The 121,896-nt window shown below is 35.8% G+C and overlaps 9 protein-coding genes, 4 long non-coding RNA genes and 2 pseudogenes across 21 annotated transcripts in view; 8 read left to right on the top strand and 7 right to left on the bottom strand.

Moving 5' to 3' along the window:
* Positions 1-6,714: 6,714 nt before the first annotated feature.
* Positions 6,715-7,569, bottom strand: LOC148930668 (uncharacterized). The gene is made up of 2 exons (XR_016136282.1): positions 7,017-7,569; positions 6,715-6,943 (listed from the first exon to the last, which is right to left on the bottom strand). It is a non-coding gene; the product is annotated as an uncharacterized LOC148930668 (long non-coding RNA).
* A 5,245-nt stretch (positions 7,570-12,814) lies between these two features.
* Positions 12,815-15,278, top strand: TBL35 (TRICHOME BIREFRINGENCE-LIKE 35). The gene is made up of 6 exons (XM_048090089.2): positions 12,815-13,107; positions 13,388-13,673; positions 13,863-14,034; positions 14,117-14,313; positions 14,391-14,543; positions 14,826-15,278. Exons 1-6 carry the CDS (start codon positions 12,897-12,899, stop codon positions 15,154-15,156), a joined length of 1,350 nt encoding a protein of 449 aa, XP_047946046.2. The 5' UTR covers positions 12,815-12,896; the 3' UTR covers positions 15,157-15,278.
* A 2,104-nt stretch (positions 15,279-17,382) lies between these two features.
* On the bottom strand, positions 17,383-23,610 carry LOC125194887 (protein BREAST CANCER SUSCEPTIBILITY 2 homolog B-like). The gene is made up of 19 exons (XM_048093104.2): positions 23,341-23,610; positions 23,098-23,253; positions 21,668-22,684; positions 21,471-21,592; positions 21,222-21,376; positions 20,792-20,914; positions 20,521-20,715; positions 20,343-20,424; positions 20,197-20,247; positions 20,040-20,115; positions 19,831-19,942; positions 19,693-19,764; positions 19,042-19,237; positions 18,787-18,966; positions 18,426-18,568; positions 18,275-18,337; positions 17,961-18,171; positions 17,698-17,865; positions 17,383-17,601 (listed from the first exon to the last, which is right to left on the bottom strand). The coding sequence occupies exons 1-19, from the start codon at positions 23,483-23,485 to the stop codon at positions 17,545-17,547; spliced, it is 3,324 nt and encodes a 1,107-aa protein (XP_047949061.2). The 5' UTR covers positions 23,486-23,610; the 3' UTR covers positions 17,383-17,544.
* On the top strand, positions 23,573-24,791 carry LOC125197496 (uncharacterized). Its single transcript, XR_007172077.2, has 4 exons — positions 23,573-23,674; positions 23,784-23,839; positions 24,396-24,437; positions 24,539-24,791. It is a non-coding gene; the product is annotated as an uncharacterized LOC125197496 (long non-coding RNA).
* Positions 24,792-31,775: 6,984 nt separating this feature from the next.
* On the top strand, positions 31,776-35,708 carry LOC125200044 (aquaporin NIP6-1-like). Its single transcript, XM_048097843.2, has 5 exons — positions 31,776-32,183; positions 32,302-32,526; positions 32,589-32,789; positions 33,272-33,333; positions 35,215-35,708. Exons 1-5 carry the CDS (start codon positions 31,971-31,973, stop codon positions 35,417-35,419), a joined length of 906 nt encoding a protein of 301 aa, XP_047953800.2. The 5' UTR covers positions 31,776-31,970; the 3' UTR covers positions 35,420-35,708.
* Positions 35,709-36,030: 322 nt separating this feature from the next.
* On the bottom strand, positions 36,031-38,046 carry LOC125216710 (uncharacterized). 2 transcript variants are annotated; one of them, XR_007175447.2, is made up of 4 exons: positions 37,567-38,046; positions 37,036-37,169; positions 36,299-36,459; positions 36,031-36,208 (listed from the first exon to the last, which is right to left on the bottom strand). It is a non-coding gene; the product is annotated as an uncharacterized LOC125216710 (long non-coding RNA). The 2 variants fall into 2 exon arrangements; XR_007175446.2 differs by having other exon boundaries at positions 36,299-37,169.
* A 3,007-nt stretch (positions 38,047-41,053) lies between these two features.
* On the top strand, positions 41,054-41,899 carry LOC125216630 (zinc finger protein 3-like). The gene has a single exon (XM_048118386.2). It carries the CDS (start codon positions 41,280-41,282, stop codon positions 41,787-41,789), a length of 510 nt encoding a protein of 169 aa, XP_047974343.1. The 5' UTR covers positions 41,054-41,279; the 3' UTR covers positions 41,790-41,899.
* Positions 41,900-46,035: 4,136 nt separating this feature from the next.
* LOC125212076 (putative receptor-like protein kinase At1g80640) lies at positions 46,036-49,408 on the bottom strand. 2 transcript variants are annotated; one of them, XM_048112115.2, is made up of 10 exons: positions 49,057-49,408; positions 48,513-48,668; positions 48,173-48,423; positions 47,946-48,078; positions 47,801-47,861; positions 47,616-47,712; positions 47,439-47,541; positions 46,817-46,935; positions 46,648-46,737; positions 46,036-46,574 (listed from the first exon to the last, which is right to left on the bottom strand). In XM_048112115.2, the coding sequence occupies exons 1-10, from the start codon at positions 49,220-49,222 to the stop codon at positions 46,425-46,427; spliced, it is 1,326 nt and encodes a 441-aa protein (XP_047968072.1). In that variant the 5' UTR covers positions 49,223-49,408; the 3' UTR covers positions 46,036-46,424. The 2 variants fall into 2 exon arrangements, with proteins under 2 accessions (XP_047968072.1, XP_047968071.1); XM_048112114.2 differs by having other exon boundaries at positions 48,513-48,674; positions 49,057-49,407.
* A 6,212-nt stretch (positions 49,409-55,620) lies between these two features.
* LOC148930667 (uncharacterized) lies at positions 55,621-56,719 on the top strand (annotated as a pseudogene).
* A 5,877-nt stretch (positions 56,720-62,596) lies between these two features.
* Positions 62,597-65,616, top strand: LOC125212553 (uncharacterized). 2 transcript variants are annotated; one of them, XM_048112760.2, is made up of 6 exons: positions 62,597-62,823; positions 62,960-63,195; positions 64,254-64,307; positions 64,579-64,641; positions 64,710-64,778; positions 64,862-65,616. In XM_048112760.2, the coding sequence occupies exons 1-6, from the start codon at positions 62,676-62,678 to the stop codon at positions 65,090-65,092; spliced, it is 801 nt and encodes a 266-aa protein (XP_047968717.2). In that variant the 5' UTR covers positions 62,597-62,675; the 3' UTR covers positions 65,093-65,616. The 2 variants fall into 2 exon arrangements, with proteins under 2 accessions (XP_047968717.2, XP_047968718.1); XM_048112761.2 differs by lacking the exon at positions 62,597-62,823 and having other exon boundaries at positions 62,894-63,195.
* A 1,013-nt stretch (positions 65,617-66,629) lies between these two features.
* On the bottom strand, positions 66,630-84,363 carry ALA2 (aminophospholipid ATPase 2). Of its 2 annotated transcripts, none has more exons than XM_048114225.2 (25): positions 84,183-84,363; positions 83,399-83,647; positions 82,822-83,035; positions 82,102-82,218; positions 77,730-77,822; positions 77,481-77,655; positions 76,263-76,429; positions 75,835-75,939; positions 75,501-75,598; positions 75,281-75,423; positions 74,760-74,856; positions 74,557-74,666; positions 74,114-74,278; positions 73,470-73,624; positions 73,260-73,340; positions 72,997-73,117; positions 71,306-71,412; positions 70,371-70,502; positions 69,265-69,418; positions 69,017-69,134; positions 68,756-68,929; positions 68,559-68,610; positions 67,882-68,009; positions 67,444-67,594; positions 66,630-67,171 (listed from the first exon to the last, which is right to left on the bottom strand). In XM_048114225.2, the coding sequence occupies exons 2-25, from the start codon at positions 83,521-83,523 to the stop codon at positions 66,839-66,841; spliced, it is 3,315 nt and encodes a 1,104-aa protein (XP_047970182.1). In that variant the 5' UTR covers positions 83,524-83,647; positions 84,183-84,363; the 3' UTR covers positions 66,630-66,838. The 2 variants fall into 2 exon arrangements, with proteins under 2 accessions (XP_047970182.1, XP_047970183.1); XM_048114226.2 differs by having other exon boundaries at positions 83,399-83,636.
* An 866-nt stretch (positions 84,364-85,229) lies between these two features.
* On the bottom strand, positions 85,230-87,503 carry LOC125215702 (RNI-like superfamily protein). 3 transcript variants are annotated; one of them, XM_048117207.2, is made up of 3 exons: positions 87,338-87,503; positions 86,995-87,065; positions 85,230-86,884 (listed from the first exon to the last, which is right to left on the bottom strand). In XM_048117207.2, the coding sequence occupies exon 3, from the start codon at positions 86,845-86,847 to the stop codon at positions 85,441-85,443; it is 1,407 nt and encodes a 468-aa protein (XP_047973164.1). In that variant the 5' UTR covers positions 86,848-86,884; positions 86,995-87,065; positions 87,338-87,503; the 3' UTR covers positions 85,230-85,440. The 3 variants fall into 3 exon arrangements, with proteins under 3 accessions (XP_047973164.1, XP_047973163.1, XP_088922730.1); XM_048117206.2 differs by having other exon boundaries at positions 86,966-87,065; positions 87,338-87,502; XM_089066604.1 differs by lacking the exon at positions 86,995-87,065.
* Positions 87,504-91,828: 4,325 nt separating this feature from the next.
* Positions 91,829-94,572, bottom strand: LOC148930666 (uncharacterized). Of its 3 annotated transcripts, none has more exons than XR_016136491.1 (3): positions 94,323-94,572; positions 92,259-92,684; positions 91,829-92,093 (listed from the first exon to the last, which is right to left on the bottom strand). It is a non-coding gene; the product is annotated as an uncharacterized LOC148930666 (long non-coding RNA). The 3 variants fall into 3 exon arrangements; XR_016136490.1 differs by having other exon boundaries at positions 92,259-92,489; XR_016136492.1 differs by lacking the exon at positions 94,323-94,572 and having other exon boundaries at positions 92,259-92,489; positions 92,613-94,316.
* A 12,288-nt stretch (positions 94,573-106,860) lies between these two features.
* On the top strand, positions 106,861-108,795 carry LOC125213086 (putative UPF0481 protein At3g02645 pseudogene; annotated as a pseudogene).
* An 11,658-nt stretch (positions 108,796-120,453) lies between these two features.
* LOC125211111 (uncharacterized) overlaps positions 120,454-121,896 on the top strand; it is a 3,173-nt gene continuing 1,730 nt past the window's right edge. The window contains exons 1-4 of the mRNA XM_048110810.2: positions 120,454-120,733; positions 120,812-120,972; positions 121,608-121,789; positions 121,883-121,896. The exon at positions 121,883-121,896 is cut by the window's right edge and continues 271 nt beyond it. Of these exons, the coding sequence (XP_047966767.1) occupies positions 120,649-120,733; positions 120,812-120,972; positions 121,608-121,789; positions 121,883-121,896 (442 nt within the window). The 5' untranslated portion in view covers positions 120,454-120,648. The remainder of the gene's footprint in view (positions 120,734-120,811; positions 120,973-121,607; positions 121,790-121,882) is intronic.

The following is a 121,896-nucleotide window of genomic DNA, read 5'->3' as shown; positions in this document are numbered from 1 at the left end:
TGTTGAGGATTTATTTGTGACCCTTTAAAATTGTAAATTTATTCCAAAAAGGAGTGGAGTTAGTAGATTTTAATTGTGTTTTATCATTGCATTTATTTTATGTAAATAGTGGAGTGTAACGGAAAAGACGTGGGAAAAAATGCTGGAGCACAGATTTTGAGTGGAAGAAAATCACGTCTAAAATATTAGAATCTCATTAAGCTAGAAGATAATGGAATTGGGCTCACCAAGGAGCTTGAAAGATTAGTTTGATTCTCTTATCTAATTACTAGGCCTAAAGATTATAATTCTTTGGATTTGTACTTTACTACTTAAATATGATAGGCCCAAAAACACATAAAAATTAATTCTTTTAAATTTACATAGGCGCCAAGAGATTGTAATTTTATTTTATATTATTAGCCCCAAAGCCATTTAAAAGTAATTTTAAATTGTCTTTCTTTTACTTATTTGTTTGGCCCAAAAGCAACTCAGTAATTTATTCTAATTTTTTAGGCATAACATGTAATTTAATTTGCTTTAATCAAATTAGGCCAAAAAATTATAACTTAGATTAAATTATTGGACTCTGATAAATTTATTTGCTTGGCCCAAATTAGGAATAAATTCTTTTATTAAGTGAAAAATGTCTTTAAATTTAATACCTATTTATAATAGTTATATATTAGGCCCAGACACGAATCTATGGAGGTTTGAATGTGGTCTCCTCCAATTAGTTTTACTAATTAAATTGAACACACAGTTTAATACAAACTTATATTGGAATATCATTATCAGCCATTACAGTAACAATATTGCACTGCCCATCCAAATCCGAAATTACAAGTAATTCGGATTTCTATTTTATTTAAATGTTTATTTCTCGCGCTTAAGATATAAATGTCCATTAATTAATTAAAGTCTACTAAGGACTTATTAATTAACATCTTATTAATTCCAAGAGTGGACTCAGAAAGAAACGTTTATTTATTATTCATGGAATAATTAAATTCCAACTGGCCAGTTTCTGAATAATAAAACCTTATTTCGAGCTCCTCTTGAGGACATTATCAAACCAAACTCACCAGTCGCATGATTCAACATAATAGCAATCCTAGCACCGCTAGATATAAATCACCACTACCCAATATATCAGGATTATTGGGTTGCGAAAAATCCGCACCATTTGGTAAGTCAAAGTAGTGCATAATCAATACTGAATGCTCAATGCTAACATACATTAATTAAGAAACAATAATTATCAAGACCTCGTCTTTCAGTAGATAGCATAAAGACTTGTCTCACCTTTAGATCTAATTCAGTGCTATACCACACCAATGTCATCTTATTTCAGTACGGCTTATAAATATGCGGACTAACATTGCAATCTTTCGCGATAAGTAGTCTAAGCCTATCTGGGTTGTGAAATTCTTATTTTTCTTTGTTTAGAACTGACCGTGTTACCTTAAAGTGGACGACGCCCACAACCGGTCTACTAAAACAAAGACTTAGACTTTGTTAAGTTACTTATACATTTAAATATGCAATAAACATCCATTAAATGTAAAACATAACAACATTATGATAAAAATAATCTGTATTATTCCTTGGAAAATAAAATAAGAGTTTTCACAGTATTCAATCACTCGAAATGTGATTTCTAGCACACAAACTCTAAGATATTACATTATGTGTAACTAAATTCATAGGATTCTAGGGATGTGTTAGCAACGACTTTGGTTATACAATTCCTTTTCTATTTAATATCCGTTTTGTTTTTACTTTGTTTCTTCCCTAAGTGAATTTTGATGTTTCATAATTGAGTGACATAATTATGGATTATTTAATATAACTTGCTACATAATCGTGAGAGGAGGTTGGCAAGTTAGATCCACTTAGTAGACACTACAGTTAACTTCTCTTAAAACGGCACTATTAATTGAGAGTGATGACTTTTAAAGGGTCTTAGGAGCTTTTAGGAGTTACAGATTTAGGATTAACAACCCTAATGTTAGTAATTAACGTTTGCATCGCATTAGCATAAGCTAGGTGACTAGTCCTATCAAAGTATTAACTGTGCTAGGATATTGTAGTTGGAATTTGTATAACCATAACTGTGAACGCACATCCCTGGAATTCCCTTATCTCTATACTTTTATCTCCGTGATCTATTTGCAATCAGTTGTTTATTGCTTTCAATTGTTTTCTGTTTTCAAAAATTCCCAAAATCTTTCGGTTCCCAGATAGTAATTGAGTTTTAGTAGAAGGTAGCCAGTCTGTAATTGTTTTCCCCGTGATCGATATCCGATACTGAGCTTTAGCTATACTGATCTACTTTCTATACTTTTTTTTTTAAATTAACTCTGGTACGAAGGAGGAAATTACAAATAAACTCCTAAAGAATGGAGGAAATTACAACTGATGTCAAGAAGGCTCGAACTCGGCACCTCATACATTAACTGGACTCTCTACTCTACTACTCTGTATACTTGCAGGTATTTATAGTGCTAATAAAAAGTGCATCAATAATCAATAGCGTATGCTCAACGCTAACATATGTTAATTAAGAAATGGTAGTTTATCAAGACCTAGTCTTTCAGTAAATAGCATAAAAACACGTCTTACTGTTAGATCCATTCAGTGCTATACCACACCAATGTCATCTTATTTCAATAAGGCTTAGAATTAATCGGACTGACATTGCAACCTTTCGCGATAGGTAGCCAAAGGCTATCTAGGTTGTGAAATTCTTATTTTTCTTTTGCAAAGCATTACTTAGAACCGACTGTAGTTACCTTAAAGTGGACGCCGCCCACAATCAGTCTACTAAGCAAAAGACTTAGGCTTTGTTTACTTTTTATACATTTAAATGTTTAAACAACATCTTATAAATTCACAAGGAAACACAATATACTAATATATTGATTCTATTCGTGCAAACTGCTCGAATAATACTGAATCAGTTTAAAAGTGGATTGTAGAGTTTTTCGTATACTAGCAAGATTCTTTTCGTGCTAGAAACATGTTTTTCAGTATACCAAACCTAACACTATTTTGTTTTACTAATTATGTAGTAGTTCTCGTGTCATTTCAAATTTTAATATTTTTATGGGACGGAGGAAAAGTAGAGACGAGAAATAGAAATCATAAATAAATCACAGATAAATAATACTTTAAAAAGTAGTCAACTCCATTACTCCAAAATTAAACCAAGAAGTTCTGGTTCACTTTTATCATAGATGGTTGTAGGGTCTCACGTTTCAGTAATTCATTCCACTCACATTTGGGACTCATATACTGACTCAACTTATATTTAACACAAGTATACCCGCAAGTGTACGGGACTAATGTAGCAAATAGTAAGCAAAGAGTATCGTATCCACAAAGACAATGAGTGTCAACCTAATTACCACGAACCAACCTCAACTACTATCTAGATGAATCGGAAAGTTTGGGTTTTCTAAATCTACTTAAAAGCAAGGTAAAAACAATTAAAAACAAATAGAGAACTAAAAGCAAATAAGAAAACGGATGTAGATCAAGGATGAGAAGGGTAGAATCCTACGGGATCGATAACAACTATCCTATGCTCAACTAATTTCCAAACTATGCCAACAAAGGGTCTCAAGGGTTATTAAGCTATCACTAAGGTAAAACTATATCTTTTCTCAAAGCATATAATTTGTAGATTGCTACCTAGAACCGAAGTCTCCTTCCTAGAACTAAGGCAACAACTCCTAATAGCTCCTAAGATACTTAGCTTCATTCAAAGGCTCAAATCTCTCGATTATATTGGCAGAGACGACAATTTCTTCTATTTCAAATTAAACTACTCACTTCTCAGTTCTTGTAGTAAAATCCACATGCATTTATAAGGTGATCAGTCAAATAAATGTATAAGCACAGAAGAAATCAAAATAACCACATGAGCCAAGGCATAGAAAAAGGAAATCAATTAAACATAAGAATCATTGTATCTCCCCCGTAGAACTCTACGAAGGATTTAGCTACTCATGTTCAACACAAAAGTCAAAGAAATATTCAAAAACATTGTTTGAACAAGAATAAAACTAAAAGTAGAAACTCCTAGAATTGGATTGGGCGGATTGGAGGCCTCGTCTTCAATCTTGCGATGAATACTCGTCCTCTGCTCGTTCCTCTCTTCTCCCTAGGTGAAAAAGTAGTATTTTTGGGGTTGAAGGCGTGTAGAATGTGTTTGGAGGCGTTTCCTAGACATATATATACCTAGGGTTGACTTTGGGCCCGAAATAAGCTGTCCGACGAAGCTGGCGGGTCGCCAGGTTGGGTGTGCGTCGAAGCTGGCGAGTCGCCAGCTGCTTACGGCGTTTTTTTCGTGGATTGCTGGCGGGTCGCCAGGTTCGTTTGCATGCGAACCTGGCGGGTCGCCAGCTATGTCACTGCTCTGCGCAGTTTTGGTAAAACGGCCATAACTTCTTCTACCGTACTCCGATTGAGACGTTTAAGATATCCACGCGAAACTCTTTCGAAAACGAAGAGAATGGTATGCATTACATGCGAATCGGACTTCAAAATCTCCAGAAAATCTGTCTCGGACATTGATGCAGAATGGCAAGGTGATCGCATACGCGTCACGCCAACTCAGGCCACACGAGCTGAATTACCCCACTCATGATCTGGAACTAGCAGCAGTGGTACATGCCTTGAAGATTTGGAGACATCACCTCTACGGGGTTCAATGTGAGATCTTCACGGACCACAAGAGCCTTAAGTACTTTTTCGAGCAGAAGGATTTAAATATGCGACAACGCAGATGGCTCGAATTAGTCAAGGATTATGACTGTGGTATAAATTACCACCCAGGCAAGGCGAATGTAGTGGCAGATGCCTTGAGCAGGAAAACTACACCCCAAATGGCCACCTTCCTTACACAAAACGAGGAACTCATACGGGAATTCGCTAAGATGCGATTGGAGGTAGTGAGAGCACCAGAGATGGTGGAAGGTAGGATCGCCACTCTAGTGATTGAACCAGACTTAAGGGCCAAAATTGTTGAAGCTCAAAGGAGTGATGAAGCATTAGAGAAAATTCGACTTAAAGTGAGGACGGGAAAAGAGGTGAGTTACCGCGAAGAAGCAGATAACGCCCTCACGTTTGAAGGGAGATTATGTGTGCCCAATGACGAGGCTCTCAGAGATGAGATCATGAGCGAGGCGCATGAGACACCCTACACCGCCCACCCAGGAGGTACGAAAATGTATCAAGATATGAAGAAGCATTTTTGGTGGGATGGCATGAAAAGGAGCATAGCGTCGTTTGTAGAAAGGTGCTTAGCATGCCAACAAGTGAAAGCTCTACATCAACGACCCTATGGAAAATTACAACCCCTAGAAATTCCCGAGTGGAAATGGGAGCACATCGCGATGGATTTCATGACAGGATTGCCAAAGTCACAACGAGGGAATACTGCTATTTGGGTGATCATAGATCGCCTTACCAAGAGCGCCCACTTTGTACCAGTTCGTATCACTTACGGATCGGACAAGCTAGCTCAGATCTATGTGCAAGAGATCATACGCTTACATGGAATACCGGTGACGATCACATCAGACAGGGATCCAAAATTTACTTCCAGATTTTGGATAAGTCTGCAGCAAGAGCTAGGCACCAGGTTGAATTTCAGTACAGCATTCCATCCACAGACTGATGGGCAGTCTGAGAGAACAATTCAGACCTTGGAAGATATGTTAAGGGCCGTAGTGCTCGACCGCGGAGGAAAATGGGAGCCAGTACTGCCACTTATAGAGTTTGCTTACAACAACAGTTATCAGGCAACTATAAACATGGCCCCATATGAAGCACTGTATGGGAGGAAATGTAGATCACCACTTTACTGGGATGAAGTCGGTGAGAGAAAGTCGCTCGGACCGGACTCTGTAGAGGAAATGATAGAGATCGTCCGCCAGATCCGGGAGAGAATCAAGGAAGCTCAAGATAGGCAAAAGTCTTACGCAGATGCTCGCCGAACCGATCTGCAGTTCAAGGCGGGAGACAAAGTTTTTCTGAAGGTATCCCCGTCTAAAGGAATTACGAGATTTGGCGTCAAGGGCAAGCTAAGACCACGTTTCATCGGACCCTACGAGATTCTAGAAGAAGTCGGTCTTGTGGCGTACAGATTGGCGCTCCCGCCGAGTTTCGGGAACGTGCACAATGTTTTTCACGTATCTCAATTGAGGAAATACGTGTTCGACCCAAAACACATAGTCCACCAAGAGGAGATGGTTTTGGAACCAGACTTAAGCTATGAAGAGAAGCCAGAGGCAATCTTGGATAGGAAGGTCAAGGAATTGAGGAATAAGTCTATTGTAACAGTGAAAGTTTTATGGAAGCATCACGGTTACGAGGAAGCTACGTGGGAGTTGGAAGACAAGATGAAGGAAAAGTACCCAGAGCTTTTTGAGTAGCATAAGCAAAATTTCGGGACGAAATTTTTGTGCACCCTTAATTCTTTTCTTTCGTTTTGTTATTGTCGAACTAAGGATGTAAGTTCTCTTTCCACGAAGGGTTATTGGAACTCGAGCCCTTGTTATGAGATTTAATTCTTTTTAGTTGCAAGTAAAAGCTAAAGTAATCAAATGAACTAAACAATTGGACTTTGCATTGTAAAATATCACGAATTTGCGAATAGAAATTTCGAAAACAATTAACGAGCAACTAACGTTCAAATGCTTCAATACATAGGACAAAATTAGCTAATGAACAACAAAAATATATATATATATATATATATATATATATATATGTTACATGGAGCAAGTCCTCAAATAAAGGAGACAAGAAAAGGAAAGGATAAAATGTGCATTAATCGAATAGAATCGGTCTCTCCTCCCGGGCCGATAGTCGCGGCCCGTTTTCCGGTCAGCCGTGGGCCGAGGTATCAACTGTTCCAGACAGCCAGCAGCTTGGCAACCAAGCTTGTCTCGACCTGCAAGGTAGAAGTCAGTTCTTGTCTACTAAGGAACAAAAGAAAACAAAGAAAAAAAAAGGGGGACTCTTACCTTAGGGATGGAGACAACCTTCTTTAGTTATAGATGACCCAAAGAATCACCATAAGAGGAAAGTCAGCCCTGCAACACCCTTGGCACAACAGCCACCTGCTCACTGCACAATCAAACGATTCAAATTGCTAGCCAATACTAGGTACCCATGTAATGCCAAATTGCAGCCAAGAAGGAGGGGCAATGGGATCATTAAGTGGGATTTTCTGCAGCATAACAACAAGTGATACAACAGCCCCATTTAATTCCCCATAGTACACCACAATTTGCCTATAAAATTTCCTCCACAACACATTCAACTTCCTTTCACACACACTTCAAAATCTCAGCATAAACCGAGAGTAGAGGGTGGAACAAGTGGAGAAAAGCATCAAAGACAGCCTCTCCTTCGATTTTTCCAGAGGTAATACACCTCCATCTTCCTTCCCCAATAGCTTTACATATCATCATATAGAGGCACCACAACTTAGGAAGCACAATCAAAATAACACAAGCACACTCTCTGCCCTTGTTTAGAACATCATGCTAGCTCAAGGATGTAGAATCTGCTAGAGAAATCTCATGACAGTAGTAGCATTCTTAGAACTTAACACATAAATGGAACAAGAGCATAATAGGCTGCCTTTATGCTAAATTTCAGTAGCAAACTATAACCGTTTCAAAATCAACACTTTAGCCCAAAAATCAAGCTCATTCCAGTGAGCAAATTCTTATCTCAGAAATCACAATCTCAAATCACAACAATCAAACGTCTCCAACATAGCTACTGCCCAAATTCTTGAACAAAGTACTAATAAACAAAAGGGGTGAAAGGACTTAGCTTTTACGATTTGCACTTGGGTTGCCGATCGGGACGGTAACGGAGGATTGTAAGGCGGCACTACTCGCTGAAACTGGAGGCGAGGGCAGCCGCGGGAACATCCACGGCGAGCCTAAGCTCCTGAGGTGAAGAGGGCAGCGGCGAATCGCCGGATAAGACGAGGAATGAGGCGGAGATGGGCTGAGCGGCGCCGAACAACGCGGCGGGCGGCAGCCCTGCTCGTCGGGCAGCCGAGGATGAGAGCGGCCGCGAAGCGGCAGTGACGGATGGCGGCGTTGGCGACGGGCGAGGTGGCGTTACCGCCGAGAGAGAAGAGGGAGGAGAGATTAGGGTTGGATGTGTTTTGATTTGGGGATGGTTGTTCTAAGAAGAGAGTGAGACCGAGGATGGTGAGGGAGAAGCATCAAGTCCCCGGCGGCGCAAGGGAGGCGCCGACCGGAGCAGCTAGCGGCGGAAGTCGAGGAGGCGCCGCCGAGCTCTCTCTCCGTTTAGGGTTTCGAATTAGGGAATTAGGAATGAGGGAGGGCCGATTGTTTTTGTGGAGTAATTAGGGCTTCTCCTTTGTTTTCTTTTTCCAATTGGGCCTCTCTTTACTTTTGTTTTGGGCCTCAATTTAATCAATAAGATGGGTTAGTGGTGCAAGCATTTTATTTGGGCCACTAATTAAATTAAAGTAGGTGTGAGGAATCTAATTAAATCATGGGCCTTACTATATTATGGATTTAATAATTAATGGTCCGCAATTTATTTCCACGAGGATAAGTCTGAATTTTCTTTCCGGAATTTAGAATGAGAGCTCAAATGATTAATTTTATGAAATTGTGATGCTTTAACGATGAATAGACCTCGAGCCAAATTTTTAGTACTTAAATGAATGGCTTAGGAGGAAACACCCTCAAGTTAGGCGAATAATTTTTCTAATTTAATTAAATCTACTGATTTAATTAATATTCAAGAATTCTAGAACTCTTCTAGAAAATTTAAAGGAAGAATAAAATGATCACGCACTTAGGATGCATCCATGTTTAAGCTTAACGGATATCTCAAAATCTAATTAAGTATCATTTTATTTCCTAAAGGGACGTCTTCGAACGTCATCTAAGACCAAGTTAAGGAAATTTCGGAAGGAGCTTTAGCTTTTGAGGTGGGCATTCTTTCAAAACGTGATTTCAGTATGAAAATGTGAATCTTTGCTCAAGTATATTGTCATGCCATGTTTTGTTTTATGATTACCTATCTGCTTGGCTATGCCAATTTAGTTAAATCGAATTCGGGTCCCAGTAGGGCCGCAAACCCTACTCGGACTAGTGTACACATGAGGGGACCGTGAGCTAACAAAGGAGTTGGCCGGTCCAGTGACCGTCGTGGAATGTGGCCACATTCCCGGTTCACATCAGTTTCAGATATGGTATATCTATGTTATGTGATTGCGCAATCAAATCTTTACTAAAGGAAAAGTATTTTAGTGACTCGGGTCTTTTAAGTAAAACCCCGTGATCACTCAACTGTGGCATTGACAATTAAAGATATAACCATTTTTGGCAATGTGCCCACTGAGTATATCAAATACTCAGCCCTGCATGTTATTTTTCAAATGTGCAGGTTGAACGTGGACGAGCAGGCGAAGGTGTTGGGACAAGATTTTTAAATAAGTAGTTAGGTAGCCCAAAGTAGCATGTCTTCATACGTGCTATTTTGTCTTGGACTCTTCCGCTGCAAATCTAGAATTATGTGCTAGAAAGCTATGAACTTAGTCTTGATACTCTGAACACGTTTTGACTATGTACCCATATGCCTTTGATACTATTGATTTAAGTGATTTCATCCTTTTTATTGTTGTTCCTTGATTACTGAGAATTGTTTAGTCGCGAAATAGCTACGCTCACTAGCACTAGGGAGTTGTGGTCGTGACATTGGATGTGTTGCAGTCCGCGTAAATTTACCCTTGCGAATTTTTTATGATTGCCACATGGCAGCTGATTATCCATCCACGTGTACAAATGATTGGCTAAGAATAGTGGTATGGTGTTATTTTAAGATGGGTTGTCATTTTAACACATCCTTGTATATATATATATATATAGGGGTGCGTTAGGCTCCTTTGCACCCTAAGTGTCCTATTTCCTTCTTAATCTCAGCCCTTGGATCCTTGAATTGGATGGTTGTGATCAATGCATTATTAGTCTATAATGTTGCATTATTAGCCGATGTGCATTATTAGAATGAAAATGTGCATTATTAGTCTATAATGTTGCATTATTAGCCGCTGTGCATTATTAGAATGAAAATGTGCATTATTAAATGACACGTGGCATTAATCTAACCGTCAGATGACAAAATCGTGGGCTAGGATTAAGAAGGACAAAAGGACAAAAGATATGAAAAGGATTTGAATACATCCCTATATATATATATATATATATAGAGTTGTGATCAATGTCGAACCCTTCTTAAAGACCGAACTAGAGACCAAATCTGGGCTATTAGATCTAGTGTTTTTGATGAGATGTGTTGCTGTGTAAATTTTTTTTGCTTCATTACAAACCCATTTTACTTCATTGTATAGGTTTATTACTTCATTCTGTACGTAATACCTTGAAACTACAACATGTTTTTACTTGTTTCCAGTAGGTTTTGAAACGATTCACCATATGCTTCATTCAAATTCATTGACTTGGGTTTTTACTTGATTAACATTTTAAAATGCAATTTATTCAAGTGGGTTTAGTACTTCATTCAGAAACATTATTACTTCATTGTATAAGATTTTTACTTCATTCTAGTAGGATTTCAAATGCTTCTACACATACTTCATTCCAATAATTTATTATATTATTCCATGTGTTTATTAAACCATATCATCGCCGTGGAGGTGGTGATAAATATTGTAGAGAGAAGAATGGCACGCGACGGCGAAACCGCATTTACGTACTGAAATGAAGTAATAATCCTATTGGAATGAAGTAAAAACCTTCAGGAATGAAGTAATATATTCTGGAATGAAGTTAAATCTTCGTAACATGTTAGTATGACTTATTTACCTTCGGATGAATTAAAATAGGCTCGTGATGAAGGCGAAAATAATTTATAAATTTGTGTATCTCATCCACAAAAAATTAGATCTAAAAACCCTAATTTGGTATGGTTCGGTGGTTCGGTCTTTAAGAGTGGATTTGTGGATAATGCAACTATATATATATATATATATATTAAAATAGGGGGAGCCGCGGCTGAGCCGCCGGTGTGGAGCTCTCCTGGGCACCCCTCCCCCCCCCCCCCCCCGCCACGAAAACCCATGGCCCTCACTCACTATAGGGAGCCGCGGCCGGGCCACGACCGAGCCACGAGCTGCGGCTCTCCTATAGTGGACACTCTATCCACTATAGAAGAGTCGCGGCTCGTGGCTTGGTCGTGGCCCCGCCGTTTCCCTATAGTGAGAGCCATGGAGATTATGGAGATTGGTGGCGGGGGGGTGCCCACGAGAGCGCCACACCGGCGGCCCGGCCGCGGCTCCCCTATTGCAGCGGCCGAGAGCCGCGACTCTCCCTATTTTCATTTTTTTTTTATTTTCTTAATTCTATAAATATACTCATTTTTTCCTATTTTTTTATCCTATTCTAATCTCCACTTTTTTCAATTTATCTCCAATTCTACACAAAATTCTACACAAAATGAAAAAAAATAATTCATTTGGTGGCTTGGACTTGTCCACTATAGTGTGAATAAGTTTTTTGGTGGCCCGGCCAAGTTTTGTGACTTGGCCAAATTTTATGGCTTGCCCGACTAACTATAGTGGATACCCTAGTGCCCGTTAAAAATTGGGACTGCTAATTGCACATATAGGGAGTGGAATTTTGTTTTATGCTAGTAGTTAGGGGTGTCGAAACGGGTAGCGGGTATCGGGAAACCCTCAACCCGACCCGCCACCCGCCGGGTAGCGGGTACCCGTTACCCGACGACAATGGGAAACGGGGCGGGATCGGGTAGTTTGTTTTAAATTTTGGCGGGTACGTTAAACCCGATAATACCCGTTATTTTTAGGGTTAGGATTTTCAAACATTTTATTTTAGTTAATTAGTTTCAAATCTATGTATACTCCCCGATTATACACTTTATTTCCAATTATTTATCCGCTGCCAAATGAATGATTGCAAGATTGATGAAAGTGAAATTTATTAGTTTCGTGTCTTTAGAATAGAGATTTAAAATATTTAGACTTTTAGTTGAGGTTATATATATTTAGACTTTTTATGAAAGTGAATTATTTTTTATTTTATATTAAATTTTTGAACGGTGATTTAATTTTAGACATGCTTGATGTTTCTATCATAGTATTTGCTTATTTGAAATTTGGATTTGCATTATATTTAAAATACAAATTTAAAAATTATAGTGTAGCAACTAGCATTGAACTGTTTGGATTTAAAATACAACAAAGTAAAAAAATACAAATTTAAAATCATAATGTATCAACTAGCAACAATCCCATAATTCATTATATAATTTCAAACATATACATAAAATTATTGTATTAGATAACTAGCATTAATGATAAGCGAAAACTAAAAGCATAATACCATTGAATAATATGATACACAATTCAAATTATGTTTGCGGGTATGGGTACCCGCAACTGCGGGTTTGGGATACCCGCTGCGGGTATAGGAATGGGATTACCCATTTAATTATACGGGTCGAGATTTGATAGTATAATATTGAAGTTTTCAAATACGGATACCCGCAAAATCGGATTTGGGTACCCATATCCGTTTCGACACCCCTTCTAGTAGTTCACTCAATTGTCTCTCGCCTTTGACAAAAAAGTATTGATTCTCTCATTTTTCGCACAATTATTGATGTTAGTGTTACCTTAACGGAATAAACAATGGCACCATAATTAAGCGCTAATACTAATATTTAATAACTGAAAATCTGTGTGGTCAGATAGAGTAGGATTGTCGGACTTGCTAATTAAATTACCAAATCCTTCTTAGTTATTTCCCCATTTAATTCCTCGTCGCTGTCGGCTGATCTAAAACCTTCAAACTACAGTAGAAAATATGCAGCAACGATGGCAGAAAAAGAAAAAACATTTCCCTCTCATCGCGCTCGCCTTCTTTGTTTGCATAGCATTTTCAATTTTTCGGAGTGAGTCCAGTATTCGAGTAATTCATCAACACCAAGCTCGAAATGGCCAAAAGCACAGACAGAATGCTTCTTTGCTCTCTTCCACGCCTTCCCGTATTTTTAATCTTTCAAATAAGCCTCCAGGTCTTCTACTACTTCAACACCTATAAATTCTTGATTTTTTGTGCTCTTTCTTGGAAATCTTGATGTTATTGCTCTGAAATTCTTAATTTTTAGTCGTATTCGTTTGTGGATTTTTGGGATTCTTGAACTTATTTTATCTTTTGTGTTGTAATTATGCATTTTCTTGATGTTTTGATGTCATTACTCTACTTGAACAGCACTAATTCTTGGTTTTATGTGGGGATTTTGGGATGGTTGAGTGGAAGCTTGAATTGATCTGAAACGTATGGCTTTGCTGTAGTGGGCTTAGATAAGTTTACTACATGCGCTTCCACTGTGAGGTATAGTGGCCGGAGAGCTGTTTCAGCCGTCCTTGGGGAGGAATCTGGTGGTCGGAGGGCGGTGTCTGAGGTGGAAGGTTGTGATTTCTTCTCTGGAAAGTGGATTTTTGACAATGTTTCGTATCCATTGTACAATGAGTCTCATTGTCCGTACATGTCCGATCAATTGGCTTGCCACAAGCATGGGAGGCAAGACTTGGGGTATCAGTTCTGGAGATGGCAGCCACAGAACTGCAATATGAAGAGGTGATTCGTTTTCTTGTATTACTAGATTTTGTGACTGTATTCTATGCTTTGTATTAGTAGCTTTGGTGAGTGTGTTTCTACATTATATGTGCAATTCTTGCATTAGTTGATTCGATGAGAGTGTTTGTACGTGCATATGTAGAAGACAGTGTTTTAGGAGTACTATAATTCTTGTTTATGTGAATGTAGGTGGGATGCAGTCAAAATGTGGGATAAATTGAGGGGGAAGAGATTGATGTTTGTAGGCGATTCACTCAATCGAGGGCAGTGGATATCAATGCTGTGTTTGATGCAGTCTGTGATTCCACCAGATAAGCAGTCCATCACGCCCAATTCTGAACTCACAATCTTTCGAGCAGAGGTACATTGACTGACCATATGGAAAAGATGCAAGAACTCATCATGTGGTTCTAAATATGAATTTTGTGCTATGTCTTCGACAGAACTACAATGCCACTATCGAGTTCCTTTGGGCGCCTCTTCTTGTGGAATCTAACTCCGACGATGCAGTTGATCACCGCAGAAATGAGAGAATACTGCGCCCTGATGCAATTCTCAGGCACTCATCGCGATGGGAGCAGGCAGATATACTGGTTTTTAATTCATATCTGTGGTGGAGACAGGGCCCGGTGAAGCTGTTGTAAGTAGAATCCAAGAACTCTAGAATGAGAGGTGGGGAAAATGTATGTGTCTCACTCATTTGAAATCTTGTTTTAGATGGAGCAATGATGAAAGTGGAGCTTGTGAAGAAATTACTGGCCTTGGAGGCATGGAGTTGGCCATGGAAACATGGGCTGATTGGGTGGCATCTCACGTTGATCCCCTAAAAAAGAAGGTTTTCTTCGTCACAATGTCGCCTACACATCTCGGGTGAGCACTCTCTCGCCAACTTTACCTTAATGTGGATTGCTTGCTTATGAAATACTATTGTGTTTTGCATTTACCTGTTTCTGGTGTAGTGTTTGTGAGCTATATGTACCTTTTCCTTCAATTCATTTCATATTTTGAAATATATATCATGCATGATCTCATCAATAATACCAAATATATATGCTTTCAATTTCTCATCGCCAAAAAGTAAAACCAAATATCAAGCTTGATAGGGCACATTACTTTTTTTATCGAGTAAAAGCTGTGCAACATTCTTCACAGGAAGTACGAGTGGGAGGCCGGAAGTGAAGGCAACTGTTACAACGAGAAGCAGCCTATAAACGACGAGAGATACTGGGGAACTGGCTCGGACCTGCCCACGATGAGAATGGTCGAGAAGATGCTGGCCCGGGTCAGTTCAAAGGTTACGGTACTTAACATCACTCAGCTCTCCGAGTACAGGAAAGACGGTCATCCCACAATTTACCGTAAGTTTTGGGAGCCTTTGGAGCCTGAGAAAAAGTCGAACCCTGCTAGCTACTCCGACTGCATCCACTGGTGCCTGCCTGGGGTTCCAGATGTCTGGAACGAGCTGCTATTCCAGTTTTTGTAACAACTTCTTTGGGCATGATTGTTGGTTTTACTTTTGCTTTTGCAAATATGTAAATTTCAAGAAATTGTGTAGTTGAAGGAATCTTGAAGCAGTTATGGAGTATACAGATTGATTGTGGGTTAGTGAGCAGTTATTTACTGATTTATATGAGATTTTGAACTTATGGTAAATGTGTATCAATATGTTAGGTAGTATGGTGAAAGCATTAATTAATGTGTGGTTTTTTAAAATGTCCTACTATAGTTTTGGACAGAAATTTTTGAATTGTTATCTTGTATCTTTATCTTCGATTTCTTCTTTTTGCTTTTCTTATTTTCATATTTTTCTATTTTGGGTTAAATTTTCAATAATTGAGATACATTATCGTTTTATATTGAAGAAAGCTTTAATAAACAAAGATTCCAAATTTAATGAAATATCATTCACAAGAGTGTCTTGTGCAGATCGGAGAAACAGGTCATAAGAAGAAATGTTGACTTCAGTAGTAAATGATCAATAGTACATGAACCAAAGGAAACAGATACAACATTTGGCACTCAAAACTTATCTTATATGATATTAAAACATAGTACTCAACAACTATAGTACATGCAAGCAAACAAACCCAATTACATGGTTGTTGAGAGCCAGATAATTAGGTTTTTTTTTTTTTTGCACTAATAAGCTTTTTTTGTATTCATGTATCTGATTTTCGGATCGAATATCCGTAAATACTCAATTAAACCAACCCTACCTATACCCTACTTATATACATATAAGTTTCATATCGAACAAAATTTAGGCCATGTAACTATGGGTGTCAAACCATATTTTGGATATTACCCAACCTGTCCCGATTAGCGGATACGCCATTAAAACTCCCCCCGTCCATGAATAAATGTCTCATATTTAACTAGCACGGGTTTTTAGAAATAGTTTGACTTTAGTTTAACCTATGCTTACTTTCATTCCTTGCATTTTCACCAATTTCTTTCACCTCTCTTTATCTCCGTATCATCTACAAATGAATACTATTATTATATAGTCTCTCTATCCTAATTATGTTGAGTCATATTCATTTTTGGGATGTACCAACAAAGTTGAGTTATTTCCTTTTTTTTAAGAATAAAACAAGTGAATACTTTACTCTCTTTCTCTTTTCTATTTTATTCGTCTATAATACAAATGAATACTATTATTATATACTTGTTGTTAGTTGGGTTAATCTTTCCATTAAGCCAATTTATATTTTTATTCAACTAACTGAATCTAAATAATACAGCATTGTTGCGACGATTGTTGAACCGTCCTTGTCATTAGAGATAAAATAACAGATATAACGATGTTCTTCTTCCATGCTGGGAAATAATTCTAAAAATTGCGACATACTAAGATTTAATAAATTACAGACGAGAATTACTTATAAACGCAAGTGACTCTAGCCAAAATCTTGATAATTAATCTCACCGCCCTATAGCTAGTGATAGATTTCTTTTGGACACGAAATTTAAGATATAGATAGAGTTGTAATCTATGAAAAATTCAATCTTAATACAAAACACAGAGATCATTTTTGGACATAATTCGTTGCAAGTTAGTTTTTAGGTCAATGACCTATAATGATCTCAAATTTGGATTTTATAAAATAACCTAAAAACTAACTAATGACATCAGTATATGATGCATTTTTATTGACCAACATATTGGCAAAATCACTTGGTTAGAATTCAGCCCACATTGTGTCAAGATCAATTCTTGTTTAGATCATAATTCTGAGTTAGTGATCTATGTAAAACTGTATCTTAATTTAAAACACAAAACCAAAACACGGAGGTCATTTTTAGATATAACATATATTCACGGAAAACTGTGCAAAGCTAGAGAGCAAGAGAGGTGACCTTCCCCTTCATCGTCCTCTTCTTCATTCTCGTCGTCAGCCAATTAATGTCAGCATTTTCTCCTTGTCAAACCTTTGAAGAGGTTGTGAGCTTCTCTCACCCGCTCCTTGGTGGTTTTGATGCACCATTTCTACTTCTTGCTACTAATCTCTCTCTCTCCCACTCTTAAACTCTATTTGCATCAGAGATATATACAAAGGAACAAGAAAAGTATAACAAGTATTGTTTGATTCAAAACCTGTTCCTCAAATTTTTACTATTTTTTATACCTTTTGTTTTCATGGTAGAGGAAACTTAGTAAAAGGTATCAGTGTGAGTGACTGTGTCTTTGTATTTTACTGGTTTTAACTACTGAAATTAACCACATATTTATAAGCTTTTGATCTAGTAACCAGTTCAAAAACAGACATCCCAAAATCATACACTAGATCTCAGCTACTAGCATATATATTTGCATGCAGCATTAAAAATCAATACTACATCAAAGAGCTTAAATAGATCGTGTCAGCATCTAAGTTTTGGATTTTCTGATTATGGAAAGAACTCTTTCCTTGAGCTTCTCGATTATCTGCACTTACAAATTTACATAAAGGAGATGTTATGCAGATGAATGGAGGGTATGATGTAGTAATATTTAGTAAGTCCATGTTTGGAAGTGGCTTACCGGGTTCGGGGGAGTTGCCCACTTTGCGACTGAGGCAGCAGCATCTTTTAGATGCCTGCGAACTCCATTATCGTAACTAAGAAAATAATCTGAATTTTCTGTAGCTTCAGCAACCCACAAGCCATTTACTTGATCTCTTGGTCTCTTCGTGAGATTAGAGAATCCCACCTGTAATCAAGAACAAAATTATTCTTGAATAAAGCTTAAAACTAATTGATTCAAAAGAATTTATGAAAAGGAAGTTGGTATCAAACTAGACTTGCCACGGATCCAGCAACACTGGAGTTCATTGGCACAGATGAATCAAATTCAACGTAGGGTAAGCAAAAGTTGATGGCCAGTAGTACATCTGGTGATCCCTCCAAGAAAAGCTCAGCTGCAGATTCATCGGTCACAAATACCCACTGCCTTTGCTGGTGACCTTGTCTATACACCTCTCCCACATACACAACGAGAGCCACCATGTCAAACTCACTGTGCAAATCCATGCAGGCAATATTGGGTGACTAAAAGCTCAAGGAGATGCGAAATTTCAGAATCACAAGCAGTTCAATGATATCACCTGCGCAAGACTTACCTGGAGAGAGGAACTCTTCCCAAACATGATATTGTAGTTGATGAACGTGGGACGAAAAATGACCTTCAAGAACCAGTAATGGATCATTCACTGATTCGATTTGTTTCTCACAAACATGCAGAAATAAATGTACATCTCTACAGCCGCTTACTCAAATTGTTCAATTATCCTGTGGGACAATGGTAACCAATCACTAGTTGACCCTCTTGTTTGTAGGTAAAGGATGCCTGAATCGGAGCTAGATGGTACAAGACCTCCAACAGCATATGCCTGCCCTTCTTGCAGCTCCATTGTCTACAAAATAACAATTAACAAATATCCCTAAGAGGCTTAGCAAAAATTATACCATGGATAACATTAATATGTGAAGAAACTAGTATTCGTGTGGGTATTAAATATGTTGGAATAGCATTGAGGATAAAAAACAAGAAGTTTCCTGATATTTTTTTTCTAGGGGCAACAGTATTTCATCATCAGAATAACATTTGTCATGAAGCATCGTGAAAAAACACCTGTTTCTGAGTTGGATTCCATATAGTAACCAAGCCTTTCAGTGGACTGCACTCTTGTTGACCCTTTTTCATCAAACCGACCACTTTAAGACGCAAAAATGGAGTGGTCTCTCTCTCCCCAAGCCCAGCATCCTGCACAGCTTTCTCAATCGCTTTTTGGATTTCTGACAGCCTCATTGCCTTGATGATCACATAAAAACATATTAGAATTCTTACAGGATCCAACCATTGAGTTAACAACACATCCTGTCATACCTGCAGCTTAGCTTTGTAAGAAGCAAAAGCAGCTAGTTCTTTTGAGCTCATCCCAGCCATGAGAACCTCTGGCTCAGCAGCAGTTTCAAGTAACTTCATAAGTTTGGCCCCCTCTTCAAGTTCATGGTCATCCCCAACATCAAATTCTGTTTCCCTTTGAAACGAGGACATGATTCCTTCAGCAACAAGATCACGCCTGAAGCCAAAAAATTAACTCAAATATGGATATTAACAACTCATCCACTTATTTAACATGGTAAAAGAACAATCAAACTTATATAGTAAACACATTAGAAAATAGTGGCTCCTGCACCTAGAGTGACAAGGGGTAAATTTTTAGTTCACCTTATATTATACTCCCTCCATCCTACAATAGAAGTTACATTTGGTGTGGGCACGGGTTTTAAGAAATGTAAAGAATAGTGGGTTGGAAAAGTTAGTGGAATATGGGGCCTACTTTTTTATATTGGTTTTATAATAAAATGAGAGTGAAGTGAGTTAGTGGAATGTGGGACCTACTTACCATTGACGATAAAAGAGAAATGTAACTCTTATTGTGAACGGACTGAAATGACAAAATGTGACTCTTATTGTGAGACGGAGGAAGTACTGAAATCAATGATCAACCAAAATTGAGAAGGGAAGCATCACCTCTGGTTGAATGACTGCAGAGCTTTAGCCTCCAACCTCTCAGACCTCACGACAAAACTTCCATTACTCAACCTGGATGATATACTATTCCTCTCAGACCCTATTTTCAGAAAATATATGATCAAAACATAAGGTTACCTCTCCCTATAAAGAACTGGATAGGTCCTTGTGACCCTCACCAAAGTGCTGGGGACCACCCCTCCATTACCCTTGATGCATCTGAATGCCAATGGATCACCAGCACGCTTGCCTGAGAAACAAAGGAATCCAATGCTTAAAACAACAAGATAAAGTGCAAAGATGTTCTAAGTAACCAAATGAAGTACAATCAGATGGAAAATGCTTACATAGTCCTAATCTTTCAGCCCAATGACATCTGTAAGTACCATTTATGTGCAATAACAAACTTGTAGTCGATGATGCCTGAAAAGTAATTCAGCACTACTTAAAAAACAGTACAACAAAGAGTATCAGGCTAAACAAAACCTCAGACAATGTATAAACCTGAAAGGGTGAAACAGGCCCAAGCCACCCACACAGTTTGGCTCCCCATATCTTCAGAAGACAATACAAACTGTAAGAACCAGGAAATATTGACCAACTTTTTGATATGGCATGAAATATTATGACTCCATGGAAGGATAATCTACCCTGATCTTCTGGCCCAGAAACAATTTCTTTGAAGCAAGTTTCTGGGATAGCTGTTCATCCAACAGAGCTTTCACAGCATACCTAATAATTCTTTGGTTACTCGTCTTATAACAAATTTGTAAAATGGAAAGTAAAGGAGATATACACACAGAAACATAGATGTGAAGATCTCTTTACCATCCATCAGTCAACTCTATTCTTGACGCATTAACATAGCCACCTTCCTGGGGAACAGACTGATTTCCACACTGTGGGTCGTGATCTTCACAGACAGAGGAAACGCAAAGTACCATCATTGAAGAAGGTGGTACATCACCATCTAACATTTTTTTGATTAAGGATCTATGTCCGTGATTTACTTCTCTTTCATACCTACAAGTCACTATATGATCATTTTTCATACACTACGGACAATAAAAAAACAAATTGCACAATTAACCGTCCATACCTGTACAGTAATTCCTCAAGCACACTAGAGACGGTCAACAGTTTTCCAGAAAACTTTTCAGCATAGCTTCTTTCATAGGAGGTCAATTTCCATATGATCCACTTATAGTGATTTGTGACCCACCTATAAATGTAGACTGAATAAATAAAAGAAAAGCTGAAAGCTTTGTAAGGATAAACATTTGTATTACCATTATAGTCTATTATTGATTACATTAAAATGTTGCTCAATATGTGTAACTTGAAAGTTGTGCAATAGTTGGAAGAAACTACAATTTTAATAACACATAAATTACTACTGTGCACATGAGCACAAACTCCATACTAGAACAATAGTGATGGCCAAACATCAGGTTTCAGTACACTCCAAAGTTTCCCAAAATGCAAATCGATCTAGGTTTAAAATTTTCATAGCAAGAGAGTGACAATACTCTTTGGTCATGTGTTGGATAGAAGCTCCTGACTGCAATAGCATTGTGTAGAAAGCCTCAGGCCCAATACATTCTGAAGATGTTTCATTCCGTATTGTAAAACTTTCAGCAGCAACTGGGTTCATACTCTTCACATATTCTGGCAAGTTACCCAACTAATTTGGTAGGGAACATTGTAAGATATATCAATTGCAAATAAAAAAGAAAAGCACTTAAAAAGAGACAAGAAATTGAATATGTATCTTTTACCTTTTCTTGCAGTGGAGGCTGTGAAAAGTATTCTTTAAGATAAACCCGCAGACGCTGAGAAGGGTATCTCAAGGAAACCCTTTGTTTGCACGGGGACTCTTTTGGTGCCGGCCTAGACAAAACTAGAGGTAATACATATTTAGAACAGCAGAAAAGGGATTTGTTTAGGGAAGAGGTTTAAGCCTTTGATACATTACCATTAGTATCTGACAAGTTAGTTTTCTTTAACGGGGTGACAAATGAACTGCGAGGCTTCTTGAATGGAGAAACAGAACTAATCCCTCGAAGTCTTTTCTTCTCTACAGAATATTGCTTATTATCTATATTCATAGTATTTGATATATCCACCAAAGCTGTATTGGATGACCCCTTTGAGGGATCACTCTTTGGCAGAATTGCAAATTCCAAACCATCCATGTTTGAGCATGATTTTTTCTTAGGGGGCTTTCTCTCTCCAGTAAATCCATTATAATGCCTTTTACAAGAGTTGCCTGCTGCCTCCGCATCAAACTGTGCAATCAAGTTATTTCCTGGTTGTAGCCTCTCAGACTTACCAAATGAGTTTCTCTTGTACGAACTTGAACTAGGGGAGGATGAAAAATTTCTCAAGGGCTGACCACCATTTTCTATTGCTTGGTGGTGTAGAAACGGTGAAGTAAAGTCATCTTTTTTATTAGATAAACAACTTGGTTTTCCATCAATTACTGAGAACAGTGGATTGGCTGTGCTTGCTTCATTTAAAAATGAATCAACCTCAAGGTTTCCTAGCAAGTTTTTAGCTCGTTGCAATGCATCACTGGAAACTGATATGGATCTTCCCCCAGCAGTTTGAAATTTGACTTGTGGAAGTTCAGAAGCAGCAGCAGTCATGCATTCCGGAAAATTCATGGATTCATTTGGATGAGTACTAGACTTCACTCTAGGATATGCCCCCGCCTTGGTGGAACTACTGAAATTCAATTTACTCAGTTTCTGGGTGTCCAAATGAGATGGATTGGCTGAAGAAAGGAGCTCAGAAGAAATTGATTGTTTCTGTCTCTGTTCTTGATCACAATTTCCATCTAGGCCTAACAGAGTTTTTGCCCTAAGTAAGCCAGCGGACGATATACTGACTGTTTTTCCTAATCCCGTCTGAAACATGGAATTTTTCATATGAACATCATTTTCTGATGCACTATGAAACACAGATACCTTTTCTCTCCCATCCAAGTGGCCTGCATGAAGTATGAGAGGCATGCCATTTATTACCTTCATAATTATTTGACCACAACCCCATATAAGTTTCTCAAGAACCACTCTTTATTTGACAGCACAAATTCAAAACCACTTCAGATTTGCATTGCAGGGGAAAATCAATCTAAGTGAGGCTACACTTAAATATAATAAATGACATATTGTGACACTACAGCATTACTTTACAAGTTACATGTAAGACAGAGCAACCAAACGCAATATCCATGCCACCACCATCTGATACATGAAATGGCATTTCAAAGATCTATTTCTACAGTAGCTAAAATTCAGCTGCCTAGTCAATGATCATGCATTTAACTCAATAATCACCAGCCACAGTAAGTTCATTCACCAAACAAACAAAACATTATTCTGAAAAATGAAAAATCTATACCAGAATCAATCAACGTGTAATCCAGGTCACCAAGAACAGAACGTGCTCTGGCGATTGACGAGTGCTTCACCTCCACAGATTTCCCCAACCCCGTTCGGAAAGTCGGCTGCTCCTCCTCCACATTGCTCTTCCTATTCTCCAATAACTTCGAAGAACCTACATTTTCCAGGAAGGACAGCTGCTGATTGTCAGGTTCAGACATACTCGGATGAATTTTTAAATGAAATGGAAATATGGACATGCCTAGAAGCAATAGATCCGCCATGGAAGGAAAGCGACGAGAGTCTTCAGCCACAGCGGGAGAGAATTCTTCCAATCGGAGCTGTTGAACGGCGTTTTCCCATCGGAAATCGTTTCGATCGTCGGGAAATATCCGCCACGTCGACATTCTCAGGCGACACCTAGCTAGGGTTCTGTGTTTTTCAATTCCAAATAGAAATGCGAGCACACTATTCGAGTTTAGAAGGGTATAATGGTCAATTTGGGGAACTTTCCAAGCCCATAAATACCCCAATTATCATATTTCTGTATTACAGCGAGCCCTAACCCTAGAATTCGACCATGTCTAGCAAGCAAGGTAATCAATCATCTTTAAGTGTTGTTGAATTTGATCCTAATTATCGGCTTTGCGCTGGATGAAAAAAGCTATCTATTTGTTCTGAAATCTGTTTAATTGGGCTGAACAGGAGGCAAAGCTAAGCCCCTGAAGCAGCCTAAGGCTGAGAAGAAGGAATACGACGAGGTACTGGATTCTGCCTTTTATTTTTCGATGTTTTGATTAAGGGTATAGGCCTCTTTGATTGGGGTTTAAGGCCCGGTGTCAGTATTGGGAACGAATTGTGGCTTCGCTGAAAACTGGAAAATTGAGTTCCGATTATACTAGTTGATTCTCGATCCAGCTGCCTGAACTCAAACTATGAATTTATATTTACACTTGATTTACTTAGACATTAAAGATTGTTATCTTTGATTTCTGATTGTTGCGTGCATAATGTTGAATCTCGATAAACCAATTCCTCTGCCTTTTTCTTGTTGAAATCTTGGATTCAGCAATGTGAATCTGTGGAACTGTGATTAAGAAAATTGAAACAACAACACAGACATTGAGAAACGTAGCCCATCATTTGAAACACATTATCCTTTTTTCCTTCCCTGGAATATAAGATATGAAAATCCTAGGGGAACGAAAAAACCTAAACATGGTTACCTTCTTGCTCGTTTTGAATATTCTTTGTGTTTCTTATGTTGGGTTGGCCCTTTTTTCTTCCGAAATTATAATATTGATTGATTTTCTTCAGACGGACATGGCTAACATTCAAAAGAAGAAGGAAGAAGAGAAGGTAAAACAAATTTTCTCAATACTACTGCCTTTCTGTGGATTATAAAAGCCTTGATTCCTTTTCTAGTGTTTCAACTTATGACGATGACATCTTCGTTACAGGCTCTTAAGGAGCTAAGGGCAAAGGCTCAGCAGAAAGGATCATTTGGAGGTTCTGGCTTGAAGAAAAGTGGCAAGAAATGAGACCTGATTTTTGTGTTGAATTGGATTGGTACCTTTCGAACGTGCCATCTTTTTGCTGATTGATGTTTGGTAACCTGTAAACTTTGCAGGATTCTATTATGTAATATTGATTGCATATGGCAATGTCATTTTGCCTTGAATGTGGATTTCTAAAAAATCGTGTTTGCTTTTATGTCAAACTAGTATCACACCCGTGCATCATCCATTTTTCTTCATACTTACTTATTTCATTATGTAAAATAATTTTATGAAATGGAAAAAAATATCATATGAAACCTAAATCATAATGTTTAAAATAAACATATTATTATAAAAATATAAATGAAACAACTTTCGAAATTATAAATAGACTAATATTGATCAGATAATTTAGCAAAAAAGAAAATACGTGCATATTTTTTTTAATATCTTGATAAATTAAAACAAAGTATTTATATTTATATTTATTTTAAAAATTAAAATTTAAGGTCATTAAATATAATAAAATTTGCTTATTAATATATATTAAACATATAATTTATTATTCACCATTCAATAAAATTACACAATTTTTGTAAATTAAAATAAATTAATTTACATTTTATTCATATATAGAATTGGAATCAACATGAAAATCGTAATTCCATTTTCATTTTATTATCACTTACTTTGTCATTTCATAGTAATCATTTGTCACACTTTATTTAGAGGTGTCAATGTGTATCTCAAAAGAAAAAGAAATGAAAAAAAAGTAATCAATTTTTTCAATTATATTTATAATTTTTATTTGCACAATAGCGTTATCACAATTGTCACACATTTATTTAGATTTTAATCGCAATTACTTTAATACTTCGTCAATTAATCTGGATCTTATTGCCACTTTAGCATCTTGAGGTAATTTCCGCTTAACTAATTTTGAATTCTTTATTGTTGCTCTCATAATTTCAACCGCCACCCTATTTTAGGGCGTATCATTATTTTCCCATTTAAATTCTCCGTTTGGCTATTTGACTTGCAACATAATTAATCTTATTAAGCAATTAATAAGATTTCTATTACAATATCTTATTAATTATTTTTTGGAATGATAAAAATTCAAAATATATTTATGCATGGGACATAGTACTTAAATTGCTCATAATCACGTCAAATCCATAAATTAAGAATGAATATGCATCCCTTAATTGTCAATCAATCAATATTTCACCCATTTAATTAGTCTTATTTCAAAAAAATGAAATCTCAAATTTCAAAACTAAATAGAACATCCTCATTCTCGGAATCTCTTCTTTGCCTCAAAGCCCTCTCTCCACCGCTAATCCAACCTGCCGCCCTCTCTCTTTCTCTTTCCCCGCTTCTAGGCAACTCCCTCCGCATGACTTCTGGGCTACTTCTCCGCACGGCTTCTATGTTTGTAGTTGTACCACCACCACCGATATTACGTTCTTTAGACAAGTCTTCCCATAGGGAGCTATGCGTAGTTGCGCCATTTTTTTTTTATTATCAATTCCTTGTTTCTACATGTTTGAGAATCTTCCTCGTTTCTGCACATTATGGAGTGGATGGTAGTGACGGAGTTGAGCCTCATGCGGTTTTACTGCTCTGTACACCTCTAATGATTTGTTGAGTAAGTTTTTGAGCTTATATTTATAGAGGTTAGTTCATGTAGTAACCATCCGTCATTATGGATTTATAACGGCAGCTGCCACTATTTTTGTCATTATGTTATAATAAAGTCAAAAATAAATTTTGCAACAATAGAAAGAATTCGTTTAAATGCTAGTTTAAATGCTAAATGCCTGCTTTTGGCGTTCGATTTGTATCAGTAGTAATTGCCATATTATTTAGTGTAATTAGTCAGTTTCCACAATTTTTATTTTGTGGCAGTCATATTTTTTTAATGATGACCTAAAGTAAACAATTTTAATTATTGTATAGCCGTTACATTTTAATGGCTGCCTGAATTAAATAATTTTAATTAGTTTATAACTGTTGAAAAATGTTGATTGGCCATATAATCTTTTAAAATATTCACGTAAACTTATATGTTACGTGTCATGAGAATGTGTAGAGGTTTGTTGGTAGTTAATATATATATAATTATTTATGGAAGATTTATTACATTCTTGCCCAATACTTATAACTATCTAAATGCATACCCGAAACTTATGAAAATTCAAAAGCGCGTCAAAACTCGCCTATGAGTATAGATTTTAGCAAAATATTTAGGGATCTTCAAGTTTTTGAACCTTGATTGTGACATTTGAAACCAGCACACAAGAAGCTTTAGTTAAATGCGTGACTTGAATTTCTTAAGTTTGATAGTTCGCCTATTCATAGTAAATAATTTAAATATTGATGGTTTATTTTCATTCAATTCAAATTGAAAACCGCAACATGGAAATAGAAACAGACAATTTAAAACAAAACAGGCTAAGCTTTCTTCGGTTATGAAAATTGAAACGGAACCTTTCAAAACTCGTTGAAATCTCTCGAGTTCTGTCTGTCGATTCCATGTAGAGGATATTGAGAGAAACCAACAAAACGGCCCAATTTGTGTAGCCCAAGTTAGTACTACTTGGACCAACTTCTTTGGAATGTCTACACTGAGTTCTCCTCATGTGGCATACCTCATTTTAAAATAGTTAGAAAATAACTGATAAAAATTTAGAAACATCTAAATCCTTTGTTCTTTATTTTTAATCGTTGAGATTAAGTTAAACAATTCTACTCACCCATCTCAAGGTAGATGTCAAAGTAGATATCACACTTTATTTTTAAATTGTCTCACAAAAGTAGTTGTATTTCCATTTCTGAAAAAAGTTCCCTCCCACATTAATATATAAAAATATTTTCTCTTTTCGCTTAACAGAAAATAACATTTCCTAAAATTCATCACTCGAGTATGACATCTAACTCGGAAAGAATGGAGTATAATAAACACCATGATAATCACTATATGAACTAGTACAATCTTAACTTTTACTATAACAATAAATGAAATCGAAAAATATTTTAATTCACTCTCTCAACCGTGTGATACCAAATATAGCTATCATTGAAAATAACATTTGAACATCAATAGTACGATCAGGCTGGACAAGCCCTCAATTGAACTGAACCATATTTAAAGCTCAGAGATATAGAGTGTTGAGTCAATCATCATTCTTTTTGTCTAGCTATATTGTTGGATCAGTTAAAGTTTTAACACACGGTCGATGACTTACTCTGATACAATGGAAGATATCATGTGATTCTATTAAAATCAATGGATAACAAGAAGAGTAGTTTAATCATGATTTCAGTTCTTTCTTTTCCCTTATATGTGAAATTTGTTAAATTGATTTTGTTCGCATCAAGGTGAGAGTTGCATGATTTCCTTGTGGGATCTAGCGACCAGTACTATTATAATTTCATCATTAACAAAAAGATGGGCTTATAAACTCTCGTGCAATGGCCTTAGATACAACCATAATTTCAACACAGACTAATCGGCGCCCTCAATTTGTTAGCATCTTTTCATACTGACCAAATATTATCTTACATAAAATACCAAGTAGATTGAAAACGACTGCGGAATTGCACAAATTCTATCTTTGTGCAAAATGAAAATGTTGGGAATCAATATACATGTCACATGAATTAAAGGTAGGGGTCATTTTCCTATTTTGCTAAAAACTTCAAACTAAAGGTGGAAAAGATTTTTCATAATTTAATAAAATTTTCAAAGTCAAATTCATTTATTCAACGTTCTACATTACTTCAAGCGTGTACCGTATGTGAAGCAAATTTATGGGAAATCAATAAAAAAGAAGGTAAACATTGCGAAATGAAATGTTCTAATTAGTGAAAGATCAAGTTAATTTTAGATTATTTTCTGTAGATGGACTGTCAACAGATTGCTGCAATATATTGATAAGTTCGAAAATAAAATTAATCTTACTCGAACACAAAGTGGGTTGAATTAATATCATACTCATAATCTATAGGCCAATTTTTTCAATCCTATTATAGCGGTAGGCTCTACAAAATTTATTGAATTAGTTAGACATCCTATAAAGTATAAACACACAAATAATTAATTTGCATTGCACAAGAGTCTCGAATTAATTACTCAAATAAAAAGTTTGAAACACCAGGAACCAAATTTCCTACCCTTAATTCAGTTATGTGGCAAATATTAAGCTCAATTACAAAATCGCATGCATTAGTTAGATAGTAGTATTACTTTGTACATATATAGTACAGCTCTTCAAAAGATAATGGAAGCTGACCAAAAGCAACGCCAAGTTGGTTGGTTTCATTCAATTCCAATCTTATAGTGGGATTTTCAACTGCAAAAGTTTTTTTGGTTTTTTCCTTTTATTTCTTGTAAAATTAAGTGTGGATGTAAATTTAATTTGAAATTGAAACGAAGTATTTTTGTGTAGAGATATTGCTGTTTGATGATAAATATAGACAATCATAGAATGGAGGTAGCTTGAAAATTGAAATTAAATTGTATACGAGTTAACATACTATTACTAATGATATTTATATCATCATTATGAAAATGATACTCCATATATAAAGCGAAATAAATGGACATTGGAATAATTTTCTCGACTTAGGGTTACAGCATCTTATTTTCACACAAAAGAAGATGGTTTTTGGAAGTATATATAATGATGTCCATTGCTACATGTGAAAAAAGGCAGGTCTAATGTTCTTACCTACATCTAAATATATGCCGCTAAGTGGTAGACAAGATTGAGGTATTTCGAATGTTTGAATTGATAGAAAAAACTAAAAAGAACTTCATTTCTTTGCCAACCATGGATTCATCATTTGAATTATTCACAACCTATATACAAAAAAGAGGAAGAAAGGGTAGTTTGATTGGAAATTCTTAATTTTTTTTACCAAATTCTGATTTCATATATTACCTTTATTATATGCATGTACATTATCGAATTATTGATTTGTTCTAGTTTTACAACTATACGATTTTGCAACCAATCAAGAATATAATACTAATACAATTTAATGACTTACTTACGTGGCGATATTAAACGTCAACCAAAACGACATCACATTGTAGGCAATGAGCCTCTCCTAGGTGTTCTTTTCTGGTTCTTTGCTTTTTATTGATTTGGTGCGGGTGTATTTGTTTTGAGCTCTATAATTTGATCATGTTGTTTAATTTTTTTAGTGAGCTTGAGAGCCTAGTTATGCTGCAAGCCTTCTGCTGTGATGAATTGGAGCATCGCTCACCACCAATTTGAAGTGATTCAGAGCATTTTTATGTTAAAAAAAATGACATCGTATCATTTCAAATTAAACATTTCCATTTGTTGAATTGAGGAATATATTGAGAAATAATATGATGGAATGAAGTAAATGATTTCATTCTTTCTTAATATAATCTCCAATTTAATGAATGAAATTATTTAATTTAGAGCATCCACAATAGCGGACTGAAGGTAGGACTAGCGGTTAGGGCGAGGGGATGTCCGTCCACAATAGCGGACTAACGCAACGGATGTCCCGAAGTAGGACGAGCGCTCATCCACGCCCTAACCGTTAGTCCTACCTTTAGTCCGTTATTGCACGGACAGAGGACGGACTAATCGATTTTTTTATTAATATTTACAACTCATTGCACTTCATTTTTTTAATATTTGATAAACACCAACAATTAAAATGAATTAATCGTATTTTTCAATTTGTTTTATTGGCTAGGACGTCGGCTAGTACTAATACTAGCCTATTATTGTGTTGTGGTTAGTCCTAGTGATGTGACAGGCTGTGCTTGGTCCTAGTGACGTGACAAGAGGTGTTTTTGGTTAATCCTAGTGTTAGGCTATCGGTTAGTCCGACTTATTATGGATGCTTAGTACATTACGACGGTGTTTTGCTGCATACAATGTAACATCGTTTTAGTTGACATTCGATAATGCTATGTAAGTAATCATCAAGCCATGTTAACGTCAAAATATAAACGTATAGGAAGAATTTACATGCAAATATCCTAATAAGAAAATGGACGGAGTGTTTATTAATTAGAGTGAATTTGTTCCTACTTTGAAATCATTTTCACTTAAATAGTCATGATTCTGCAGAGAGTCTTCTCTTTCACAACCAAGACGTGTTTACAATGATCTCCCCATAAATTCATCAACTAGTTCGTTGAATAGTAAAGAAAAAGATGCCATTTTATATTTTGTACTCTACTACTGGTCTGACCTTTATATTATGCATGCTCCAACTCATGAATAACAACAAAAAAAATATATATGCTCTCTTTTCCAAATCTACTACTCCATATGACTGCCACTTTCGACGACATCCACATCACAAATCCAACAATGATACAACAACAAAATCAGCACCAAAACTAGAAAATGAGAGCACCCATTTCTAAACTTTGAATTTGTATTGTGGAGGTAGAGTTAACGTTAACAATTGAGGTGTAGACTAGATTTGAAAAAATATGATTGCATAGGAATTTTAATGCAACTATTGAAATATAATATCTTAAATAAAATCACGTCTTACGCCTTCTTCAAATGATCAATTTAAATTTGAAACCATGATTCCATACTTTACTTCTAGGGGAAAAAAAATGAATTAAAAGGATCGACAAACTAAACAAAAAAAAAAAATCATTTTAAAACTCCCATGCACATCATTATATTCTTGATACAATGGTCTCTAATTTGTTTGTATAGAAAACACCAAAGTTTAATTCGATGATATAAAAAACAAAAGAAAAGAAAAAGTTTATTCTTACATCTATCATCTCTCTTTAGGACTAGCTGTCCGTATAAATATAATGATGACCATTATCATATTCATTAGAATTTTCCCAAGATCGTTTTTAAATAAAAAGGTAAGCTCAGAGCTGCAGTTCAGATGCTTGTTTACAGATAAGATAAGAGTACAAATTGATCCATGGTAAATTATAGTCAATGAATATATTAATAATCCCTCTCTCTCTCTTTTTCTGCTTTGAAAGAAAAAGGCAAGAAGGTGCAGGCAATGGTTGACATTATAATAGAGACCAGATACAGACTGATAATACAAAATTGAGTGGAAGAGACAGCATAACCCCAATTACTTATGTCCCAATGGTTCAAATGTTGATACATACTTTCATGTAGAGGGGTTGTCCCAACTTCATTTCTCTCTCCCTCACTTCAATATCATCCACCCACACATATATTTTTTCCCCACCTTTTTCTTTAATAAGGATTCCCCAAGTCAACTTTCTTGAACCTACTATAAAATGGTCCAATGCCATGAAAATAGCACAATAACACACTTGAGCTCAACTAGTACTAAACACATTGAGTTTCCTTGACCTAAGATACTAGGTAGATATCTATACATGGAAGGCGAACATACGACCTCCGCGCCTTCCACACCTCCAGGCGTCCCTCTCTTCGGAGTCGGAGGGTTCAGAAATGGGAACGAAAGACGATCGTCTCTACTTGGGAATAGTTGCAAATGCTTCAATATTGAATCTTTGTCATTGGAGGAGGGGCCCTTGCCCCCTATCTCTTGCTCATTGCCTTCATCTTCCATCACTCTTGCTAGAAAGGTGCGTGTGTGTGTGAAGTCAATTTTTGTGTTTTTTTTTTTTTGTTATATATTTTTTTTCCTAATATCAAATATTTACAAGTTGATGCATGACATATACATATGTTACTATAAAATAGGTGGGAGCGGAGTTTATAGGCACACTGATAATAATATTTGCCGGAGCGGCGGCACCAATAGTGAACCAAAGGACTAAAGGGGCGGAGACGCTTCTCGGGATGGCAGCATCGTCGGGGCTGGCCGTGATGATAGTGATACTCTCCACCGGACACATCTCCGGCGCCCATCTGAATCCCTCAATCACCGTCGCCTTCGCCGCTCTCCGCCACTTCCCGTGGAAACATGTAATGAATATGTTACAAATGATTAATGTTTTTTGAAATAATGATTAATGATGAATTTTCAGGTGCCGGTATACATAGGTGCACAAGTGAGTGCATCAATATGTGCTTCATTTATGCTAAAGGCCATTTTTGAGCCAATAATGGGAGGTGGTGTTACTGTCCCTAGTCCTGGAGTGGAATATGCTCAGGCATTTGCATTGGAGTTCATCATCACCTTCAACCTTATGTTTGTTGTCACTGCAGTCGCCACTGATACAAGAGCTGTAAGCACACAACTTCTACATCATCTTCGAAATGCAACTTTTACTCTTTTTTTTTTTTTCTTTTTTTTATTTGGCTTTTATTTAGTTGTCAAAATTATATACATAGAATAACAAGTTTGAGTAGTGAAAATTGGTAATGAAAAGTCCAAATTTCGATGACCATTAATTGCAGCGACAAACGATATTAATTTGCTAGACAAAGAGCCCAGTCCTCCTGTTGATGGTTGCTATTCTGGTGTAGTCTAAAAATCTTAGTTTATTGTTGCAATTGATGGTTGTAGATTGTTAGTAGTATTAGTTAATGAAATCAAGGGGAGGATATGAGATCCTTAAATTAGTAGAATGGCGCTGACTTTGGAATGTTTTATTTTGACTTTAAAGTTAAACCTAAAAGAGTTGGATTTAATAGTACCTTGTATGGCTTACATGATACTCAAAATATGTGTTTGTAGCTAATTTATTTGTAAGTTGTGGCACAATAGGTGGGCGAGCTTGCAGGGATTGCGGTTGGAGCGACTGTCATGCTCAATATACTCATAGCCGGGTAATACTATCAACCAGTGATGACACTCTTTTAAAATTTTAACGAATTACTATACATTATATTACTACCTCCGTCCACCAAAATTTGTCTCATTTTTCCATTTTCGTCTGTCCCCCAAAATTTTGTCTTATTTCACTTTTGTCATCTTTGGTAGTGGATCTCATATTCCACTAACTCATTCATACTCACATTTTATTATAAAACTAATATATAAAAGTAGAACCCACAATCCACTAACTTTTTCAACTCACTTTCTATTACATTTCTTAAAACTCGTGTCGGGTTAAAGTGGGATAAATTTTGATGGACAGATCAAAGTGGGACAAATTTTGATGGACGGAGTTAGTAATATTTTTATCACACTGTTGGGAAACTCAAATTCCGACTTATATACAAAATCCAGATGGCTTGTGGATCGGATCTAATGTGTAAATTGATATGAAGTATAGAAATATGATCTTCACATCAAATTTGGCATGCTATATATGTAGATTTTCAAGTTTCTGATTTTGGACCTCATGACCCTAGTGAAAAAATACTGACAAAATATTGTAGTAGTAGTAGTACTAATATATTTCCTTTTGTTTTTAAAATGTGCAAGATTGCTGCCCTAGTCTAAGACTATAGTACTCCCTCCGTCCCGCTTAAGATAACACGTTTTCCTTTTTAGTTTGTTCCAACTAAGATGATACATTTCATTTTTTGGAAACTTTCTCTCTCCAATTAATACACTCAACCACTTTTTCTCACTCCTATTAAAATATTCATCTTTCTTTATCTCTCTACTTTAATATTTACACTCACTTTCTCTCTCTCCCCAATTAAACACTTTAACCAATAACTCCTAAAATCCCGTGTCAGTTAAGCAATGTGCCATCTTAGCCGGGATGGAGGGAGTAAGTACTACTCCCTTCGTCCCAAGGTATTAGACCAACTTTCCCTTTTGGATGTCCCAACATATTAGACTCATTTTCTTTTTTAGCAAAAAGCATCTATCTTATTTTATTCTCCACCTACTTTTTTCTCTCTTCCCTCCCCTACTTTTTCCCTCTCTCATACTTTACTCTCTCCACTTTAACTATTTAAATATCAATTCCTTAAATCATGTGCCTAAAAGAAGTGAGTCTAATACTCCGGGACTCCCGGAGGGAGTATTACATATGGTTTATGTAGAATTGTTCACAAATAGACAGATAAATCCACACAAAAGTCACCACACTTTGATTTTTATGAGGGTCCTACAAACTAAAATCATGTAATTTGCTTAGACATGATTAAAAAGAGAAAAGATTTAAAGAACAATAATAGAGTAAGAAACGAAAATGACCCCTGCATCACACATCCAAAGACTTGGTTGAAAATCCTCGAAGAACACTCAGTTTTGCTTGTCAAATTGAAGTAAAGATTGACAAGGAGTAAGGCAGGTACAGAACCAACATTACCCTTTATAATCAACCCTTTATTCTAGATACTCTTCCATTTCAATGCTATTGCGCGCTACACCCTACTAAATGGAGTATAATGGGCCAAGGAGCATAGTTGTGGTTGGTCAAAGGCTCCCTTTCTACTTTGCCAATTGCGACTAAACTACAGTTAGGAATTTAGGATCCTATCGCCATACATGGTGAAGTGAAGCACGATCGAATCTAATCCCACAAAAAAAGATGGGAGACAAAATGCGTGGAAGGTAAAAGTCGGCAACCCAACTCACTATAAAAGAGAGATAGAAAGAGGGAATGCAACTTGCACCTCTAAAAGCTAGTGGTGCAAATGGTCAGGGAAAAGCTCCATGATCATCAATCATTTAAAGTGTAACACAATTTTTGATCCAAAAGCCATTATGATATTTCATATCTAAGACTCTATGTCTTTGTGATGCAGGGAAAGCAGTGGAGCATCAATGAACCCAGTGAGAACTTTAGGGCCGGCGATTGCTGCAAACAACTATAGAGCCATATGGGTGTACCTTACTGCACCAATGTTAGGAGCTCTTGCTGGCGCTGGTGTTTACTCTGCTGTTAAGCTTCCTGATGAAGGCGACAAAGCACACGACAAGCCATTGGGAGAACATAGTTTCAGGAGATGAATTCAGATCACCTGTCAATGAGGCAGGCAAGACTACACACACATATATATACATATAAGTCACATGTAACAAGCTGGTGAATGTGGGCTCTCTCTACTTACCAATGTATAGATTGTGAAATATATTTGAATATTACTTGGCTTAGAAAGGTTGTTAAGATGTCCATGAATGCTCTGTAGCTTGAACCTGGGCACACGTAGAAATTAACCCTTGTATTAAACTCAAAGTCTCATTTGGGGCCTCAAACTGAACTTATTTGCATTCCTGACTATCAGTTTCATATAACAAACTCTATTGTGTCACGACCAATTTCATATGAGAGTTGGAGATTGTTTGATAGCACTAGGCTACATAAATTCCTTTATGATATTAGCAATTAAGTATTTGTACATCATCAGCATCGGACTCGATATTAAACTCTATATCGAAGGAAACATTTTTGCTCTCCAAACAGGAAGAATGATACACAAGCAAGTACAAACATACTGCTCCATAGTGATCCTAAGATCCATTTCACAAACATTCTTCTGTCAGATAATTCAAATTTCTTATGCTAATTCATTTACACCATTAACTCATTTATGTGATTCATGACGTTCCAGAGTCTCCCACATCGTAAAGTCATTTCTTCTTAATTCTTATCATGCAGGACCTTTAATGGATTGTTTTACAAAAACAGGACAGAGAAAAAGTTGACTGCGCCTGCTGCCTTAATCGTAGAAATAATGGCCAACACTAGAAACCTCCTTCACAATATTCTAACATGCATATGATCTTGTGCAGAAATTCCTGTTGGAAGAGAAATACAGTAGGAGTTAAAAAGTAGTAGAAGCAAACCAAGTCTGAAACAAGCACCATAATCAGTAATGGTGGGTGCACCTATTGTCAGTTAGGGAAACCCTTTGCGAATGGCTGACTTTTACTACACCATTCTTAATTGTATATGAAGCCTTTCAATGTCCTAACGTTGGGATAAATATGCTGAGCGTATGGTATACGATTTTATACCATTCTCTCAGTAAACAGCAACAAAAGATGAACTGCAAGAGAGAAAATATCATAAGATGAAAGGGAGAGCAGTTGGAAACCGCATGGACATAATCGAAGGCCTCACATCAAAACCAGCCTGAAGCACTTTAACTTTTAAGCACAGAGAGCTACAGTAAATCTTAATTTTGTAGGGCCCAAACATTGCACTACTTCAACTAAGAATTGACAGAGCTACAGTTAAGCTTAATTTCACTTTTACATCTCTAGGACATGAGTTTAATCTATCTTATAATGCAAGAAAATCTAACACAAACCGAAGCAAATTAGGTGAAGTTCAAACTTTTGCAACATAACAAGGTAAAGAGTGAGTATGATTATAATTAGTGATGGAGTAAAAGTAAAACAACATAATCCCCTCAGGCTATAAAATTGCAAAAGATTTAAAACATACTCCATAAATTAATTTTCCTTGACAATTAACCAAATCTGCACTTCCGATAAAACTCTAATCTGCACATTCAAACATTCCATTGCAAATACGAATGCTACATTCTACTGCATTTCGTAGATGCTAACACGCACTTTGTTCGTCGGTCATGCATTGAAACTACTGTACTAATCTATACCTTGTCGCATGAAAAAAAAAACAGCGGTTTCATTGATTGCTCACTGGTCGTTGTTTAACGCTATCTTCATTCTCCGGTAATGTAGATCTGAGTCGGCGATGGCCATGAATCATGATTCTCGATTGGTATTGCATCTGAATTCGATAGACAAGTGAAGGGAAAATGGTTATAAATTTGAATCGCTAGGAAGTTTTGTTGTTTACAATTTGCCCCCTGAGAAGAGGTTATTTAGACTTTAAACCCTATCTTTTGGTAGATGCACGGTGAACATTGAACAAAATCAAAACTGAAGTTAATTAAATTATCCAAGAAATTAAAATAGAAATGGAGTAATATAATGAGGTTAGTTAGCGTTTAAACCCTGTTTTTGGTTGTTAATTCAGTATCAATTTGATAGCTAATTATTTTGAGAGAAAACATAGATGGGTGAGGACATGTGTTTTGGCAACATATGCATGGGAATCGATGTGGAAGCTGGGAATTTCACTCTACGCTAAATTAAACCCCTTAAAATCCTCTATATAAACTCACCTTAATTCTCTCTCGCATATATATATCATAATGGCAACCAAGGCAGCACTAGCACTAACCGCCACCTTCGACGAAGACGCCAGCGAAAACTATAACCAATGCAGGCAGCAGGTGCAGGGCTGCCGCTTCCGCTCCTGCCAGCGCTTCGAGGAGGTCTTGGACTCGTACCAGCAATGCGTCAAGCAGGCCCAACAGACCACCCGCCGCGAGCAACAATGCCGCTTCCGCCTCCTCTTTGTTTGAGGAAACACATCATTCACAATCTTCTTTGTCAATTCAATTTCCTGTTTTTCTTCCCCCTCATGCATCAAAATTGCCTATAAAAATTCACAAATCCAAAGTCTTAGGCCCACTGGTAGATGGTCCTTGAACAGGCCCAATTGACAAATCTGAAGATATATAAGATCAAAATGGATTTTCAAATCATTGAAGATAATTGATGAGCGAGAAGAGTTGTCTGCTGAGTTCGAACACATGATGCCATTTCATTATTTCGAGTTGTGCCCACTTACCTAATAAGATTTGACAGTTTAAGAATGTATGACAACAATAACTAGGACCTAACCAAATAAAGGGCGACCACAAAATTATGAGTTATTGAGTGGATGAGGAAAATTAATGGACAAGGATAGTCATAATTACGGTGGAAACCGCACACCTGTGTTCCATGAAAGCTACTCATTGCAACACTAGACAGTGATATATCATATTTATTTATTTCACCAAAACCAATAACCTCATAATTCCACCTTCATTTCTATTTTGACTCTAGTGTTAATCGCTAGCTGTAAATATTTACTATATATCAGTCCCGTTTTGATAAATTGTTTGAATTTGTTATGAGTGGAATTAAGGAGTAATAATGTGACGAGTCCAATTTTGACAATATTGGTGAATAAATTAAAGATATTATTGAGGGGAGTGAGAGAATACTATATAATATAGCGATTCTGAAATTCTAAAAGTAAAACATAGGTACTTATATTTTTTTAAATCATTCACATTTATTAATATTTAATCGTTTAGACACTTTATTTAATTTAGTAATTCACAGCTAAGAATACCATAAGCTGTGAACACAACCGAAACAACTGATCCACAGAATTACTAATTTGCAACTAATTAAAGATTGTGAATTAGTATAACAGAACTAGGTGGTTCGAAATTGAATACTATATTCTTAATTGTACATGAAATATAGAACATGCAAGTCATTCATTCACAATCGAGGCATAATCTGCTAGTGAATGACGATAAAATAGTGGTGGTTGGGGATAACATGTAAATTTTTAGTTGTTCATAAACATTGGCTATATAATTTTTTTTAAGATTAGCATATGAATTTGAACACGTAAAATCATAATGAATACTACTTTATATCCACTTATACGTTGAGTTATAATTAAATGGCTTGTGCTAGGTATAGTTACTAAAACTAGAATGAGACAATAATTTCTTATAATTAAAGACATATTGTCTTCATAAAGTTTGATGATCCATAATTTCTACTAGCCAGCTGGAGAAAGAACTCATCCATTAATCCATATATATATAGTGCGGTACAAATAAAAACCGTATACTATTTTTGTATAAATATGATTGTCTACAAAAAGAATATTATAAAATAATATATAGAGATTCATTATGATGATAGGGCAATCACATATAACTAGAATGAAAATTAATCACGATAATTCACATAATCACGATAATAATAGGGCAATCACATATAACTAGAATGAAAATTATTCACATAATCCTTCTTTTACTTAAATGCATTATGCATCCATTATAATATTTATATTCATAGAGAAAGAGGGAGGGAGAGAGAGATTCATTATGCATAAATTAGTAAGTACTAGTATTCTAATACTACCAAAAATAATGGAGAAATATGAAGAAAACACGACAAGAGCATAAGATGTCGTGTGAATGATTTCAGATCCTCTCCTAACACAAAAAAAATGATGATTCTGTTTAAGAATAGTTGAGAAACAATAATTCTTATCCAAAAACCCTACTTTAGAACATGGGACATGTGATCTATGAAGCGGATATTTTTCATATATATAATTATAAATTTATAACATTACAAGATAGCACTAAGGTAGCAGAGCAGCACCATATTTACATGCAACAGCTTTCCATCCAACTGTCGGCCACTCCACATATAGTCATTTTACATTCACATTAAGATAATAACAATAGTAGATACACTATTTCATAATATATTTTGGACGTTTTATTACTAGTTTTATCCAACGAAGATATTTTTTTGTTTTATTACTACTTCCGTCCTAAGTTAATTAAGGTGTTTTTTTTAGCACAAAATTTAAAAAATTCATATTAACAAAGAGAGAATAAAGTTTTTGCTAAAATAAAAAATGGCTCAATTAATACTACTCCTATAATTTACTACAAGGAAAGCAATAAAAATTTATTCATTGTGATCCCTGATTTAATTACCTAATTGATTTACCACTCCCCTCAAATTGAACAGTGAGAACTGACAGCTCCAATATTCAACTGAAGTACATTTGAGTTGACTATTTTTGTAAGAATGGTTCTCAAATTGAACAAATGATAATTGTGCATTCCACTCACAGTCTTGTCATTGATGAGCTGTTTGTCTACCTCCACATATTTTGTTCTATTATGTTGACTAAATTTTCCGAAATACTACTTACATAGGCTTTGTTATCCCATTTTAATTTTTAATTCATATTCTATCGGAGAAAAACCAATTTGAGCCATCAACTTCACTGACCACGATATCTCAATTAAACCACTTTTTAGTAACTACTTCTCCGAGTTATCAAATTTCCACTAATAAAGAAGAAATATCACGTTGTTGACTTCTGTCTATGGATTACCAGCCCAATCTAAAAAGTATCTTGCCCTTGATTTTTCGACTGCTTATTTTAGATACCCCAAAAATCATTAAGTAACTTGCCCATGTTTTTTCGACTATTTATTTAATTGGTTGGTAATCATAAATTTAAGATTCTTGTTTTACTTCATTTGTTTGCCAGGTTTACCTAGTTACCATACCCAACATTTATTTTCAACAACACAACCACAAAAGTAACACAACTACACAAGAATCAGTTGAGCAATATTAACAATAGTTCGATCAAGTACTATCAGTTCAAATAAATCAATTTTAGTTTGATATCAATATAAACATTAGAAAGCTTCCAAAAATGAGATATAAAGCTTATAAAACTACATAAGGTGTCAGAATTTGCTGGTGAGCGAGCTTGATGCTTGAGATTTATTTCTTTACATTATTTGAAACTCACACTCGATATGTGAAGTTGATTCGTTGCTAGAAAAATACACTTCAATCTTTACAATTTAATTTTGTACACTAAAAAGGCACTTCAATCTTGATCCAATTTCAATGTGAACATATATAGCAACACTACACATACAAGGTAACGAATCTATATTGTCACCTAGAGACTAGAGAGTATGCATACCCCCACCACAGACCACATCACGATATATACCTAGCTAGCTAGCTAGTAGCTATATCTCTTCAATGATTAGGTGTTTGTAAATTTTAACCGTAAATTGTGGTTCCTTCCTTACATAGTACCAAAGCATTTATATTGTAATCAATTAGCATTTGCAAACTTTGAGACTATCCCAAAAAATCAATAAAATAAGAAGTTGAGCTCAAAACCCTCCATAATCCATAGTCCATACATATGGAGCCACCAAATTCAGAGCAACACTCCCACCACCATTCTCTAAGCATCACTTCACCATCATGCCTCACAAAAATCATGGAAAATCAAGAGAAGATGACTCTGGTTTTGGATCTAAGCCTGTCAAGCAAAGATGCTGAGCCAAATCGAGTGTTCTCATGCAACTACTGCACCAGGAAGTTCTACAGCTCCCAGGCCCTCGGCGGCCACCAGAACGCCCACAAACGAGAGCGGCGCCTCGGCCACCACTCTCCTCTCCCTCTGCATAGGTCTCTTGCGATGCAGGTTCACAGCTCCATCATCCATAAGCCTACTTCTTCTAGCGTTCATGTGGGCCCACCGTTTAGGTACAAATTTGGCGGGTTCCCGGTGTTTGGGAGGAGGCCTCCTCTCCATCCGCAGCCGGCTGTAGGGCGGCTGCCGGTGGAAGGAGTGAAATGGGATGCTGGTGCTAATTTGCAGTTGAAGACTGAAGAGTTTAAAATCTTGGATTTGTCTCTCAAACTCTAATTAGTTTCAGTTTCCAATAACAATGTAAGATCTTCAATTCTCTTATTTCCATTGCTCAATTTTATGAGACCAATTTGAATTTCTCCCTCACGATCAACAACATTTTGTTACATTGTCAAATTGTTATCTACATACACTACACAAAATTTGAAAATTAATTAATTGTGTTGGAAAATTTTAAATATTAACCAAAATTGAGAACTCAAAGAACACTATCCTTAAGTTGAAAATACAATTGCCCATTAAACATTAATTTTTTGCTTTGATGGGATACTTTCGTTTGCTTCCCTTAATTTTAGTTGGGACACTATGATTGAAAATGTTTATTAACACGTCGATGTTATATTTAGAGACATAAATTAACATTATAATTAAATAAAAAAACATCCTTGGAAATTCTTTTCTTATAGTGTTGGTCAACCAATGGAATGAGATGCAGTGAAGCTAGTATATTTTTCGTTTAAATGAAATATGAAGTACAAGTTGTCAGCTAGATCCTAGCTTCACTAGCTAGGATCCTTAGATCTGTCGAAATTATAGTATTCCCTCCGTCCCATTGAAAATGGCTCACTTTCCTTTTTAGTTTGTTCCAATTAAGATGACCCATTACTTAAAATAAAATGGAAACACATTTATCTCTACTTTATTATCTCTCTCTTACTTTACTCTCTCCTCTCAACACACAAAATAAAGTTGCATAAAATCCTGTGCCGCCCAAGAAATGGGTCATCTTCCTTGGGACGGAGGGAGTATGTACTTACTCCCTCCGTTTCATAGTAATGGAGGCAAAACTTTTCGGCACGGAGAATAAGAAAAATTGTGTTAGTGGAATTAAGTAAATAGAGAATAAAGTGGAAAATGATAAAGGTAGAGAGATGAAGATAGAAAAAAGTAAGAGAGAGTAAAGTAGATGTGGAAAAATGTGTTGACTTTTAATAAAAAAAGAAATGACTCTATTACTATGGAACTGACGGAAATGGAAAAACGCCCCTATTACTATGGAACGGAGGGAGTATAATTTAATCCATTTAAATTATTTGCAAACTATGTGTCCCTTTATTGCGGGGTTGAAAAAAGTCATAAACTCGTACATATATACCGACAATAGTGGGTCTATGATAATAAATAAACTCATATATGCCTACGGTGGATGGATTAGTTGGTGCCAAGATACCAACGGACATTAATCTGTATATCATAATATACCAACAGATATTAAAATGATGAAACTACTTTCGGTGCGCATTCATTGTTTTCGGCGCGCCAATATGAATATGATGCCTCACAAAATATCTCTATTTGTTGTGTAGGTATTTTCGCAGTAAACTAAATATTTGGAATATATATTTTCCTATTATTGTTATCACAAGATGTATAACAGTGATAGAAATAAGTATTTGCGTCTAAATTCTCATCATTATCTGATTTAACTTTAATTTAAAATTCAATTATAAATTAGTAGCACCTAGTATTGAATTGTTCTGATTTCAAAATAAATCAAATGCGAATTTACATACCGAACATTAATTGATTTATTCTTATATTTGACCCCCCTCAAAGTTCTTAATCACGCCTAGCATGCAATGGCTTAAGCACGAAATTTGTGTAAAAATAACTTCAAATTTTCTTACAATAAATGCATTGTGTCGGCCTATGATGGTATAACGGTATCATTTAATTTTTTTAATATATCTCTTTCTTGTTAATCTGGTATGAATTCATAAAAACACATTACAGTCATAGGAGTATTAAAAATTTGTCAATGTTAATAAACAATCTATTCAATACTCATAGAGATAAAAAAAAAATAATTCAGGTGTGATTCAACCGAATAATTAGAGTGGGATTATCTTAAAGAAATACTCCGTAGTGAGGAATATATAGGAGTAAGTGAGCGAATAAAAGTAGTATGATTAGGTATATGTGAGTACTAGTCAACCCTACTAGATTAGAACTGATTTTGTCTGTGGTTGATTATTTTAAATATGTAGGCCAAATATACAGTTTTTCTCCAGTTATATGACTCAATGTCAAGTTTTCCTAGTATAATCATATTGGCAATTTACACTTTCGACTTATCCCAATGCCCTGTTTGGGTGATGAGAAATCCAAGTAGCAAACAAATGAGTGACACGTGGTATATATGTTGGCTAAATAAACAATATTTTAGAACTTAATTGTGATATTATCTTAACATTTTGTAGATTAACATCAAAAAATTTCTCATACATTCTCTCAAAAATACTTTTTAGTTCTATATATTAAGTGAGTTTATGGTTTAGTAAATAATTATGTTTTGGTACATATTTAACATTTCTATAAGAAAACTAACGGTCAACCGACATTTGCAGAAAAAAAAAAAAAAAAATTGGTCTTACACATTAAGTGTGTTAATTTATGATCCTAGACAATACGTTTTGGTCCAGAACGCAGTTGATTGCTAATTTTTAGGGTTTAGACTTTGATTTATTTTAGACTAACACTAATTTTAGACTTTGATTTATTTTCTATAATTCTAGTCCCATCTAGTTAAGATTCAAAACAAATAACTGAAGAAGTAGATAATCATCACTGGAAGGAAAAATAAATGAAAAAATCATTCCTCCTGTATTGAACATGGAATTTAGACTGTGGCTTAGTATGTTATTTGATGATAAATGGTGGCGTGAGAGTCAAAACATCACTTATATATGATGATTAAATGAGCAAGTGCAATGTGACAAGAGTGGGGGCCTAGTCTACTCTATTTAAAAATTCTTCAATGGCCTTACTTTATTTAAAAAATGTGCTTCCCCACCGGTCACACAAGTAATACATTAATGTCACAATCGCTTTAAAGATACATATACTTCTTTAGTTCATTTTCCAATAACCTATGATTGACTAAAAACAATTGTGGCACTCGTCATTAATGCATGATTAACGGGTGCTCTAACTATTTAGTCATGGAATACATGAATAGGTATAGGTAGACCAATCTGAAATGTCGTATAACGACCACAATAAATGTTGCATCAATGTCATTACAGCTAAGAAAAACAAAATTTAAAAATGTCATATATTTTGAAGCAACAATATCTATCTCGTAATCTCAAATTGGATGTTTTTAGATACAAGTATAATGGAATGTTAATGCTCCGGATAGATTAGAGAATCATACAAAAACTCAAATCCGGTACAAAGTTCTTGTGATGATTCTTAAAAAATAATGCAAAAAGGAAGGGAAAAAACAAAAATGAAAAAGCTACTCTATCAATCAACTATCAAGCATTCTGTATAACAAAGAATATGTCATTTTCTTTGGGATCTACATATTGGGAAAACAGATGAACAAGAACAAATAAAAAGAGAAACAAAGAGAGCCATTTTCATTTCATAATCATGTTTTTAGTAGTTTAAGAAGCACAAGAAATACAGATGATATATGTATCAAGGAGTGCACTATTAATCTTGCAACAGTGTCTCATGTAAAGCTTCAAGAACCTTCACATAAGTGCCGGAGATGTCTCAGCTATCCACTCGTAAGAATTACACCCCCGACAAGTCAATGCTTTTGGCTTGGTGCTAGGTCGACATCTCCGAGGATCCGATCTTAGCGAACAATCAGAGAGTGAAAAAATTCTAGGCGCGGACCAGGCAATTGAGATTCAATTGTTCTGGTTTGTTTCTTTATTATACTAAGTTTTTATTTCATATGCTTTTTTCCTTTGTAGTAATTTTTAAAAAAAATTAAGTACTACTATGTTTTGTTATTGCCTTTAATTTATGTTATTTTGCTATTTTATTTTTTTAAATAACCCAAAAAAATGAAATGGTGGTGAAATAAGTCGGGTGGATTTTTATGGCATAATTTAGGATGCTATTGTAGGTGTTGGGACTGGAAGATAAAATACTAACGTGGCATGAGAAAATGAGGATGAGCGGATTTTTTAGGGCACTAAAATGTTGAGTATTTGACGTGACACAATATATATTTCTCATACACAATACTCATATTTGTTTTTGTTTATTATTATTCAAAAAAATAAATACCCTATTTTTTAATAATTTTTTAGTTAATATTAAAACATTCTCATTCAATAATAATAGTCAATTATTGTAGTAAATGTCTCACAAGTTTGGAACTGACACTTAGACTCAAATAATCATATTCGTTGTCAAAATTCAAAATTAATAGAGGCCTTTTGGAACTCATTTATTGTTACTACAATACTGCCTTATGTTGGGATTTCAACATTGATAAGGATATGAGAAAACACGAAATCTTCGAATTAACAAAGTTGAAGAAATTAAATCTCGTGTCACCAGTAAATAAGTAATGAACATTATTAGGAGAATATGCTTTTTGACATTATTAATGCCCTGATGTTGGCAATATACAACCTTTGTAACTCCATTTTCAAAATGACACACAGCAAATGTGCAGTTACTGATAATAGAGAGGTCCCAACTACGCGGCTCAGGTTTGCGGATCTGCTCGTTTGAGACGCGATAGAGCAATACATTCTTGTCTTTGTCCACTTTACACGCTGTACAAACCGAACCAAAACCTCCTTCCTGCTGATACTAATCCTCAATCGTGTGTATCGAGTAGCAAGCTTTTATGACTTAGTTTAGCCGATCAAAAAAGTATAGCTATAGACAGGTCGAAACAGCAGGATCCATCAGTCTCAGTGATCCACCGAGATCTACAGGCACTAGCGGTATGAAGGAATGCAGGACATCCGTTATCAGTGGTCTATAACTCGGCTCAGGTTGCACACATAGAACAGCTATGGCAGCCACCTGGTATATAGCAAAAATTCGGAGATATGGTAAAAAAGTTTTTAGGAGTTGACTGATTGTTTAAGAACTTTACTTGATATAAATGCTTCAAATCCATAGTGTTTACTATGGCCGGATCGACGATATTTGGGAGCTTCATTCTGTCAGTAAGCTGAGGCATTGCCTGCTCGTTGAAGATGGTAAAAGTATATTAGAACAGCGACTCGTAAACATATTTGTAGCAATTTTGAACAAGCTTTTACCCAGGTGACTATAGATTGGCATTGAGCTTCAGCTACCCTCTCGACCGGCCTTCTTCCCATCAAAAGCTCCAAAAGAACCACTCCAAATGCATATACATCACTCTTGTCAGTTAGCTTGCCTGCAAGATTGTTGCAAGAACTTTCTAGCATCAAAATTTCAAACTTTATTCATGCAAAAGTAGCTTCAGAAACAAAGCCAAGGTTAGTTTTAGGTACGAATGTTTATGCATTTACAACAATACAACGATATCAAACTTTGCACAATCTATTTCGACATGGAAAACTAACTTCTACCCTGGTTGCAATTAGTTCATAACAAAGATGTTATTCAGGGTTTATCAAACTTCATCTCTCATAATTAGCCTTCCTCTAAAGGAACATTATTCTGTTTCATTTAAAGCAGAAGATTGCAGCAATTCTTAGAATGCAATAAAGTTACTATGGTGAATTTTCATTGATTTTGTTGTTGGAGTAACTTTCCAACAACAATATGTTTCCCTCTAAAAGCAAATGGTCTTGCAGGGGATATCAGAGCAGCACTAAAACGGCAAACGAATCAGAGAAGCACCATCTTATTAATTTTTAATCCGTACAGATTGAGAGAATTGGGAATGGCCCTTACCATCCAGCAGGTATTCAGGAGCTACATAACCCAAAGTTCCGGAAAGCTTGATGTTGGCCTTGTTCGAGTGCCCTTCCGTAACAGCAAGGCCAAAATCAGAAAGCTGAACCAAAATGGGAATCAGTTAATGAATTCGTAACGTTTCCACTGTATGAGTTTATAGCCAAACCAACTTACCTTGGCATGAAAGTTGGAATCCAGAAGAATATTCGAGGATTTGAGGTCTCTATGGATCAGGGGAGGGTTGCATCGCTCATGGAGGTACTCTAATCCTCTGGATAATAATCAACGAAGCTCGCTAGCATCAGGAAACATACGAGGAAATGGAAATATTTTGCAAAATCAAGAATCAACATCAATACCTAGCAACATCCAGGGCAATTTTCATTCTCAGATGCCATGTCAATCTTGATTTATTAGGTCCTGAGGCAGTATTCAAGAACGTGAATCGGGGTATAAACCGAAAGCTTCATACTGCAAACCATATTTTGGAAAAATAAAGATTACCATGCAAGTGGAGTTCCAAAGATCCATTCTCCATCATTTCATAAACTAAAAAACGCGCTTCAGCATGTATACAATATCCTAAAAGCGAGACTATATTCTGATGCTGAATTTGACGCAGTGACTCAACCTCATTCTGAATGTAAAGACGAGACATGCGCAGTAATGAACATCAGCTAATCATAAACAAAGTCCGTGAAAGACTAAAGCACGGCATTTATGTTATATACCTCGAATTCTCTTTCAGCTTCGAGCCCACCAGCATATATTTTCTTGACAGCTGCATGGAATTGGCCATTGAATTGAGCTTTGTACACACGGCCTAACCCACCTTCGCCTAGAATATTGGCTTCATCGAAGTTGTTAGTAGCATTCACTAATAACTCGTACTCGATTGCAGCAATGGAGCCCTTCTTGCCCCCAATTCTCATGGAAGGGAACTTGTCCAGAATCGGACCAAATGAGATGCCTTTTGCACCATCTGTCAATGCATATAGTTATAAAACTTATACTACTACAAAAGCTTCGCAAAAACTTAATGAAACTCCATCAATTCAAGTGAAAAGAAACCTGATTTTTGGTGGCTTTTTTCATTGGATTTCTTCCTGAGCCTGAAGATCCAGAAACAAGATAACAGCAGCAATATCACAGCAAGAAGGGATGAAGAGACAACGAGGGCGACAAGGATTTTCTTGTTTAAATCCTGGTGGTGAACTAGATTCACTTCTGCAACTTATGATTCCATAAATAGAGGGATTATAGAACCAAATAGCAAATACTACATACCAATAAAAACAAAAAGGAAACAGCACATAAAAATCATCAACCACCACCTCCTACCTCCAAATATACCCAAAAATTCATCCAAAAAAATTGGAGAAAGGAGATTTTTTTTTAAAGATAAAATTAAAATAAAGGGAAAAGCATTTAAATAACATCCCAATTAGTTTAGCATCATGCTTTAGAACACCTTTCCTAAAAAGCTGCACAATGCTACAGAGTAATGACTTCAGATGCAAACATGATTATCTAATCTAGCTATCCAAATTCCCAAGAAGAACCAAACAATACTTCAAATAAACAGCAACAAAAATGTGTGGGGAAGGGAAATTACCTGGAGAATGTGCTCCCAGATCAGAAGAGTTGTTAAAAAAGGGATCTTTTTCAGTGGGAATAACCGGGTCAGAAGCAGGAGGGTCGGGCTTCACCTCAACTGGAACAGAAAGTGCAGGAAAACTCAAAACCCAAATTGATAGCAGCAGCAGAAACAAAATATTCATTCTTTGAGTTATTCTTATTTCTCCAAATTGTTCTCGAAAGAGATTTATGGGGAGAAAAGGGAAAATGGGATTTATTTCCAAAGTTATGTGGGTTTTGTCTGATACTGACTACTGAGCGGAATTCAAATTTGAAATGCTTTAAAGGTGGTGGTCTGTTATAAATGAGAGAAAGGGGACAAAGGATAGAAACAAGATTTGTGAAGTAAAAGCAATGAGGTTCCTTTTTGCTGCCCACAAAAGGAAACACAGCTGCCAATTACACTACAAATCATGTGGCAGTTATTTCTTCTTTATAGTTAACCGAAGGTCACGTTGTATGCGATGGTTGTTGGACAGAAAAAGAGAGAAATCCAAATTTATATATTCACTAATGTTTAAGAGAGATGAATTCATTCCAAAATGGGTGAAAAACCAAGTTCGGTGGGAGTTGTGTATTAGTAGTTTTTTTTCTATTTATATTGGATTTTTACTGCAACAAAATAAGTGAAAGGTTTTGCATTTTGAATCATTTACAAATTACAATAGTAACAATATAAAGGCAAAAGTAAAAACGATTGACTGGATGGACAGCAAAGAAAAAGCTCGAGTCTTGACCACGGTATTAGTAGGTCTGCTTATTCGGCCGGTTCCGGTTCTAACCGGATCGGTTGACCGGTTAACCGGTTTTAAATTTTCATAAATTCAAGAATCGGAACCGGCTCGATTCCGGTTCCGAACCGGAACCGATGTGTAATTTTAATCCGAATTTATTTATAATTTTAAATAGTTCAATACTAAAAAAATAATAATCCAACATCTAGAATTATAACAAATAATACCTAAGAATTAAAATAAATACACAAAATACAAACCAACAATACAATAATATTCATATATGGATAAGAGTGATGCCAAGTGTAGTAGGTCGGGTCGGACTAGTTTATGTTAGCAATTTTTTACTAATACAAAAATAGGAGTTCTAAACTTTAGCATATTTTTTTAAAAAAATGAGTTTTAAAATTGAATTTCATTTTCCCTTTTTTGGCTAAACATAGTATTCATTGGAATTTCCAATACTAATTGATATTGTTGTGACTATTTGGTTTATACCGGAACACTTAATAAATTACTCACAAATATGTTAAAATCGTATGTTAAATGAATTGTTACATAAATTTGTAATAAATATATCATATGAAATGATATTGTATTTGTATAAGTTCTTTTGAAAACTAAAAACAAACTTATGATGTTCTACTCATTGTAGTTAGTTCATAAAAAATAAATTAGGGAAATAATTGTAGATTCAAAGTATCACAGATTAAACATTTAAATCTAAAAATCACAAAATGTTTCAAACTATTTTACTTCAATTCAAAATTAGTTCAATAAATTAGATTTTTTAGTATATTAAATTATAAAAAAAATAAAATTGAATTATAATCCGGTTCCCGGTTAGGAACCGGTCGGTTCCGATTCCGAACCGGAACCGGTGTTATTTAAAAAGTTGGAACCGGTACCGGAACCGGAACCGGATTTTTCGGTTCCGATTCCTCAATTAACCGGTCGGTTCCGGTTCCGATTCCGGTTAACCAAGAACCGGAAAACCGTTTAAGCACCCCTAGGTATTAGTACTAAATTTAACAGAATCAAATAATTGCACTGTTCTTGGAAGGAAATTAGATTCATATTTATATGCATAATCTATATCGTTATTTATTTTAAATTAGGTGAGAATTTTTTTTACTCACAGTAGTAAAGCGGCTATTTTCTAGTTATACATCAAGGCATCAAATTATATCAAAGTGGTTTTTCAAACGATTTTTTTAATTTCTAAAAGCGGTGATTTTTATGTTTTGCTTGATAACAAATTTTATGTGGATTGATATCGTGGAAAAATGTTTATTGGGGTTGTGAGACGTGGTTAATATCAATATTTTGAAAATTGGACCGATAAACCAAAGTTATTATCAGTTCATGATTTAATAATATATGAAACTATTTAAATTTAATAAATGATTGACATTTTTATCTTTAATTTTCAATTCTAGTATTTTTAGTGAGATGAATAAAGTAAAATAATCTTAAATCTTAAAATTTAAATAGTCTTGAGATATCTTAAAATTGTTGGATCGGATCAGATGCTATCCAATATGAGTACTCCATTAAATAGGCTAATCCGTTATTTACCATGGATTGAATCATAATCTTAGGATACTCAAGGTCAAAACTATTTAATTTGTAATATTTGAGATAGTTTTGCTTCATTCATGTTTCACTACAATACTACTATGATTGAAGAAATTAAAGATAAAAATGTCATCTAACTAAATATATTTTTTTATTATTTATTAAAATTTAATATTCCTTTCGCCCGACAATAAGAGTCACATTTTTCTATTTCGGTCCATCCTACAATAAGAGTCACATTTCACTTTTATCATAAATGTTAAGTACGTAGGTTTCACATTCCACTAAATCACTTGACTCACATTTTATAATACTAAGATTAGATTATAGGATACTACTCTAATATAGTATAATTTTGGTATTATAGAGTCAGGCTAAGATGTATTCACTTAAACAAAATTTAATTAAACGAGAAATAAGATTAGGGACTTTTATTAACAATTTAATATGGTAATCGAACGAGTCCGAAGTTTATTCACTATTACTTGAGCTAGCACATCAAATGGCATACTATTATGAGTATAGTTTATTTGTGCTTAATAACGGCCTAATCTTCTCATGAGAAGAATCATTACAAAAATATCTTCATTTTATCAACGAAAACGCACGAGTTAAATTATGCGCGAGGTATTGATTTTAATAATAAAAGTATCAGCTCGTGGAGTTGTTTTAGTGCGCTTATATTTATAATTAAGATTAGACAGAACAATCTAATTTAAAATTAATACACTATTTAAAATTTCAATAATTGAGAAAATTAGATGCTGAAAGTAATTTGATTTTCAATATATTACAAAAAAATATAATAAGCACATCGCTTAAAATAAAGACAAAATTGCATAAACTGGGAATAAGATTGAGACAGCTTATCCAACATAATTAGCAGAAGAAAATAACCTTTTATTTATTGTGATGTGTTACAAAGAAAAACATGACTTGTATTGTATGGCATAGTGAGCACAAATTTGCATGGATCACATCATCGATATTCATTGCACCGACACCATTTAAAGCGGCAACGAATTTTTTGAATATAGCAGACTGTGACGTAAAAAATCATTTAAATATTACAATCTACAGCAACAGCTTTTATCTTAGGGCATCCGCAAATGTTGTCTCGGTCTCGTCGACGGCGATGCGGGATGCATCTCATCCCGACGAGACGAGCCATCTCGATGCGTGACGCGTCCCGGAGAGGCCGGCCTCGAGCTGGCGAGACAGGCGCGCGGCGCCACGTGACGCGCGCTGGCGGATGGCGTGACGCCCACTCGCCGACCCGCGAGTGGGTGTCAGAATTATGACATCATAATTCATTTTTTTTAAAAAAAGGTAATATGACCGTTCAACGGTCATATTTTAAATTTTTTTATTTTTTTTTATTCTATAAATACTCTTCTCATTCTCCATTTTACACACAAACACACATCTATTATTCTCTCATCTCTTTTTCTTTCCTCTCCAATCACTTCTATAAAATCATTCCTTTATTTTTTTCTTCTCCCAAATTTAATCCATTATAGATCCATTTGAGCAAATGCGTCGAATAATGGAAGAATCGTTAGAAGAAGATCGACGTAGGGAGGAGGAAGCCGCCGCGCCTCCTCAAAGGCGACCCCGGACTTACATCCATCGTAACCGGGAGGAAGTCGCCGCAAGGTTGGAACGTGATTACTTCAGTCAGAACCCGGTATGGGGAGATATCTACCTCCGTCGCCGTTTCCGTATGTCACGCGCGCTATTTTTGCATATCGCGAGTACATTGGCAGCACAGGAAGAGTACTTCAGAGAAGGGTTCGACACTGTTGGTCGTCCTAGCCACACGACGCTCCAGAAATGTACTGCAGCGATCCATCAGCTTGCTACTGGACAAACGTCGGATTCGTTCGACGAATACCTGCACGTCGGAGAATCCACTGGGAGACTTTGTTTGTTGAACTCCTGCAAAAGCGTCCGGGCAGCCACCGACGAATTTCTGAAGAAGCCAACCACCGCGGATTGTCAGTTTCTGCTCCAACTTCACGAACAAGTGCACGGATTCCCCGAGATGCTCGGGAGTGTTGATTGCATGCATTGGCAATGGAAGAATTTCCCTGTAGCGTTGAGGGGGTCATACACGAGCGGCCACAAAGGCACCCACCCCACCGTTGTACTCGAGGCAGTCGCCGACTACCGGCTATGGATTTGGCATGCGTATTTTGGGGTCCCCGGCTCGAACAACGATATCAACGTGCTCAACAATTCCGACCTCTTCAGCGAAGTTCTGAATGGTAAAGCGTCGGCCATCAACTTTATCGCTAACAATCGCCAGTATAAAATGGGATACTATCTTGCCGACGACATCTATCCGAAGTGGCCAACCTTCGTGAAGACGTTCAACAGGCCTGCGAACGAAAAGCAGTCTCTTTTTGCGCAGAAGCAAGAGCCTGCTCGCAAGGATGTGGATAAAGCGTTCGGGGTTCTCCAAACTCGATTCAACATTATCAAAGCCCCGGCTCGACAGTGGTTTATGGAGAATATGGTCGACATCATGTATACGTGCATAATCTTGCACAACATGATTGTCGCCAATGAAGGACCTGAGGCGGGAAATTGGTTCGACCCTGAAACCTCGAGAAGCTCAACCGCAAGTAGTCCGCCTCGAAGGGGAGTGCATCCGTCTTTGCAAGAGCGGTTGTCTATTCGGGCAAGGACACGTGATTCTACCGTCCACGCCCAACTCCAGGAGGATCTAATAGAGCACATTTGGGCAAAATTTGGCAATCGTTAGATGATTGTCACTAGAGAACTCCTTCTTCTGCTTCTTTGCCTCCATTTTTTTTTGAATTTAAGTGTGCAATTTGTAATTTCTAGTTTTTTAAATTATGTCTTTTTTATTTTTTTAGGTATTTAAATTGTAATTTTATTTTATTTAATGAAGTGTGTTTTTATTAATTGAATTTGTTGGAAATAACAATAAAAAATGAAATTGAATGAATAGTTAAGGGATGAGATGGTTAAGAGATGGATGGATGCAGGTGTTGTCTTTTAGTTAAGATATGAGCTGAAAAGTACAGTGAGACCCATGAATAATGAAGAGATGAAACGGTTAAGAGACGGATAAGAGACAGGGATGCGGATGGCCTTAGACCCTATATAATTAAAAGTATTTAAATAAAATTGAAATATTGTAACTATTACAAAAAAAATTATTTCCCGTAAGCGTTGGATCTAAAATTTCAATAAATAAATTCAACTATAAACCGATTGCAGTAAGATACACATCTTTTACTCAACAATCATTAAAAAAAAGGCCACGGACGTTTTTTTATTTTATTAAGGATGCTAATTTGTATGTGTAGCTATACTATCAACTTATTATAAAGTGTTTTTAGTGTTGGTTTCCCAACTAAAATTAGGGACACAAATTGAAGTGTCATTAAAAAATAAAAGGTTATGATAATTTGTTTTCAGTTTAGGGATGTTTTTTTTGCGTCTTTATGGTTATTTTAAAAAAATTTGAATGCTAGTAATGGCGTCTCAATTTTTGTATCCTTACTTAAGTATTGATAAGTTTTTTTCGACCATAGTAAGATAAGTACATTATTTACTCTTCATTTGTGACATCGTGTATATATGATTTTCGATGTAATATAGTAGTACTCACAATTTTACTAAATATTTTTCTATTACATAATTTTAAATAAATCCAAAATTTTTGGATTTTTCAAATAATTTAATAAATTACATTATAAACTGAAATTTAAGCAAACTAGATTATCTTTCAGTCAATTTCTCCAAAACAATTTTATTAGAGAGCTTACATTTCCTAACGAAGTAGTGCAAGAATGCAATGATGCCAAAAAGTGTTACTACATCTATCCCCCAAAATTTGTCCCAGTTTGATCCGGCACGGATTTTAAGAAATGTAATGAAAGGTGAGTTGAAAAAATTAGTGAATTGTGGGTCCTATTTTTATATATTAATTATATAGAGTAAAGCCCAAAATTGGTCCTGAATATATGACCATTTTACGTTTTTAGTCCTAAATATTATCTTTTGGATTTTTTGGTCCTAAACATATGAAAATTTGATCATTTTGGTCCTCCGTCAACATTTCCGTTAAAAACTAACGGTCAACGGATTTAATCTCGATTTTGACCAAATTAAACTTTTAATTCTGAAATTTTACTCCCTAATTATTTATACAAATAACTAATTTACTAATTATTCAAAATAATTTATTTTGAAACAAAGGCAAGGTCCACCCCCCCTCACTTCATCTCCTTCCCCTTCCTCTCCGACCAACACAGAAGACACCTTCCCTCTCCTCAAACTCCTCCCCGCCGCCATTCTCATTCTAGTATCCTTTCTCTCTCTGGAAGAGCGAGAGGTCCACCAGATCCCTCCAATCAACCAATCCCTCCTTCCTCCCCCCCCAACAAGAAGCAGTGCCGCCACAATTCCCCGCCCCTTCCTCCCCCCCCAACAAGAAGCAGTGCCGCCACAATTCCCCGCCCCTCTTCGACTGCTTCCACTACTACACCAGCTTCTGGTTCCGCTGGAACTCCTCCCCCAACCGCGAGCTCATCCACCAAGCCATCGAAGCCTTCGAGGACCACTAAACTCCGGCGAGTCTCTCAACAACTCCCCCAAGACCAAGCGCAGGGACAAATTGGCCCGCCACAACAAACCCCCAATTTCCTCGCCGCCGGAAAATCAAGAAATTCCATCTCCTCCGCCGCTCGATGTTGATGAATTAGCCCGGGAGTGAGTGGGAAGAAGGATATGGTGGACGACTGTGTGGATGCGGCGGTGGCAGCGCCACCGGCGAGGACGCATAAAGGTTTGGCTAGGAAAGTGTTGCCGGACGTCATGGGTATATTCACTTCGCGTTTAAGGAGTCTTTGGAGTCTGAATTTGTGAGTAAAAGAAATAATTAGGGAATTAATTAGGGAGAAAGATTTCAGAATTAAAAGTTTAATTTGGTCAAAATCGGGATTAAATCCGTTGACCGTTAGTTTTTAACGGAAATACTGGCGGATGACCAAAATGATCAAATTTTCATATGTTCAGGACCAAAAAATCCAAAAGATAATGTTTAGGACCAAAAACGTAAAATGACTATATATTCAGGACCAATTTTGGTCTTTACTATTAATAAAATGTGAGTAGAAATAAGTTAGTAGAATATGAGGTTAACTACCAAAAATAGTAAAAGTGAAATGGGATAAATTTTAGGGGACGGATGAAAATAGAAAAATGGGACAAATTTTCGGAGGTAGTATCTAGTTACTAGTAGTACTAATTAATTTATGCATCAAGTAAGATATGTTGACAGTGATGTATGATTAATTAATTCTCTCCCGCTTAATTTATACATCTCTCCTAATGTCACTTAATTTCTATGTACATTTATATAAGCAATATTTGGATTTACGACATTTATTTATTCTGGCATACGACATGCATGGTTAATTATTTATCTAAACCTATTAATTCATATCCTATGGTTTGTAATATCTGTGTCAAATTCACCACAAATGATAAGTAGATTTCAAAATTATACTAGTACAAAAATAAAAGATTATATAAAGCTGAATACGAATTATGCCACACATATAGTATATAACTTACCTATTCCATTATATTATACTACTACAGGTGTCTCAATATATTTCAGCCGTTATATAACATAAATTAATTACATTAATATTTATTGCTAATAATTATATAGTCCGATATAGACGAATTAATAAAGTATTCGATATATATATAATATACTCAAGAGATAAATAAATAGGTACCTAATTCGTAAGTTTATTAGTAGTCACTTTTCTACAAACGTTAGCTCTATTATTTAATCAATAAACAATACACTTACAAAAAGTGTCTCAATAATAAAGAAACTAAATGATTGCATACATAACAACGTAACCAACCACCACATTACTTGCCCTCGTTGGAGACGAAGCCGAAATGCATGCATGTGAAGAAAATTTGTTCACAAACCAACAAAAGATGAAATAAAATAGTAGTAGTAGCAGTATTAATATTACTACAATATACTCCCTCGGCCTGTGAAATAATATCCCACTTTACTATTTTGGGATGTCCGCGATTTAAAGTTTCATTTACATTTTTCCATTCTAGGTAAATGGACATATCATTCATCAAACTCATTACACTCATATTCTATTATAAAATTAATATATAAAAGTAGGATCCACATTCCATTAACTTATTTTTCCATTTTTCTTTTCAGAATCAAATAATTTATTAAAACCTGTACCGAATCAAAATGAGACTATAAATGGCGGCCGGAAAGAGTATATATGTCCAACACCCAAATCCTATACCATTTATAGGATCCAGTACACATTTAGGTCAATAATGTGGGCGACAAAATAGTGTAATTATTGAATTTGACCATAAATCTAGTGCTGGATTAAATATATAGTATCTCTATATATTATGCATAATGCATTATATGATTGTCCAACTGGTTTGCAGAAGGGGACAAATTAAAGATGCTTCACCAAATCAGTATTAGTGGAAACTGGAAAGACTCAGATCTTGCTACTTCTTTATCAAAAAGATGTACTATAGAAAAATGAAATGCTAGTATCTCTTCATATTATTTTGTTGCTGGTTAATTTATTTGATTTTTTACCCTGAAATTGAACGGCACTCTCGAATGTATCGATTTAATATATGTACATTTATCTACTAGGCTACATCACCGGCGTAGCTAGAGGAACAGGATGGGGTGGCTGACCGCTAATCCTCCAAATAGTTTGGAGAATCTAATTATCTCTTAGGCCGAGTCGAAAAATATCATAACATACTAAATAGGACTTTTAAAGCTGGATGGAGGGAGTACTAGTTATTACTGCTTCATAAAACAAAGAACTTAGGTTTTATTGATAATGAAGTTGAATTTATTTAGTAAAATTCATTATATAACTCTTAGATTTTAAATATATCCCTAGTAAATACATGTTGTGCTTGCAAACTAGCATTTTTTTTGTAGTGCCTAATGTATGGCGTATGGCCAAAATGCCAAATGGATTTTCTCTTTTTAAAGTTATCCTGCCTAAATTTAACGAAAATTGTATGCTTTTTAATGCTAAGGGTAGTAGGAAAGTGAAAAGGGAAAAGCTAAAGTGATTGTAACAATCATACTTCAAAAGTTGATAAAGAAAACTTTTTAAAAGTTTTGGAAACATGGACCATTAGAAATTAGTTGAATATAAGAAAAGTGTTAAAATCTTATCAAAGGTTTAGTTTGACCAGGCCGCAGAGGTGACGGAGCATTTAATTTCGGGAAATTAAATTATACAAAATCGATGTAAGGACTGCATAGATGATCTTGATATATTCATTTTTCCTAATTAAATTGATTCTCAGTGAGTGAAAAATAATGAATAAAAGTTCGTCATAATAATAGAGCTACGAGATTAATTAATATGTGTATTAATTATCCCTCATTAGTTTTCCAACATTTATTAAACATGTTTAATGGGTTAAATCATTAAATGTAATTAGTATTTGGGGATGACACGCTAAATCCAATAGCACTATTTGTGCGTATCTCGTCTTATAAAAAGAGAATTTCTCAACCTGGCTTGATTATCTATATTGGATTAGGATTGTAAAAAAATATAAAGTTGAACTCTCCAAGTTTTAAGTTTCATTTGCAGGTTGTGCAACTTTATAGTATAGTATAATAGACTAATTTTTAGTTGTTAATGTGAATATATTAAGTGACCGGTGGAGAATTAGTGTAACAGGCAAATAATTGCTCTTATTCATTTAAACTATTTTATCACTCATCACTATACATTTAATTAGCTTACATTAATCTTTCAGTAATTTCAAGTAGTTGGCTATACACATATCCTTTTGTTACATCACGAGATTTATATTATAATGATGTCATTGATGAGGATAAGGATGCTATATTACTAGATTTTAACTGGTCATGATAGTAGTTCATTGGAGTTCAAGAATAGCTAAAACCTTTTTGTTGTTAATTTTATTTCAACCCTTAAATATATTATTATATTATGTATAAACTTATACTAATACATTTCGAAGTTTAATAGTATGAAGCAAAGAATTAAAACTCAAAACTTACTGTAAGAAAGTGAGTCCTAAATTGCCCAACAAGCATAGAGCCCAAATGTGATGCAACCCAATATATAAAGCATCACATGGGCCCAACGCCAAGCCCCTCGGTTCATCAGGGCTCAGAGCCCAATTGAATTGTTTGAGGACAAAGTGTGTTTAGAAGTAGTAGACAAAACTCTTTACAGTTGTAAAAATATATTTCAACTTAGATAAATACTAGTAGTACAATTTAGTTTGTCTTGGATTCGTCCAATATCCTTGACCAAATAGCAAGGGAATTGATCCCTACCTTGTACATGCAACAACTTTAAATCCTTGGGCCGAAATTTACTAGCCCAAATTTATAATAGAGTCTAAATTTTATTTTTCATGATTTTGCCCAAAATAATAAATTCATTTTCTTTTGGTAGACTAAAACTAGGCCCTAATATGATGCTTCAAAGTTCCATTTTTTAAACTAGGAACAAGGTTTAGATCACGTTAAAGGTGGATTTATCAAAATCACACGTTTATCTTAATTGTGAGTTGTGACTACTAAATTCTAGTTGGGAATTAATGAATCGTAAATAGGATTTGATAGAACCTAACATTGATCAATAGCTACCAATTGAATTTAATTATAGAGTGGTCAACTACATAAAGAAGTCAGTTTTTTTCGCAGAAACAATACCAACTGCATGATAATTTTGTCCAATGTTTATTCGCATAGGATTAAGTTATTAACATACCAACTATGTTATTCACCTTAAAATATCTAAAAAGTAAGAATTGGACGTTCTATAATTCAAATATAATACTTTAGTTAATTCTCAGTTATTCTTATCATGAGATGTCATCAATATTTTAGAATCAATCCATGATCACAAAATTATCAATATTACTAGGACACAACTAGATATGGTACTACTACTACTACTACTATATACAGTATTTATGACTTTTGTTGTTTAAAGAGAGTTGTATTTATGACCTATTTACAATAGGGGTTTACATTCAATAATATTTATAGTAAACAAATATAAACGGACCATAATCTTATGGTCATGCCTCAACAGCAAAAAAAAAATAAAAAATTACTCGTGTTACATGTTTCCCACACTAGATCAAATTATGTTGGTGAATCCACTACTTTCGATATCCACGTGTATGTCAATGTGCTGCATGAACAATTTATGATACAATTCTTACAAAATAAAAAGCAATGAAATCGTAATTCAAAAATTGGGTGTTCCTAATAAAAGAATTATTCTGAATTAAAGAATTTGAATTTATAGATTGTGATTTGTGGATTCATTTCTTCTCCACCCTAAACTTAGGTATGGATGCTATTTAATATATGTACAAAGTGGGTCGGCACCAAAATGCTACAAGACTTAAGTGGGACATACAATATTTTGATTCAAGGCAACGCATCTGTGGAAGTGGTGTCCCATTTTAGAATTTTGAAGTAATTGAGCGGAAATATCATCTTTTTCTAGATTCCCATCATGATTATTCTTTTTCCATACCCTTTTCGTTAATTAGACATAAACATATCTCTATATTGTTCACAATTTTTCACAATCGCACTTCATGTTTTCACAATTTTTTCTGATAAAATATTTAGCAGCGGGTTACTTTTTTTTATGGATTAACGGCCGAAAGGGATAGCTAAATAGTGATTCATTTTTATTTGTTTTATTGTTATCCTTTGTATCTCCAATCCGTGTATTACGTGTGCTCATAAAAAAAGGAAATATTTGTAATAATAATGAAAAACTAATACTCCTAACTCAGTGAATGCTTCCAAAACACTATATATTTACATTTCTAAAATAAAATATTACATTTCGTCCGAGTAAAATGTTAGATAGTAATAGTAATTTTGTAAGTAAAAAAGGCTAATTAAATTTTCGCAGAGAAAAAATACTTAAATTTCAAGGAAGATGTAATAAGGTTGACCTTTGAGATTATACCACACATAGCCAAAACTAAACAAATACTACTACCTATACATATAGTCAAATGAACATATATTAAAATGTTTGTTATTTTGAACATTTGTATACGAATCTCATATAATAACTTAAATCAATTGCATTAAGCATGCACACTTGGAAGTAGGTTAATTTATATTAGTAACATATTCTCTTTTTTTACTCAGCTGTAACAAGTAAAATCTCAAGGACATTGAACAAACAAAAACAAATACTCATAAAATACACAAATAAAATAAACGGATATGAATCATGAATATCCTCGTCATCCATGACATGGTACTATCAAATGAGAGTAATGATTCTTGAAATTTGAACATTAACTCTAAGCACCCCAAATCAAAACCACCCAACACTCGCCATTCAAATACAGCTACGCTAATCAAATCCGTTGGAGCCATTTCACTTTTAAGATAGAGATGAAATATTGTTGGTCGCAAAGATTTTGAATGTTATTCATTGATGGTAAATTATCGTGCCATTTATATATATGCAAAATTCAAGTACAGCACATAGTAAATTAAAAATGATGTGTGCATTCAAGACCATCTAATTTAGCATATTACTCAGTAGCATTTAATATCAGCCAATAATGTAACACTAATTGGTTGATTCTAAGCGCAGAAATAGTTATTAAAGACACATAAATCGTGAATAAATAGAGGATTGACCTACACCCAGACTGAAATCCCTGAAATAACCTCAGATGTGAAAACAAGGCAATAGTAATAGCTGCGTTATGACTTATGTGTGACATTAAAAATAGCCGGTCATACAACTTCTTTACAAGCAGCTACTTCTTTAACAATACTTCATTAACTTATTATTTCTATATATTTCTTATTAATAATTTTAAAATTAAAACATGTATTGTTATTTAATAAGGTCATCGTGCTGGGTGGGGAGGGGGTTTCGTGCATCGTAGGCACCCCCTTGTTGTTGGGGAGGACGACAAGTGGGGTGATGCGGAAGGGGGGATGGCATTATGTGTGGGCAGGGACGGATCTGATTGGCAAGCAGGAGGGGCAAATGCCCTCCCTCAAAATTTCATATCTATGTATAGAATCTATTGTAGAAAAAATATAATATTAGTTTCTTCTTTAAATGCCCTTCCTCAAATACTTCAAATATCCCCACATGTATTTTTGCCCCTTCAATGAACATTTTCTAGATCCGGCCCCGTGTGTGGGTGTTGGGCGATGGAGAGACGATGCAGTGCTCATGTGGGGGAATATAATTATTTTTATTTCGTAGCAATTTTAATAGAAGACTATATGTTATTTAGTAGGGAGTATAGAAAAAGGAAAATGATGAAGTGTCCTTCCCCCAACACAAGGACTTGTCTGTGTAAGCATCTTCACCACACACACACACACACATAGTATGTATTTATTACTTTTACTAAAAATAAATATGAAAACTTGTTCGCCAACACACCATCATTCCAGTTTCCCTTTTTCATCTTTCTCTCTCTCTCTCACAGTAACAGCCAATATGGGCAGTGGTGGCGCCGACGAGGAATGGGTCAACGCCGCCATGACCGACGACGCTATGGTGGTGGACCTCCTGGTGCGCCTACACCGCGCGCCGCTGGAGTGGAGCGTGCGTCAGCGGAGGTCAAAGGTTAGGAAAGCTGGGCGCAGCAGCCCCTCCACTCCCCTGTCGCTGTCCTCCTCCGCCTCCCACGACTTCAAACTCTCCACCTCAACCACATCTAAGGTATCATCAATTTACCAGAATCAGAATATCTCTGCTTCTTCTCTTCACTTTCTTTTTCTCAAACTCACAAAATTACCCTCCCCTCCTGCATGCCCCGAATCTCATACCACGCTTCCATCTTCCTAATTTTGAATTCACTAATTTTCTGAAATAAATTAGTCTTACACTTTGTTTCAACGTCACAAGGAGGAGCATTGAATCACTCTTATCACGTTTTTTTCCTCCCCACTTCGCCCCCAAACTAGTGATAAGACCGAAATATCCCTCGATTCTAGCAGTCATAGTACCGAATTTCTTGGAATTGAATGGAAATGGAATTTCTTTCATTTTCTAGAATATTTACACGTAGGGGTAGTTTGGGTAATTTAGGTCTGCTCCGTTAAAGCGGTGGCGTCGCAAAATGGGACGAGTGGTGTTTAATTACTCATTAATTAATTAAATAGGGTAGGTCCCACACTTTCCTCCAATCACAACATGCCACCTGTTAAGCGTCATATCTAATTAAACCCACATGCATACTCGGGTGGGGTTTACTTAGGTTGTGTTTAGGACAAGATTAGTTAAGATGAAATCAAGAATGTGACAGCTTTGCTACAACCATTTTTTCCTGAAGTTTGCATAGTAGTAATTGGGTTTTGTAAAAGGGGTTGATTTATTGAAAGACAGTGGGTTAACGTGGGGTGTTGCTGCAATTGTAATTATATAATCATCCGATTTGTTACTTCAAGAAAGGTTGAATTTTTTTGAGAAGGATAAAGTTGGATGGGGATGATTGGGTTTGAAAATAGTAGTAGCAACTAGCATGTGTGTGATTTTCGGTGGCGTGAAATAGGCGAATACCATTTGTAGGAAATGGATTGAGTGGTTGAAGGTGAAGGGGGCCCCTTTTTCTTTTCTTGTCACCAAACTGTTGTTTTCGGCCCATAATTTATTCTACTTCTTCTTCAACTGATTATGCTTTTTCATACTCATTTTCCCTCTTTCTGAGTTATATATTACTTTAAATTCGATTCAATGTAGATATGCCTGACTCTTAGATGCTCCTAATTTTGATGCAGAGTAATAATGTAGATGGTGAAAAGACCAACTCCAAGAGGTCAAGAAAAAAGAAGGTGAGTTTAATAGGTTTCTTGAGTTAGATGTTATATAGTAGTACTAATAGTCATTTCAAAGTATACGGATGGATTTGGAAGATGCAAATAACTTGTCTAAATAATATAGTTATGTGCATTTTGATGTTTCAAATGCACATTGGATACCTTTTTCATCAAATGTATGAAGTTTTATTTATTTGTAAAACTCATTCATGTTAATCAACATGTAGCCTTGAACATGAGCATGAGCCATACTAATGTGTTCCTTCCACTCTTGTGTATATGACAGACTTTGGCAGAGCTCAAAGACGAAGAGAGCTCACTGCTCAAGGAAAGAAGAGAGCTAAAAAGGGTATATTCCGTGCTTCATCTACAATGTAATGAATTTTGATTCAATAACCGATGTCGTTTCCTCTTCAGGAAATGGCAGCCTTACGAATGAATCTGGAGAGACAAAGGGCTACACACGAGAGACTAAAGCGGATGAAGGTAATTACACTCTTCTTTTCTTTCTTTGAAAATTTTGATACTTCTTTCAATCATGTTAGACAATGACATTCTCTTATGTTCAGATTGATCTGCAGCCATCTCAAGAATCAACATCCGTAGCGGAGGAATCAGTCTCTGGACAACAACTTCAAATGGCATCAACGGCTTGTGATGCACCACCAGTTGTCTCAGGGAGTGATGTCTGTGTGCAATCGTCTGTTTCAAATGCTCGTTGCAACGGGAATGCTGATGCAGCATCTGGTTCTAAGTTCATCCTCCCTGATCTAAACGTTCCGTTTGATGAGCCCAGCTAGCTAGACCATCAACGGTGCACCTGTTCTCGACTAAGACAGAACAGGTACAATAATGATATTTATACTTGATAAAGACTAACCTCTTTTAGGACAGAGTATTGTAGTTATACGGTAGAAGCAGTTACCTCCAACTCGGCCCGACCAACTGCCAGTGGTTGGGATCTATTCTTTTTGTTTAGTTATTACCAATGTACTACAAGATTGGAAATATTAACTGCTAGATTATGTCAAATTCTTCTTCTCTTGTAGTAGTATTTTTCTTGAGGATTTTATAGGTGAAAATGTAAACTGTTTTGTGTAAGAGATACTATGTGTTATGTCTTCAAAGGAAATATTTGTGACAGAGAAAGCCGAAGCCGAAGGATCATTTAATTTGGTATGTATCAAGTTATATTTTTAGGTGGGCCACCCCTCAGAATGCCCGGAGAGTTTAATTGTCCCTTCTTTGGACCGGCTTAATCGTCCCTTATTGAGCCAGAAAATACTGTAGTTGCTCTTATGTTTGTACAAGTATATTGACTAAAGTCTCTTTTTGGTCCTTAACATATGCCGATTTTTTGATTTTGGTCCATAACATTATCTTTTGAATTATTTGGTCCTTAATATATAAACTTTTGTTTTTTTTTGGGCACATTCCCTATGAAGCAACGAAAATGGATTGATCCAAATTTTGAATATACCAAGGACAAACTCACAAAGACAAAAAGGAATGTCGGCCTTCGTACACAACTGCCTACTAATGAAATTATTACTGCTATTATTCTTTACAGTTTCAGAAATCACAATAAACCAAAATGATTTGATGACGAAAATTTGAAACTTTCTTTCCCCAATAGAAACTGTGATTGGGCTGGCAGATTGAGAAAAACGAAAATCCCAAACATGGAAAACGACAATTACTTCTGCAATTTTAGAGATTTTAAGCTAATGTCATTTGATTTTTTTGTTCTTTTTTTTACCTACGCTCACATATTCATATTTCCAATCTATTAGTTGGAGTACAACGAACATACCAACGAGCTAGATCTTGGGTCTAGCAATAGACTTTTTAAGTTTTGAACAAGAAAATTTGGCAATGAATTTCAAAAACTTTGTTGTTAGTTGAAAGATAAAGGTTTTCCAAGAAAAAATGTAGATAGTCATTATCGAGAATATTTCCTCTATAGTAGAAATTAGCAGAAGAATGAAAGATAAAGGTTTTCCAAGAAAAAATGTAGATAGTCATTATCGAGAATATTTCCTCTATAGTAGAAATTAGCAGAAGAATGAAAGATAAAGGTTTTCCAAGAAAAAATGTAGATAGTCATTATCGAGAATATTTCCTCTATAGTAGAAATTAGCAGAAGAATGAAAGATAAAGGTTTTCCAAGAAAAAATGTAGATAGTCATTATCGAGAATATTTCCTCTATAGTAGAAATTAGCAGAAGAATGAAAGATAAAGGTTTTCCAAGAAAAAATGTAGATAGTCATTATCGAGAATATTTCCTCTATAGTAGAAATTAGTAGAAGAATCTCATCTACCATATTACATCTATATATTTAAAATTTAGAGAAATATATTTAAATAACGAAATATACAATTCATAATGATCTCTAAGCTGTATCCAAAAAGGTGAGCCATGAAATTTCAAAAAAATCTGGACTAAAATAATTGAGTAATGGGTCTCCTGAGTCTAACTAACAGACATGAAATATATGACGCCTCAGTGCTAACTAACTCCCTATACATGGTATATGTCTCAGCCTCAGTTATCCTTTCTTGTATGAGTAGAAGCGAGTGGGGACTGTGACTGGAAATAATCGAATCTCTGTGCGGGTCCGATAGAGCGTCTCGTGGCGCTAGGAGATTCTGACAAGAGAGGTTCATATACAGAAGTGCGGTTCTTTGGCTGTGTTATAGAGAGAGGAGCAAGATCTTTGTCCAAGGGGGATCTTGACTGAGGCTCTATGATTCCCAACGAAAGGATCGGCCCTCCCAAACGCTCTGCCTGCTGGAGTATGTTGATTTTGCTTGACCTATATGTGTATCTCAAGTACTTCAGTGCCAGAACAGGCCCCATTCCTGTTGCTATAATAAGCTGACATAGCAATTCGACTTTTGGTTAGCACATACGCCAAGTAAACTAATAGTAGTGCAAATCAATCTCATCTTCAGAGGTTGCATGCATACTGAAAGTAACGTTGAGCGAGAGAGAGAATGTTGGGGCAATCGGACAAAATGATATAATTGATTATCATATAAGCATGCAATAATATTTTGTATGTGAAATAGTGTTCAGATGAGTATGTCATTGTGGTCTATATAGTAAAGAACTTTAAAGGGCCAAAAAAAGAGGAAAAGAAGACTCACAATCATTGTAATCCAGTAAGACGGCTGCTTGCACAAACGAAACATTATTGTGTACATTCCTGATGCTGGGATGGCGCTAACAATCCAGTTGATGACATAAAAACCAAAAAGATTGCCCCATATTGCCAGGTGTTGCAAAATCGTAAAAGAACTGTAAACACCAAAGGAAAGTTGTGTCAATCAAACTCAAATATAGCAGCGTCAGTTAGCATGATGGTAGAATACAAACTATACACCTATAGTTATCAACGACCGATTCAACTACTATTTGCTTAACCAACTTAACGTTGGAAATAATAAATTCAACAAACTCGAAGTGCATTTTCCAAAAGCTTTAAAGAGGGTGTGGGGGGTGGGAGTAATAGTGAGGTCAGCCAAGAACGTAGATTTTTATTCACATGCTTACTATCAGCAAAACTTTGGTATTAAGCTACTCACTTGGTCTCCAATGCAACGACAAATGCCTGCAACCAGATGCATCCAGACAGTGCAACCATTGCTACCTCCTCCATCTCACTTTTCTCAAAAGCATAGGAATGTATGGTGATGACAAAAACAACAATTGCCTAGAGAATCAGAGTAGTATCAAGTACCTTATTAAGGAAAAATGAAACTTCCGCATTCTAATATATAGGTCAGAAAACAGATATGGGTTGTGGACTAAAAATAATCAACATTTGCTCTGAGGCATATTGCTAGAATAAGGTGTCACTTATAGTTGCAAGTCTTATGCATGGTACAGCCAAAATTATAGGTCTCACATTTCTATCTAAGCTTCATGCAAAAAAATACCCTAGTTCTTTCTTGATGGAGTATGAAACATTATAGTCATCACCGCTTGAACGTCCCCTAGGGAACTCTTTCTTGGAGTATTTAATCCCCAAATTTTGTACACAAATTAATTTATTTTGTAGAGCATGATTGAGTAACCATTTTATCCACTTTGTTTGATCTCCTCTATGTATATGTGTACACGAATGTGTTCTTCTTCTTTTTTTGAAATAAACACTCTGTATATCAGAAGATAAGTCCTCCATTCACTTGCAAACTTGTCAAAGTATGTTGTATACGAGAAAGAGAAAAGGAAAAAGGCATCAAACTCAAAAGACACTCACATGGAAAAGAGACCGCCCGAACCATCCAGCAAATGTGCTTGGGTTAAGAAGTCTGATTCAATTTTAGTTAAGTCAGTCAAAGTAGAAGAAGCAAGTAATAAAAGAACAGAAATTCATGAATGGTTATTTACTGCAAGTGCAATCTCTTGGAAACAAGTGAAATAGCTTTTAAGTTTTAAGAGAGTACGGAATTGAACCTTCCTGCTTGGCAATAAAATAGTATCTGGGGATGCTGCATTACAGTTCTTTCACTAAGATCTTTGTCGAGAACACTGACCAGAACCGGAACACTCGTGTAAAACACATTATAAGCCATCAAGCTGACCGAGTTGAACAGACTGGTTCCAGAGACACCTGAAATGAAAGAGGAACTGGAAGATTGTACTGTAAGCACACAAGGAAATCATATACTCCATTGCTCCTCAACTGAATGTATGTGAGCAAGTTAAAGAACTTACAAGATCTGAATAAAACATATCAACAACGACTTATAGAAGGAATATTGGGAAAGAAATGCTGTGCGGTTGTATGAATAGCGTCCATGCACAAGTATCAGTCTTTTCAAAAATCTGAATTCTGCAAGTGAAGAATATGGTGACATAAAAAAATTTAGTAAGAATATATTACTGTGAGTCCACTAAAACAAATGTCTGAAGAATTACTTGAATGCAAGTATGGAAACCTAAAACGTTAACAAAGATCTTACTTCCGATGCTATAATCAGCTGCCCTGGCTGCCTGCAGTCCTTCTCTTCCACTTATGCCAACCCCTATGTCAGCTTGTTGGATCATCCTCACATCATTTCCACCATCCCCAATGGCCAGAGTTCTGTAATCACATAACTTCAAAAGTTCTACCAGCTGAAAAAATAAATAAAATGAAAGTTTCAGTCATATCTTGCTAAAAAAAACGACAGTAAACAAGAGTAATAATGGTGAAATGGTTATTCCAGTTAGAAAGACAGTAATTTCAAAGAAAATAATTGTACAAAATTTCGGAACAAATACAGGGAAATTTCTTCCCGTGTGAACTGAATACCAATCTGTAAAATTGATTTTTGTATAATTAACGATTGTCATAAAAAGCAGTAATGTAGTATATATAAAAACCATTTACATGAAATAAGTATTAATAATATATAAAAAGCACTAATATAATAGAAATTCATTAATGTATGTAAATGTATGCACAAATAAGCATGGTTAATAATTTCTATTGGGGAAAGTGGTTATTATTACCACCTTCCATAGACATAATATTCTATTTTCTCCCATTTTTGTATAGTCACGAAGGATAAGTGGCGTGACGAGATGACAGGCGTCAATGTTTGCAATATGTAGCAAAAGCATATAGTCCTTTCGATACATTTTTCAAACTACTCCCTCCGTCCCAAGGAAGATGACCCCCTTCCTAGTAATGTGTTAGGTGGAGAATAAAGTAATAGAGAGTGAATAAAGTAGGGATAAAGAGGTTTTTAGTTTTAGTAATGAGTCATCTTGGGTGGGACAACAAACTAAAAGGAAATTGGGTCATCTTTGGTGGGACGGAGGGAGTACATTTTTGGACAGATTTTTCTTGCCCTACACATAAATTTGGGTAAGTATGGCGCTTCCATGATATTAGTTGCAGCTTGGATTGCAGATATATACTTTTCCATGGTAATTCAAAAATTCCATCTCATAAAAAATCTATGAAATCGTTAAAGCTAGAAAAATGTGACATTCTTTTTTAAATATCACTATATGTACTTGGTGTATGCATATAGTTTATTGTATTATCCACCAGAAACTAGCTAGAAGAGGAGTCACATACCTGAGCCTTCTGGGATGGAGTAACACGACAGCAAATAGCTGTTCGTGACAAAATCGCAAGTTCTGTGAAAGCTTTGCGATAATGCTTGAGGGCGATTTCAAGAGCCCAGCCATCAACAACAAAAGCTACATCCTGTTTCAACAAAATATCTCTCATAACATCTCTATTCCAGACACAAATGTAACAAGTGCAGATAGGGGCCCTTTGCTCCCCACATGTCTTTTGGTAAGAGAACTCCTAGGAATCTTTACTGGGTATAAAATGTATAAGATGCAGATACAGTTATAGACCATTTTAGTAACAACTCTTGACTTGACCATGCTGCTATCAGCGTATCAGTCACACATCTTTTACAGAATCACAGCTATTAGTACTTAACTGGAGATGATAGAATTAGGCATACCCTACGTTTTAATTTAACCACTTTGATGATATAGTGGAATAAACCAATTATATTTCATTTGGTACCAGGCCAAACTAAGTTTCAAAGCTGTGACATCTCTCAAATTCCCTCCTTATGGCTCATAGAAAATAAACTTGAAAAGGGATCAGAAGTGTAAATAAGAAGGAAAACTTTAGGATGCTTTTCCAGAAATGATAAGATTTTCAGCCAAGCCATAGAAAAGCTCCAGTCCTTTAATCATGCCAGGATTCCAGGATCAGATTTGCTAGCACTAAAACAGATGCAGGCTCATAATAAAAACATATGATAAATGAGAGAAGAAAGAACACAATCATATTACTAATATAAGGCATCAAATAATGTTAAGCTACAAAACCTACTGGTACATGTTCTAGAAAAGACAAAATGCAATACAATTTGCACATAAAAATAATATTCGTACATGTAATATGATAAAATCACTCAAAAGCACAAAACTAAGTTGGCAAAAGTTGCAGTTAATCTAGTTTCAGAAAAAATGGAAAAATCATACCTTGGGTTCAGACTCTGTGATTCTCGTAGTTAGCAAAACTCGCTCCAAGCTCCTACATACTTCATCCTCAGTTTTCCCATCAATAATCAGAAGCTGGCCTTTAGGCTCTGTTAATGATGCACACAGCAATTTGAAATACGAAAATTTAGTAGCAGAAAAAAAAAACTTTAGTTAAAGAAATGTCAGGTGGAGAAGGTCCAGCCACAGGCTGAGACAAAAAAAGAATCAACAAGAGTCAAGAGAGTACTATTAATACACAAGCTTGGATATGAAGCATCAGATTCAGAAGGTCTGAGGAACAACAGATGCTAGTTAAGAGAGACTAAAGTTGAAGAGCCATTTGGTGCTTGTTAATAACAAGCAAATGCAGTTAGTCCACTGCAAAGTTGTTTTTCTTTTCTTCTTGTCATATAACTGATTCCTTAAAGTCTAATAGAAAACATATATGACCTATCAGGCAAGGTTAATTTTTCTTAATACAATCACAAAGTGTTTTTTATGCACACTACCCAAAAGAAAAAAAGAGTATGAAAAAGAAGAAAGATTCCCAATATTAAAAATGGGCCACTCACCCCTTAAAAGGCCTTGTAAGGGGGGAGGGTTATCCATCCTTATATAAATGAGATAGGATCATCACCAAGTCGATGTGGGACAAGATTTAATAGTTTTAACACGCCCCCTCACGTGTGGACCAGAATGACACATCGGACTTCCATCACGTGAGTAGGCAAGAGAAGAGGTAAAGATATAAAATCCATAATCGACTTGGGCCCGCTCTGATACCATATTAGAAATGGGCCACTCACCCCTTAAAAGGCCTTGTAAGGGGGAGGGTTATCCATCCTTATATAGAGGAGCTAGGATCATCACCAAGTCGATGTGGGACAAGATTTAATAGTTTTAACACCCAACATGATTCGCTAAATTCACACCTCACAGAAACATGGTGTGCACTTCAGGAGAAAAACTAATTTTTGATAACCTTGCTGAAATCTTTTGTCTCGAAATCTAGAGTAAATAAGTCCAGTATGTGGTAAAAAAGTGAAGAAAGAAATGTGTTTGTTATGGCCAATCTGTAAATACTAAAAAAGAGTTACTGATAGTAGTACTATTTATGCAAAATGAATTTTGTGTCAGTTTGGAAATCGAAATAATTTTTATGAGTTTGCTTGAGTTATCTTTGCATATATGAACAATAGCAAGTATGAAACAATGGCAAATTGGAGAAGAAATAGAAATTCTAGATAGCTGATACTCCCTCCGTCCCTCATTAGTTGGCACCAATTTTTTTTTTCGTCCATCCCAATTAATTGGCACCCTTGCTTTTTACTACTTTTGGTAATGGACCCACATTCCAATAACTCATTTCACTCACATTTTATTATAAAATTAATATATAAAAGTAGGACTCACATTCCACTAACTTTTTCTACCCACTTCCACTACATTCTTAAAACTCGTGCCAAGTCAACCGGTGCCATTTATGGGGGGCCGAGGGAGTAGATCTCAAGTAACATTAATGCTTATAGAACCCAATTTCAACAATTTCCGCAATAATCTTCACGAATACCCCTTCTATTTTGTCCAAACTTCATTGAGTTGTCTTTGCATAACTGCAAGATTATCTGTTGAACGTTTCGTGATAAACCATTACCACAGCAGAAATATGTGAAGATGTGAAAAAGGATAACCTGGGGACACAAAATTGCAGGAAAGAGCAATTTGTATAGCTGTGTTCATCTTGTCCCCAGTCAACATCCAAAAATTTATTCCAGCTTTCCTAAGAGTTTCAATTGTCTCTGGAACACCCTCCTGCATTGTTACCAAAGTATAAGTACAGGTAAAACATTTTTCTCAGCAGATTACATATGTTTGTGACCAATCGAAATATATGTATATGAATATATTATATTATCATCAAATTGCAAGGTGTTTCATGAGCAGTTATTGTCACCTGTAGACGATCCTCTATGGCAGCTACACCAAGGATCTCAAGATCATGCTCTAATCTTTGGCAGACTTCAGCTACTCTCCACTGAAAAATAAAGTAAGTAGTGTAATTATAATTTCTATGGAATTCAAACAGAAAATTGACCCAATGCAGATTGTTGGAAATCTAGAGCAAATAGGAATCCAAGAAACTAAAAGCAGTATCTTGATTTACCTCTCTATCAACTAGAGTACTATTAGCCTCTTTAAACATAGAGGCCCATTCCTGATATTCTCCCTCCTCTAATTTACGCCAAGCAAGGCACAATGTTCTCAGACCCATTTGAGCATACTGTTCTACAGCTTCGGCAAAAGTCCTAACCTGTTGCCCTGACACAATCTATCTGTTAGATATTACAAATATTTCATCCTACTGAAAAAAAGATAATTTAAATATGGACAACACCTACAGCTAATATTTTCTCAGGAGAAAAACAAGAAACTTGAGGATACAGATCAAATGCATCCAACATATTGTGCATACATGCCAAGAAGCTTATAGACCAATATAAGAGAAACAAAAATCAAATCAAATGACTTTGAGACTCACATGAAGGATAACAGTTTAGAAGAGATAATTTATGCATTTTGCTTTTTAATTTAGCATGAACCAATCATAGAGAGCAAGGAACAAAATTATATGATGCACGCAACCTATTTCACAAGCCAAACTGGCTTTCCTAGCTGAACTAAATTCTAACCATAATTTCAGAACTCGAAAGGGCTGAAATTTATAGATCAATCAACGCAAAGTTTCCTACAAAATTACTATAGCCAATCGAACAACAATAGTACCCATGGAAATAAAAATGAGATTACCAGAATAGGTAAGAGGAAGAATAGTTTCATCTGCTCCTTTTGACAAGAGAAAGATTTCTCTACTTTGGCAGTCCCGAACCACCACTGACATTCTTTTCCTGTCAGATGTGAACTCCAGAGTGTCTAGCACTTCATATCGCAATGGAGATGCATTGAAGTTGATATCTGCAGTCAGGAAAGCTTATAAGAATCTCATGCACAGATTATTATCAATCTTTAACTTTCCCAATAATCCTTTACAAATTGTACACTGAAAGGGAAATGAGACCTATTTCCTGACCTCAAACTTATAAGTTCACAACGACTAAACTAATACATGATACAAAAGCATAATATATATGTGCACGTGTGTGTCTACATGTTTGCTACAGATAATCTTGGAGGCTAGGCAGGAGGACCCCAAGCCCATCACCCATCCATACCCTGATAACATCTACACTTACCAAGAATATTCCCATTTTTATTTTCAAAAATCATGCGCAAACGGGAAGCAGCACATACAAGGGCTTCTTCATCTTGGGATAGTGCCTTGTATGAAATTGTCCCACTTTTGCTGTACACAGTCACAGAAAATATTCGGCAGATATCACTAGAGGAGAAAATAACTATTCAAGACCAGATTTAACATATAAGTTGATATAGTCACCTTCGTACAGGAATAACAGTATTGCATATGGCCATAACTTTGAGAAATTTAATGACATCAGCAGACCCAATGGATACATCATTAAGCAGCTGGGCATCTGCATATCACAGAATCTGGGTATAAATGTAAGCTACATTATGAATAATACTAGAGATACACCAGGCCTCGGCCAATTAATATTTTCACTTAAGCTGACACTATGCCATCACGAAATCTTTCCTACACTTTTTGTTATGGAAACTAAACCTATTGTCAGGTACTAAATCTGAATGCACTTTATGATGACATCTCAAGACTCATCCTTCTATTTTAGTATCGTATTCGCATTTCCTAAACAGGTTAATGTTTTTGCAGATGAAGTAGTAGCAGAAAGAAACCTAGGTCCACTAACTAATCAAGAAAAGCCTCAAACTCAAAAATATTCTGTCCGCTGCAGCTATATATGTAGGTTACAAGGTTTCAGTTGCAAGACTAGATGAAGAATCTAAACTTCAATGCATGAGGAGAATTAAAAGACTGACCTGTCAAGGCATCCCCACTCTCATTCCCATAGAATCTCCCACTTATGCAGCATCTTTTAAAGATCATTTTATTTTCAGTGAGAGTTCCTGTCTTATCTGTCAATATATATTCAACTTGTCCCAAGTCCTCACTGATTGCTGTGCTGTCAACAAGAAAAAAAAGAAGTAAATCAGAATTGCACATATAACAGTAATTACAAGTGCATTCTCAGTTTCTTACTTAGTTGCATTGGACCGAATCCCTGTTTCTGGATCAACCATCTGGTCATCCCAATCTATAAATTTGGCATACAAGCTTTTAACTAGATCTAAGGACACCTGCAACAAAGACCATTCAACAGTCCTAAATATATTCATATATGTTATATAGACATGCAGCAACACATGTTGGAATTCACATAATGAAATACATTTATTCTTTCTAGTTTCTTTTAAGCATAAATATACAAGTATAGCTTTAGACATAAGCATCAATAACGAAGTGCAACTGCACGGCATCAGAACCCCAATCAAAAGACATGACAATAAGATAACTAAAAAACTCAAAAGCTTACCTTTATGGATATAGGAATCATGATGGAGCAAAGTAGTTCAAATCGAAGCGGGATGACCAGAAGCTCATACCAAGGACCTTCTTTTGGATATTGAACATACCATAGCTACAAAAGATGGATCAAGATGTTTACATCAGATGCTAAAAAGAACCCAGGCATAGCAAAGGTGTGGCATGTTAGCAATGTATATAACAGATTTAAGCACCCTAAACATATTAGTTACATAGATTAACAATATGATCATTATCTTCATCTAAACAATTCCTTGAACAAAAAGTCACCTACAAATATAAGTTCTATAACTATTTGCTTCCACAAAGACATTCTTCCAGGATTCCCATTAAAGTTTCCATTCTCAGGCATGCTGATCTAATAACTTAAGAGCAGGAGCAAGAACGAAATTTGACAAGCTATTTAAAGAGATATACCTTCCTCCCTTCTGTGTCCTTCCAAACATTCCCAGCTATGCCTAGAACAATGACGACAACTATCTGGAAAACGAATATTGCTCCAGTCAATTTGTCAATCATGGCATCTACAGCTGTAAGCTTTGGTTCAGGTATACCCCTACACATGCCCAGCTTGGTTTGATTGCCTGAAATTAAAAATAGATAGAGACTTACGCCAGAAATTACTTCGATCTCTGACTAACAAAGAAGGTAAGTAATACAGCTTGCAGAATTAAAATGTACAGCCAAAAACTTAAGAGCTATGACATTGGAACATATAATACAAGCAAGTTCAGGTATGTGACCAGATAAGAACAATGAAAACCAAGCAGAAGTGAATTGTACATCTAACAAATGTTTCTTTAGTTAGAGCTTAGAAGTATGCAGAAGCCGCTTTCTTCCCATTGACAGATATGTCGAAATCTTATGTACAGTGGACTAAAAGCATGTCACAGTCGCCTTTTAAACTATGGGGCCAGCCAATGCCACTAAACCCAAGGAACCAACTATATTTGCACGTATATTCTAGATTTTTAATTGTTTATCTTTAACATTTAATATACTTGATGAGATTTAAAAACAAAGAAAGACAAGTTAGACCCAAAATATAACTCAAGTAAACAAAAAATTATATAAAATTGCTTCCTGAATCATAAAACAATTTTGCAGTATGTCCTTATAAACATGTTTGTCTCATACTCCCTCCGTCCCATAAGAATATGCACTCTTTCCTTTTTAGTCCGTCCCACAAGAATATGCACTTTCTAATTGTGGAACTCTTTTCTCTCTAATGAGGTGAGACTCATTCTCCACTAACAATACTTTATTTACTTTTTCTCTCTACCTCTCTCTTACTTTATCAATTTTGTATTAAAACTCGTGCCGAACCCAAAGTGCATATTCTTTGGGGACGGAGGAAGTAGTAAAGAGGAAGACTCTAAAAGACGGATGAAAACCGAGCAATGGCTACACTAACGAATCTTTAGCTATACCGCATATGCCCCTGATCATCACCACGCATACATGGTAGAAATCACTAACCAGTAGCTACTTAAACTATGTTTTATCAATTCCAATGATGCCATGACCTTTTCTACTATTTGGCATCAATAGAGAAAGGGTATGTCATTCAAGAAAATGAAACAAGTATAACAATATTGGGTTTAGGTTTAGATGCCTGAAGGTATACAAACTTACCCGTGTACACAGCAACTCCACATGCCCATTCTGTGTTCCTTAAGTAGCACGATTGAAGAAGTGTGTTTTTAATTGTCAAGGGGAAAACATCATTATCAAGAAATGGAGGAAACAGTCGCATGTTTGCATCAAACCTCCTAATATCCTTATCTGGACTGGGACACTCAATTACACCCTGGAACATGAACAAGAATTAAACGATGTGTCTAATACAGTAAATTAATAATTCAAAATATACAAACGTCTTGCCTTGATTTTGTGCAACAAATCAACATCTATTCCCATGCAAGCAGAAGGTATCGACCGTGTCTTTAGGTCAGTTTCTCCATCTAGTGCTGCTGTCTAGAAGACAAACACATCATTATCATCAACACGTCAGGTGAACATACACATTCAGTTAGATTCTCCCCCCAAAGCATAGAAGCAGATAGTACTGATTTGATTGCCATGGTCAATTTACAAGGATGCCACACACAGAGGTAATTTTGGGGGAAAACCAGGGAAAATTTCATTTTGTAGATTCAGAACTAAAACAGCCCAAGGCATCTATCCTTTTAGATTCAGTTTTTTGGCTGCAGAAAAACCATTTGATAAACTAATACATATAGAGATTCTTTCAAATAGATCTCATTCAAACATGGCTAACAATATGGCATCTATTTTTTACTTGTATATTTGTGACCCTCACACAACTCTGTTTCTTTCTGTCAAACTGGATTGAAAATCCTAGGCAAAAGACCACCCGACTTAACATTACTTATATAGATTAGTCACAGACCCTATTTCCACTTTGTGCTCATATAAATACTTACCACAGTGAATAGCTTAATTTCTTTATAAAGTTAATCATCGCAGTTAGTAGTAACTGTAGAAACTAGTGTTGCAATATCCAGAACATATGGTTCCAGTATAGCTGCATAAGATAGATGTGATTGTGTATTGTCCAAATTCGACAACAACCCTAGGGGACAGATTAGGGATGACAATTTTTGGCACGACACGATAACACGACACGAACCCGCACGAAATTAATGGGTATGTATCAAAGCTTATTGGGTTCGTGTCCTTATCGTGTCGACACGATAAGGACACGAAAATTTCGTGTCGTGTTCGTGTTACACGTTAAGTATACTATAATATTATTTCGTGTCATGTTCGTGTCGTGTTACACGTTAAGTATATATAATATTTATTTTATTTTTATTTATTTTAAAATTTTAAAAATTTAAAAATTTAAAATTAAAATTAAAATTTTCATATTAGAAATAATATTAATATATTATAATATTATTATTATAGTGTTGTTATCGTGTTGTGTCGTATATGTGTTGTTATCGTGTCGTGTTGACACGAAGTGGTTCGTGTCGTGTTCGTGTCTGAGGGTAGCGGGTCGTGTTCGTGTTCGTGTTTGGAGTTTTCTTAACGGGTCGTGTTCGTGTTTGTTGTTATCGTGTCGTGTCGTTATCGTGTCGACACGATAACGACACAACACGCACGATTTGTGTAACACCCCGACTTTTTGTTTTTTTTGTTTTTAATTGTCTTGGAAGGAAGTCGAATATTTTAGCCGATTTTTCATCCACGATTCTTGTAGTAAAATAATATACTATACATTTTGGGCCTATAGAATTTATTCAATTCTTTTTGAAGAAAGCCCTTTGTTATGAGCCCAAGTCATTTATTAAATTTTCATGTTGGGTCACCTTGATTATGCAACCCAATCATCAGGATTTAAACGCCAGATTAGTTTCACAAATTTTTTCTGTTCCACAAAACCCGCAACAAATCGGTTTCTACCTCCCCTTGATTCCATAAAATCGGTTTCTACATATATATCTCCCCATGATCCCACGTTCATCACTCCCAATCAACTTCATTTTGTTTCACCAGTTTCAAGCTTGAGAGTTTCAGAGAGAATACGGTGAGGCGCTATGATGACGGCGGCGTCGATCCTACACCACCATCGGGCAGTAGCATGGCGGCAGAGAGAAAAGAGGGAGAGATAGATAGAGCTGACGGAGAGGGAGACGACGAGCAGCGATGGGGCAGCGAGAAGATGAGCGATGGCACCCCAGCGAAAGGCGAGGGTGGCGCCAGAGTTTGACGACGATGATGACAGGGGTGCGACTCAGGCAGCGCTGAAATTTCGGTGAGAAGAGAGGGAACGCAGCAGCGAGATCGATGGAGAGATGGAGGATGAAAAAGAGGGTGAATTGGGGCTGCTTGGTGGCGGAGGATTTAGAGAAAAAGAGAGAGAGACGGCGGTGGCTTTCAGTTCGGGAATGACGTGAAGAGAGGAGAGACCGGCTGACGGAGGAAGCAAAGCAGCAGTGCCGGCGTTGGGTACGAACAACAGCGCTGCACCGCGACAGCAGCAGTGTTGCGTTCTGACCAGGGGAAGTGCAGCCTTACCTTCGACCAAGAGAGGAAAAGAGAGAGGGTGCGAGGCGGTGGAAATGCAGCAGCGGCTGTGCTGCGAAACGGCGACGGACAGCAGCGGTGTGAACGGAGAACAGAGTGAGATGGTTTCGGTGATGCTTAGACTTCGGCTGATGGCTGTCTCGATCAGGAGCAGCAACGGCTTACCCGGCGGCAATGATGCCGACAACATTTTGACAGCAGCGGCGCTGTGGCGGAGATGAGGGAAAGATAGGGCGGTGATGGCGACGGCAGCGCTCAACGGAGAGGACGGCAGCAGCGCTACGCGCGGCGGTGCAGAGAGAAACGAGGCAGTGGGGCCATGACAGAGACGATGGCTAGACAGAAGGAGACGATATAGAAAAGAAAGAAGAGGCCGATCTTGAGGAATTGAGAGAGAGGGAAGAGATTAGAAATTTCTCCCATTCTGGACTCTCACGTAAGGTGAGAAAGAGAGAAGGTCTGGGCCTTTGTTTTATTTAATGTTTGGGCCAAATGATTTATATTAAAGTTTTGGGCCTCCTGTTTTAATAAAGGAAATGGATTGGAGTAGTTGGGATGGGCCAATTTAATTAAATGAAGATTGGGCCGGAGTACACTAAAACAATGGGCGACTTCACGCACACTTTTCGAGAATGGAATGGAGCACAAGTTAAAGCTTTAAATGAACGAGGTGGGCTTTCGAACTAAAGTTTTCAAGAGCTTTCGATTTAATATATATACCGGTTTGAGCATCATTTTATGTGACTGCAATTATTTAAATTCCAAGCATGATGTGAAATTTGTGATTAAAGTGAGAGTATTGAAAGTGATGTTATGTGATAATATGTGTTGATTAATTGAGTGATATTGTGATTTGCTCGACTTGTTGATATGATGTGAGATGATGCTCGACCTTGACAGAAAAATGATTTATGTTTCTACGTTTTATGAGAAAAATGAAGTTTGCAAAGGGTATGTCATGCCATGTTTTTGTTTTGAGAAATGCCTATCTGTTTGTTTAGCAAGGGAGATGTCCCTACTAGACCTATTGAAATCGAGTTCGGGTCTGACTAGGGAGTGAGTCCCTACTCAGACTAGTGTACACCATTGGGGATCGTGAGCCGTCTTTTGGGTCGGCCGATCTGGTGATCGAGTTTGCGGCCACATTCTCGTTTCACATGTTGTTGATGTTGTTGATGTTGAGGTTGTTGAGATGATGATGTTGAGGTTGTTGAGATGATGAGGTTGATGATTGCTTAGTGGAGAGTGAGTCCCTACTATGAGTTTAATCGAATTCGGGTCCTAGCAAGGGTGCGTCCCTACTTGGACTAGTGTACATGATGAGGACTGTGAGTCATCGAATGGGTTGACCGGTTTTTCGTGCTCGTGGAAAGTGGCCCCCTTACACAGCACTCTAAAGAACAGATATGGCAGTTTCTTAAATAACTCAAGGAAAAATGGTTGTGTTTTTGAAATGATGAGGAAAAGGATTTGAGGATGAGTTGAAAGTTTGTGCTTGTGAAATATTTTTAGTGTCTTGGGCCTTTTCAAACTAAAATCCCGAGGTCACTCAATGGCGGCATGACATAACTGTTTTATAAAATTGTTTTGACATTTGTTCACTGAGTAAATCAAGTACTCAGCCCTGCATTTGTTTTCCCTATGTGCAGGTTGAGCGGTGACGAGTGCGGAGGGTGTTGAGCATAAAAGTGAAGAATGTTTATCAAATGTCCAGAATATGTTGTGTCTTCATACATAGCAATATTCTACTCTCGAAATGCTTCCGCTGAGTTATTGTCTTTCTTTTGAGTTCTTGTATTGTTGAGATAATATTCTTTTGAGTTGTTGATTGTTGAGATACTCTGATTTTAATCGAGCTATAACTATTATTTCAAGCTTTGGTCGAGTTGTGTCTTTTTCCCCTTTCTTCCCCGCTTCTTTAACCCTCCCCTAGTCGCGATTCACCGTGTTTTCTATCCTTAGAAAATGGGGCGTGACAATTTGCCACCCCTAGGACATATTAAATTCTGGAAAAGATCATCTGTTCAGTGAAATGTTCGTATTGGAATACAAGAACCAAATAGTCAGTATGAGCCTTAGAGCGTGTGTGTTTCTGTCCCCGGAGTGATGAATATCAGCATTTATTATAAATAGGACAATAAATTCAAACACCTCATAATAAACAAATGAACCTAAATAGAGAGGGGGTTAGAAAATTTACCTCCACATAGCAAAACCCTTGTGGATCAGCTGTGCCAAGTAACACAAGATCACAAGGAACTTCATCATTTTCACGGAGCCATACTATGTTCCCGATACAAATATCTTGGGCTTGAATCTAAGGAACAAAAGTAACATTGGCCAGATATGAGAAAGCCGAAGGGATAAGACAATCATATAGGTTGAGAAAAATCAAGAAGCATTCCTCTAAAAAGACAATTCACTGCAGCAGTGACTTCTAAAAAAACATGTAATTTATGTTCGTGAAGACCTCTTGGACACATGACATGAATTGGTTGCAAGCAATTTCTATAAGTAATTACATAATAAACATTTTTATGCCAACATGTCCAAATGACTAGTAAATGGAGTATAATGCAAGACCACCACCCCCTAAATGTTGCCTAACGCCCTTTTATGCATATGCATAATGTTGAACTGGTAATATCCCTAACAGAAGTACATTACAGACACTTTTAGAGAGAGATAAGTACAAGATAGCCAACTAAAACACTACAATATTGAGAGTGTGAACCCCCACCACCAAACAAAGTCCCGCCCATTAATTCCCCTTTTTTGATAATTATGAAATATGAAGGTGAAAAAGACTTTCACAGCTGAAACCATATTTCGGTGATCTGCGTAACTCATAACAGATGCTGGATGGAACTGTAAAATAAAATAGAAGAACACAAAAGACCATCAGATGTAGTTTACGTACAAGCTTTCTGATACCCTGCCTCACAATCCAAACTTCTTTTTCATTTGCTTTTTTATCTGAGAGATATCTATTGTAATCATCCCATGCTTCTTTACTTGCTGAGACTGCAAATATGAATATAAGAGGACCCCAAGTACTTGCAGGATTGACAGGAGTGATGAGGGACCAAAGTTGAAGGCAGGCAATCAACAAAAAGTATTGATTCATAAAACGGCTGCAAATAAAAGATAGAGCTCACATTTAATAAAGGAGGGGGATGGAAGATATAACATTTAATACACATGCTGTCATCAGCGTTGATTGAAAATTGAAAGTGATTCGTTAGTCAAAACCATAACCATAAATCGCAGGTGAATAATGTTAAAATATATCTCCATGATCCAGTGAAACAAATGATGCAGTGAATAAAAAAGAAGTACAGTTTGCAGCAATGACGGAAATGCTACAGAACTGGCTAAGAATTATATATGTTCATGTATAAAGAGGTGGGTTTGACTTTTCCACACTAAAGACCAATACCAGATGAAACTTAACTCAGTGGTACACATGATTTTATAGAGGCGATGTAAATGCTAACCTGAATTGTTCCCATAGATTTTTGGGGAGAAAATTCCAGATGGTATACTTTCTATTTGATATACGATTGTCACAGTAGATATCTTTTGCTAGATTTTCATCATTTATGTATACATATCGCTTCATGGTAACTCAATTGCATGTGTCAAAGTAACACCAGCTCACATCAACGCAAACATGAATCGCAGGGACACTCAGTGTGCAGCAATTGCCCTATGAATTTCAGAAACTTGTACACCCTGCAATATGCCTAAACTCTTATTAGTGCTAAAAGAACAACGGAATAGTGCTAAATAAAAAGTTGAAAGGATGCAGATAAGTCCTCCTAAAGCTCATTAAATCATCATTATAGAGCTACAATCCAGCCAAGTCAGAGCTAGAGCAGTTACATGCACGCAACTTGGAAAATTCTTAATACTCGCAATTTGCTGAGCTAGACTCAAATTAAACGAATTCAAACAATTGCATTCACTAAAATAAAAGAAGAAATGAAAGGCTAAATATACAAATGCTTGTGCAAGACCCGATCGTTTAACCAATACAAAAAAAAGGCACTCGATAAAACCATGAGGGTGAAATCTGAGATCAGCGGGTGCTGGTGCCCTGTAATTATGAAGATTTGAGGGGAGTGAATGAAAGGGGATTAGCAACAGGAATAGTGAGTAGGAAAGCATTCGTTGTTTCTACTTGTTAAACGCGGCGGGGAAGAGGTGTAGCGATGAAAGGGGATCATCGGTGGCCATATACATGTAAAATCAAGCAATTGACTGATATAGGGTTCTTACCTTTTCTGCAACTGTATTAAGAAAAGCAAAAGGCTATCTCAAGCTCTAATTGCTCTCCTTTTTCTGCTGTTGGAGAAATCAATTGCAATTTGCAGCCAATGAAGAAGAGGTTCATTCGTCTCAAAGAATAGGAAGAAGACGATGAGGACCCAGATGTTGAATATTTTACATTACCAAAATATGGTCTTCATCGGCAAAATGTTTTAAAATAGTGGAATTATGTGTCATCAAAATATTAAAGTAAGTTAGTTCCCCAAAAAAAAAGATTAACTACATAAAAAAAATAAGTGTGATCCAAATTATTGAAAAAAAAATCTATAAAGTTTTGGTTAATTTTTGTTAATCTCAAAACTTTACTTTATAATTTAATATTTTTTAAATTATTTTATTAGATTTAAGAAAAAAATTATGTATGATGTGGAAATCCAAAATATATTCATCCAATCTAGTATTATGTTTAATTTTATATTTATTATTTAAACTAAAATTCATAGGTTTTTGAGTGATGTATAAATATGCACAAAAAAAGCATAGATTTCGGCTTCACAATTTACACAATCAACGTGAGAATTGAAAAAAATAACAAAGTTTAACATAATTAACTACTCATATTTTAAAGTCACGGAGTTGACAAGAATTTGATCAACTTCCATTGATATTCCGATAATTTTACCTTTTCATAGCAATCTTTTTTTATGCCTCTTTATTTTATTTTACAAGCATGTCAAAAGTATTATTACTCCTATTATACATTTTATTTATCTTTCTGTATTAATCACCGGCATACTTATTTTTTTATGATAAATTGTGACTCTATCTTTCACTCAAAATCGCGATATCGACAGAGATCGCCCAACAATTTAAAAGGATTTAATGATTAGACCTGTTAGTCCCAGAAAATAAATTGAATCATTCATAAATGGAGTTTGTCCAACTAAAAGAACTCAAAAAGTATGAAATTTATTGTGTTAAGTTTCAGTGAGTGCATGCTTCAAAACTCAAAATAGATCAATGAAAATATTTTAAAAGGACAATTTAGTGCGATAGTTGTAAAAAAGTACACATGTTTGATTCCACACTTCCAGTATTTTCCACTTCAACAATCATCCAAATTTGGAGTTCTCCCATACATTTTCATCAGCTTGCAAGAAAAACTTATCTATGCAGATGGGAAAAATTAATAGATACTACAACATACTCCTATATGTAAAGCAGAATTGAAGAAGATGAAAAGAGATAATTTCATCCTAAACTAGAACTAATACATCCACGAGAGATCCCGCTTAAAAGAAACCGAATCAGCAGCTCCTTCAACGCCCCTATGAGATATCTGTGGACAATCATCCACAGCCAAAACCTTCAACTTACCCGACCCCACGAACGGCTTCAACCCGTCGTCGCTTACCCCAAGGCATTTGCTGAGCTTCAAGACTCGCAGCTGAGGAAACTTTGCTGCAAGCTCCAGCCCCTCATCTGTAATCTCCTGGCACCTTGTCAGCTCCACCATTTCAAGATGCTCTGCACTGCAAAGAGCTTGCATCCCCACGTCATCAAACGAGTACACGTGATCCAGAGCAAGCTCCCTCATCGGGCACGTGAGCACCACCGTGAGGATCCCCTGCAGAGAGAACGAGGAAATGGAGGGGAAGTCACCATCGGAGAAAGATAATCTCACGGACTCAAGGCGCGAGCAGTTCTGAGCCAATGCTTCCAGGCATTTGTCTGTTAGCCTTATGGAATTGGTCATCAGGAGAGGGAGTGAGAAATCTGATGGCACTCGGAGTGAGATGGACCGGAGGCTGCTCCCTGAGTTGCGAGCCAAACCTATAATGTCGGAATCCCTCACCCCGACACACATGTCTAAGTGAATCTTTTCCAAGTTCCGGCATTTCCCCAAGACGCAGGCAAGACCTCTCCCAGGGCTGATGATGCCGTTCACCAATATAAGTTCAGTCATCTTGTCACATGGAACCGACTGCTTCTGCCACTGATCCACTGCTAGCCTGTCATAAACTTTCATGTAACGATAATTTGCATCCACCTCAAATTGCAACCGTTTCAATCTTTGCCAAGTTTGCCCTAATCTAATGAGATCGCCTTCTCCAATCGCCCTGCAATTCTTGATGCAAAGATCTTCAAGCGTCTCAAGCTTGCCAAGATACTCCAGCCATTCCATTCTGGTGATATTGAGACAACGAATGAGGTGCAGCAATGCGAGCTTCTTACATCCCACTACCACCGATAATATCCCACATCCACTGATTCTCGGAGTGAAGACCAACTTCAAGGCAGAGATATTAGAGCAGGAAGCCAAGTGAGTCAAACCAGCATCAGTGATAAAAGTGCAATAACTTAAGGTAAGATCAGCGAGACGAGGACAGCTAATGGAGAGATTATAAAGACCTCGATCATCCAACTGTTTCCCTAACTTGGACATCCAACCCGAGTAAGAGATTTCAACCTTTTCCAAATTCTGAAACCGGTTGCAGAGAGAAACCAATGCCTCATTGGCAGGACGCAAGCCACAGCCAACGCGGATAGATTTCCGTTGCACATTGTCCAATTTGTGGAGGCGCTTACATGTTAGAGATATAGCACTTTTATCCACCGTTGTGTTTAGCCTCTCCAATATGTCCCAAGCTACAAGGTCTGGTAAATCATCCATGGATACTGGATTTCTAGGGTATCATCTCATGAGCAAGCTAACAACAGATTGCGAAAATAAATAAATAAAAAGGAATAAATTATCGGAGGAGAAACACAAAACTGATATTGATTCTTACGATTTTAAGCAACCATTCACTAAATCGACCTTTATAAATTTGTTGATAGAACTAGAATAATAGATCAAGCAGAATTCTTCCTCTGTGCATAAATCACATGCTGCAAACAGAAGATTCCTCAAATTAGAAAGCTAAAGCAAATAGAAATTCATGAATCAGGCAGAAAACTCGCATCCTGTGAAAATGCAAATGGAAGATGATGACGATGACCAATATATGAGAGAGGACGATTCTGGCGAGCTAGAAATTAAACGGACTGCAACATCTCCTTCGAAACTCAGATTAGAAGAATAAGGAAATCAAGCATTCATCTATGTAAATGACTATCATAAGAGATCAAATTAAACAAATAAATCAGGGTTGCCGACCTACCAAATAGTGTTGGAAATCAAATGCTCCGCCGCAATAAATAAACGAGAAGAAGAAAGAAGAAATTACAGGAGTAAAGGCAAAGTTAGCGCCAGAGATAAGGATCGCAAAAGAGAGAGAGAATTGGGCGAGAAACACAGGCGACGGCAAAAATGGGAATTGGATAAATTTAAGTGGGTCCACTCAATTAGATTATGGAGTGTATGTACTTGTTTGAGTGAAAATGATTGCTAGATATTTTGGTGCCCCGGACAAGGTCGGAAATTTGCAAGACGGTATGATTGCATGTTTTAAATTATTTCACTTCTTTAACCTTTATCACTTGCTTATTTCTGAACTTACCGAGTAACTCATAATTTTATTGTTTTAATTCGTTAACAAGGTGCGCGATAAAATGACAACATATCTTAAAATAATAACATACCATCATTCCTAGCAGGGACGGAACTTGTAGGATAGGGGGCAAATTTACATATGAAAGAATTTTACACTTTTGAAGAGAGGCATTTAGTAGAAGATTAAAAGAAATTAATTTAAAATAGGTATATAAATACATGGGATGGAAAACATGAGGTGGGGCAATTGTCCCTCTTCCAATACATGTACATTCGCCCATGATTCCTAGCCAATCATTTGTACACGTGAACGAATAATAAGTTGTCATGTGGCAATAAAAAAAATGCTCAAGTACAAAAATCTCGGCCAGCAATATACAACACTGTATACAACAATTTTTTCCCGGCCAGCAATATCCAACACGTTATATAATAATCTATAAATTGTTGCATAGCATTTATAATATTGTTGGATATGTGGTGTCACTTTAAGAGGTGTTAGTCATTTTAACACAAACCTTCGTTAATATTCATAAATATTTATCACCTATTATTGTACTTCCACTATTTACATAACTACATAAATCATACTTTATTCTTTTTAATTCGTTCAAAGAAATAGAAACTCATTAAATGTTTTTAAATTACATCAATTCTAAATCTCAAACTGAATTCGTAAAAAGAAGGCAGAACATTAAGGTAGTGTTCGGTTTCCAAGATAAAAATCCTCGTCCCATTTTAGGAGTCTCGGTTGAATTGGGTGGGAGTTTTAAAAAAGTGTTGGAGTTTGTAGAAAATGAGTGTGATAATGGACTTTGGGATCCACTTTTTGGCCATGTTTTATTCAAATTTTATCCTCTTATAATGAAGTGTTAATTCTACCCTTGGATAATTTAAATGAAGGGTAATTAATTGTTAGTTAAGTGGAAAGTGAAGGGTAATTGTTTTGTACAAAAATGGAATGGCTTAACCGGTACTTTTAAAGTGGGACACCCGAAAGTAGTAAATCGGGACTTTTAAAGTGGTACGGAGGGAGTACTAAGATACCATATATGGTTGAATTGTGAGATTATTTTAGTCATAGGTAGGGGGTTAGCTATGACTAATTATCTCATGATTATCCATCTAGGATTGAGTTAGAGGACTAAATCTTATGAACCAAACACACTACTAATTTAATCTCGGATACAATCTTGCAAACCGAACACCCCTAAGTATTCAGAAAATTACATTAGAAAATGATAATTATTAGTTGAGACACCGACATATGCTCATACTTCTATTAAATATTGTTGGAGTCAGGTGTAGATGATTTGATCACGTATCAACTACACTTTTGGATGAGGAGATCGGAGTATTGTCTGTGGGTTCATTTTCCTAATTAGCGATGTTCTCTCCTCGTTTTCAATTATTGTGTTGTGCAATATAGTGCACATGTACATACTTGATGTAGGCGAGCACATTTTCGGACCCACATAAGCCCAAATCTTTTCATGCTTATGAACTGTCCCTCGGGAGCGTAAAATGGTTGGTCCATGTCATTCTGCAAACTCATGTTTCTGTGCAAGATGATTTATTTTTATTCAATTAGTGTTAACACATATGCTATGCACAGAATAAAAGATTTTTAAATAATGAAGATATATTAACTTAAAATAAAAAATATATAGAGTAAATAAGTATAAAAATATATTTACAGATAAAAACTAATTAAAATAAGTATTTGTGATATTATAAACAACAACAACAAAAAATATCTGTACAATTGTACTTCTCTCAACCCACTCTTAATGAAACATTCATATTTTAGGAGACGATTGTATACTATTTTAATATTTGATATGAGTATAGTATAAAATAAAAGAAATAACAAAAGAGGAGATGTGTGGATGAAATATAATAAGACATACAAATAAAGAAAAATGGAATACTACTATTTACAAAAGAATTTAAAAAAACTATTTGAAGGAATAAATTGTAACACCCCTTACTCGGTTAGTTTTAACCGAATAAATGGTGTCACGTCTCGGTACGATCGACAAACTAATACATGTCTATTTATCCTGTATAACTTTTTTTTTTCTTTTTGCAAACCTCTAAGGCACAATACTACTAAAAGATTAAACTAATACCTGTCTATTTAACCTGTACAATTTTTTTTTTCTTTTTGCAAACCTCTAAGGCACAATACTACTAAAAGATTAAGCTATAAATACTAACACAACTTTTACTACTGTACCTAACAAAATACGATAACCTGTTTCGATAATTATTTACAACCCCATTAGCAAAAGAAGGTTACATAACCTTATATCTCCAAACCAACTATATACAATCAAAAGTTAGTCTAAGCATGCCACGTGAGAACTCCAACTGTACCAGCAAAAGGGAGGGTAGTGACTCGACACGTGTAGCTGCCAACAAGTGAGTCCACTCGCTTTTATACTCTGCAAGAGGGAGAATAAAGGGGGGGGGTTGAGCTTCGACAAGCTCGTAGTGTAAACGCATTCCGGAAATCAATCTCGACATACTTCAATCGATATCACTAACACAGAAATCAAATTATAACTTGGAATACTACTCAATACCTGTTCATTTTTCAATTCATAAACTGATATCGTTTACCAACACTTTATATAATATCTCCTGAACTATTTAGATCAACTATGCAACAACATAATATATTAGTCACATGATACTTTCAATAGCAACCATTTACCACCTGTTAATCAAAATCATATGCCACAAAATGGCATATCATCATGTCAGTTGTCAACAACATATGCTTTAAGAAAAATATTTAGATATCCAAGGCACAAAACATTATTTCTCAATCAGATATCACATTCATATCACATTCAGCCCCAAAATTATGCTTAGCGATAGACACGAGTACACGGACACTATAAGTAGCCCGATGAGGGCCTCTGTCATGTATACATCTGGGTGAAATACTATCAGATGTTGTATATCTTTCGTATAGCCTATCATAAGGCATCTGTCATATATTACCCGTATAGAGCTCATATCAACTATCAACATATCATATGGATCATCACTTTGGTTATCCGGAAGATGAATGATCAAACATGTGTGTAGTACTGTTGTCCTATGGCATGCCAACTATACTATGTGATTCACTCAAGCAATGGGGCATAACGCAACTATTTCATATAAACTTTCACATTATTCGTCACATATAACTATTTAAATCACTTTGCATATCATATATCACCAATTCACAATTTTAAAACATAATTCTCACATCTTACCTTTCCATATCTCGTTTATGTCATTAAGTTATACCATTCACACAATCATATTTAATCTCTATAGCACAAGCAAATAAAACATATAAAAACGTAGCAATATGCATCGAAGTTTAAGGGATTAAACTCTAGAACACGCGTACACTACATGTACACGTCACAAAAATGCTATTACTTTCTTAGTCAACCATGGATGTGCCCCTTTCCCCTATCGCTTGTGCTTGCACTCGGTTTACCTAATTTTTCAAACAATCAAATATAGTACAATTTATAAATAAACACAAGAAACCAAATTATCACATTTATCTATTTCACTTTCCATATTCTTTCCTTCATCACAACCAAGCCAAATAAAACATATATACAAGTTAAAACATTTCTAACTTCATTCATACCAAAAAGAAGCTAAGAAATTCGATAATGCTATTCAAACCTAATTAATTTTACAAATATGGGACAGCCACTTTATTTTGAAGTTAACACAAAATATTCACATCTTGAAACTAAAACTTCAATTGTAAACCTTTTTATAACAACCAAAAACTAAACCTCTTTCACCGAATCCTTTTTAAAAAATTTCAGCTTGAATTTGGAACAAAAATCAACATCAAACTTCACCACAAGGCAGCCCCAACTTTATACAATATCAAAACCATCAAGAATGTAACTTTAAAATCACCATCAAGAGCTTAAGGTCACATACTACCCTCAAACTCAGATTTTTCCATCATTTTCTGTAACGACCCGCCCTCCTAGGGTATAATAAATTCGACGGTCGCTACCTAGACAACATAAATACAACGAGAGCAAGGCTAGGGTTTCATTTAAAGAGATTTGACCTATGTATATAACAAGCTAACAAAGCAATAAGTCAACGGTTTGATCAAGAATAATCAATGAAGAGCAGATAGCATAAATGGCGATCAAAGTCAAGGGTTGGAATGAATTCAACAAAACACAATATGTCTCAGTCTTCTAATCCAAAAAGAAATAGGTTCAAAACGACTAAGTGATAAAAATGAGTTTCAAAATTTAGCAGAAGCATCCAAGAGAAAGTGAAGCCATGTATGGAGACACGACTACACTCGAAGTTCAAAATATCCATCTTATTAATTAAGTTTGCTCAACACCCGCCAACGCTCGTCGCCATTCAACCTGCACATAAGGAAAACACATGCAGGGCTGAGTATTTTGAAATACCCAGTGAACTCATTGCCAAAACATTTAATAAGTTATGCCACCCTTACCATAGTGAACTCGAGTTTTAAGCAGTTATAAAAGAATATCACGAGTATCACAAAAATAATTTCTTAGACTGACCAGTCAAACAACTCCCCCACTTTTCTCATCAATTATCACAATCACAATCACAATCCTTCCATGGTGCGACGAAAGTGTGGCCACACTTTTCTCCCACGAGACCGGCCGACTAGCAAGGACGACTCCCGATCCCACCGTGTACACAGCCTGGTAGGGTTTGCAGCCCGTACTCAGACCTGAATTCGTTTATACATATCCATAGCCGGTAGCCTAATGGAGCGTACTCACAAACTAGACATCAGGCACACAATATCATCAAAAACAATCACAGGCATGGCATAACGTTTCAAACCACCCTTATAACACCAATCAATATTTTTGCAAGAAATAAGAGAGTTTAAGAATAAAGCCCACCTCGACTGCTTAGATTTCAAGTATGTTCTTTCCCTTTATTATCCTGCTTCGCAACTGAGGTTTCACCTTTTTCTTTTCCGCACATGTACATACCATGTATTAGTCCTAACATAAATTCCTAAATCACGCATGCCTCACGTTTCCCTTTTCCCATCGATTTATCTTAATATTACCAATCAAAATCAAGCCATATTCATCACATAATTTCATTCGCATCTTAACTCTAGATCTATCATCAACATATGTCACACAAGAGTATTTTGCCAACATACACACACAACACACACACACGCAACACACACACACACACGCACGACGCGCACACACACGCACGACGCGCACACACATGCGCACACATGCGCACATATATTCCATATCCCCTTTATCCCACTTTCACTCGATCAAGATGCATGAGGGTTCAAGAATACCGATTAATCGGTTAGATGAAGAAGAATTAATATAAGAATACCTTTTTGGAGAAAAACGAATAGTAGAAACAAAGTAGAGAGTTGGTTCTTCAAAAATCTTGAGGCTCAAACTCTAATTCTTCTCAAAGGATGAAGGATTATTGGAGAAAGGTAGAAGAAAATTGAGTGAGAGTGAAAAAGAGGGAGGGAACGAAAATAATGGGTGGGGGGCGAAAATTTTGAGGGTTAGGGTTAGGTTTTGCTCTTATTTATAGGGTTCAATAAGATCTTTAGGTAATTAAATAGAATATTTGGAAATATTTTTATTCTCCACAATTAAATAAAACAATATTTTGGAGTAGAGAAGAAGAAAAAGATCTAGGGCTCAAACATGGAGATTTTCGAAATATATGGCTTTTAATTAGCCAAGGTTTTGTTTTGGTATATTTTACGGAGTAGAATAAAATATCACAGAGCAAAAATAAAAATAAAAATCTCCCATTGGAGAAAGGAATTAGGCGTGTAATAGGCCTTTTAAATAAGGAATGGATTTTTACTATTAACTAAAATAAGATATGACAAGATCTCCTTGAGGTATGGTAAGATTTGCTAGAATATTTAATTTGAGGTATGGAAAGAAATCAATAAGGGATCAATTAAAAATAAAATAAATTCTTTCCTTCCCAAATATAGGTGATTTTCGAAAATCACCTAGAACAAGTGGGGGCCGATTTTTCTCATTAAAATAGGAAATAATTGGGTTTTGGAATTAATTTGGATAAATATCCCAAGAATTAAATTAAATCCGGAAAAATAGAATTTTCTCCAATAAGATGAGGGGTTTTCGAAAATTCAAGAAAATAAGGTTATGGAGAAATATCCTGATAATCTCACTCACCCACAAACACATAATTCATCACATAATTTCTTAAATTCAAATATTCGCATGCCACGTCATATAATCAACAAGTTTGACTTTTCAAACTTCCTACGCAACCCTAAACTCGACTCGGTCATAATTTCGTTCCTCAATTAATTCTCAACTCCTAAGTCATAAATTAGGGAATTAAATTTTTGGCTCTAAAATTAGGGTTCGAAAAAGTGGGGTGTTATATTTTCATGCTTAAATGTCATAACATACTTCCAATTGCATAATTCCATTGCCAATTTACACAAAAGCATCAAAGCACCAAAATCCCCAATTCAAGAACCCTAATTTCGACTCCCACAACAAGAATCACATCAAATTAACATCATTCCTATGCTTAGAAACAAGATTAAGAAGGTTATGGAAGAGTCTAACCTCTAATTTCAACTAATTTACAAAGCTAAGTGGAGATGGATTTGCAACCTCAGCTCCAAAAATTGAGAAAAACTAGGGGAGATTGAGAGCTTGGATTGGTGGTGTGTTTTGCATGTTTCACGGTGGAGTGGCCGAAATATTTGCAGTGGCTGATCGGAGGGAGTACGAGAGCTGTGAAATCCCTTACTGTGAAGGAGGGAGTATGCGCAAAGAGAGAGAACGAAAGAAAGAAGAGAAGGATGAATTTTTAAAAAAAAATTGATTTATTTTCAAAAACTTAACTCCTTTCTTTTCCCCTATTTTTCCTAAACAAGACATGTTTCCTCTATTACTCATCAATCTCTATTCTTTTTCTTTCTTCTTTTCTTATTTTATAATTTTCATCTTTATCTCATTCTTTTTCTTAATTCTAATTTTTCCTATTTCTATTTCCTATATTTCTATAACATAAAACTAATAAAAGCATATACATATATAAAACCACTAATTAACTATCTAATCTCTAATTTCTAAACTTATAAGGTTTTGGGTTATTACATAAATAGTTCACCAGTTTCGATTAACAAAATCAACTCAATTATAACTATGTGTACTTCTAGTAATTTAAATATAAATATATTTATTAATTATATATCTTGAATATAAATATATATTTATAAGTAATTTCAACAATTAATATTATGCAATATTATTCTTTGTTTGATAATAATATTAATTTAGTTTCACTTTATATCATTATTTATTGGTGTTTCATAATTACTTGGTTTAGCCACATTTGAATTCAATAAAAATATATTTCAAAATTTTGAGAAGTAAAAAAGAATAGAAATGTGAGTAAATATAAAACAATTCAAGAGAAGTAGAAGTAACACCAAGTATACGATCTAACATCAAGAAACTAACACATAGTAAATCAAAGTCAACTCAATTCTAACTATATATATATATATATATATATATATATATATATAGAATTAATTACTTATAAAAAAATAATTTAAAAATATATTATACAAAGTTCAATAAATTAAAAATTCAAATTAAAAACTGTATTTAATCAAGAAAGATGTACTATTATAAATTGATTACACAACGGCCCTTTCTGGTGGGCCAAAGATGATTTGGATTCCTTGTTCTCTCATTTTTGCCGCTCGGAATCGGTTTCCTTGTTCACTGCTCGTGGAAGCTCTTCTACTCGTTGTTGGACAGTCGATGGCTCCAATGCGAAGGAGGAAGTCATCGTTTTGACTAGCACCTCCTCTGGTGCGACGTCCTCATCGTCTCTTCTGAAGAACCAAAATGGGGATTTCCTTTCCTTGCTCAAGTTTAGACTTTGATTTTAGTTATGTACTATTTCATGTTTTGGCTTCAAGAATGTTTTTATCTGACTGAATTTGGCTTCCGAAATTTCTTAATTTGAGTTCTTTGTGATAACTGAATTTGGCTTCAAGGTTCTTGCTATGCTTGCTATGCTGCAATCAAAAATAAAATTCTCAGTAAATCAATCAATAAAAATGCAGATTCAATTAAAGGTGTGTGTATGTATAGGTGTTTTATCTTATTTGAGAAGCCACTGTTTCATTAGACCAACTTTTTGTTCAATAATATCTGTCTCTTTTTTATCCAATGGTTGTCATTTCTTAAAATGACCAAAAGGTAAACAAAATAGCTTCACATTTTTCCTCCAAAAATGACAAAAATGTCTTTTCTCCAAATGACACTTTAGATTATGTTAGATGTTAAATTAGACCCATGATTTTGATAAACATTGGTCATTTCAAATAGATGTCATCGATGAGAAAGTAACTCATAACTCGTGTTGTAGTGACATCCATTGGTCATGAAACTATTGTTGGCACTCTACCACCAATGACAGACCCAGGTGGGGTCGGGCGGGATCGGCCGACCCCACCGGCGGTCCGTCAATACCTCCGACAACCTCACGAAATCAGCCGTCGACCCAGCGCTGCATCAGTTCCGACCCCACGCTTCGGCTTGTTCGTGTCCACGGAAGAGAAATGAGGAAGATAATTTGAAGAAAAAAGATTAGGGGAGAGGTGAAATAGTTTCAGCAAAGAGAAAAAGCATAATGAGAAAACTGGAAAAGGTAGAAAAATTGCAGAAGTTCAAAAAGACGAAGAAGAAAGCGGCGCACCACCGTAATTTCGTTTGAGTAAATCTAGGGAATTTTTTAATACAAAATTATTTTATTTCTTTCTTTTAATTGTAAACTTAAATACTCCGTAGTATTTTAACACGTGTTTGCAGTTTGTTTGATTTAATTAATGTTTTACTAATAGTCCAAGTAAATTGAAAATGTGTAAAATATTAAAAATAATTGTCATTTAGTATGATTCATTAATTTGATTTAATTTGACTTTTATTTTATTTGTAGTTATATAACAATAATATTTGTAAAATTACAAATAAAATTAAATTATTGTATGATAATTTTTTTTATATTTTCAAAAATGTGGATACTAGCATTATTTAATTACCGTGCTTATAAAAAATAATGCAATATTTTAATTTTATTAATATATATATATATAATAATTATTTAAATATTAGTATATTATATATTATTAATTATTTTATTAGAATAAGGCATGAAAAATATAGAGTCATATACTTTCTGATACTTGAGCCAACTGTCACTTAATTAGGTTTCATTTGTTACTCATTTTTGGGAGTTTTTATTATATGCTCTTGATGTACCTACACCATACACCCTTAGTATATAAGGTGATGGTTTTCTCTGTCTTGAAAATATATCAGAAAATAATATTCTTTTCTCCCAAATTTTCGTCTTCTCTATCTCTCGATCTCCACTTCATGGAGCTTAATTCATAGTCTTGTTATGGTATCAGTGAAAATTATTCCGCGATTTATCTCTGATTTTCTTTGATTTTCCTTTTCATCTCTATTTTTCCGATCTTCTTCCCGATCTCCGATGAACAATCGCGGCGATCGTGGTCGTCCTCCACCAGCTGAGGACACATCTAGTCCGTACTATCTTCATCCAAGTGATAGCCCGGGAGCTATCCTTGTTCCGCATCAGCTCAATGGTTCTAATTATCCTGCTTGGAGTCGATCTTTCACCACTGCTCTCCTTGCCAAAAACAAGCTAGTGTTTGTTGATGGTTCGATTTTGCGTCCTGGCCGTGAAGATCTTCTCTATCAGCCATGGATTCGCTGCAATAGCATGGTAATCTCTTGGATACGCAACTCTGTTTCTCCTCAAATATGCTCGAGTGTTATGTACCTCGATGATGCTTATTCAATCTGGTCAGATCTGAATGATCGATTTTCTACCGGTGATTCTGCTCGGATCTATCAGTTGAAACAACAGCTGATGTCTCTCTCTCAAGGCACCTCTGATGTCAATGGTTATTTTACAAATCTAAGGATTGTTTGGGATGAGTTCAAAAGTACTCAGCCGATCTCATGGTGCACCTGTGGTCGTTGTAATTGTGGTAGCGCTACACGGTGGCATGAGCATCAAGAGCATGACTGCACCATGCAATTTCTCATTGGATTAAATCCATCTTTTTCTCAGATTCGATCTCACATCTTATCTATGGTTCCTCTTCCCTCTTTGTCTAAGGTCTTTGCTCTGGTCATTCAGAAAGAGAGGCAACGACACATTGATGGTACAAGCTTCTCCTCTCATATATCTACTCCTGCTCATGTTGTTCCTGTTCCTAGTGAGCAGCCGTTTGCTAATGCTACTTCTTCTTATGGCCGAGGCATGAATAAATTCCACTGTTCTCATTGTGGTAAGACTAATCATCCTGTGGAGAAATGTTTTCTCCTACATGGTTTTCCTCCGGGTTTTGGCAAAGGCAGAGGAAAGGCACCTCAAGCTACTGCTCATTCTGGAAATGCAGCCTCTAATCAACATAAATCTGTTAATTTTGTGGAGGAGACAGTATCTGCTTCTCCTTTGCCCTTGTCTTCATCTGCTGCATCTGCTGTTGTGAATCTCCCAAGTATTGATCAATATCAACAGCTTATCAGTCTTTTGCAGAGCCAACACCTCCATAACTCCACTTCTTTGGCTAGCAACTCCACCTCTGTCAGTCACTCTCAGCCATTAAACAATTTTTCTGGTACAGTTTTCTTCTCACCCTGCATAAATTCTTTTTCATCTTCATGCTCTAGATCTTCTACTTGGATTTTAGATACAGGAGCAACTCACCATGTTTGCTTTGATCAATCTCTCTTTTCCTCTTCCTCTCCAATAGCTAATGCATCTGTCAACCTCCCAAATGGCCATACTGCTCCTGTTACTCACCTAGGTACTGTCCAACTCACTTCTCTCATCACACTCTCTTCCGTTCTTCATGTGCCATCCTTCTCATTTAACCTAATATCTGTTAGTGCTCTCACTCAACACACTTCTTGCACTGTTGTATTTACTCACAATAGCTTCAAAATTCAGGAAGCTATACTGGGGACTGTGATTGGGAGGGGTAACCGTGTTGGCAACTTATACATCTTTGAGTTCCCTGATTCACCAAGTAATGCAGTTAGCAGTTTTCCTTCTACTTCTCAGAATAATGTATCTGCCATTTCTCATGATGTTTCTGTTAACTCAGTTGTAAGTCTTGATGTTTGGCACCAACGTTTGGGCCATCCTTCTCTGAATAAACTCAAAGTTTTGTCTAAATTCTTGTCTCCTATAAACACTCAGCTCACAAATTGCCAGATATGTCCTCTAGCAAAACAGAAGAAGCTTCCTTTTCCGATTTCTGAATTCAAGTCATCTGCTATTTTTGATTTGATCCATTGTGATGTATGGGGGCCATTCTCCACTCCTACACACAATGGATTTAGATATTTCCTAACCATTGTGGATGACTTCTCACGTTTCGTCTGGACTTTTCTCCTCACACAAAAATCAGAGGTCCATACAGTAATGACACAGTTTTTCTCAACTGTTCACACTCAGTTCTCTAAGAAAATCAAGGTCATGCGTAGTGATAATGCCCCGGAGTTTAATCTCACCTCTTTACTCTCATCCTATGGGACTATCTCTCAACATTCTTGTGTAGAAACACCACAACAAAATGCAAGAGTGGAAAGAAAACACCAACACCTTCTCAATGTAGCCAGAAGCCTAATGTTCCAATCACATCTCTCTATTGAGTTTTGGGGGGAGTGTATACTCACTGCTTCTTTCCTCATAAATCGAACTCCATCTTATGTGCTTCCAGACAATTTCACTCCATTCCAAGTGCTTTTCAGTAAGAATCCTACTTACTCCAATCTGAAAGTGTTTGGGTGTCTTTGCTTTGCTTCCACATTGGATAAAAGCAAGCACAAGTTCACTCCAAGAGCTGTAAAATGCTTGTTTCTTGGTTACCCTCCTGGCTATAAAGGGTACAAAGTCATGAACCTGGACACACATGAAATTTTTATCAGTAGAAACGTGACATTTCATGAGTCAGAATTTCCTCTTGCACATCAGTCACCATCTCACTTTCCTACTGATATTTCTCATCCTCCAAATACCTCTTCCCCTCATACTGACCATACTCTCATTCCTCAAAATACTTCCCATAATCCAGATTCTGCCTCTACTTCGTATCAGTCAAAATCAGGAAGAATTATACACACTCCTACACACCTTTCTGATTACATTTGTAATTCAGTAACTTCCACCTCAAAATACCCAATCTCTAACTATTTTTCTTTAGCCAAGCTGTCACAACCTTATCTCAAATTCATCATTCTTCTTTCCATTCTTACTGAACCATCCACCTATAAACAAGCAGCACAACATCCAGAGTGGGTGTTAGCTATGCAAGATGAACTGCAGGCTTTGATTAGGACCGATACATGGTTGATCACGTTCCTACCTCCTGGAAAGATTCCTATATCTTGTAAATCGGTTTACAAGATCAAGTTCAAGGCTGATGCTACTGTAGAAAGGTATAAAGCTCGTTTGGTAGCTAAGGGCTTCACTCAACAGGCTGGGGTTGATTTTCATGATACCTTCTCACCTGTTGCAAAACTCACCACAGTGAAATTAATGTTAGCATTGGCAGCCATAAAAGGTTGGAAATTAGCTCATCTTGACATCAACAATGCCTTTTTGTATGGTGATCTAGAGGAGGAGATATATATGACTCTGCCTCCTGGTTTGGTTATTGAAAATCCACCGGTTGGATCTGGTCAGCTGGTTTGTAAACTCAAGAAGTCTTTGTATGGCCTTAAACAGGCTTCAAGGCAGTGGTACCTAAAGTTCTCTCAGGTTTTGGCTGGTTTTGGTCTGATTCAATCTGCTTCTGACCATTCCTATTTTTATAAATATTCAGCAGATGGGAAGTTCTTTGGTGTGGTTATCTATGTTGATGACATTTTGGTGGCTAGTAGTGAGAATGATCTGATTACTGAGTTCAAGATTTTTCTGCAAGCTCACTTCAAGCTCAAAGATCTGGGCACCCCTAAGTATTTTCTTGGGATTGAGATAGCTAGAAACCAATCTGGTGTGTTTCTTTCTCAACACAAATATGCCTTGGATTTGGTCTCGGATGCTGGTCTACTTGGCTGCAAGCCATCTTCTACACCAATGGATTCTACCAAGTCTCTCCATCAAGATGCAGGGGATCCACTTCCAGATCCCACTCCTTATAGAAGATTGATAGGCCGCCTTGTGTATCTTTGTATCACACGACCTGACATCACCTTTGCTGTAAACAAGCTTAGTCAATTTCTGTCAAAACCGTGCTCGGAGCACATGCTTGCTAGTGAGAGAGTTCTAAGATATCTGAAAGGTACTTTGGGCCACGGTCTTTTCTACTCTGCTAAGGCAGATCCACATTTGAGCATTTTTTCTGATGCGGATTGGGCAGCTTGCCCTGATACAAGAAGATCAATATCTGGTTTTTGCTTGTTTCTTGGCACTTCTCTGATTTCTTGGCGTTCGAAGAAGCAACATACAGTCTCCAGATCTTCAGCGGAGGCAGAATATAGGGCGATGGCCCTTGCTTGTTGTGAAGTGGTGTGGATTGTTGCTTTACTCAAGGACTTTGGATTGGAGGTGACCAAGTCAGTTCCTCTATATTGTGATAGCCAGGCGGCAGTTCATATTAGTTCCAACCCTGTTTTCCATGAACGTACTAAGCATATAGAGGTTGATTGTCATACAGTTCGGGACAAGATACTTGAGGGTGTGATCAGAACAGTCCATGTTAGCAACACTCTACAGCTTGCTGATATCTTCACTAAGCCCTTGGCTGCTTCTCCTTTTCAGAATTTGCTGTCCAAGATGGACTTCACAACCGTTTATAGTCCATCTTGAGGGGGCCTATTAGAATAAGGCATGAAAAATATAGAGTCATATACTTTCTGATACTTGAGCCAACTGTCACTTAATTAGGTTTCATTTGTTACTCATTTTTGGGAGTTTTTATTGTATGCTCTTGATGTACCTACACCATACACCCTTAGTATATAAGGTGATGGTTTTCTCTGTCTTGAAAATATATCAGAAAATAATATTCTTTTCTCCCAAATTTTCGTCTTCTCTATCTCTCGATCTCCACTTCATGGAGCTTAATTCATTTTTCGACCCCACGAGTTCGGTTTTCTAAATCCGTCATTGTCTACCACCAACACGTCATTGAAGGCTAAAAAGTAGTTGATGACATTGATATTGTTGTTAGGACCGGTGACACCAAATAGCAAATAGCACGTTCCAAATTCATAGTTAGTGGTCTGGGACTGCTTCAAGCACGATGGTCCATACAATTGGATGATTCTTCCATACCCGGTGTATGCAATTGATGTAGTCAAGCATGTTAGGAAAGTCATGTCGTGCATTATGCTTCCACTCGATAGTGTGGCATGTCGTTCAAGCCATTATGATTCTACACACACAGTACTTACTTGCCAATAACAACTACCCTTAATTATGGTGGGGTTAGTATTCTTGCATTGTGCTGAAGCTAATTCAATACTATGACTAAGTAAATTCAATGTTGCATTGATATACATGCAATGCTACGATGATGAACATTATTGATGTCTTTTTAGCAGACGTTCAATACTAACGACGACTGACAACTATCTATAACTATTTCAAGGTTAGTATAATTTTGGATAATTTTATACTCCCTTCGTCCCACTATAAGTGATGGATTTCTTTTGGACACGGAAATTAAAAAAAACGATATATATTGCGTTAAAGTGGAGAGAGTCAGTGGCGGACGCAGAATTTTAACAGTGGGGGGTCCAAACCAAGGTTCCTAGTACTATTGGTATTTTTTAGCGCCGACAAATTAGAGGATCAATTATAAACGTTAGACATATGTTAAGGTGATTATTGATAGATGCAACGAAAACGTAAAAAAAAAAGAAGAAGAAAAAAACTTGTTGGAAAAGAGAGTTTTAAAAAATAATAAAAGAAAGATTTGAATTGAATTCTAAATTGCAGCAACGTAAAATGTAAAACAAAAAAGATATAAATAAGAAAACATGAAATAGAAAATAGAAAAATGAATGTAAAATGTAAGGTAAAATTTTGTAATTGCTCTTATAGTGAGAATTTAACTCTCAAACAAAGATTACTAGACATAATAAAAATGGAAGAGTATTAAAAAAAAAAAAAACATATTACTACTACATAATAAAAAAAGGAAAGTATAATAAAAAAACAAACATATTACTACTACATAATAAAAAAAGGAAGAGAGTGAAAACAAACTTAAGTTTGTAAGGAATCGCTCTCTCACCATCCCTACTATTGGCTGAGATGAAAGCCAAATGCACTATTGAGTTATTCAGCACTATTGAGTTATTCAGTGAAATCTTTGCTATGAAGAATACACGTTCATTCCTAAAATAGTTGGGGGTCCATGGATCCCCCATGTCCCTCGATAGGTCCGCCACTGGAGAGAGTAAAATATGAGAGAGAAAAAGTAAGAGAGATAAAGAAAATAAAGTAATAGAGAGAATAAAGTAAGAGATGGTTGAAGTTTTGTTTTTAGCTAAAAAAGAAAATTGATCACTTACGGTGTGACAACTTAAAATGAAAAGTTGATCACTTGTGGTGGGACCGGGGGAAGTATATTTAGAGGAGATCTCACATGTCTCACAGTTGGTAAAACACTTATCAAGAGTTCTTATTAGGACCAATGAAAGTGTCACAATAGATGCGATTCGTATGATGGCATTGCACAATACTAATTACAGGAAATATCATGTGTTTTACCTATTGTATCATTTTTATGTGTCACAATAGGTCGCACTCATAGTGAGTCATAGTGAGTGCATCCGCAAGCAAGTTTTGCCTTCTACCTATATTATGAATGTCTAAGATGAAGCTATAATAGAACCTATATTATGAATGTCTAAGATGAAGCTATAATAGAAATGAGTAGTGATTTAGAGACATAATGTCTCCATGCCATAATGCTTCTATGTCACTTTGCTATACATTTATTTTAAATGTTGACTAATATACCCTTATAGGTATTTTGGAAAGATATATCTTAGACTCTTAGTTATGATAGTTAAATTAAAGCATGATTATTATGCACATATTTATTGTATTCATGATTTTAATTAAAGTACTTAAAGACTTAATTAGAGTATTTGTAGTAATAATTAAAATATTTTTGTACATAGTACTATTTAATTTTATAAATTAAAAATGATTGTTCTTATAAATAAAATTTACTAGTTTATTAAGAAGATTTATAAATCTTGTGAATAAAAGTTATTAATATTATTTTAACTAATAAAAGTTTTATTAATAAAATTTATTATCTTAATAGATAAAATATATTGTTATTTATACGAAAAGTTATTATTATTTTCAATAAAAAATTATTATTGTAATCAATAAATTTTTTTTTTAAAGGATCGATAATGGTTTTGTATTAAACATGTGATGACTCAAACCATTTAATCTTTTGGATAGATCGGGAGCTTGTTACTTACTCAACCGGACATCATCATCGAACCAGGAGTATTATTTTTGGGGATAAAATTTTATTATGAAAAAAATCATAGTATTTAATATATAAAATTTATTACTCTAATATAGTTTAGTTGCAGCCAAGAGCTATTTTCTTTTTTTTGGATAAAGTTATTTAATTTTGCTATTTTACAAGAGTTATTATAATTTTGAAAAATATCCATTTTAATTAATATTATCAATAAAAGCATTATTGTAACAAATAAAAGTTTATAGATCTAGTAAAATAAAATTATTGCTCCAATAAATAAAATTTATTATTCTTATGAGTAAAATTTATTATACTAGTGAATAAAAGTAAAGGTTTTTGCGAATAAATGTTACTCCTAAATAAAAGTTATTATTTTGTAAAGAATGGTTATTATTCTTATGGATAAATAATTTTGATCTAATGAATAAAAAGTTAGTACAGTATTAATTTTGTGAATAAAAGATGTCAACGAAAGTTACATTTTTGCTAAAAACGTTCTTTTATTGTGAATAAAGTTGGTGTTTAAATAAAAAAAAAGGTTATTCGTTCAAACTAATAAAATAATACAATTCTTGTAAAATAAATTTTATGTGAATAAAAATTACTACTATTTTTTTGAATAAAGATTATTAGTTTCATGTATAAAATTTTGTTGTAATAAAAAAATTCATTGATCTTGAGCATAAAAAATATTTTCTTGCTAAAATGTTATTTTTGTAATTTAAAATTACTGTTATTCAGAATAAACTATTTTAAATAAAATGATTATTTTTAAAAATAAAAATTATGAATGTATATAAATAAAAGTTTAGTTTCTTATAGTAGATAATAATTTTAATCATAACACATAAAATTTATTATTTTTATAAATAAATTAAATTTGTATGAATAGCTCAATATAAATTTGAATTACCCTGATTTATCAATTAATAAGAAATTAAAAATGTTTGTGGTATATAAAACTTGACAGAAGAATCAAATTTTTTCGTAAATGGTACAGATAGTGTAAAACTAGAGAAAACTAAGAACTGTATTTTTTATTAAATTATTAATTTATTTAAACTAAAATTTATGAAGATAAGTTTGATCACCATTATTTGTTTTCTAAATGATGGTAGTACATCATTAAATTATTCGTAAACTAAATATACAATAAATATATAAATACAATGATATTATAATATTTTATTTAAATATATATATATATATATATATCCATAAATAAATGCAGTATAAAAAAGAAACAAAATTATAAATGTCGATCATAAATAATGTGGATCTCATGAAAGCAAATTACTCCCATACATAACTCCAAAGTTTAAGCTATATCTTTAAATATATCTAATTAATAGGCACAATTAATGTAAAGGGTAACATAGTAAACATACAAAACATAAATTTAAATAAAAATATAAAATAATCTAAAATGACTATTTTAACCTTATTATAGCATTATGGCTTGGAAACATTATTTCTTTAAAACATTTTCAAATAGAAATATCATGAGTCATCCATTTTTAATTAAATAGATGGGATTTGATCTTAATTCATTTACAAGTGTAGTTATATGTAATCAATAAATTAATGCAATTATTGGATTCGTGTTGATATTACCACAATTGCAAGTAAAGTTTGCTCATAATTAAAGCACACTTATATTAAACTAAATTAAATCTTTTTGCTTATTAAATATACAAGTAAGTACTATGTGTGTAGAATACGAAAGGAAAGCGGTCCCATAATACTAATTTTAATTTATCCCTTCTTAAAAAAAATAGTAATTTGTCCCTTAACCAGGATCATTGACTCATTGTACAAATCACTGAATTGCAAATGATATGCTTTCAGATAATTAACAAACTTAAAGATGAAAATCATATAATTTTAAATTATAAATATAAACAAAAAGACAATGTGGAGATTACAAACATATGATTAGTTTTTGTGCTTTTGGTTCGGAGAATCGTTTGAAACCGAGGACCTTACAGAATGTGATATAGTATTTAATTGGATAAATTAAATTGTGAGTTAATTAAGATATCCTTTTGAGCTGTAGAATATATTAAAGTTAAACAATACCTAAGACAAAAATTTACTGAGTTCTTCATGTCGGATTTTAACGTAAAAAATAATTGTTCTTATAATAAAAATATTTATTACTGTATAAAAATAATTGCTGTTATGAATAAAATTATGTTATGATGTTTAATAAAAAATGACATTTTTAGTGATTACAAGTAACAATTATTCTGAATAATTTGCTCTTAATAAAAAACATGACTATTTCAACCCGAACCAATATAATCCACTCTGAACACGCCATGCATTATTTTAATAGCATGCGGTATATATATATGTTTACAAATTTGCATGTGTCAATATTAATGATTAACACAATTATGGTTTACCAAAATATTTATAAATATCAAGAGGAAATCTCACTCACTCTACCATATAATAATGCCCTCATTTTAGCAATTAGTATGCCACAACAAATTGAAACTTTACTATCACCTATATATATATATATAGATTTCTCTACCACATAGTATTACATTATACTCCAAACTCCACTTAGAAACAAAAAAAAAAAAGAAAAAGAGCAAGCATCAAGCATGGCCTTCTTCCAACAGAGCATCCTAACGAGCCCAGGCTCCAAATTCGACGAAAGGCTATGGGTCGTCAAAATCCGAAAAACCCTAGATGAAGAGGTGGACGAAGAAAACGAAATCCCAGTCACAATCTTCGGGGTCCCAAAAGCCCTCATGGCTTCCGATCCCGATTCCTACACTCCTCACCTCGTGGCGATGGGGCCGTACCACCACCTCCGCCTCGAGCTCTACGACATGGAGCGCTACAAGGTCGCCGCCGCCAAGCGCATCCAGCGCGAGCTCCACCATGACGTCAAGCTCCAATCCCTCGTGGACCTAATTATGAACCACGACCTCCGCATCCGCGCCTCCTACCACCGCCCCGTCCCCTTCGGCCCCGAGGCCCTCGCCTGGATCATGGCCGTCGACGCCTGCTTCATCTTCGAGTTCCTCCGCTGTAACAACAACAGCAAGAAAAAGAAGAAGACCCTCTCCAAGATCCCCTCCAGCCTCTGCCACCTCATCGACTCGTCGGGGAAGAAGACCTCGCATAACTCCATTCTCAGAGATCTTCTAATGCTCGAGAATCAGATCCCGTTGTTCGTCATGACCATGCTGTTTGAGCTCCATTTCTCTTCCGAGGAAAATGAAATTGCCGATCAGAAGCTGCTGGCGGTTTTGACGTCGGTGAGCAACGATCTGTCGCCGTTCAAGGCGGCGGAGAAGACGGAGACGGTGGCGGTGACCGAGCATGCGCACTTGCTTGATTTTTTGTACCATTTTATCGTGCCGAAATCGATTATATCGTTTCCGGAGTCTCACGAGATTGAATTTCTCCCCGGCGGAGACGACGAGGAGGAGGAGACGGAGGGACTCACGGCGGAGGAGGCGTTCGCGAAGCCGACTCACCTACGGAGGCTGGTTGACATGGGATGGACAATGCTGTCGAAGCTCAAATTCACCAAACCCTTGAAATTGGTGGTGAAGCTTCCATGGACGATTCTGACAAAAATACCAATTCTCAAAGCAATCAAAGAACCTGTGGAGAAAGTACTCCGGAGCGCGAAAATCGAGAAAAGGAATGACGAAGAAGAATCAATGGGAGAGGATAAGGATAAGCCTCCGCTGCAGGAAGAAATCGCGATCCCCTCGGTGACGCAGCTGGCGGAGGCCGGGGTCCAGTTTGCTGCGACAAACGAGGGGATCTCGGGCGTCAGATTCGACAGCAAAACGCTAATGTTCCACGTCCCGGTGATCAGCCTGGACGTGAACTCGGAGGTGGTGCTGAGGAATCTGGTGGCGTACGAGGCGTGTAGCGCGTCAGGGCCGTTGGTCCTGGCGCGGTACGTGGAGCTGATGAACGGGATCATCAACACGGAGGCGGACGCCAAGTTCCTGTGCGGGAGGGGGATCATCGTGAACCATCTGAAGAGCGAGAAGGAGGTGGCGGATCTGTGGAACGGGATGAGCAAGTCGGTGAGATTGACGAAAGTGGGGTCGCTGGATGCGGTGATAGCGGATGTGAATAGGTTTTACGGCCAGAGGTGGAAGGTTAGGATGGGGAAGTTGATGAGGGAGTATGTGTTTGGGTCGTGGAAGATTCTGACGTTTGTGGCGGCGATAGCGATGCTCATTCTCATGATTTTGCAGGCGTTTTGCCAGGTTTATTCATGCAGCCGGATTCTTCCTATTGAAGCGCTTCAGCCCCTCGACCCAAATGGTAATAACTAGGAAAATTGGTAGGCTTTTTATAAGTGTATTTTTTCATTATACATACATACATATATGTAGAGTTTTGTGTTTGGAATTGGGGTGTTTGTGTGAGGTTGTTGTTTGAGTTGGTTTGTGAGAACACCTCGTCTTATTTAAGGTTGTCGTTTAAAAGTGAGAGCAAATGTTGGAGATAGATAATGCGCAATAATACAACTTAATTAAGTACTTATTATTTGCGCGTCTATTATTTAATCACCACAAAAGCATGTCAAGTTTCGGATTGAATTAACTTTGGCGGGACTAATTAATTAAGGAATCTTCTTATTTGTTGTAAGGTAATCTAGCTTCCATGGTGCCATAATAAACTGAGAAAAAATTAATTTAACTAAAGAGAGGTTCTCCGAAGTCGCTGTATATAATCCATCCTATCATGTAGGAGTAGTTATTTATTTATGTTGAGTTGTGTGGGGTACCTAAATTTTAAATTATCTGTATAGATTAATTGATACTGTGTTAGGAGTGACGATTTTATGACATCATCATTATATGTTGTTGCTAAAACTGATTGAATCTAAAAATTTCCATTAATTGATCATTTATCTGTTTGTCCACAATCAGTCAGATTTATCTACAAAAGAGTTTGCTCAACCTATGATTCTGAATTTAAAAATATATACTCTACCTGTTTCACAGTAGTGAAGTCAGTTTATCATTTTGGTAGGTTTCATAATAGTTGAGTTATATTCCTTTTTAGTAGAAAACAACACATTTTTTTCTCACTCTTTACTCTATCTTCATCTCTCTACCTTTTTCATTTCCTATTTTATTCTTTCTTTACCTGACTCACTTAACATAATTTTTCTTAAATGTGTCTCGAAAAGAAACACATCTCCTACTATGAAATGAGGGAGTAATACATTGAAGTATAACTATAAAGTGCTGAATAAGAGGAGAGAGCTTGTTCGCACAGCTACACCTAATTACAAATATCTTGTAATCATGTATACTTGACACGACACTTGGTAAAATCGAAATAGACATTGCCTTTGAACTTTGTAGGTTGATTTTCTATATTGAGCTTTTACTTGTTAAGACAGTTGAAAAAGGTTTAGAATTGTTTAATTATATTGAGGTTCTTGATTTGATTATATAGCCAAAATTTTATGGTTTCTTTACTTATATTTTGGGTAACTCAAGTATTTGTGCCGTTCAAACACACTGAGATTCTTTGCTAATTATGTTATGTAGCCAGTGATTCGAGGTTATCCTTTGCTTTTGGAGGATCAGATTGAGACACTTTCCAACTCTTATAAGTAGCAAAGATCTTGGATCATTATGTACAATAGATTCTTTATAATATCCAATCTGTATTAGGTGCTAGTGTGCTACATATATCTCATAAAATCGGATAAGTGATGTTTATTTTTAAATAATTAATAATATGAATTCACAAAAACAATGGAGTTCTCCATCTTTATCCTCTATCATATGTCTCAGTTTTCTATTTTAGTATTTCTCTTGTTAATTATTCCAATTTATTTTTAGTAATAGTACTATTTTGGTGCAAACTCCATTTTCCACTGAATTATTTTATTCAAATGTTATTATAATACTAATATACAAAAATATAATCTATATACTATCAATTTTTTTAATCCATTTTTTTTTATAGTAGTAGTAGTATATTTTTTAAAATCTACTATGAGTCAAAGTGGAACATAGTACTAGTATATTAGATGGAGGTAGTACAAGTAAGAATGCCAAATCAACTCAAAGGTGAGGCCCCTAGAAAACAAAACAAAAAGAAATCCTCTGAGGTACATTAATTGGATATTGATTTTAACATTTGGGCTTTAAAAAATATAAACTCAACGGGCTAAGCACATAATTTATGGGTTGGGCTAAAGAAGCTTGCATTCATTTATTAAAATAAAACACGTCTAGTTCTTTTGGCAGTAGCAAACTTACATTAGAAGAAGAGGTGTTTGAGTGTTTGGATTCGTTGTTGCACAAAGAACAACGATCATCTTCGATTCAAATATAAAGATCATTTCCACAGTGTGCACCTTTCTAGGGTAATAAACCACATATGAAGTTGCATTCATGGTGGGGCGAAGTTTGTGCATGCAAGTCGCCTATGTGCAAATATATAAAAGTCATGCTCTCCATAACCCGCAAGACCAAGTTAGAAGTTGAAAAAGACTCATTTGACATCAAACCACTCCCTCATATTTATGAGATTTAATATTGTAAAGGGATTTTTATGCGATTCTTTCCCAAGTACTCCTTCGTCCGCCATTAAATGTCTCATATTTGACCTGCACGGGTTTTAAGAAATTGTTTGACTTGACGAAGTAAAGTGGATAGAAAAGTTGGTAGAATGTTAACGTTGGCCTACTTTTATATATTGATTTTATAATAAAATGTGGATGGAATGAGTTAGTGGAATGTATGATCAACTTACCAAATATGATAAAAGCAAAATGGAATATTTATTGGCGAACGGATGAAAAAAAGTGAGACATTTAATGACGGACCGAGAGATTATATAGGTTCCATCTCCATTAGAAGACCCAACTCCACTCTCTGTGTTATTCCATATCCCATTACCTTAATCTAATCCGCTTTGCAAATAGAAAACATGAATAATATGGGAAACATATCTTTAAGGCTCTTTTTAACTTTTCTTGACCCATTCATTAGAAATATAAAATTGAATATCACAATTTTATTTGCATTATTGATTACTCTGTATTCGAATTTGAATCGAAAATTTCCAAATACGAATATCAAAATTTTGAATTAAATACCGATTGAATTGAGCAGAATTATTCGATTCATTTACAACTCTAGTTCCCATACATATGTAGGAGTACGTATATTTTATCTTAAATTAGGGGAAAATATAAATTTCTAAAGCTATGCTAATCGTATAATGCAACTTGGGTTTCAGTATTCAATAAAATAGTCAATTTTTTTGGACATTGAGTGGTCGAGTTGATACTTAATTACTACACAACTTGGTGGAGCTAATAAAAATTAGTAGTTCGATAAACGGTGTAAAATGGGTAGATAAAAGAATAGATCTTTCTTTCTGCACTTGTTTTTACTGATCATCTACCATCAATATTATAACCAGAAAAGGCTAAGGAATGGGAGATATAAATAAACATGATTAAGAGCCATTTGCCATTATTAACTACACCAGCCATTTAGTTGTTACAAATTATTTAGAGTACAATGACAATCACTCGTTACCTACAACGTCAGATTAATGTTTTAATTCAAATTTGTTTAAATCAAACTACAACTACTTAATTTCAACAAGAATCAAGATTGAAAGTATGGAGAAATAATTTTATATATTTATATGAAGTAACCGAAACAATAAAATGAATGCAAATGACCCAATAGGAGTACACCACATTATTGAAAACGTCGTTTTGTCCCTCTTTCAATAGCTCCCTATACCATCTTAATTAAGATGACTTCACGAAACATTATGCAAGATTTACGTTATTAATTTGCTTACTTTTACGATATACCTTAAATGACGTTTAATTGTCTAGTACGCGGTTGGTGTAGTTGGCCCATTTATTTTTCTTGTTGCATAATTAATACTACTACTATAAGTTTGTTTGAAAATTTCTTAATAAGAGCATCCGCGGGTCGGCTAGCCGATTCGTGGGCGCTGGCCAGTTCGCTAGCCGACCATTGCAACCGGCGAGCGGCAAATCGGCGAGCCAATCGCCTAGCCCACACCGATTCGCGGGCGCTAGACGATCCGCTGGCCGCCATTGCAGGCCCCCGATCGGCTAGTGTAATTTTTTTTTAATTTTCGAAACTCCATATATACGCGATCTGCATGTCATTTTTATCCGCACCACTTGTTTTAACGAGTTTCTCTCTCTCTCTCTCTCTTAATTTCTGTACAAGAGCAATATCGCGAAACGGAGAACAACGACTCTCCTCCAGTGACGAGCGGGTCGCAAACTACAACGGTCCCCGTGGGAGGTGGATGGGGTCCAATGGACGGGTACTACAATATGTACCCTTGGCCGCATATGATGTCGGGAATGACAGTCGGGGGTAGTAGTATGTCGTGTGTGCAGGGGATGCCGGGGTGGCAGCCGGTGATGCAGGGGGTGCAGCCGGGGATGCTGGGGGTACAGCCGGGGATGCAGGGGGTGCAGCCGGGGGGGACAATGTCTATCGCCCCAGTCTTGACTTTTTGACTGTTTCTTCCCACACATCGACCCCAGCAGAGACGCAATTCATTGGGTTTGAAACTTTCTCATTAAAGGAGTTAGGGATAGATATCGAGGATGCAGACACTCTCATTCAAACATGGGGAGTAGGTCGAGGTCGGGGCGCACCGAAGAAGAAGAGGGGCAAGGGCAAAGGGGTAGTCGGCGAGTCGTCACAGCCGGCTGATGACGGCAGTTCAGGTAAGGTACGGAGGAAGTGGACGGATGAGGAGAACGTCGCGCTGTCCAAGGCTTGGGTGAGTGTTTGCGATGATCCCCTCCAGTCGAACAATTAGAGGATCATCAACTTGTGGTCTAAAATAGCAGCATCCTACAAGACATTTTGCCTAGACTGGAAGCCACACAGCGGGGAGGAGTGCCGAAAGCAGTGAGACCGAATCAGGGCTGCGGTCTCCCGATTTACAGGCTTGTACGCCAACCACTTTCGCATGAAGACCAGTGGCCAAACTGACGATGATGTGAGGAGGATGGTGGAGGCCGCCTTCCCCTTGGCGGGGGTTTATAAGGAGTTCACCTACTGGAACTGCTATGAGGTGCTGATGGATTATGAGAAGTTTCGGCCGGGTGTCGATGCTGGCCGGCCGAAGAAGCAGCGGCGGTTCCCACGACCTCCCCGAGGGTGTTCATGAGTTCCCGTCCCCTCCATCATTTACTCGCCGCAATCGCCCGGTTGGTCAAAGGAGGGCGCAACGGGCAGCTAGGGGAGGCGCCGACGGGTCCCAGGAGGTCCAGTCGACATCCCCCCTACTGGCCGGTCGTCAGCCGAGCTCTCCCGCCTCGCGCGTCAACAAACGCAGCTGAACATGTGGAAAATCATAGATGAATGGAAGGCGACAACTGACCCTGTGGAGAAGGGGTTTCTTTTTTATCTCCTCCAGAGTATGCGGGCCGATTTGGCTAGCACACGTCGTGGCATGGGAGACGCGGGGAACTCAGATGCGGCAGATTTGGGGTTCCCGGGTAGCGGCGACGAGGTGTGAGGCGGGGCGCGTGTGTGGAAGCAGGAGGGTTTTTTTTTTAGTTATGCAATTTTTTATTTTAATGTAATTTTTAAATTTAAATAAAATTATTGCATTTTTCGGTATCTGAATCGTAAATTTAATTTCGTATTTTGTGTGATTGTAATTTATTTATTTATTTATAATTTTTTTTATTGTGACTAGTCCAGTTTCTTGTCTTGATGATGTGCCAGACAGTTTCTAGTCCTAGATGATATGGCAGGTGGAGTTTTTAGCTAGACTATTGCTAGCCTATTGCTGAGCTATAGCCATTGTGAATGCTCTAAACAACCCATAACAAGATTATATGCATAATTAGCATCTCCCCAAATATATTTAGTTTATTACTACTACTACGATCCTACTACTACTACTAAAACCAATTAATTGCTTGGATTCAGAATGCTCTTGCAACTATTTACCATAGAAAAGGGATTCATAATTGTTTTTATGCACAAAGAAAGGCTCAAAACCATAAAAGGCTAGCAAGATCTAACGTACACAGGAGAATCAAAAGCAAGTAAAAACAACAGAAAAACAACTAACACAAGAAGGCTTACAAATCACAAATGAGAACCAAAGCAACCAAGCAGCAACAGCCCAAAGACGTAGCCAAAGAGAGAAGAAGAGAAAGAAAAGACAAACTCTGAGCTTCACCCAGCAACAAACCTGCTACGTTAATCTTCGTTCCAACATCTGATATTTCTCAAAATCTTCTGTTGACGAGGTGAGTGAGAGTGCAAACCTTGGGCACCAACTCCGAATCCACGAGTGAAGGCGCGAGATTAACATTTTCTTCTCGAAGTCCCAATTTGGTTCAAAACCTTGAAAAATCATTTTATTCTGAATAAACCAAATCGACCATGATATCACGTAAAACAAAGAGATCCACAACTTTATGTCAAACTTGCGGAAAGGAGTGTCTTACCAAGAAAGGAAGCATGCTATTGGTTCTTTGGGTAAGCAAAATGATATATTCCACCTGTTGCAGCAGTAATACCATAGGCTACTAGAGACTCTGCAGCTGAAGAAAATGTGTTCTAAGGTCTCTGGCTCCTCATTGCAAAAAGTGCATCGATTATCCTCAATTTCAGAAGAACCAAATTTGAGTAGCCTGTCCTTTGTCATGAGTCACCCCTGGAGAACGGACCATACATGTAGTTGTGCTCTCGGTGGTGCAACCTTTCTCCAGGCAAGACATCCATTTCTCCCGGGAGTATTGCCACTGTCTAGGTTCCGAGCAACCTGCAACACAAAGTTAGAAACAGAAAACCTATTTGATTTGCCAAAGACCCATACTCTCTCATCACTCGTGCTTGCTCTCAACTTAGTGCGATTCACAGCTAGGTAAAGATCCCCTACTAGTTCATCTTCCCAAGCAAAAAGCTTCCTTCTCCACCTGAATTCCCAACTCCATGTTCCATTCTCCCACTCTTCCATCTCCACTATGAACATATCTTTCTGAACAGATAGCAAGAACAGCCTCGGGAAGAGGTTCTTGATCGCTCTCTTCTCCCGTCCAAAAGTCATGCCAAAACCTCGTTTGAGCCCCATTTCCCACTCTCATGCTAATCCCCTTACTAGCCACCTCTTAGATCTCTGTATCGAAGCTCTCAAAGTTTATTATTTGCCCCCATAAACTTGTTTGTGCCTTTCCAACCAGCCCGTGCAGATCTTCAAAGTAGTTAAAATTGTGATTGGATCTGACTATCTCTTTCCACAACGGCCTATGGTTATTGATGTATAGATCCCCTACTCCTAACCCTCCTTGATCCATAGGCTTCTGGATGAGATTCCAAGCTACCAGACTACTACATGCATTTCCTTTATTTGTCTTGCCCCAAAAAAAGTTTCTCTCCAGTTGTATAAGGCGTCTTGCTACTTTCTTGGGCATTCTGAAGAGACTGAGGTAATACGTCGGTAAGCTATTGAGGACCGACTTGATCAGAACCAATCTACCTGCTTTTGATAGTGTTCTCGCTTTCCACGTTGCAAGTCTCTTCTCCACCTTGTCGATGATAGGTTTCCATGCTTCCATCTTGCGCGGATTAGCACCAAGGGGAATACCTAAATAAGGGCAACTTCACACTCCAAGCGATTTCTTGCTCCTTCAATCCATTCATCCTCGCAATTAATAGGAATAAACACCGATTTTCCATAATTGATTCTTAGGCCAGAGAGCAGCTCAAGCCTCAAAGCACTTTAAGAGTTTCTTGTAATTCTCTAGAGTAGTGAAATCAGTCGGGGTGAAGATGATTGTATCGTCCGCGAATTGGAGATGAGTGATTGGGATATGCTCTATTCCCAAGATCTTTTCCTCTGCGGACAAGCCTACTAAAAGTCTCTGGCACTAATAAGAATAGGAATGGAGATAAAGGGTCTCCTTCATCCTTTCATCTGAAGGGATTCATAATCTTTAGAGCGATCAAATATATACTAGTACTCTACGATTTGCTATTCGTTTTAAATCAAATTGACATGTTTTAAATATTAGTTCTAAAAAGGATCTCCCATGTAAAGTTTTCCCCAATGTTTCCATAATCGAACCGACCAGTTCCACAGACAGATCAAACGAATTTTATTATTTTTTAAATTATAAGTTCCTAAATTTGTGCTTGATGGTATTTGATCCAATGTTTTAAAAGTCGGACTTCAAATAAATTGGTGAAATTATCAATTCATGATTTAACTGATCAGAGATCATTTAAGACCATGCCGAACTGGAATAGTGTAGTATGTATAATTAAACATATGGTATAGAAAAAAATATACTAATAACTTAGGAAATGGTAAAAGTATAATTAATAGTAATATATCGCAATATTAAACCTTAGGAGTAATTAATTATATATAAAATTTAGCCGATGTTAAAATATATAATTAAAATATAATGGGTCATAAATATAATCAAATATAATTAAAAATAGATAAAAAGTAATTCAAATTTGATGAATAGTGGATTATAATTAAAATATTAAAATTAATTAATTACTTATAAGAATATATGATAAAATTGTGTTATTTTGAAATGGAAAGACGATCATTAGCACTGGAGTTAAACAAATACAGTAAGAAATAATGCTCTTACTTCTTATTATTCGGAAATTGATACATTTATGATAAAGGTATTTATTATTTATCTTAATATTCAAATAAAACCTGATTATCGAATTTGTAAATAGTAAATTGCATAAAATTAGTCTTTATTTTTTTTAATGAGGTGCTGGTCAGTTATTTCTAATGGAGATATTTTATGCAAATGCATTATGCATATCATCTATATAATCATTATTTTACTGTTTAGATATGCTGATTTCTAAATAAATATAATCGTGGTTAAGAAAAATGTATCCCCACCAACATTCGTGTGGTGATAAATTATCCAATCAATGTTATTATGTTATAGGGAGATTTACAAATAACATAATCGGCAAAACACAATTAAATAGATATACAGAATTGTTATATAAGCTGAAGAAGTTCAACAAAAATTATGATGGCAGATTGAATGCGTGGTACATTGAAATAGAAAGATTACACATGGTAGACAGGTAACGGAATTGCTTGCAATGATTAATTAAGTAAAAACGCGTTAGTAAATGAAACAGAAACAGCTGGAAATTAATTATACTATAAAAGTGTGTGGAATTATTAAATAACAAACATACATATATGAGAATGTGATATTTATTATTTGATGCATTTCCGCGTCCCCCTTTTCGTGCAACCCTGTTACACGCTACCGAAAAAAAAGAAAAACAATACAGATAAAGAGATAGGATTAATCCATCCAAAGATATAATTAGAGATCAGATTAATCAATGCATCATGTTAAAAGTAATGTCGCAATTCAACTATGATAGGTGGAAGCAATAAAAAAACAATTAAATTGTGAAAAAATGACGCACAACCCATAGGTTGCCACGTGGATTAGGCGCGTGAATCCGTTTCAATGAGCGTGTCGTGCTGATGGCACGAGCTCTAGTTATAGCTAAGGCATCATTGTGCATGCTCTTATAATCACAATATTCCTTTTTTCTTCCAGATAATCTATCATCTCAATTAATTGGTTTGTTATTAATGTGACGCCTTTTTTTATTAACAAAATATCTATCTCACATTTTACTTTAAGTAATGAGATATTTAACACTATTACACACTAGATAGATGGGAAACTTTCGTGAATTGAAATCTTACTAAACTCGTGAGATATTTAATACTCCCTCCGTCCCATTTAGGAGTTCCGGTTTATCATTTTTGGGCGTCCCACTTTAAGAGTCTCGGTTGGAATATTCCATAAATAGTGTTAGGCCCCACATTCCACTAACATTTTCCCACTCATATTTTATTATAAAATTAATATAAAAAAGTAGGACCCACATTCCACAATCTTTTTTCACCAACTTTCCTTTACATTTCTTAAAATTCGTGCCGAACTCAACCGGGACTCCTAAAATAGGACGGAGGGAGTATTGAATTTAATACATTTGTGGAGAAACTTTTGGGAGATTATTATTCTACTTAATTCTATAAATATTTGCCCGCGTTTTTGGGGCACTCTATTTGTCCTATAAATTTAATCCTTTATTCTTTTCCGAATCTTACTAAATTTCGGTATTTTGTTATAGTGAAATTGTTATTTTACTAAAATAATATTGTATCCGTTCGTTTTGAAATGTCATATTTTGATTCACATGATGAGTTTTAACAAATGTATAGTTTGTGGAGTAGGGGAGTGATCAATTGCTAACTCATCATTTAATTGCTAACTACAACTAATTTAAGGTCATAGGATTTAGAAAACGTGTGGTCTACAATTTGCCACGTGTAATTTTCGTTTTTATTAATAAAATCAAAAAAGATAAAAAAAAAAAACGCCAAATTAGGGTTTTAGATGAAAATGTCAATATAGTGTTTCGAAAATATCAACACAATGCTTTGAGAATGTCAACACGATGCTTTAAGAATGTTAACCCATTGCTTATATTGACATTCTACATGTATTATATTGACATATTTTATATAGTATGTTGACATTTCTGCTTTACGAAAAAGTTAAAAAAATTTCGATTTTTTTTTCAAATTTTGACGTCGGAACGTATGCATATATGATATCGTTGGAATCCTTATAAAATTATCTTTAATTTGATATATGTTATATGAATTTAAAGTTTTGGGATTTCTTTTAAAAGTTAGTTATAACTAAACATGTAGTTAATTGACATTAATACCCCTATTGATATTTTATGGAATTAATCTTATGGCTTTATTGACGTTTTTTGTTGATCGTATTGATATTTCTTGGTTAATGATCTAGGCCCTTAATTTGAATATCTAATGGCTATTATTTAGTTGTAGTTAGCAATTAGATATTGAGTTAGCAATATAACACTCCCCTTGTGGAGTAACTGTTTAGATTCAAAATAAAGAGTTGTGATCAATGTCGAACCAATTTTAAAGACCGAACTAGAGACCAAATCTGGGCCATTAGATCTAGTTTTTTTGATGAGATGTGCTGATATGAAAAAAATTCCGGCTTCATTACAAGCCTATTTTACTTCATTATATAGGTTTATTACTTCATTCTGTACTTCAAATGCTTCTACACATACTTTTCTAACAATTTATTACATTATTCCATGTGTTTATTAAACCATATTAGTGCCATGGCGTTGGTGATAGATATTGTAGAGAGAAAGAACGACACGCGACGGCGAAACCACATTTACGTACTGGAATGAAGTAAAAACCTATTGGAATGAAGTAAAAACCTACTAGAATGAAGTAAAAACCTACTAGAATGAAGTAATATATTCTGGAACGAAGTTAAATCTTCGTAACATGTTAGTATGACTTATTTACCTTCAGATGAATTAAAATAGGCTTGTGATGAAGGCGAAAATAATTTATAAATTTCTGTATCTTATCCATAAAAAACTAGATCTAAAAGCCCTAATTTGGTAGGGTTCGGTGGTTCGATCTTTAAGAGTGGATTTGTGGATAATAGGACTCTAATATACATACAATACGGAATGAAAATAGTAAAATGAGAAATCTATTTATAAAATAATAAAAATAAAGTAAAATAAAGTAAAATAAAATAAAATAAAATAAAATAAAATACTATTTAATAGTAATAAATATTTAGAAAATGATAAATTCAGAATATTTAACTACATACCTAGTGAAAAATAAAATCAATGTACTTAACTACATACTGAGTTTTAAGTTGTGATAACAAGAGAAAATGCTTATTTCACTACTAGACTCTCTTAACAAACTATACCTTGTTTTCATTATTAAGAATGCAAATGTACAACAAAGACAATTAAACTCGATGTACCAAAAAAAAAGAGACAATTAAATTCATATAAAAACTAAATCAGTTTTATTCCTAAGTAATACTGCTAGTTCAAATAAAATTTCATCAGATATTGACATTATTTGAATCCTTTTTTTACTTTTTCTTAGATGTTTTTCAAATTATTTTATTCCATCAGACATTGTTGACCTTTGTTTCGTATGTACTATCCAATATTAAAATATTAGTTATCCTAAGTTTTGATATACACACGTTTTGGCCACTCCCACACTAATTTCCAATTACACAGATTTTCTTATTTCCTCTCTCTTCAAACATACGTTAGTAGTAAAAGATTCTGGAAAATAATCAACCAAACCATTCTCCTTCACCAACCAGAGAGAGAGCTTCCTTCCAACACTCCGAATCAATATACACACACAACCCATTTTTATTTACGCACAATTTTACACCCACATTCCGCCCCAACACCAAGATGCTCAGTTTCAACACCAAAGCTTCTTCCTTTTTCGCTCTAGCAGCGTTAATCCTCTTCCTCCTCACATTCTTCTCGTCGCCTGGTACTTTTCATCAACTGGGATTTTGTCAAAATTCAATTTTTTTTATTAATCTGACAACCCTTTTGATATGACTTGCAGCGGATGCGGCAGTCGGCGGCGCCGTCGTTGCGCGGCGCTCTGTTTTGGAAAATGAAACGGTTTTAGTGCTGGCGAAGGAGAGGACGCGTAGAAAGGATCCGCTTGATAACCGTAGATACTATACAGGAGGCTGGAATATCACCAATAAACATTACTTTGCTGTAAGAAATTCTATTCTTTTTGGTGTTCTGTGTTGCTTAAATTTGTTTTTGTTTTTTTTTCGAATTTTGAGGCAATCTAGTTATAAGGAAACGCTTTTTTTTTTTTCAATGTTTGTTTTGCTGTGTTTGAAACAGAGCTTTGGATATAATATAATTTTCTTGTATATGACTGTTTCATTAGGTTTTGTTGTTGGATTTAAATTTATGTCAAATGGTGGAGGAGTGGTCCCTTGCTGACCAGCAACATCATGTAGTCATGTTATTCATGTATAGCATTACTGGAGTTGACTAGCTACCATGGATTTGATTTCTTTACCTTCATTCTTGTGATTTTTTGGGGGGCTGGAGATAGTGGTCCTTCTGTTTTCTGGACTTTTGTACTGAAATTGGGACTCAATGTCTAACAAAATAATGTTTACTGCTGCTTCATTGGAGGTTTAAAAGGTTTTAATTGATAAAATTTGTTCAAAGAGATCAATTCTCAGTCTTTGATTAGAGATTAATTAGCTTGTGCAAGGTCTGAAATTTGTTTGTTTGTCTCTATAAACATTAGTAAAACAAATAAGAGCATTTTCGAATGGACCCTAATTCTCTATTTTCGAATTTTGTGTTTTCTCTTCTCCCTTTTGATGCAGTCTGTGCTTTATACTGGCACTCCTCTGTTTCTTGTTGCTGCATTATGGTTTGTGCTATTCGGGATCTTCTTGCTGCTGGCTTGTATGTATGTCTGCTGCTGCAGACGTCGCAGTTATGGCTATTCACGCGCTGCCTATGCTCTCTCGCTCATTCTTTTGACATTGTTCACAATTGCTGCAATGTAAGCCTGCTCCTTTCGAGATTTTACATCATCTATGCTGGAACTCTTCATGTTGAATCTCATTCCTATTGCTTCTTTTTTTTCATGGATCAGAATTGGTGCTATTG

This window comes from Salvia hispanica, chromosome 3 (assembly GCF_029641045.1).
Source record: "Salvia hispanica isolate PSC_SH4W2 chromosome 3, Shi_PSC_v1, whole genome shotgun sequence".
In the NCBI taxonomy this organism is placed as follows: domain Eukaryota; kingdom Viridiplantae; phylum Streptophyta; class Magnoliopsida; order Lamiales; family Lamiaceae; genus Salvia; species Salvia hispanica.
This window is presented reverse-complemented; position numbering and strand designations above follow the sequence as displayed.

What these genes read in the sequence shown, in the direction of transcription:
- TBL35 (XM_048090089.2), top strand. Translation starts at nt 12,897, where the DNA reads ATGCAGCAACGATGGCAGAAAAAGAAAAAACATTTCCCTCTCATCGCG. An exon ending in TCTTTCAAATAAGCCTCCAG is followed by an intron (nt 13,108 to 13,387) that starts GTCTTCTACTAC and finishes GCTTTGCTGTAG; the next exon opens with TGGGCTTAGATAAGTTTACT. An exon ending in CAGGGCCCGGTGAAGCTGTT is followed by an intron (nt 14,314 to 14,390) that starts GTAAGTAGAATC and finishes ATCTTGTTTTAG; the next exon opens with ATGGAGCAATGATGAAAGTG.
- LOC125194887 (XM_048093104.2), bottom strand. Translation starts at nt 23,485, where the DNA reads ATGTCGACGTGGCGGATATTTCCCGACGATCGAAACGATTTCCGATGG. An exon ending in ATCCAACACATGACCAAAGA is followed by an intron (nt 20,915 to 21,221) that starts GTATTGTCACTC and finishes CTACATTTATAG; the next exon opens with GTGGGTCACAAATCACTATA. An exon ending in CTTACAAAGCTAAGCTGCAG is followed by an intron (nt 18,967 to 19,041) that starts GTATGACAGGAT and finishes GTGATCATCAAG; the next exon opens with GCAATGAGGCTGTCAGAAAT.
- LOC125200044 (XM_048097843.2), top strand. Translation starts at nt 31,971, where the DNA reads ATGGAAGGCGAACATACGACCTCCGCGCCTTCCACACCTCCAGGCGTC. An exon ending in CCATCACTCTTGCTAGAAAG is followed by an intron (nt 32,184 to 32,301) that starts GTGCGTGTGTGT and finishes ACTATAAAATAG; the next exon opens with GTGGGAGCGGAGTTTATAGG. An exon ending in TCGCCACTGATACAAGAGCT is followed by an intron (nt 32,790 to 33,271) that starts GTAAGCACACAA and finishes GTGGCACAATAG; the next exon opens with GTGGGCGAGCTTGCAGGGAT.
- LOC125216630 (XM_048118386.2), top strand. Translation starts at nt 41,280, where the DNA reads ATGGAGCCACCAAATTCAGAGCAACACTCCCACCACCATTCTCTAAGC.
- LOC125212076 (XM_048112114.2), bottom strand. Translation starts at nt 49,222, where the DNA reads ATGAATATTTTGTTTCTGCTGCTGCTATCAATTTGGGTTTTGAGTTTT. An exon ending in AAGCTGAAAGAGAATTCGAG is followed by an intron (nt 48,079 to 48,172) that starts GTATATAACATA and finishes CTTTACATTCAG; the next exon opens with AATGAGGTTGAGTCACTGCG. An exon ending in ATTCCAACTTTCATGCCAAG is followed by an intron (nt 47,542 to 47,615) that starts GTAAGTTGGTTT and finishes ATTTTGGTTCAG; the next exon opens with CTTTCTGATTTTGGCCTTGC.
- LOC125212553 (XM_048112760.2), top strand. Translation starts at nt 62,676, where the DNA reads ATGGAGAGACGATGCAGTGCTCATGTGGGGGAATATAATTATTTTTAT. An exon ending in AGAGGTCAAGAAAAAAGAAG is followed by an intron (nt 64,308 to 64,578) that starts GTGAGTTTAATA and finishes TGTATATGACAG; the next exon opens with ACTTTGGCAGAGCTCAAAGA. An exon ending in AAAGAAGAGAGCTAAAAAGG is followed by an intron (nt 64,642 to 64,709) that starts GTATATTCCGTG and finishes TTTCCTCTTCAG; the next exon opens with GAAATGGCAGCCTTACGAAT.
- ALA2 (XM_048114225.2), bottom strand. Translation starts at nt 83,523, where the DNA reads ATGAAGCGATATGTATACATAAATGATGAAAATCTAGCAAAAGATATC. An exon ending in AAGGGTTTTGCTATGTGGAG is followed by an intron (nt 77,823 to 82,101) that starts GTAAATTTTCTA and finishes TTTGTCTTCTAG; the next exon opens with ACAGCAGCACTAGATGGAGA. An exon ending in TCGGGCGGTCTCTTTTCCAT is followed by an intron (nt 68,010 to 68,558) that starts GTGAGTGTCTTT and finishes CTGATTCTCTAG; the next exon opens with GCAATTGTTGTTTTTGTCAT.
- LOC125215702 (XM_048117207.2), bottom strand. Translation starts at nt 86,847, where the DNA reads ATGGATGATTTACCAGACCTTGTAGCTTGGGACATATTGGAGAGGCTA.